The following is a 105,322-nucleotide window of genomic DNA, read 5'->3' as shown; positions in this document are numbered from 1 at the left end:
GGGTAGTACCCATTTTAATACCGACAGCGCCCTGCTTTAGAAGTTACGCTTTTTTACGAAACTCATTTGCATTTTTATTTAAATAATGAGCGCCTCCCGCTCATTCACGCGGTGCGCATCTTGTAGGCGGTATTGGACAGATATACTTGTAAAAAAGAAAGTTATTCGATTGGTGCACCGGTTCGCGAATTATTTAGCCCGGGGATTTAACTGAAACACCCTGTATATAAAAAAATATGGAGTTAAAATCTAAAGAAAAGTTTTCAAGAAGCAAGATCGCTCTGCGCAGTCATCAAGTGTGTATCGCGAGATAGACATTTGCAGAGCAACAAATACTGATATACCGGTGGCGACTTGAGAAACTGTGGAGTAGCTTTCGTCTGGTACGCAACACTATAAGGGTGAGGACATCTAGATTCAACATTCCAGCAATACAGATATTATACAGCCATAAACTAACCATGTGGATTCAGATAGTACTGTACTGATGTCTGTGTTTCTTAATTAAATATCCGCTTAACTCAGCTGATACCGTCTCAAGAAAAAAAAATAATGATGTGATACAGCACGTTGCGGAAGTAAAGGTATAAAAAACCATAAAGGTATAAAGAAACAGAAAGTATATAGCAGCCTCATATATACCGTGAAAGGCATAGCCTCGTGATCTATATTCTTGGTACCGGATATAAACGCGTAGTGATGAGGTATAAATATGGTACGTTAGCCCTCCTTTATACCTCTTTCATACCCTTGAGAAGGGTTGGAGGTATAAATAGGAAATTTGTACCATTCTATACCCTCCAAAGGTATATATATCTGAAGCAGAAGGTATAAAAGAGGTATAAGAGCACATTATTATACCGTATTTATACCTTTTTTTTTTTCTAACAGTGAACAGTACACATATTACCACGTCGTCGTCTTCCTCGTCTTCAAAACTATGCCCAACTCCGATTCGAAGGAGCTAATCCTGCATTTATATGATCCATGTGTTTGCCTTGGTATATGTCCTCCATGCTTGGTATTAGACCTTGTATCGCCAACTGTAGGATGGGACAAGCGTTAGCTTGGTATGTCACCTGTTCGATAGTTACAATAATAACTGCAAGCAAACGAGCAGCTTCAGTGTGGCCACGACTACATACCAGTGCCAGCTATCCAAGTTTACCGGTGTGTTCAAACCTTAGCAATGAAACTGTTCGCCCCTCCCATCCCTTATGACGATGACGCTTTAGTTTTGAGAACTCAACTTGTAACTGATGTAGCTTATAAATGAACTGGTATATATATATATATATATACGCTACAAAATTTAGGTTCGAACGACCAGGATGTTGAATATAGATAGGGGAGAAAAGACACCAGAGACTGAAGTAGGGAGTAGGGGAAAGTTATTTATTAAGTTGGCATTTAAACTAAGGGTCTGGGGAAGTCTACGTTTCGGCGAGCTTCCGCCGAAACGTAGACTTCCCCAGACCCTTAGTTTAAATGCCAACTTAATAAATAACTTTCCCCTACTCCCTACTTCAGTCTCTGGTGTCTTTTCTCCCCTATCTATATATATATATATATATAGACAGAAAGCAGTAGATGGCCACAGTTTTTGCGCGCTTTTGTCCGGCTTCAACTCTTCGAGGGTGAGATTTTGAGATTTTTGTGGGCCATTATCCGGGACGCCCTCGACGATGACCTGCTGGATTTCGCCAGTAGTTCGGTAAATCATAGCTGGGCTCTGAAACGCACACATTCCTTGAAGAAGACTTCGTTCATGTTCGCGATCACCATGGTATAGAACGTACAGTCTGGGTCCAGACGTAGAGGGCTTCAGGTATATAATGTGAACTAACACGATTTCTGCTGCAGACGACAGCTGCACGACGTGGCAACACATTTTTCGCTGATTCGCCGTGACTGTTGTCGGTGGAAAACTTCCCCTGACCCTTCCGGACAACACCCCATGCCTTTTCTCGCAAACTGCATTTCGCACGGCGCCCTTTATGCATGTCGACTATTCCTGAGCAATAGTCGTGACCTCTTGCTCCAAGAAGTCAACACGGATGACACCCCGCATGCCCCAGAAGACAGGGCTTCCCATGGGCTTCCCAGTAGACGGCTGCAACTTGCTGTTATTTGGCGGTGGTGTAGCCGTTTGTCCACATTCATGTGCTGCGTCTTTTTGTCGCTGGGGTTAAATGATGCATCCAGCTCACGATTGACTGCAAAATGCGTCCCATCCGTCCCCGGAATGAGACTGGCACGGCGGCTGTTCAGAGACTGCCATGCGCACTCCCTTCAGGTCGCATGTTTGGCGTCGGGGGAAACCCGTCTCGCTCAGACTTTACGGAACGCCATGTGCTTGTGTCTCCACACTGCCGACGCTGATACTACGCGCTGCATGGGCTGCAGTGGCCGGAACTCTTGCCCACCGGAGTGACGTCGCCATGTGGCTCATTCGTCACCATAATCCTTCCTTCGCCTAAGTGTACGCACCATTCGTACAGTCTTCCCTCTTGACATCGTTTGTTCCCCATACTGTGGCTGTAATCTTTGCGAAATCTCAGCTGGTTTGACGTTCTCCTTCACAAGGAACTTGATTACGCGGCGCTGTTCAACGCTACGGACACAGTGTTCGCCTCCATGATAGCTGGCGTTATTGCACGTGCCGCTGACGCGAGAAGGATTGCACTTCGTCCGCCGAAAGTTTTATTCAATAGGCGATTTTAAAAAGACGCCCGCGCCGCCAAGCGCGCGGCGCAAAGCAGCATGGGAATTTTGAGGGACACTGCTCTGTCGTCTGCGTCGGTTATGGTTTACCCCGCCTGACGCTGCTGCTACGCACACCGGGAATCTACCTCCGCTTCTGGTCGTTTCGTAATGCTTCGTGGCGCTGTAAGTACCCATGATACCTTGCGTGCCACAGGTCCCAATGAAGGCATCTGAGGGATGACTGGCATGGCTGTTTCGTGGGACTGCCTGCCTGGTACTAGTTGATCCTGCCCTTCGTTTTTAGGGCGAGGGCAGTACTATTTTTGAAGTGTGATGTGGGCAAGTTTTCGCTTATCCCATCCTACAGTTCGCAATACAGGGTGCTTGTTACATTTACGCCTTGATTTTTCTCGAGCAAAAGCCTCAGTCAGCCTTAAAGTGACAGTCCGGTCGAAAACATACGTCTGGGAAACACCGCCTTATGATTTCTAATACTCCTCACAACAACTGTGCAAAATATTTCAGAAGAAATCGTATCGCACGATTTATAATCGACATTTTTCTATGCCGCAGTTGGTCCCGAGTAAAGGCCGCAGCGAGCTCTCGCGTGACGTGCATAAGAGCAATGCCGCACGTGACTTGCGCATGCCTGTTTGAGCGATAGTTGATTGTTGCGTGCTAGCATTTTTCCATTATGATGTTTTTGAGTAGCAATCACGCGTTATGTAGACTAAAATGCAGAGTAGCGTCAATGTAAACACAGGTATCACAAGAGATAAACTGGTAAACACAGGTATCACGACGTAGCCTTCTGTTCAGTACACTCATAGACAAAAACACCTCTCTGTATTCCCAGAAACGGCGCAGTCCTCCGCTCCACTTTGTCCATTGGGGACGTCATACTCACGTGACGGCTGACGTACATAGAGGATCCTTGGGGCAAGGAGTATGCGAGGGAGAAAAACGAAACCGGATGTCTTCAGAGGAGTCTTTTTTATTCGATATCTCGAAAACCACGCCGTTTTGTGAGCTGAAACTTTCCACCCAGCATGTAAGCTTCCGTGACAATTGAAAAAAATCAACTTCCGGTTTTCCCGGACTGTCCCTTTAAGCGACCCTTGTAGACTGGATGGCAAAAAAGAAAGAAAAAAAACAAGGCATTGACGCATGGACACGTTCTGCAGTGGTTTATTCTAACGTATTTAGTATAACAGCGATAAATAGTTAGTCAACGATGGACAGCTATCAAGAAGACTATACCGCACAGAACACTAATGAGTAATGTAAGCGATAACAATGTTTCCAACATTCGATAAGACTGTGTTGTTGTTGTTGTTGTTGTTTTCTTTTTATTGCGTGCTAGCGCCCCGAAGCAGCTGTGCTTATGAGCGGCGTACAGATGTGGACAGACGGAGAGAGGACAGCAGGAAGGAGTGGGGGACAGGGGGATTAGTATGCGTCCTGGGCCGACGACTGTGTTGTGAGAGAATGCTAGAGACTAAGCTTGAAGACGACCGCTGCAATGGAATGCTCACAAACGAAGCATAAATAGGAAGGCTGCGCGAATTTGCGAACTTGCAGACGCTCGCAAGACTTGGTTGCAGGCGGTCGATGGGGCAACTTCGCCAATAATCCTGGCGGTTACCGTGGTACAAGGAGCGCTTCCCAATGAAGACTTCCGAGGGATGCTCGCACGTTTTCTGTGGTGGGTAGTCCTCTTGGACTACGCAAATCCCAGAGCAAGAGGGTTAGCACGCCTCTCCCTCTCCTGCGCCACCATCATCTCTCCCCTCCCTCTCTCACCCTCCCCGTTCTCCCTCCCCTGCGTGCACCGAGCGGCCACTTCAGAGCAGGATGACCGCACCTTCCCCTTACACCCCCCCCCCCCCCCCCTCAGGCTCGCCTTTTCGGTTTCGACGCTTTTGCATATCGAAATTCGGGGATGGATATTTTAACGCAGGTGCGTGTTTCACGATTTTTTTAACGTGAAATGGATAGCAAATAGGATTGTCTCACAATTTGCCATCTCGAAATCCCTAATTAAATACCTAATTAAAAAGTTAATTAACGAATTGAAGGTAAATTGCCCTCTTGTACACTCTAAGAAAAAAAGGGTGCGAAAATGTGTTAACTTCTATAGTTACCACCTAGGTCAACTTATCGTCTGATAAAGGGTGCCCCCCCCAAAAGGGTGATAAAAACAATTATCATCTCTCCAAATTGCTGCAAAAACCAGTACGCCCCCTTCGCTCACAGAATCAGAAGCGATAACCCTATCATTCGTTGGTAGCAGGTAGACCTTTGCAACCTTTTAAGCACAACATATGCGGCAACTATTACCCCCTAAAAGGTGTAACTGCTCCACCCTTTTTTCTAAGATTGTGGTTACATACTGTCGTCCAGATTATGTCCGCCAGGACGTAGAACTCTGAAAAACTAGAACACACTCTGTATATTTATACAGGGTGCCCCAGAAAACGTGTCATTGAATTATAATAAAAAAACTACGCCACCTAAAATCATGCGGTTAACGGCATTTGTTCTTATTAGGTATTTACCTCCACCTGATGTAAATGTCATGTACCGTAAGTTCAATTATGTAAATATTTGCAAGCTGAACTCGGGAAATTTGCCAAGTAAAGGTCACTTTTTTACCCCACCAATATGAAGAGCGTGCCGATTTCACTCAAATTCATGATAATTGACAGTGATATTCACGAGCTATCCCATCGGAAAAAATAGCCGAACATCATATGCCTTTCGGAGCGCCTGACCATAACGCGCGATGACGTTTTGAGCGCAATCGTTCTCAGTCCGACGAAAGGAGGTTCGAAAGCCAGCCCACAGAGTGATAGTAGAAAAAGTAACGGTTCCTAAAATTGGGATAGGGAAAGCATTACCCAGCGAAAGTCGAATGCGATAAGCCATGCCTGTGTTATCTCCTTCTGCGATGCCAGAGTGGGCTGGCTTTCCAACCTCCTTTCGTCGAACGGACAAAGATTGCGCTGAAAAATTCATCGTGCGCTATCCTGTGTGAGCTCCGTACAGCATGATGTACGGCTATTTTTCCCGATGGGATAGCTCCTGAATATCCCTGTCAATTATCATTAATTTGAGTAAACTAGACACGCTCTTCACACTGGCGGGGTAGAAAAGATACCTTTACTTGGCAAATTACCGACTTAAGCTCGCAAAAATCTACATAATTAAACTTACGTTTCACACTTCGACATTCACATCAGGAGGTGGCAAAAACCCAGTAAGAACAGCAAGAAATTTAACTGGCTCTAGACCCGTTGCTTTGGGTCAGGTCAGCGCGCCAAATTATGCAACAAGCGGTAGTTTAGCAGACGACGCGGCACTTTCAAATACACGGTCTCGGGTTGTTCGCACTTTTCAAGAAGCACCGCTTTTTCTGTGGATTTCCTACAGGTTTTGTCGGTTTCCTTGGCACCATACCGTTTGAAACACCACGCAAAGCCCACTGATGAAACGACCTACTGTTGGGATCCGTGGCCGCTTGGGCCCGAAATGGCGCTGTGCAAACTTCACTGCAACAGCCCTCCACGATCTCCAACACAATTGTGTGTAGAATACCATTTCATCTTCCATTTGGTGTTCGAAGTACCGATGAATGATCGATGTTACTTCAGCTGGTGAAATGAACGCAATAGCTGCGAAAAGGAAATACGGCATACCTCTCCGTGTAAATCGTAGTTCCAATCTCTCACAACGCACATTATGCCTCAACCATTTCGCGAACTGAAAACAGCCTATATATATATATATTTTTTTTTTTGTTCAGTTCCGGTTCGGTTCAATGCGAGAAAGAAAAAAGTTTGCTTCGGGTCAGTTCCGGTTCAAAATCGGGCTGTTTGGTGGTACATTTTAAAAGCGATAAAACCCCAGTGCAGGGGACACGAAAAGACGACGCGCGACATCTCGTCCTTTCGTGCCCCCTGCACTGGGGGTTTTATCGCTTCTAAAATCAGCGTAAACAAAAACGGATTTTTAGCGGTTTCCGGTTTGGGCTCAGCTTCGGGTCGGATCCCTGCTTCTGAGGAACTTTATCATATTTAATTCCTGAGAAATTGAATTTTCTCAGTTAAATTCCGAAATCTGCCAAGTCAACCTCACATTATTATTTCTTTATTCTTTTTCTTTTTTTTCAGAAACAGAAAGCACATGCCGGATTTGCTCCATTCTATTGCAAAATGCATTCACTACTACAACCTGCCTGAGAAAACAGCCTGATAACAGCCTGAAGATATTGCGAAAAGCGTCGTTTCAGGGCGTGCAAATTGCGCTCAGATCTTGGAAAGAAGCGATGCGAGGAGGCCATGTTCCTGTCCTTTCACTTTTCCAAGCTTCAGCCGATAACAGCAGCACTGTTACAACCCAAAGTTAGCTGACATAAGAGCGAGAATGAAACAGGAAGGGGCGAGTGACCGTTTTCTTTCGCCGCATCTTGCATTTACTTGGCGGAGAACTGAGCTCTCATTGGCGAATTGATTTCATTTGATTTGACTGGAAAATTTCATAGATGAATTGGGAAAATTCAATTTCTCGCGAAATAAATTCGACAAAAGCGCTCAGGAGTAATGTCAAAATCTTCCGCGAGATATATATAGCGTTGTCCCCATAATGTTCGGAGAAGTAAATTTTTGATACGATTTTTTTATCACATTACTTGAAACACCTTGTATGTTATTTGTTGCACCATACGCGCATTGCACTGCTGGCCACGGTATTGTGAAAAAAAAAAAAAAAAATCCCATGTGCCGTAGTTGGCGAGATACAGACCCTAAGACACGAGTTCCCGTTCAGACTTTGATGTCAGAACCGCATGAACCTCTGCCATTCCTACTGGGTGCTGGTAAGCACGTGACCTTTCCGGTGCCTCTTGACTGGTGAATACGTTCCCCGTGACGGTCACTGGGGGGGGGGGGGGGTCAGTTTCGATGTTCGCAGTGTCGATTCTCTCTCTCCACGCAGCTGTTGCATCGTTTGCCGTAAAACTTGGCACAGATTCACACTGATGCATATGACAGTTTTGTTTTTGTATTTCCTACTGTCCGTCGTGACCTGGGTGCAAGCGTCACAACCCCTTTAACTTGTAATATTTTTACCGACAACGCTGGGGGACTCTTTTTGTTGCGTATAGCGTTGGTGGGAACATCATAGAAATATAAACCTTATGATCGCCAATACCTCTTGTGAATTGGATTTGCAACGTTATTCTCGTGTCTTTTACAGTAAGGCCTTGTTATACCCCTGTCACACGGGCATTTCGATCCTTCTCGAATCCGATCTGTATCGAACTTCCCAAGCACGCCCGAGTTTTGACGCTGCTACACGGCCACTTTCAATGCACATTGATTGATGCGCATAGGCAAACGAATAAACGGAACTCATTAATTTCGTGTTTCCTATATAACAGCGATATTAGTGGTAATTTATCGTATACCGATGTAAGCATCATTTGTAGCTTCGCGCGCATGTCCGTCTTAAGTTATGACAGTTCACCGGGGTCGAGGATGCAAATGGCGGCCGTCGAGCCGTCTTGAAATTCTCAATCCTATTATGGGAACTGTCTTGAGTCAATCAGGATCAAAGTTCGATCCTGCTTGGAAGCGGCCGTGTAGCACCATCCGATCTGCATTGGGTTCAAGCAGGTTCGGTCGAGCAGGATCGAAAATGCCCATGTGACAGGGGTATTAGTCGCAAGCTGGGTTTGCCGAGCGGCCCCTCGCCTGCACGCCAATAATGGCGTGCATTTCCGCGAGGACGGTGTGAAACTTCAAATAAAGCGTCATTCGAAAAAAAAAAAAAAATAATAATAAAGAAGAAAAAGATTTTATTGTGACGATGTTTTCCTGTACATGTATTGTACTTTTCACATTTCCGAATATAGCCTTCTCGCAGGACCATGCTAAGAGTTCTATTTCATCCACCGGTCACGGAAGCTAATCTAAACGCTAACCGACTTAATCTATGCGTAAAATCCATACGAATGACGTAACGTACCTGAGTAGCGTGTATTCTGAAAAGTGAAAACGTCTGTAACAACATTTTCGTGAGGGATTTTGTTTCCTGCGGATACAACGACCGCGGATGTGCCGACATGCTCAGTATCCGCGTGGGCGCGGATGCGGACGAGGGTCTTACATGCGCGGGCACCGTTCGGATATGCCAATGTTATCCGCGCACACTCCTGGCGATGGTTGACAAATGGACGAATATTTGGAATGTAAGATTCATGTCAAGACAGCTTTTGAGGGGATGCGAGGGGTTCTGCTTTTATGTTATGTGACCTGGATCAGCACCTAGAGGGCTCTCACGGAAGCCTCGCAAAAAGCTCTGATGCGCTCAGCACATAAGATTCCATGGAGCTTGGCAGAAAGAGTGCAAGCTTAGGTAAGCGAAGGAACCCTTGATGTCTCTTCGTCGAGCCTCCTATGACTGAGTGGATGATGCCAAACTAACAACAGCTACTAACACAAAATGAGAGACACGTAGACAACACTCAGTGATCGAAAGATACATGTTACTATAACACTAAATGATTGTAAGTTCCACTAGATTGCAACGTCTGCTTATTTATCACACAGCACTTGGTACACAAACGTAGTACCAATCTTAACAGCATTCAAGAAAGTTTGAAAAACCCTGTATAGGAGCTTCCAGCATTAGTCTTATTGAGGAGGAAAGTTCTGGGTTGCACAATAGAAAAAAAAAAGAAAAGTAGTAAGGAAGCCTTTCGTTGTCTCTGTAGACCAGTGTAGACCTCTCTGTAGACCTGTGTAGACCTCTGTAGACCTGTGTTGCCAGTTGCGAAAGGCGAGACACTCGCTACAGCACGTTGGCTACCAGCGTGAAATCTATACCATGCTCATCATATCAAGAAAGCAAGGACATGCCTGAGAAGTCACGTGATTAAGTATACCAATATCATTCCAGCTGCCCACGAAACGGAGCACTGCAATGAATACCAGGAGTTCCGACAAAGTGGAGGTCTTGAAGGACGAGCACGCGGTCTATATGTCCAACGTGAATTCGTTAGGGCAGCATCGGCATTGGCTCTTGCTCAAAAAGCTGTCTTCGAGTAGGCTGTCGTTGTTAGATAACGTATCTTTAACCAATCCAGATGGGCTCGGTGCTTCCGTCAACCTGTGGCCGCTTTGGCACGCTCTGAGGAACCATTCCAACCTGAAGCGCCTCGACTTCGGTCGCAGAGGTGAAGGCCAGCCTCTGTAACGTCATTTCGTTTTCCTCCTCTTCCCCTAGAGGTGGACGGAGAGCGTGCCTACTTTCTCAACTGGTCCACCATTCATGGCCTCCACGCTGACCATAGAGATGTCGGTGCACATTGGTTTCTTGATGCTACTGCTGGCGCTGTTGCCCCCGCTTGGAATCGCGGGACTTTTTGATTGCAGGCAGCAACCTAAGACGCTTTCGAGAAGACGCTTGGAAAGTTTTCGGAATGGAGCCTCAAAGGCGACGTAGAAGACCGCAGCGATCCCATAGCTGAACGCCATGTTACCCAAAAATAAATATATCTGAAACATAAAGGGGCAAGTAAGGACACGTGCCATATGGACGATTTCAGAATGCTCCCACACGCCGACATACCATAGTCACGTGACTTCCGTATATCCTTTCACGTATGGTCCACATCTGGAAGAAGAGCACTATTGGATGGGCCAAGTAAACTCCGAATGTGAGCCGGCTGAGTGGTACCAGGGCTTTCCAGGACAGAAGTCTGTTCAGGAATCCTGCGTCGGCAGAAAACGGCGCAATGCCTGCTCTCAAGACCGTATAAGAGTGCGGCGGAAAAGTAATTGGTTTATACATTACCGCCTCTGCGTGTTGCGCATGCGTAGACGATCCACGAAAGGCCCAACGCCCATGCCGATCTGTGTATCGATGAGTAGATGAGCACCTCCAGGTCAGTGGCTTCGGCGCTGCGGTTCCAACGCCAGGTACCGAACAGCGAGCTGCCCATCATGAGGAGCGACGCCACCCAGAACGCCACCTGTACCACCTTTTAATCGCATAACAAACAAGGCACTATGTACACCCATCACTTAAGCGACCTGAATTAATACAGAGTTTTAGCAAACCGCTACGCAATGAACGAACGAAGCGCGAACGCAAAGGCCTCTACAGTGATCGTGTCCCACGTACGCGAAGTACTTTTAGCAGACAGCTCTCAAATTTTGCGGGCGGTATAAACTACAACTTTCCCGTCATCCAATAGCGAATTCAGCTGGACGTTTTCGTGCAAAAAAAGTTGCACCAGCTCGAGCATACACGTTCTGCTCTTCCGTTCAGTGCGATACGGAACATGTTCCGCTGGTCGTTAGCGTGCGCTCGCGAGCACCGAATGCGTGCAGGTTAAGCCACACCGAGAATATCGGCGGTGTGGACCGGAACACGAGCTCTCGAGTGCCGCTTTCCGCTCCTTCTCATCCTCCTTTCCATTATTTACACCTGCTCAACATGGCCGCCATGGAACCGGCAATGGAGGTAAGAAGAAGAGGAGGCGCCCCAACTGCTCTTCGACAGAAGAGAGAAGCGTGGGGCAAGTGACGTAAGGATAGGAGAGGAGCTGTAGCTTCTTTGGAGCCACGCGAGTGTCACGTTACCTAAATAGCCCAATGAGATCGCTTTGCACACGCCACTTTGGGGGCCACCTCGGCACGCTAGCACCACACCTTTACAAGTATTCCGAAACTATGCGTTGGCGGCTCCCATAGAGATGTACACTCTAAATCTTTTCCCACCTTTAAAGGTGTAACAACATGCATGGCGCACGCCTTTTTAGGTGTAATTTTGATAACATCATAATGGAGCACGGTTTCGCACACATTTTCTTTACTCGAGTGTTGTCTGTCCTCCAAAAATTCAGTCTTGCAACATCCGAACATTGTTGAACAGTATTGTAGACACTTGCGCGTGCTCGATTATCGATAGCGATGCATATATGCATTAGCTCGTACCTACGATATCCAAGACATAATGAAAGCAAGATTTGCACTGACACTTGATCTTTAGTAATGCTTTCCAAATTTTGTAAAATATCATCCTGGAGATGCAACGTTACGCAACCAGGTTGAATGTTCATAGCGCACACCTTTAAAGGTGTGAAAAAGTTTACAGTGATATGTAACCGAAACCGGGAAGGCGAGAGGTGATGTTACTGGAGTGGCCCTCATTCTCGACTTCACTTCTCAGAGCAATAGGGCTCCTCCTCTCTTTCCTCCCTCCATGGATCCGGCAGATGCTGGATGCTCTGGATGAATTAAGCTCGTCCAGTTCCGACAGCTTAAGCAGTATAATTACACCGCGCTTTATGCTCAGGTGTTCGACGGATTTTTTTTTTTCTTTCTTCTTTTGTATACGGGCGAAGCGTCCGAAGGTAATTGGTCCGAAGGTGGAGAATTATACGTCGTGGACACTGTTTCGCGCTACTCGGACGGAGATGGACTAGGACACGGATGGTATGAATGTGTAAGGGTTCTGAATGTGGATTCTGGCACTGTCATGTATTTTATGTCTAATGTGGTTGTCCTGCGACCGCGACTCCATCTTATAAATCAGTTGCTTGAGTTTTTTGTCAACGCTGGCACTATCTAGCATGGTCTTCTGAGCGTATCGGTGTAAGCAGCACTGGCGCGGTTTTCGTTCACGGGCCCTACACCGGCGCACTAGACTGGCCTGCACTCAAACGACCAGCTGAATTCGCTATAAGAAAGTGGCAGGAAAGTGGAGATATTTCTCCTCACGCAATGAAAGACTACGTTACGTTGACATAGCACAGAGGTAACGGGACTCATTCAGTGCCTCTTTCGCGGTTGATGAGCAAAACAACCCGCAGTTCAGGTTTTCCCTCTCCTTCTCATGAAGGGTGAGAGTGCGACGAGGGCACTGCTTGGTATCCGCAAACGATTTGTTCAATCGTTGCGGGAGATCGCTGGAGGAGGCCAATCTGAGGCCTCTTCGGATTGCCGCCCATCTTGAGAAAGAGAGGGAAAACCTAAACCGCGGACTCTTTCGCTCATCAGTCACGAAAGGCGCAACAGGTGACTCCCGTTACTTTTGTGTGGATGTCAAGGTAACGGCATCTCTCATTGCGCAAGGAATGTTTGCACTCGAGTGCGCTTCTAAAGAGAGGATGTCGTCCATCGTACTGAAATGTAACCTTCCTGTCTTGAAAAGCAGTCGACATGCTGTTGCGGACGGCGTGGTGTATGGACGGCGTTACTGAGGCATCACAGCCGCAAACTCACCGTTCTTAACCTGGCATGTGGATATCTGAACAGCAAGAAAGCAGTGCAGACACCTATCGTGAAAGGGCCAGCGTGGGTGTAAGGCCTCATCACCACTTCCTGCACGATGGTCATGATCCGACTGCAATGAAATAGTGTTCGTGTCTTAAGCAAGTATCAGGGCCTAGTTAGTGCCGACTGAACAAGGTCTGTTCAACACCTCAAACACCGTGGACTTAGTATGGTAGACGTCTTACCTCCTGTCTGCACTAAGCGGTAGCATAGTGGGAGGATACCCCGACAAGGTGGTCTGGACTCCGACGATGACCCCTGATATGACCACAGAAGCGAATGCCGCCATACCGCCGAACGCGGGTTTCCTGAAAGCGGGTACACAAAGTGCAGTTCTGCAAATAGTTCCTCATTGCTGAATTACACCATCATGCAAAAGAACGACCGTTCGAGAAAGAACTTCTTTTTTTTTTTTTTCATCTTGAAAAGGTTCTTCTAACGCAGCGCTCCAGGGGATCCTTTGAATTTTTTGTTTATTTATTTTTTATTTTTGTTCTCGAAGATAAGAAAAGTTCAGAGAAAGGTTCCTGCACTATGAAGATCTCTCAAAGAACGGTTATCTTTATGTGTGCATGGCAAGGATGAGAAACGTTTCCAACGTTTCCGTCGGCAGAAAAATATAAAACGGAGAGTTTCCCCTACCTTATCAGCAGCAGTACAATCAGAAACAACGCCAGGTGGAGCTGCCAGTCGGCGCTTACATGCCACAGACTAGGAAGACACTGCGAATGAATTGCAGGAAGTTACTCTGGGTGCTTGGCCAGCCTCACTGCGTGACCCCGATAACCATATATATGCATATTCAGAACAACGTCTTCGCACGAGACGAATCGATAACGTAACGTTGACAGTTCAGTCCCTTTGCCCCATGTCTTCTATTCCTTCTTGATTCCCTGTCTCATTCTATTCGCGTCGCCATGCAGCTCATAGCCACTGTTGCTTCGCAGCGCTAATAATGTGGCTCCGTGTTTGCAGTTTCATCGTCGTTACGGTCGTTATGAGCTAACGAGTAGCGGGAAATTCAAAAGGATGGGCACGTGACATATTGTGCGTGGCGTATACCACGCCCTTCACGTATAGCGCGAAGAGCGCCGTGCACGTGTTTTGTCACGTGCCCTTCTCGACGAGTGCCCCGCCCCTCGTTAGTTCGTAAGGCGTGCAAGCGATTAAGCCCCCAGGTGGCGAAAGAAACGATGTTTCGCATTACATTGGACTCTGAATGTATTTAAACGCGTTGATGCAAAATGCATCTTTCCACTGACTGATGATTGATTCCTTCATTAATTATTGAAAGGTCGCTGAATACTCGCTCAGGACCTCATTCTTTATGGTGTATTGTAGAGTTCCGAAACCCTCGTGACTCACGTGGTGCTGTTTATCGTAGAACTATCTCGGTACACATTTTGGCACACCTTGTCAATATTTACATAATGTATTATGTATGTGCGCGCGTATGTATGCATGTATTACAACATGTACATCATGTACATTCTGCATTCGTCGGTTCGATTTGCCGTTCCAAACTGGTTTTCATATATGCCTGTCGTTTTCGTCAATTCACAATGAAGCGGATTGATCCTCCGTGGGTGTTGGAGTCTATAGCGTTGCCAATTTCCGTTAGCCTTTCGAAGACTCGGACATCTCGCATTCTGACCCAGATAAGCTGCATGATATAGAACAGCAGAGAACATGCATGGCGAAATTAAAGCCCGGCGTAACGTGAACCCTAAACGTCGTGCCTGGCGAATTCGCGAGTTATAAATACCGCGAAATTACACGGTACTGCGCTGGTCCCAGACTCAACTTGTGTTTGTCCCAAAATTCAGTTGCACCACGGTATCCAAAACAAACAGTCCTGCACTCTTATAAATGAACTTCACCGCATAGCACGCTCCTAGCCAACCATAATCTCGAATGATATCGTTATCTGCCCTGATTTGTTGAAAACGGTAGGCGTACGCTTTTTTGTGACAATTATGAACAGCATAAGTGTCACAAAAAAGGCGTACGCTTCCCGTTTTAAACAAATCGGGGCAGATAACAATACAATTCCAGATTATGGTTGGCTAGGAGCGTGCTATGCGGTGAAGTTCATTTTTAAGAGTGATGAGCTATTCACCAACCTTTGTGAGAAAATAGAACGACAACCGCGCGAATACGCACCATGCCATCTTGGTAGACGAAGTTGTTGATGTTGAACGCAACCGCCCACCAATTCTTGCGACAACTTTCCACTTCGCCCGTGATCTTCTCCATCCATATGGGGCCGGAGCCAAGTAGGGGAAGTAAGAGGACAAAGGCCACCGCCAGCAAGCAGCCAGGGGTCAACCTGTATGTGACGACAAGAACGACACGAAACGTCGCTGTAGCGAACAAAATGCAATGTGTCAATCATTCGGTCGGTCAATCCGTCACTTCGGAAATCTCACACAAACAATGCGTTTTAGCTTAGCAACATGAGGTCGTATTATAACTGAGACATAAAACTCCCGTTTCGGCAAATCCACTCTCTGAGAAAAAAGGGTGTGAAAAGGTGGTAACTTCTATAGTTACCACCCAGGTCAACATGGTGTCTGATAAAGGGTATAAAAGGGTGGTAAAAGAAATTATCATATATCCAAATTTCTACAAAAAGGCGTACGCCCCCCTCGCTCACCGAATCAGAAGTGGGAACCCTATCATTCGTGGGAGAGAGTGAGGTAGCAGGTAGAACTTTGCAACCTTTTAGGCACAACATACGCGACAACTATTACCTCCTAAAAGGTGTAACTGCTCCACCCTTTTTTTTCTAAGAGTGCAGTCCACCAACGCTCTGCCCTCAAAGCTCTTTTGACCTTTTTGGATACCACAGGACTTCGATATTCATTGTGAGGGGGCTAGCATTATTTCATTCCCCTCATCACCACCAGCAATGAGGTAGCGTATCGCCCCTGGCGGTGAAACTCCCCTTTCATCACCTCAAAATAAAGGTGTCGTTGTTTTTTTAACACCCATCGGAGAGCACGTCCGAAGGACATATAAAATCAGCACCCTGTGAGTGGTTGGGAGATCGAGCGTCGCACTGGCTGTATCACGAGTGAGGACACGGATGCGCACCCACAGGGACGTACGCCCCACCACCGTGCTTGTCGAACGCAATGCATTCTGGGCAGAACTTGGTGACACGCCATTGCGACGTCAACACGCGACCATGATCAGCGGCCACACCGTTTGTAAACAATGCGATTGCTGTTTCTTGACGCCATTTTCCAAGCTCCTTCGACCACGGTAATTTGATGTGACCGATGTCTTTGCCATGAAGCACGTAGATTTGCGAATGAAGACATGTACCTCGGACCATAGTCCTAAAAAATCTGTTAAAGACACAGGCGCTAGGACTTGCTCATCCGACGCGGTGCATTGATACTTCGGGGGAATAAGCGTTCATGTCGCGTGAGAAGCATCGTATGAATCAGCAAAATGCGTTCATCCCTTAGTACTGTGCTAAAGGGAATAATGTCGGCAAGTGCTAAATTAGGGTATGAACGAAGTAATATAGACCTGAGAATGATGTATATAGCCTATGATGTGTGACCACTGACCAGAAAAGTAGTGCATGAGTGGTCACGAAAAACGACGGAAGAGGATCGTCCCTGTGTGCACAACCGACGCCAGCGCCGCGGCGCGTTGGCTTTCGAGACTGGGTCCCGGCGCGCATGAACCGCCTCACGACATTGGGACAGCATGCTCCATTGTGCAATTGCCTGCCCTGCAACCCAGGTCCCCCAAGGTCGCCATTTTCCCATGTATTTGTTCCTATACCGATGCGTGCAATGCCGGAGGCCGCCCTTAGATACCCCATTGTTACCAGACGTTGGCTTGCGTTTGATTGTAGCGCGCTAAAGATCCATTTGAAGCACAATCCAAGCCAGGCCAAGTCACCGAAGGAGAAATAGACGACTGCGCCTGCGGCGCCCGGTACGACAGGTACGCTATGTGATGCACGCAGCCGTGCACTAGATCCTTCCGATCGCTCAACACGTTTAGAAACGGGACCAAAAAGTGAAACACGACACAGAAAGTTGTTATACGCGTTTTATTTGGACATATAAAGACTAGATTCATTCGCAGAAACAACAAAAACATTTTGCCGCTAAACTTAGCGCGCTGAAGCGATCCGGAACGGCAACAGTGGGGTATCTAGTGGCGGCCTTCTTCGTTGCACGCTTTTCCGAGGTGAGTTTGGGGGACCTGCTGCAACCGCTCTCGCTCGTCTCCGCAGTCCGCACTTGCGCTCGCCACTAGCGCAGTGATTTATCTAGAACCCCCAAATGTTATGCGACCCCCTCCCTAACGTTTTTACCTCTCTACCACCTTATACTTGTGATTTCAGCTTCAGACACTACACGTCGGTCGGTAATGATACGTTAAGCTGTTATGGACCCCCCCCCCCCCCAAAAAAAAAGAAAAAATAGCAAGAGCAGCTTTTGTGTCAAAATCGTATAGTCGTTGAGTGCAGGGTCTGTGAAAGGCTAAGCGTGAGAAACTCTGCTCCCATAAGCCGCGTTAGGTTCAGTCTCACAGTCGTGGAATGCGTGCGCGTAATGGGGTGTGGAGAAGCGTGCTCTACGCATCATGCGACTTCACCGTCCCATTTTTTTCTGAAGTTCATTGCCACTTTCAGTTCCTTGTCTGGGTCTGTCAAAGCATTATGCTCCAGATAGCTAAAGTATATCGTTGCATCTTATATTGTACACTGTAAACTTTTTCACACCTTTAAAGCTGTGCGCTATGCACATTCAATCTGGTTGCGTAACATTGCATCTCCAGGATGACATTTAAGAAAATTCGGAAAGCATTACTAAAGATCAAGTGTCAGTGCAAATCTTGCTTTCATTATGTCTTGGATATCGTAGGTACGAGCTAATGCATATATGCATCGCTATCGATAATCGAGCACGCGCGAGTGTCTACAATACTGTTGAACAATGTTGAGATGTTGCAAGACTGAATTTTTGGAGGACAGACAACACTCGAGTAAAGAAAATTTGTGCGAAACCGTGCTCCATTATGACGTTACCAAAATTACACCTAAAAAGGCGTGCGCCATGCACGCTATTACACATTTAAAGGTGTGAAAAGATTTAGAGTGTATACTCTTAAAACAAAACTTCAGCACATAGTACGGTGAAGGCCAACTATTGCACATAAGGACACCACTATCGCTCCTGATTTGTGGAAAGGGCGGGGCGTACGACTTATTGTGTGACAATTAACCCAACTGGGGCAGAACAATGTCATTCGAGATTGTGGCTGGCTATGATTGGGGTTGCCTACACTCTTGGCTATGTGGTGAAGTTCTGATTGTCTTCACCACCACCACCACCTTTGTTTTAAGTGTGGGGTTATGCTGTATAACGTGAGCAAAGAGAGACATACCTGAGGTATCTATACAAGAATCTTCCAACGATCTGTTTGAAAAAATTATTCTTGTCCATGCTTCTTAGAACGCTGAGAGCGAGCAGAAGTCCACTGTAGGCAGAAAGAGAGAGAGAGAAACAGAAGACGCCGAAAGTCAGACGGCGGGGTCGGTATTTCTCGAGAGCATAATCATATAATAATAATCGCTCTATTGATATTCTTCTTCTTCTATAGGCGTCTAATGAGACACGTTAAGGGAAGATGCCCTGCAATTCGTTCCCCTTTCCCCATCACGTGGGTCACATGTCATCAGATTTAGGTCAACGCCACTTAGACCAAAAGAAGGTCTGCTGTTAACCTCCATCGTTACGCGTGACTGGCGGGACCACTAATGACCTCGTCGCGCCGGTCGGCATTTCGGCTTTGCTCAGTTTCGGTGGTGTTGCTCTGGCACGCTTGTCTGCATGTCTGGCAACGCACACTCAACACACAGACAACAAGCGGTTATTCAGGTTCACCGTCTTACGTCGTGATGTTCAATTTTTAGAATGTAGAATTGGGGATGGCCGCCATAGTCGTAACTCGACCTACGCTTCGACGAGGACATAAATATATGAACAACAGAATTAACATGCCATGGAATGGAATGCCCCTTGTGAACTTATTTCCCATCATGCACCACGTTTCCCTGCCTATAGCACTCTTAGAAATGAACTTCACCGCATAGCACGCTCCTAGCCGACCGTCATCTCGAATGATATCGTTATCTGTCCTGATTTGCTGAAAACGGGAGGTGTACGCCATTTTTGTGACAATTATGAACAGCATAAGTGTCACAAAAAAGGCGTACGCCTACCGTTTTGAACAAATCAGGGCACATAGCGATACCATTCGAGTTTATTGTTGGCTAGGAGCGTGCTATGCGGTGAAGTTCATTTTTAAGAGTGTAGGATGACCTACCTGAGAAAGAAAAACGTGTCAGCCGCCAGGAAGCCATTCGCGACCACTTGAAAAGGAATGGATTCCACCGAAGAGATCAGAAACCTTAAACCACCTGGAAGCAGGGTAAAACGGGCGCTTCAGGTTTATGCTATATGCGCGCTGAGGATAAGACAAGGGTTACTAAATGCCACTCACGGACTGCTTGGAACTCCAGGCTAAAATACGTCTGCGTCAGCACTATCCAGGAGATGGTGAGCACGCGAAGACCGTGCAGGCAACGTAACGAACTCTGCACGTCGCTTCCGGAAAGTAGCTCTTGCACGTTCCCAACAAGGCCGAACGTTGAGAGCGTTTTGACGCCCACATCTGCAATATCCAACGCACAGTCGGGGTAATGTATTCCCGTGTAAGTCCGTGGTACACGTGCCCTATACTGTCACTTACTTTGTCGCAAGTTGTCCGCTACAGCGGGTCTCTTGAGCGTCCTCAGGACCACGTCCAGCAAGGTGCCCAGCAAAAGAAAGGTGCCCAGGAGGCCGAAGAGGCATCTGGGGAACAGAATGAATGCAACTGCACTCTTAAAAATGAGTTTCACCACATAGCACGCTCCTAGCCAACCATCATCCCGAATGACAGCGTTCTCACCCCTGATTTGTTGAAAACGGGAGGCGGAGCCTATTTTGTGACACTTATGCAGTTCATAATTGTCACAAAAATGGCGTACGCCTCCCGTTTCCAGCAAATCAGCGGAGAGAACGATGTCATTCGAGATCATGGTTGGCTAGGAGCGTGCTATGCGGTGAAGTTCTGTTTTAAGAGTGTGGTTTAGAGTGGCGCTTTGCAACAACAGTGATCTACAACGAAAAAAAAGAAAAAATGTTCCTACACTACGTACACACTTAAAAATGAACTTCACCACATAGCACGCTCCTAGCCAACCATCACCCCGAATGACAACGTTCTCGCAGTAGATTTGTTGAAAACGGGAGGAGGAGCCTATTTTGTGCCATTATGCACGGCACAAAATAGGCTCCTCCTCCCGTTTTCAACAAATCAGGGGCGAGAACGTTGTCATTCGGGATGGTGGTTGGCTAGGAGCGTGCTATGTGGTGAAGTTCATTTTTAAGAGTGTACGGCGATAGCTGAGACTTAACTGCTGCGTGAAAGCTTCACGAGTACACGTTAGTAAGCTTGGAGCAATTTCAGAAAATGTTTCGGCGCTTAGTTTGGAGTGATTCGGAGTGATCACTTTGAAATTGGGAACTGGGATTCACACAGTCGAAAGTTTTCGAAGTATTTAGAAGTCTAAGTATTTTTCAGTTGTGCAGGGCGTGTTGCACAGGACGTGGTTCTTGTTTGTAGCGTCTACGGGTTAAAGCCGACTCCGCCGCGATTCCATCAGTTCTCAACGTACACTCTTAAAAATGAACTTCACCACATAGCACGCTCTTAGCAAACCATCATCTCGAATGATATCGTTATCTGCCCTGATTTGTTGAAAACGGGAGGCATACGCCTTTTCTGTGACACTTATGCTGTTCATAATTGTCACAGAAAAGGCGTACGCCTCCCGTTTTCAACAAATCAGGACAGATAACGATATCATTCGAGATAATGGTTGGCTAGGAGCGTGCTATGCGGTGAAGTTCATTTTTAAGAGTGTAGCTACATAAGCGTCACAGAAAGGCGTACGCCCCCCCCCCCCCCCGTTTTCATCAAATCAAGGGAAAGAACGTTGTCATTCGAGGTGATGGTTGGCTAGGAGCGTGCTATGCGGTGAAGCCCTGTTTTTAGAGTGTAGTCAAATGGGAAATGCCAACTAAAGAAAAACTCGATCGGACGAAGCGAGCTAGCACGTGCTGTGCGGTACCCTCCGTCCTTGAAGTTGCATGATTCTTCGTTACAGCCTTAGGCTGCCCCCTTCTTTTGAGGAGGAAAGTACAAAAAAGAAAAGAAAAAGGTTAATCGACATGGAAGTAGCATGGCTCCAGGGCCATATACCGTGCTGCGAAAACAGGGGCACGATTTCGCTGGAGAGCTCATCCTCCGGCACGTTTTTGGTATAACGCGAAGAATTGAGTCCGTTCTTACTGTTTTGTGGGTCGTGTTGCAGATCCAATGGAAAAGAAATTCCAAATGGTAATTGTATTTTTTTTTTGTCTTATATCGTATCACGGGTATGTGGGACACCGCCTTCTTCTGCCTCCGATTTCACTTTTCGTTAGTCGCAAACGCAGGTTAGGTCTCCGAAAATTATGTGACCGACATGGCGAATTTATCAGTTTACTGGAGAGGCCCGTTTTTAAGCCGCAACGTTCCTCTCATTATATAGCTTTAAAAAAAAAATTGTTGAACTGCATATCTACACTGCTAACACAACGGGTGCATTTATAAAACATAACTTCACCGCATATCACGCTCCTAGCCAACCATAATATCGAATGATATCGTTATCTCTCCTGATTTGTTGAAAACAGGGGGAGCACACCTTTTTTGTGACACTTATGCGGTTCATAATTGTCACAAAAAGGGCGTACGCCTCCCGTTTTCAACAAATCCGAGCAGATAACGGTGTCGTTCGAGATGATGGTTGGCTAGCAGCGTGCTATGCGATGAAGTTCATTTCTAAGAGTGTACCGTTGTACAGAATGATACACTCTTAAAAATGACCTTCACCTCATAGCATGCTCCTAGCCAACTCTCGAATGATATCGTTATCTGACCTGATTTGTTGAAAACGGGAGGCGTACGCCTTTTTTGTGACAATTATGAACAGCATAAGTGTCACAAAAAGGCGTACGCCTCCCGTTTTCAACAAATCAGGGCAGATAACGATATCATTCGAGATGACGGTTGGGTAGGAGCGTGCCATGCGGTGAAGTTCATTTTTAAGAGTGTACCTTTATCGGTCTTGACTTGCGGAGTGATATGCGGTGTAGTTCCGCTTCCGTTTCAGCAAATTTATTGAGGGTAATTGGATTTAATTGGTAATTGAAATTTGAAGATCTACACATAAGGTGTGTCTGCCAATTTGTGTGGCGACATGCCGCACATGCCGCGGGGTGGGAAACGGGTCATTTCGACCACTTGTGGTTCTTTTGACTTGCGCCGAAAATCTCGGACACGAGGCAGTGGCGATGGAACCGGCTGCCGTAGTTGGCCATGCTTAGGTGGGCAACGTTACGACTATCGCAAGGGGGTGGGGTGGGGCATCCTGCTGGCGTAATGTCGAAGACAGTCGCGGCTACTGCTGTTTTCAACAAAATAGGACACAGAATGATATCATATCGGAACGGTGATGATGGTGATGATGATGATGGTGATGACTGGTGCTTTTATGGCGCCAAAACTGTGGTGTGTACCCGGTAGTTCGGAATGGTAGTTGGCTAGGAACGTCCCATACAGTGGTGATGTTCTAATAGAACCGCGTAAATGGTCCGTAAATGGTCCATGTGTTGGACGTTTAAACGCGGTGTACGCAAATTACATGTCTAGCTTTGACGCGTTAGTCTTCCAAGAGGGATGAAACAAAGACACGGACGCATCAGGTCGACACAGGAGTGTTGAAATGCCACGGTTTCCTACCCCGTCATTTAGGCAATTGTCTCGTCAAGACAATCAAGCTCGGGCCTGACGGGCAAAGACGGCCTTGAAGTGGGAAGCGATTTCCACGAATAGATTCTTTTGGCGGCAACGCTTCGCCGAGGCACTTCTTGTCGCGCGTAAACCGGCCGGGTTTCCAGTGGTTATGGCTTCACGCAGTTGATGACGCGCAAATTGCGCCTACAGCACGTGGCGCGATATGTATCACAGATAAAGCAAAAACGATCAAATCACGCTAGTGGAAGGCATCTTTTCCTTGAAGATATACCAGGATAAGAAGCAAGGCGTATATGAAATGAGGAGGCAATGTTAGTCGGTGGATCCGTAGATCGGCCTCGGTATACGGTCTGGAATGTCTTGGTGGACCCGTTGTTGTCCGACTGCTGATCTTAGGTTGCTGGTTCGAACCCAGCCGAGGACGCCAGCATCTTGGTGGCAGTATACACGTTGCTGAGACACGCCGACGTCCGCGAGGGACGTTAAACCAAGGAGGTTATATACCAGAACTTATGGAGGTGCGATACCCCACACGAGCCGCTGCCAGCGGCTGAAGCCGGCGGCCATATTGGAAGAGGCAAAAAACTGATACCGCCAGTATAGTCTAAAAACAGAGCTTCACCGCATAGCTCGCTCTGCGCCAACCATTGCCGCGAATGATAGGGCTGTCGTCGCTTCTGATTCGAGGACAGAGAGGGGCGTACGCCTTTTTGTGTCAATTTGATATACGATAATTGACACAAAAAGGTGTACGCCCTTCTCTCAATTCGAATCAGAAGAGATAATCTTATCGTTCGTGGCCATGGTTGGCGCAGAGCGTGCTGTGCAGTGAAGTTATGTTTTTAGAGCGACATGGTTACGGGCAAAGTTTACCTCTTTTTTGCAGCTGCGTCTTGCGGGGAAACCGATAAAAAAGAATCTGTTCGTCTGTTCGCATATCTTTACGAGCACTAAATCTGAGATTTGGTATACGTGATGGTTGTACCTGCCAGGCGGCTATGAGAGTTTCAACCAGCGATTCCCAGCTGTATTTCACGGTCCGTTTAAATGGGGCAGATGGCCCAAACGCCTTTTTTAAGTACGTAATTATTTTGCATGTTGGCATAAAGGCGCAGATTCTAGAGCTACTGTATCCCGCAGGTTTTTATTGTTTCGCTTTTTTTCTTTTTTTTTCTTTTTTTCTGCCCCGTCTAAGATGGCGACGCGTAGGTGTCACCGCTGTCGCCTCTTCCACTCCGGAAGTTTTATTTATATAACCTCCTTGCGTTGTGTATTCACACGATATCCTGACGGAAGATTCTAGTGGAATAAAAAACAAAACCACTGCTCACAGAGACGAAGTTCCGTCCCGTGTTACGTGAGTATTCACACGGTGCGGAACATCGGGAGTGCTGTACTGCAGACGGCACGTAAGCAGACGACACTGTCAGCGTCTTTCCTGTCGTCTGCTACGGAATATCTTGTGGCCGTGTTGTTGGGTATTTCCCACGGTTATAGCAGTGTACGTGAACACTGGACGTTGAACGCTCGCGCTCGGAAAGCTATGATGTTTTTCGCGTCTTCCGTTCCTGCAGCGAATGTCGCTCGTGCGAATACACGGGGTGTGCCGACTACTGTGGCCTCGCTCGCGACCAAAGCTGTCTCGCGATGTGAAGTCACGAATTCTGATTCTTATCAGCTGCTACGGGAACAAAAAACAATGTTAAGCAACCGGATGATGAATTAGAAGGAACTAGTAACGGTTAGAAAATTAATTAAAAGGAAAATTATTTGAACGAGCCTTTCGTCTAGCAGTCTACACTTCATCATGTTCTGGATGGGCTGACACGGAGGAAAGAACATACATGCGTTTCTAATTTCTAACCTTTAGGTGTTTGTGCTGGAAGTTCACCTGCTAGCCCTCTGCGTTCGTATTAACGCTTAGTGTCAGATAATGAGCATGGAGTGAAACCGGTACGGAACCGAAAACCGCTTGGAACCCCCTTTTTTTTTTTTTCAAGAACCGTAACCGGAACGTAACCCCAATTCACCATCGGCAATTTACCATATCCTGAACTGAAAAATGTGATTTCGGTTACCGGTTCATACGAATCGGTTCAAGCGTCAACGCGAACAACTTTCGATGCGTTATTCTTATGGCTTTACAACTCTGATTAGCGGTGTCCTAAGTGGTTCCGTTAAAGTAGATCTCCTTGTGATGCGTTTTCCATTCAGAAGTTATGTTTAGACAACATACTATCCAATGCGCTCGTGTTGTACTCATAATCGGTTGACATAGGCATCGTATGACATGTATTGATCGTTTAGGATACCAAGAGTTGCAGGTTGTTTGTCTCCACAAAGATGAAACCTGTCTGAACACACTCCAGAGGACATAATGATGGTCCGTTGTAACCTGCCGTACACGGAGAACGATGCTTCCCTCTGGCGTCCTGTTCTGACGGCTCTTACCGGAAACCGGAACGGAAAACCGAAAAAATACCTGTTCAGCTGATTGCTTACCGGTAACCGCAAATATTAAAACAGCGAATCTCGTAACCGAAAACGCTTTCAGAGTTCCGACATTGAACCGTAACCGTAACCGAACCGATATTCGTTTGCGTTTCAGTCCCAGGTTCTCGATGCTTCGTCATCGTTTACCCGAAGTTCTAATGAGCCCTTGAAAGGCTAACTTGCTCTGAGATCTAAGCATTCTCAAGTACACGCATGCGATTGTTCAAGCTGAACACATAATATTTGTCGTGGAAGCTTTATGTTGCGTCAGACGTCGCTCTCATGGTATAATTATAGTGAGCTACCCTCGTATTGAATAAAGTGGTAACTTGGGCTTGCTGGTAGCAGTTTGTCCTGTAGAATCGTTCTGCTCAGTGATTAATCCAGACGCCCCCTACACCCCTTAGCACCCCCCACATGTTTGGTGACAACCACCTAACGTTTTATCTGTGCACCCCCTGCAAAGGAGGTCTTTGCTTTCTCGGCTTTATACACATGCCGGTAATGATACCCTAACCTGTTATGACGTAACTCTAATAAGGTCCCTCTCCTCCCAATTCTTAGCACCCCCCCCCCCCTGTACTTCGGATTTGGGATAACCCACTGGTTCTCCTAAAACACATTCGTCGTGTGTGTTTTTATTGCGGAGGGAGCGTACTGAGAGGTTTTTCCGTCTTTTCGCATATCCTCGTATGAATGCGACAGGAATATATTAGTACACCTGGTCGACCTTAGTATCCCGGTCAGTAACTGTTACGGTTCGAGAATTACGCCTTCGATATATGTGTTATTTCCGGGCATTGCCAACTACATCTAACACATATTGGAGGGGTATAATTCTCGAACCTGTTAGATCTAGTTCGCTATGCCCGGAAATACCCGGTGATTTTCCCGTCAAATGTATATTATGGACAGATAAGACCACGCGCACTTTTATAGCTCCTCGCTCGAAGATATTTCTAATACGGATTGTAAAGTCTGGCCTTGCACACTTATAGCGGAGCAAAGTCGATCAGAAGTCCCCAGTAGCACGCGAGCCGATGCTGACATTGAACATGTTCCACGTGCGAGGTCGCCGCACGTGAGAAATGTTTTATATACGCATACAATTTGCTACAGACTCAGAGAGACTTCTGGAGGAGAATTGGCTGAAGTCCAAGGAGGCCCCCGGGGTACTACGAGAAAGGGTGATGAATTATAAGGGGGCCGGTTGGTACAGGCGTAAGGGTAGGACGGGAAACAAGAAGACAAAAACAGTGACAGTCATGGTGATGAATTAGCCTGAGAAACCCACTATTTTATCACGGATCAAAAAACAAAGCCGCAAACCGTGCCACTATATTACATATATTAGAGTTGACAAAAAAATATTCAGGATTATAACGTCTAGGTAATAATCGGGCACTCAAATCATGACAGAATGACGCATCGGAAATCAGCTTTTCATCTTTCTATCTTTCTTCCCCCCTTCAATAACCTGTTCACGGTGCCTATATGTCTGCGATGTAGTATTCTTGTTTGTACGTAGTCCTTGATATTGGGCTTTGAATCACAGGTGCCCGCCTATCGATCACAAGATTGTGGGTTCCACGCCTATTCTGCACGCGCCAGATGCGCTAGACTCGCATTTCGTACCTGAAGGAATGAGGCAATGACAGAGCTTTCCACCGTAATTAAAAATTATATTTCTTTTAACACAGCTTCTCTGGTTACTTTGATTTTACCGCGTGTTCGAATTCGTTCAAGTTCATGCAAAGATAGACCATATTACTTCAGCTTGATGCCCCGACAATGCTTAAAGTGGAACTAAAATGCAAAAACGACTTGCTCTCAAATGAAAGTCCGTGTTTCAATTAGTACAGGGTGTGTGCAGAAAAACATGACCCGCATTTTAGGCACATAACTTGTTATCTACCTAACTACCGAACTTCCGGTGGCGCCCGATGGCGCATTTATGCGTGCGAAATCTGCAGAAAAATTGTGGAAGCCATACTCAGCTTAAAAAATAAACGGAGCAACGAAAACGTCGGCCCCCGTGCATCAGAATAGGGCAACATGGTGGACGTAGGAGAGTTGTGTTCAAGTACCGCTGGGGGAGCTATCGGTGCATAAATCGAAACGATGTCCCACATGGATGCTCATCGGCAGAACCCCTAGCGGTGCCTGCACATAACTCTCCTCAGACCGAAATCCACTACCACGCACTGTGATGACCGCCCTATTCTAATCTATGGAAACCCATGTTTTCGCGCTCTGTTTATTTTTTTACGCTGAGTATGGCTTCCAGGATTTTTTTGTAGCTTTTGCAAGCATAAATACGCCATCGTACGCCACCGGAAGTTCCTCGGGTAAGTAGACAACGAGTTACATGTAAAAATGCGGGTCACCTTTTTCTGCACACACATTGTACAAAACAAACAAAATTAGTTCACACAACGCTACCGTTTTGATGAAAAACGCAATGAAAACGGAGCAGCCTTTTGCGGCAACGAATGGGATCGCCAGGAGGCAAAGATTGGCGACATCCAATGAGACAGCAGAAGAAGAAGCGCATACCTATCGAACGCGTGTAGATTTGGAACGGGTCCGACCGTATAGTGTTCCGTATATGCGCGCCATGATGCACACTGCTGCATTTTTCGATACCGATTCACTGAATCGTAGCCCCCACAACAGTTCTCGCAAATGTTCCACTGACAACATTTATTCTTCACGTCCTTGGGACAGTGACGCCAGTCCGCTTTGCAACGCGCACGATGTTTTTAACCGGGAATGCTCCATGGCGTGGCAGGCGACTGAAAACACCGATGCACGAGCTGAAGCTCCGTTCACTGCTTAGCGCCGAAGCAAGAAAGAGCCCGGTATAATTATTATTGTGGCTTCGAAACGGAATCAAAGTTTTGAATTGTGATAACAAGTACGAAATTAACGTAGCGTGTAACGTAATTTGAAATGAACTTGTTTTTGCATTTTTGGTGCCCCTTTAAAGGAATGCGTCCCCTTTAGAATGCCCCTTTCAGTGATGGAACTGCTGCGCCACACAGCACCAAAAAGTAGATCTTGCTACATGCTGCTACTAACGCGTGTTTTTCTGGCTTATTGCACCATGTTTGATCCAAAAAGGACTGCCGGATGTGCAGTGAAAGTAAGAAAAAAACTGCAAGTTCTACAGTTGCTCTTTCCATTGCGGAGAGACGCTTCTCCGAAGAATCCTTACATGGCAAGAGCCAAGACCAGAACCCATACATTGAGATAATTCCCACAACACTGGGCACGTGCCAAATGAAAACACGGCGTTATGCATACCAGTCAGCCTGTCTGGTTCGTCTTTCTGCTGGTACTGGCTGCCATGGAATTATACTGGTCTTCACGTCAGACGCCCAGTTATTCGTTATTCTAAAATAACTAAAGCAACTTTTGGCTAGAATAGACATTTGTTTGAAAAAAATCGTATTGATTCGAAAGTCGACACAGGCGTTCACCGTGCGTACAATCCCGACTGCGTTGTGTTTGGTGCATTGTAACACAGTTCCACCTTGCAATACGATACACACTGCCTGGTTCCTAATAACGAGCGAGTATCATGCGTACGATTGCGTGCGATTTCACGCGCACGATTTCACGCGCGCACGTGATCCTGTTCGTTGTCATCGTACACGAAATGGGACGGCGCTCGAACGTGTTCCTCACGCTCCAACTGTCTTCCACGCCGAGACTGGGAGGTGATACGGGTTCGAATCCCGGCACAAGCTGTGCAGTCTAAAGTCAAATGTCGGCACAGCTCCCCCTGAAGTCGGCCCAGAACGCATACTAACCACCCTGTCCATCATTCCTTCCTGCTGTCCACTCTCCATCTGTCTACGTCTGTACAACACTCATAGCCACAGTTCCTTCGCGGCGCGAACACGGAATTAAAAACAATGCTCCAGCTCTTTCAAGCCTTCTAGCCCTCCGAAGCTATAAGACATGATACTTCTACTTGTATCTTCTAAAATTTCATGTAAAATTTAGTGCTTTTCGTCGTTTTTGTAAATAAATGATGAGTTGTGTGTTTGGAACGCTCTCTATTTAGTTCCACACGAGGCTAGTGCTTTACGCAATCCTATACGAACAACAAGTTTGTGGCATAGAACACCGCAGACACCGTATGCAAGGAAATTTGGACTCTGCACACTCTGCTCCACGGACTGTAAAATGTGCTACAAAACCGGATTTTTCCTGCTTCAAGAGCTGCCCCCTACAGGCAGCTTCTTGTCAGTTCCACTGCCCTTTAGAATGAACCCCGGATTAGTGCACTGCACCGGCTCGGGCTTACCGTGTAAAACCTTCTTTTTGCGGGCCTGGTTCGGGTTTGACCTTTATGGGCTTGAGCCGGGACCGGGCCCGGGCCCGGGCGGGGCTAGAGCCTGTATTACCCACTGTTAGTTAGCTACGGTCAACTTTTACAACCCGCTACACTGGGCAGGGCCGGGTAGCCTATAAATTTCTCTGGCTCGGGCCAGACCTGGGCCCTAGCAATTCTTCGGGCTTGCGCCGGGCCCGCGCCAGGTATGGCCCCGTCGGATCGGGTCCGTGCGGGCAAATCAAAGGAAGGCCGAGGTCGGACCGCGCCTGTGCCTAAGAATACGGCCTGTGCAGTGCTCTATCCCAGATGGCACCACTACCGTCGTCGGGAAAAGAAACGCAACATGGCGTCAACCAGCGCCTGCTCGTCTGCAAGATCGGCACACGTGCAGGAAACTGGCAGGGAGAATTATTGCGAACGTCGCGGCGAAGGACGAGCTTCGTATATTGCGAACAGAAAAGGAAGAAAGAGAGAGAGAGAGAAACGGCATATCGCTATAAGTGAAACGTTCCAGAGGTAAAGCTGGTTCAACTTCTCACTCGTTCCTCCTTCCGGTAACACGGTCAACCCGCGTGCTCAGCGTCAAAATGACCCTCTTCACTGACAAACTCAGTTCGTTGTGGGCGCATATGGGCAGCTGTGCAACCTGGAGATAACACCGCATCACGTGGACCACGTCCAAACTTTCTTTGCTTTTCTTTTCTTTGGTCGGTAGACCACGCCATGTTTCCTGGTTGACGTCTTACATGAAACATCGGTGTCTTCGTCCGTGATAGATGTTAAATCGGGCGCGTGCAATCTGAGAAGCAGTCTAGGTAGGCAGTGGACACAAACGAGTTTCAGCTGGAAACGAGCCTATAACCTGTATTATAAGTCCGGACCGAGAGTAACGGAACAAAACGTCCGTCAATCCAAGCCACAGGCATCATCAGGCCACTATCCTCATTCTTATTTCCTCTTTACTCTCACGTGCGTGTGAGCGTGTGGGTTCGAACCCGTTTAGGGACGCCGGCAGTTCCGCGACGTGATACAAGTTGGTAAGACACGTCGAACCCCCGCGAGGGACGTCAGACACGGTGTGTTATATAAGCTTAGGCTTCGGCGCACGTTAAATCCTCTGTCAGGCTGAGTTATTCCACAGGCCAACCACAACATCGGTCATGGTCACAGTTGTTTTTCGGCGTAAAGCCACGATTTAGCGGGCTATGTGTGTGAACTAAAATATACGGGGTGAAGGTACAGGAAGAACACGCGCGAAATCGGAAAGTGCACCGTGTGACACAAGGCTCGCGCATGCGCCTACATGCGCATGCCACGATTTCAGTGCTCTCGAACGCACAGAAGAACCACTACATCAATAGGCGATTTCAGATATTGCCCTTGTGCTCCGCACGGGGGCCCTCCGTCGCCCAAGTCACGCGCATCGCGCAATGCGTTGTGGGAAATGGTTTGCATTCGTGCTCGTCTGCCTGTTGCTTGAAGGTGCGGGAGGTGAAGGAGAGAGAAAACCGAAACCGTTTGCGCTCTTGTTCTTCTCTCTGACTCACGAAAACTAAATCCCAAGGTGCAGCGGGGCTTTCGCAACACGGCGCTCTCTGGTGGGCCATCCATGCAATTTCTGAAATCGTCTATTATCTGCCGAGAAGCGATCTTCAGGTCAGAGCTCATCAGAAGGATGCTTGGGGACAGATAACGGATGGTAGTTCTTCTGTGCGCTTGAAAGCTTTACAATCGAAGCGCGCGCGTATTTGCGCTCGCCTCGTGCCACGAGCAGGTACGCCTTCAGATTTCGCGCGTCCTTTCTTACCAGGAAAACTCCACGCAAGACGTGCGCTGTAGGAAACGCGACCGCGGTGTTGCGATGGGGTGTTCCTCCAACACGCTCTATACAAATTTCCAATTCACATCTCGATCCTAAGACGAATACCCGAAACGTTAGATAATTAATCGGCTACCACGAAAAAATACAGGCTACCAGAACAAGGACTCGATACAATATTCTGTATAGTTTTCATTCGCTTATGACGCACCGTGTTTTTTTCCTTGACTCCGGTGCACGTTATCCTGGACACGTGTTTTTGAATGCGCGGCCGATAAAAAGGTCGTCGGGGCAGTATCGCTTGCGGGGCTATTACCGGGAATATTTTTCCTAAGGTCTCGGACACCCTGCATGTGATTTAGTCAGTGGGGTCTTCTTGTCCGAGCTCTTAACGGCTTTTCACACAGGTAGTTCTATAGCACTGCAATGAGTTCGCAACACTCTCACTGCAGTGGTTACTGCTGTGCCGTTGTTGCCACCCTTTTTACTGACACTCCTAGCAGTGTGCGTATATAGAATTTCTTGTGCAGATTGAAGAACGATACATGATGATAATGATAATAATAATAATAATAATTATGATTATGATCATTATCATCATGTATGGTTCTTCAATCTGCAAATACAAGAAATCTTATATACAAGAAAATTTCTTGTATTTGCAGATAATAATAAGAATAATAATTATTATTATTTATTTTTGATAAGATGCTCATAAACGACAACCCGAAGGTCTGCGAAATGGTGCACCAAACATTAATAAATTGAAAAATACAAAGAAGGTACACATGAAATAGGGTAGACAAAATAGCAATTGTTAAGGTCAGTCGTGGATATATGATGTAAGGCTGTCTTTGAACACAGTTATGGAGCTTTACGCAGAATGCTACTTACATAGCCACGAGTTGTTCTTCGGACAGCGATACAATATCCTTGGTTTCGCACCCGGCAACACGTATTCCCAGTTTGAGATTCGCAGCAGCTGTGTGAAAATGAAAGTTGAGGGAAAGTGCACTGAAAAGGAAGCTGCAACACTGATGGGCTGGGCCTACACTGCTATTGAGTAGGCTTGCAAATTGATCGGATTAACTGAACAAACACTATCACGCTTGTGTTCTTTCAAACTGCCAATAAAAAGTAGCAATTCTTTACTGAAAAGCGACAGTTCAACAGCGTGAGAAAGTAACGGTGCTGCTAAATAAATGTAATAAATCGAGTGCACTCCATTAGTGAATGGTACGCTATCGGCAGGCTATCGGCGCTGCAGCAGGGAAGTCACAGAGGCGGTCAGCCCTGTTACACCTCTGTCGTCGTCAGTGACCATTGAAACTAATAACCGTTGAACATGCGCGTAGCGCCACCTATTCTGTAACGTGTCAAGTTCTCGGACAGCGTTAGATCCAATCCTCCCTGACAGGTTGAGACGTTACGCGCTTGATGGCGCTACGCGCATTGTTCACTCAGAGCCGTTTATAGGGAGAGTTTGGCCATTAGCAGGAGCCTAACTTGAAGGGCGTCATGCGACGTCACGGCTAAGCCACCTCCCTCGCCGTGCTCTATTGTTGTCCCGTTGTCACCCGGTCGCCGACGCCATATTTATGCTGATCGTTGTTTACGATGCAAGGAGGGAAGACACGTGCGTACATTGTCCTTCGAAAGCCTTTCGTCCTTGAACTCTTTCAGTTTGGCAACAAAGCCCCCCCCCCCCCCCCCTTATCACAGGCGGCTGTGGGTCATAAGCCTGCTATTCCTGTAGATTGCATTCATTGCGACTACAGAGCTGACGGACAGCATCAATATGGCACGCACCAGATGGCTGATAAGCGGATTCTGCTTGGATTCAGGCTTTTTGGGCGGCGCAACGACGACTCTGACGTCAAAATAGGCTCCACCCACGAGGCGGCAAAAGATCACAGAATAGCCAAACTCTCCCTATAAATGGCTCTGTGTTCACTGCGCATTGCTTTCAATGATCATTGAAGACGACACGAGCGCAATAGGGGTTCAATTACAGTGGCCCATCCGTCTTGGCATCTTACTCATGTTCAGCCTAAGAACGGCACACAGTGTAGTCTGTCATCCCTAACAGCGTTACTGCGTCGGAGAAATTATACAGTTCCGCCAAGAGCCTCCGCCCTTTGCTCATTGCTTGTCACAACGTAGAGCGATGTGGCTAACTATTGCAGCCAATAACAACAAGCGTAGGGCGGGGCTAAAATATGCCGTTCTTAGGTTGTGAACACGTCTACGGAAGTTAACTGTAATGTGAACGGTAAAAACGGGGCTCAAATTCGGTCGTTTAGTAGCCTTGTTCAGTTGTTGGCAGCCTTACCTATCGTAAGACGATGGGCGATAGTACACGTCATCTTGCCGTAAACGAATGGCGTGACCGAGGAGAGAAAACGCGGCACCAATGAACCCCTGACGTGCTATAGGGCTCTTTGTTAGACACGTGTGAGAGGGTAAATATGGTTCGATGGCTATGGAAAGAAAACTTTGCTGCAAGCCCTCCTCGTTATGGGCCTTACCAGGATTGAGCATCTTGAAGACATCGTCGTTGCTGCAGGTTGAAGGTACGCAAATGCCCACACGGACTCCAATGGGAACATGGAGTCTCGTGTACGTTAGTAGCACGTCCTTGTAAACCTGCGAAGAGCATCAAGTTCAGTGGGGGCACGATCAAGGCATATAGAAAGGTGTGTTCCGTCTAACGGGTCCAAAATGGTATTTGTAAAGCGCTCCGAGAGTGAAGTCAATGCGAGGCGTCTTTTACTGCCGTACTCTCGCACCCTATCCCTTAAGCCTAGTGCAGCTTTGATTCTCGAAGAAGCGTACTTTATAGAGCAGCTACTTCCCTCGCGAGAGCGGCTCGGTTGGGCTGTTTGTCGCACCTACAATCTGTTTCTGATTCGTACCGGCTGTATTGCATGCACGCCGCGACTTAGTCTCGAACCCAGCGACCAACGCTATGAGGCGCTAGCGTCTGCGCTGTCCGTGCTGTTCGCGCGTTACGGTTAAGTCTGACGGTGTGGGTTGAAGTAAGTGACACGTACATGACTCGAGGAAGTACGTAAACTGACCCCCCTGTCCCCCACTCCTTCCTGCTGTCCTCTCTCCATCTGTCCACGTCTGTACGCCACTCATAGCCATAGTTGCTTCGCGGCGCTAACACAGAATTAAAAAAAACACGTAAATTGAGGGAGCTGCCCTTATTTGACTTGCAATTTATCACGTTCAGGATGCACTGACTGCACATTATTTCATTCCCCGCATTACCCTAAAGAATGGGGTAGAGCATCGCCCCTGGCGGTGAAACTCTCCATTCATCATCTCACAATAAAGTTGTTGTTGTTGTTGTTGCTGACTGCACGTGGTCACTATTTTTTATGATTGTTCGACGTACAAGGATGGAAGAACACTCCTTATTACATGGGAACCTTACCGAGTCGTCTTTAAGGATGAGAGGTAGCTTGGCTATGGCATGCTTGTTGAGCTGCGGGATGTTCGGGTGTTCGATCTGGATATTGCAGTGCTGACCACGGAAGTCTTCAGTTCCGTTTTCGAAGAGAGACACCACCTGGAGGCACTGGTCGTAGTCGCCGTAGTCGGACATGGTTACGTCCAGGATTCCGGAGGGCGGACGGCCAATGGAATCCAGCACTGCGTTCATGAGAGAGAGAGAGAGAAAAAAAAATAACGTTTCAGCAAGCGAAGCACAAGCTTTTCGTCAATGATTGAAAGCATAACGCACGTTCAAATTGAAGCAGGCCTCCTGTATCTAGGTGGCTTTGGACATTCGAGAGAGGAAAAAGGTGTGGGGCAAGTGACGTGCGAAGAGAGAGTGAGTATTAGCTTGCTTGAGGCCCTGTAAGGGTCACGTTACCAGAGAACGCCAATGAGGAGGCTCAGCGCGACGCACTTTTGGGGCCACCTCGACTAGCGCCACGTAGATACAGAAGGCCTGCTGAATGCCTCCTATCACTACTTCGCACGTAGACATATAAAGTACGCCAATCGTAGAAGCCAGCCACGGTGTCAACCAGTCGCCCAACCAATTGTTTTGAAACTCAGGCTCGCTATGGTTTTCAGCGGCTGCCCATACGACACTACCGACCACGGTCAAGTCGAGTTGCTCCGAATCGATCGCGCCGGCCGAAAACGCGAGAAGGTTGGTGGTGTTCGAGCCAATCACAGCGAGGAGCTATAAGTGACGTCTTTTCGGAAGTCGAGATGTAATCTCGATGACGACGAAATTTCGAGTGTTCTGTTCTGCACATTCTGTGAAATAATTATGATGATGATGGTTGCTATTTTCATGGCGCAGCAGCGACAAAGGCTATAATGCGCCCAAACATTGTTATAACTGTCACTAGTTAAAAATGGAATGATAAGGTAAAGAACATTGCATGATACAAATTAACTCAAGCATTGTGTTTTCAAAAGGTGGAAAGGTAAATAATTATGAATACATTATGAATATGTGAACCGTTTGGTAAAGAACGAGGCTTGAAGACATTTCTTTCGCAAGAAAGTACGGATAATTGTCCATACAGACGTTTATTTTGACAGAATGTGGTCCTATTGTCTAATAAGCAGACGCAAAATTGGTCGGTGGTTGGAGCTGCCGAGTTGGTATACGTGTGAATGCGAGGACGGCAGCGTTTCCAGGTTGGTCATTAGACTGTGGTTGGAAGGGGAGGAGTTGGTGGAGAAAGAAGAAGAAAGGTGGAGTGGTGGAGTTGGGGGCATCCTAGTGGCAATTTAACAACGAGAAGTCACTGTTTCCGCGAATGAATAGGCAGATGGTTTTTTTTTTCCCAAAAACTACCCGGATCTGCGGGACAAAAGCTTACATGAGGTATGAACGCGTAACGTGAACGCTGTTCGCACTAGCACTGGCACACTATAAATCACTGCCACGTCGAGACTGGGAGGTACCCGGGTTCGAATCCCGGTGCCGGCTGTGCTGTCTGGGGTTTTTCCTGGGTTTTCCTCAGATGCTTTCAGACATATGTCGGCCCAGGACGCACATTCCCCCAGGGCGTGAGTCGTGACGTCACATACGTGAGGCCGACAACGGCAAGCCCTATCACCACCACCACCACCACCACTGCCGGAATTCAGTGCAGACAGAGATAAACGTTGCATAAGAGAGAGCTACCGTGTTTTCCCTAGAATTCGTTACGACAATTTCTCTCTGGGGCGATTCATTAATCCATTTCACCGCCAGCAATGGTGTAGAGTATCGCCTCTGGCAATGAAACTCCCCAATCGTAATTATCGAAATGAAGTTGTTGTTGCAGGGGAAGAGGGTAACGTTTGGAGAAACCCGGTGACGAAGTGGCTCGTCACTCACAAGGCAGCAATGAGAGGGTTATTCGTAGGCCGGCATGCGTCCGTATATGTATACATGATTAGGGGCGAGATGGAAACTGGGGTGCTGCGCAGACAGCTAACATACTTCCGTAGCGTATTTTCATCCGCGTTCAACCTAACAATGGCACGAAATGAAGTACGTCTATGTGCCTGACCGAGTAACTCGACCGGATAAATTAAGCTGTGGCACCACCAGGTGGCGCCTATCAGGCTGCTATAACTTCGGTGTCGGCGCACTGCTTGTCGTGACGTAGAGTGATGGCGGCCCGCAATGGACATTTTTCACACTCGCGTCGTATCCTAGCGGCTGTCCAGCGAAACACGCTCGGCGCGCGCCATCTATTGAATATGTAGGAAACCATCTCCGGCGCCGTCAGGGTCACGAGCATGCGCAGAAGCGTTATGAAAAAGGTCCATTGCAGCCAATAGGAACAAGAGTAGGGCGGGGCTTAGACGTGCCGTTCTTAGATCGAAAAGGATCCCAGTTGCGGCGCGCGTGGGCGACGCTGCTCTCGCGATTGTCAAAATGGCGTCTTATCAAGATAAAGCGCAAACTGTGTAATGGCATCCTGCGTCATTTTCCGTCGTGCAAGTGAAGCGACAGTTTCATCGCACTTACACTTCGCAACAAGTTAACTCCTACAGGTCAACTCCGCCCACAAATCCACGAACGTCCGTGATTGGCTTAGGCGGGGCGCACGACTCTTCCGAGACGCAACGTAGTGCGCTCGCATGCTTCAAGGTACAGATCATGCTGCGAAAGCGCTCGTCCTGGTCGACGTACATAGAGCAAACAAAGCAAAGCCATAAGACATTGTGGTTCACAAGAAATGTGAATCAGCTTATCCTCCTCTGCCCGGCGTCTGCCTCCCTCTCTATATGCCCGACTCTCAATGTGCGAACTACATTGCCCGTTGGCGCAGCTATACTTCTGTGACTGTAGCTCTTATGCTCCCTGTGAGTTTAAATTCGGTATTCTGCAAAGTGACATCACCATAAAAAGGTTCATACGTGATCGTCCCATATTCTATTACTCGAACAAAGACCAGTGCTCCACAGAACAGAACCAGGCGGGCCAGTCATTAGCATTCCTCAGCTGGTGACCCTCGCCATTTACTCCTCTGCACATTCAGTGATTCCTTATCAGTTAACCCATCAGAAGCTTCCGCTACACGGACTACCTTGGACCTCAGCCAGAGAACAGCAGAGTGTGACCCTCAACTGTGTTTATCACAAACCATCTGCTCCCAGCAAATACACCACAGAAGCACAGGTTGGAGCGGTTGCTGGCGCTTTTTTGGAATAATGAATTGGCCTCGTAACACACTTGCACTTCGCAGACTTCTTTGCACTAATTGTGGCATCGCTGTTACGCATTCCAGCTGCTAAGTGGCAGAGGAAGTATTGTTTTAGAAGAAACGATCGCGTGATAACGTTATCACGTAATTGTGTCGCAACCGCGGGGTTTCTAATTGTGCGTCTTCCTCCTTTGGAGAAAAAGGGTGAGAAAGCTATGCCTGGGATTCCCACCGTGACGCTTGAGTGTACGTCGTATTAACGTGCTTTCTTCGGTGTGCGTTTGCGTAACTGCTGGCGTTGTTTACCGAGAGTAGGGTGCTGTTTTTCGTTTGGAATGATATATTGTGGAAGAAATGGGCCTTGCAAGGGACTCGCCGAGCTTCAGCTTCTTGTTTCCAGTGCATTGAAGTAGAAACCTTGGGTCGAAAACCGTCGATATTCTGAACGCAGTCTGTTCTTCAACTGGGCCCAGTACACAGTATTTTTTTTCAATTCAATTCAATTCATCTTTATTTCAATGCAAGTCAGTTACATAGGGAGTATATCGTTTACACATGTCGGGTGTAACTGCATGTGGCACACAGCTTTGCGGTCTATATTTCACACAGTACACAAGTGTGTTTTCCCCTTCTTAGTTGATGTATTGTGCAAAAACCTCAACTTCTATGGGCATATTCTACAGAAAACACGAATCCGGGTGTGGGGTGCTTTCTCTTTAAAACGCTGGTTGAGATGGATGTTTAGCGTACAATTTTTTTTTCAGCTCTGTTATCACGCCCTCAGATTGGGCTTGTTGCGGAATAGAAAATATGTTCATTTACGAAAACACCCGTTTTGCAGTCTGAAAGGCGTAAACAAAAAGTTACTCTGTAAAAGAATATAGTCTCTGTTTGAAATATCACCGCTTCAACACTACCTTCACTCGATAGCTGCATTTTTCCAACTTTCCGTTGTTGCTAGTGAAATATTCCTTCACGCGCGCCTGAACGTCTAGCCACTGTCCGTGGTCTAGCTCTGATGATGCTTGAGTGTCACTAACACACAAAATGTCTTGACGAGTATTTCAAATATTTCATTGTAAGTTCATAATGCACTTGGAAATGCACTGTGTCATAGACAGATTTCCAATATGTGGCAGTAAAATTGAAGAAAATTCAAGCTCGCTTCTCTGTTATCCTCTTTGTACAGACAAACAGCCTACCTCATGGGTCATGTGCAGCCCTATCTTATCAGTTATGCTTTGGTGCATAGTCATTGCCTGTTAGGTCATGTCTCATGGAAGAAGATATGAGGTAATATATGCGTAAACTTTCCTTCCGCACATTTGGCATCATCCGACTGCGTCATGCGTAGAATCCCTTCTTTGTTGTTTTGTCGCCCTTGAATGTACTGTCGTGTGCGTCAATATGATTGCAAACGCTGAATGAGCTGCTGTGTGTCTGCCCATGATTTCAGGGGCATCGGCTACCAGCACGTGGAGATGCGGTAATATGCCCATAACCCAGAGATCCGTGAATCGGAACCGCGCTCTGCTAAGCTGAAACGACAAACATACGCCGCAGACCAAGTGTGGTATGCTAACATCTCTACAAACCCATTATGAACAAGAACAATCGTTCTTCTTCTCTCTCGTCCAGGATAACGTTGGTATCACGTGTTTACGAGAGAGAGGGCATGCTCGCGGTTTATTTGTAGGGGACGCGTGGGCAGTATCCCACGCTGCACAACGTACTGAACGCGCAAGTGCATAGGGGTGGTCGGGTTGATCAAGATTGTTTGTCTTCATGGGCAGCTCTGCGAGATGAACCCCCACACTGGTAAGACACGCCTGCCAGCCACCCCCTACGTACTTGAACTTTCAGTACATTGTGCTGTTTGGGATAGGTGTAACGGCTGGAGAGGAATGAGTGAGGAGGAACGATCTCCAACGGTAAAGGTAACAGGAAACTGTGGAGCAGAGCAAAAGCCTGACAAAAAATCATTCTGCGTTGAAACAGATCTGAAATTCTGAACTTGCTTACTGAACAGACTGACGGGTGAAATGCTCTTCCTTACTGTGGAAGCTCCGTTGCGGTTGTGATCGCCTCAGTTAATTAACCAGGAGTATAATTATTATTTGCGTCAACAATTCAACGTTTGATGTAGAATTATGAACCTATAGCTCCGATCGTAGCAGCTCAAGCTAGCGACACCACCTGGGGAGGACACACAAACACAGAGTTCATTGATTTATTGAAAGTATAATATACACTTGCGGTCTTCACGATCATTGAAGCCAGTGCCATTGAACTAAGCGCCATCCATCGTGTGCATGTCAACCTCTCACAGAGCATTGGACCCGCATTCTGAGTGGTTCCCATGTTACAAGCTGGGTGGCGCTAAGTAAATGTCTAAGCTTACTTCGCTAATGTTTCCGCCCGAAAAGTGCTTAGATATAAACTAAACGAGTTTTAAAGATGATCGCTGCCTCCGCGGCTGCAGGAGTGTGCCTCAATACTAGCTCCCTCTGCATAGGCTGAAGACAACCGCGTCGTCTGCCACGAACTTCCGCCATTTTGACTCCCGCGCATAGCTCACGATGCGCTCACAAAAGTGTAGCTCTACGCTTAGCGACACACGATACAATTTAGAGTTGAGTAAATACGTAGCAGAGGAGGTTTGAAAAAGTTGCTGGAATCGGTACATCGCATTCCTGCATGGTAAGCGTGGGGGTCAACATGGCGGCTTTGCGGCATTCGCTTCTACAAAGGTGACTCCACCTTACACAGAGGGAGCTCGAATTCGTTGCACCTTATAGGTTGCAGAAGCTCCAGCGGCGTGACGTTATATCAAACAAGGTGTTATTTTTCGAATACAATCCAAGAATCATGTTTTTTTATTGTTTTCGAATGAGGGTTCGAAACGTCATCTGTACGAGATGAAATTCTTCTATGAAAAACCAGCCTCGGCGGCATTTGGTTGCGTCAGCGCCATTCCAAAAAAAAAAAAGAAAAGAAAAGAGAAGGAAAAAGCTTGAGTTTGGGCACAAGAGAGATGTACGACGCAGAAGTCTATCTGTATCGTCCATCCCTTTTTTACATACAAACTCAGATTTTTTTGCAGTATGGAGTTCGTTCACCAGCTCGCGTGCGTTTATGCTATTTTACCAGTTGGTAGAGTACTCGCCTACTGATCCCAAGGTTGGTGGCAGGGTACAAGCGGCTTTAACACGCCACCTTCCGCGGGGGACGTCAAAGGTGGTGTCCGCGAGGAATCAGGAATCGTAAAGTTTATGTGATATTCACGTGGAGACGCCTTCCAAGAAGAAAACAACAAAAAACTTTCGCAAAATTCATTCGCCTTTCATTCCCCCCCCCCCCCCCCCATAAAACACCAAAAACATCGAATTCGAAACCAACTTCCAAATTCCGTTTGAAACGCCCCTTCCCTGCTTCCCCTCTTCCGGTGACGTAATTGGCATTGCTGGGGAGATTCCCAATCGCTCAGCTGACGGCGTCGCCAGAGTGGTTTTAATATTATTCGGCAGCGGATTGCGAGTCAGAACACCGCTTTTTGTGATGGACGGTCTGGTTCATAACCGACTCCAGTGACGTAGGTCCGCACACTGTTGCCTGAATTCATCAGCCCGGAGCGCGCAGCTGGCTGTAAAATCTGGTTAAATTCATTTTCTACTGTTTCCTGCTGTTCCGAAACGAAATATTCCGGTTACATGTATTCCAGGCACCCACTATTCCGATCGCACTTTCTGTTCAACTGTTCTTTTTTCTTTCTTTTTTTTTTGTCGGGACACCATCTTTAAATACGGCGTGCCGTTCACCGCACGCCCATGACCCCTCCATTAACTCATTCCACAGACCGACCACTGTGTCGTGGCCACGACTTACTAGATTATAACGACCATGTCATAGGCACCCCTTCCCAGTGCCGCATTTGGAAGCTAGCGGTGGCGCTACTCATCGGCCCGGTTATTGCTTCCTCAGCTTCTACAATATTTTGTACTTCAGCTTACCTTGGTATTTTTGTACGAGCGGTGGATGTCCCACGGAAAATGTTTCATGCTAAAGTTGATTATCATAATCATTCTACTCGTTTTCGTAGGAGCTGTTGCTGTCGTCTGCTACGCTGGTCGTACGTCCGCTTCTGCGCGTTCAAAATTCAAATTTTCATTGTCCAATCATGATGTAGATCTCGCGGGCCGATGAGTAGCGCCCCTAGCGGATCGTGCGGACGGGCTCCTCGTAGGGGTTGCCGATTATGAGATGGTCGTTATAACTTAGTAGGTCGTGGTCGTGGCCCATGATCCATATAGTTGTCTCGCCGACGTAGAGCCACGAATTATTCTATGACAACCTCGCATCCCGCATTTTGAACGGCACTTTGCGAGAGCTCACCTAAATAAAGGGGAACGCTTCGCTTTGCCCGCTTTAACTTATCGCGCGCGACTTTATCTTCAATCGCCATCGCTTCTATCCTGAGCCGAAAACGGTCACCCGCAGATATCCGTTGCAGCTTACGCGCGTATATACAACGCTACGAAGCCCGCGTGGAACGCTAGGCGGAAGCTTTCGTACTTCCTTCCTTCCGTGTGTCTACGGGGAAGCTCGTTTCCTGGCCAAAGTGGGCAAACGAAAGCATGCAGGTGATCACGGGGGACGAGGGACTGACCGACTGGATGCAGTGCAGACGGCCCGGCGAAATAATATTCCCGCCGGAGAATGCCGCCGCGTGAAACCTGTTTAGTACTATATAAGGATGCGTGACTTGCAAAGTTATGCATAACAGACGAGGTGATGGCGCCGGTTATATATTAGGTAGCCTGTGCGTGTAGTAGATAACGATAAGCATGGCGCTCTTGGCTCTTCGGCTCAGGCTTGAAATCTTCCATGATATAGTACGTTACGATGCAAATTGGTTGGATTCAGGCTCGAAACGGTCTCCATTGCTGCAATAGATGCGAGATGGGTCAGTCGTCTGCAGATTTTATTTATTTGTTTGACAGGCCACGCTTTTCCCTTTCGGTGAAGGTTTCGTTCGTGTGAGCTCGTAAGTGTCAGCGGAAGTCGAACGGCTGAGGGAATATTGATAGTTGATGAGCTCCGTAACAGCACCATATCATATCGAACAGGTGTGTCTAATATTGAGCAGAGCGGACAGTACTTCACAGCTGGAGGAACGACGAGACGTCGGCACACACAAACACACAAAAAAAAGAAAGAGAGAGAAAGTAAACTGAGGAGTTTAATTGCAGCTTCTAGTGCCCTAGATTGCAAGTACTCCCCTCTTTGGTCCCTGGTCCTGAAACTTACTTCTCAATACTGCGTAAACTTCGCATAAACTGTCGTGCATCTCGTCCCGAATGTCTGTGATTGTTTGTTTGTTTGTTAATTTATTGTTGACCTGCAAAAGGAGACCAAACCCCCGTCTAGGCAGAGTCACAATAAACTGCACACAATAAAACATCAGATAATGCACCTGCATCAGACAATGCATCATGATATCAGATGATAATGCACCTATTCCCGCAAAAGGGCTCAAATTAATCTGTTCTTTTCTCGCTCCTTTTGTCTCTCTTACAGCGAATGGTAACAATTCGCGTACTGTGCCGCCTGCTTTCGCGAAAACTGTACTCACACGTAAATTATTTCATCTGCTACATATACATTTTCCTCCTGCGGATTGCCACACGCACAATTTACGGGTAATTTACGAGGTAGCCTTGACAATGGCAATAATAATGGTGTCTTAAAAACAAACAAACAAACAAGAAGTGCGAAAGTTAAAAAAGAAAAACAATAACGAACCGCTTTCACGTAAGTGCGTTCGTGTATATAACTATAAAAGAAAAGCCGGACAAAAATTGCATTGGACGACTGCTTCATGCATTTGCGGTAATTGCCGAAACGCGTCCACGCATCCTTGACGCGCACGCGAAGCACGTAATATTCAGGGAGGAAAGTCATTGCGCAACCATACCTCGTTCTGGTCGTGACCCCACGAATACCGCGCAGCCGTGCGTTCTATAAAAGAATATGAGTAAAATCTAATTATTTTTAGACGTAAGGAAAGATCACCGTGTGGAGATATCACGAAGGCCAACACGTCATGAAAGTCACGTGAAGGTATGAAAAACGTAAGGCGAATTAAAAAAAAAAGAATTGCTGCATCTTTCGGCATTGTGCCAGTCATGTTTATGTGTATATACACTCTAAATCTTTTCACACCTTTAAAGATGTAATAGCGTGCATGGCGCGCGCCTTTTTAGGTGTAATTTTGGTAACATCATAATGGAGCACGGTTTCGCACAAATTTTCTTTACTCGAGTGTTGTCTGTCCTCCAAAAATTCAGTCTTGCAACATCTCAACATTGTTCAACAGTATTGTGGACACTTGCGCGTGCTCGATTATCGATAGCGATGCATATATGCATTAGCTCGTACCTACGATATCCAAGACATAATGAAAGCAAGATTTGCACTGACACTTGATCTTTAGTAATGCTTTCCGAATTTTGTTAAATGTCATCCTGGAGATGCAATGTTACGCAACCAGATTGAATGTGCATAGCGCACACCTTTAAAGGTGTGAAAAAGTTTACAGTGTATAGGGATGCCTTATCACATGACAGCGTCGCGCGCTGACTGGTCCTCACGTGGTTCGTGGCCGTATAAAGCTATTGGTCCCATAGCTGCGGCGCGTGAATATTGTACAGGTCCCGATAGACTGACCTCGTGCAAAGCGCAGAGACAAATACTTGGAGCTTATATAGTACTTGACTTGGATGAGCAGCAAAGCACATGCAATTCAAGGCGCTTCTCGGAATCCTGTGTGAGGGTGTAGAAGACGGTACAACGAAGGAATAGAGGTGACAATGTTTAATGGACGGGCCAGGAGAGGAATGTGTGAAGCACGAGGTGGCGACGTTCGTCCTGATCAGGAAAGGTTTAACAGACCGCGCCCCCCGCGAAAAAGCGATATCGGACTCTGGGGTATTCCATCATCGTGATGATCATGCGACAATGAGATCCGATAGGTGATTACGTTCCATTGCTGTCCACTTGTGCGATAATATGAAATGATTGATGCAAGGGTGGTCCTTTGCGCACCAGGTGACGTTCTATTGACGTACAAGGTCGTATCCTTCGGAAGAGGATTGCGGAGTTCTGTCAATTACAGTAGGAAGGGAGTTGCCTCAGGACAGAAGCCGCCGATATTTCGAACGGCTTCTGTCCTGAGGCAACTCCCTTCCTACATCTCCACCGGTTCGCTGGATTTCTACCCATTTATGTCAATTACAGTGTTCTCTTGCTTAGTGTCCTCAGGACACTTGCATTGACAGGAGGCGGGTTGAAGATGTGTTTATTAGAGGGCGTTAGGTTATTCACGGAGCTAGCGGTTACCGAATTGACGAAGACGGCCTATGCAAACGCTCTGGTTTCTGCGTGTCTAAGGCCTCCCATACTTAATTATTTGTCCTGGCATGCGGGTCTTTCAGTCATGACTCGAGTGCGTGCATTTCAGACGTAAGACCGGAGGCCGCACCTGCGTGCTTAGTTTCGCGGGTATTTTATGACAGGTACGGTGATTTGTATTCCGTGCGGCCCTCGGTTTTTCTTGTGCAATGTTACCATGTTACTGTGGTGATTCCACAGTTTGAGGGTACCGCAGCCACAGTCTGGCGGTCACGTGGTGGCGGCAGGTGACAGCTCACGTGACCCTATACGCAGGGACGAATCTACACGGCGGTCGACGTTGGTGGGCCCTGCAAAGATGTCGCTGTAAAAGCAACGCGTAACGTATCATGAAACACGTGCTTCCGTTTCCGGAAATTAGCTAGATGCGCATTTTTTTTTAAAGTTATGTATCTGCGCCGCGAAGCAACTGTGGCTCTGGGCGGTGTATAGATATAGACAGATGGGGAGAGGACATCAGGAAGGGGTGGGGGTGGACAGGGTGGATTAGTATTCATCCTGGGCCGACTTCAACGGGAACTAGCCCGACGTTTGTCTGGGAAGTCTGCCGCAAAAACCAGGGAAAACCTGAGACAGCACAGCCGGTGGTAGGACTCGAACCCATTACCTGCCAGTCTTCAACGCGACCTTGACTACCACTAACGAGCGGGAGACCTGCTCGGCCGTGTGCGGCTGGATAAGATAAGATAAGACCCTAACGAACTTTTTCCGTTTCGACCCAAGCAGCACAATGTACTGAAAGTCGAGTGCAATAGGGGTGGACGGTATGTGTCTTATCAATGTTCTTTAGTTTCACGAGTCTGTTCAAGGCCTTCCACCTACCCGTCCACCCCTATTGCACTCGACTTTCAGTACATTGTGCTGCTTGGGGAATTTCGTTCGCGAAGCTCGGGACGTGAACAGGTGCAAGCACTCAACAAAGCTCTCCATGTGGAACAAGACACACTGGAAGCTGCACCGCACCGTATTCCGAAGGTTACGGTGGCTTTGAATCGCGCGACGGAACATGACGAAGACTTTTACAGTAAGCTTTTTCTTATGCGTAACATGCTTCGTTGTACTTTCCTGTCTCCCTTTCTGTCGTAGGTACGATCTATTGTTTTGAAGTCATATTAGTGTTGCGAATTAGGCAAGATCTCTGCAAAGTGAGCCGTGGCACGCTATTCGAGCATCGTCCGAACTTATGTGCCGTCGAAAAGCGAATCGAAACTTTCTCTGATCTCGCACGGAGCTTGGGTAAAATATTTACCTTGCTGTGATGCACGCAAGTACACGTTTTGGATCGCACAGTACACAGTATTTTTACATCTTTCCGGTGTAAACGTCTTTCACACCATGCAGAAGAGGTTGTTAAAAAAAATCTTTATGGGGCATTCTACAAGAAGGGCTATTTCAAAGGGCGGCATCTTACAGACAACAACGTACCAGGGGTGTGCGTTCCATTTAAGACACTGTTTCAGGGTGGTTTTTCGCGAGCACATTTTTCGACAGTGCCACTACACCTTTCGGTTGAGCTCGCGGAATAAAAAAAAGAATGATGTTTATTTACAAAAACACAATTTTTACACGCCGAAAGGTACAAGAAAATATCCCGCGTACGTACGCCCGCTCTAAAAACAGAATACGCTTCGACAGTTTGCCTCGACACAGGGGAAAGGGTAAAGTTTGGAGAAACCACGTGACAAAGTGTCTGTCCACTCACGAGGCAGCAATAAGGAGGTACATGTAGGCCGACATGGATCCACAGAAGAAGCCACGTGCTCCTCAACCTTGAAATGTTACCCCCCTTACTTGGGTGAGGAACCAATGAGGTCACTCAAAGGGGGTGGGAGGGAGGGAGGGAAACTTGGGAACTGCGCAGGCATCTCACCTACTTGCATGCCCCTATTTTACGGAAGAAAAAGAAAACGCTCGAGGCCGAGTAGGGATTCAGAATGATGTCCCTCTGTCTCCTGAATGTCTAAGACGAGGGGGCGTACGCGGTATATGTGTAAAGTATTACATTCCGCGTTTGCAACAACCGTGCAAAGACAGGATGATATCGATCTGAATGGTAGTTGACCTTGAGTGTGTTTGCGGTGTAAGACTGTTTTTCGAGCGTAGACAAGCACGCATGTAGACCAGGACTTCCAGGAACTTCAAACCATTATTCTCACGAAGAGCACGCGGAACGCGAAACCTGAATGTGCAAATTACTCAAGAGAGCACAGCTATGCGAATGGCGCGACGCCTAGTGATAAAGGAGAATGAAGGTTCAAGATGTTGCTAAGAACGTTTGTTATGTCACTCCATGGGCACCGTGCGCTAGAGTTTTCTTTCGATAGCAGCGCCCTCTCGAGGGGAAACGCGGCGTAAACGCGTGGTTACCAGCCAGCAGCGTCAGGCAGTGTTGTATACCAGTTTCGCCGTTCGAAAGCATCGGTTCATTCGAAGCTGCCTGCATGGAGAGACATATAGGAGAAGAGTACAGACTGCCACGACAGGCATGTTAGTGTAAAAGAGAGGCAACGTGCCGTAAAGTTTTCGTCCTCCCGTACGTCCGTACGTGGTATGAGCAGGAACGTCGTCAACAACGGATAGCGCCCAAGCAGCCCAACATCTTGGCCAACAGGAACAATCCGGGGTAGTAGGTAGATAGGTTGTTGTCCTGTCTATGTCCTTGTCTTCTTGCTGCTATTCGCCATCATCAACATCTTTGCACAATATTGGTCCAACACTGGCAGTACCGGCCGGACATTGGTTCAAGACTGGACCGTTATTGGGCCTCTATTGTCAATATTGGACCAATACTGGGCCAATGTTGGTTAAATATTGGCAATAGAGGCCCAATAACGGTCCAATCGTGAATCAATATTCGTCCGGTATTGCCAGTGTTGGACCAACATTGGGCCAAGATGCCAAAATGTTGTGCTGCTTGGGCGCCCGTACGGCGGCCAAGTGTTTAGGAAAGCCCTTTCGCGGCACTCCATCGAACTCCCTGCTTAGTGCGTGTCTCTATAGCTTAGCACTCATTTCATGCAGCCAGTATGTTTGTCGGTGACCAGTTGAGCATCAGGATGCGGACTTGCAGCACAGTAGCTTGCGTGAAACAATTATCAAGCACACCCTGCTTGGGGCAAAATGATTGAATATGATGGAGCTTAGCTAAGATCAAAGTCTACGAATGTGTCAGACACCAGTATATATCTCCTTTACTCGGGTTTTGCGGCGTGCCGGCGAAGACCGGCTTTGGGCTCCCTTCAATATACAGCTCGCCCGCGCATACAGGGGAATATGGGACTTTGTCCTCCGCGAGTTGCGTTTCGCAACCCGTCATAATTTTATGTAGGTATATTCTGTCCCTATGACCATATTATACGTTGTCAAATCTTGCTAACTCGGTTTCCAACAGGGAAGGGTAACGGTAATGGTAACGGAAACAGAAACGGTATATTACCGAAATTGGAGATGATAACGGAAACGGAAACGCATACCACGGTCCTCCATTACCGGAAACAGAAAAGGAAACGAAAATTATCGTGTGTATAGTTGAGTACAGTATTCGTACGAATTCTTCGGCGCAAGCTTTCCAGGTACTGGAGGTCTCCGATTTGTAGTCAATAATCGGTAATCCCTTCCGGATAAAAAGGCACTTCAAGCACTGAGTCAAACTGAGTCAAACTGTGCAGTCATGTTCGATGTTCCATCTCCGAAAACCTTTCCTCGGAGACATTTTACGTGTTTGGCATTGCGGCGGAGGTGCCCTTTCTACAAACAACTTCCACAGGACTGGTCTCACGGGAGAACAGGGCCAAAGCCGACATATAAAATTCGGCAAACCATCGCCACACGTGCGCACCAATGCGGCGTCAGTATATCACGCCGTCACGCACAAAATCGCCACGAGTGCCGCTGTCGATCAAGCAACCGCGGCGCCCTCCAACACGTGCACGATCTTCGGTTATGGAACTGCAGAACACGGCAGAGTTTCGGAGAAGATCTGTGCCATGAAGATGAATTGGGCTATAGTTGAAATCGGTTATTGCCACGATGAATCGCATCAGAAGACGAGGACTGAAGAATAGCAAGCATACTCGGGTTGCATAGCATACAAACATACCCGGCATTCTTACAGAAACATTTTGACGCCTCGCTCGAGCGCGAAAAACAAACAAACAAAAAGAAAAACGAGTTTTTTTTTTTTTTTTTTGCGGGCGGGCTACGCGTGGCACGTGTATTCCGTGCGAGATATTATGTAACCACCGGATGACTAATTACCCAGAATTAAGTAATCAACTTTACTTAACGCTTTTCGCGCGCATGTTAGGTTGCGGAGGCGCTTATCGTTTTTATTTATTTATTTATTTATTTACAATACCCCAAAGGCTCTTGCGAGCATTGCCTTGGGGGAGTGGGGTGTTAAAGATATTAGGCATAACAATAAATGTACTTGACAAATAACGGTGCGAAAAGAAAGGAATCAATTGATTATTAGTAAATGGTTAAATAGATGATATCTTCCTATGAAACGTGGTGTGATCAGTGAGCTCCCCAATATTTAAGGGAAGATCATTCGAGTTAATAGTAGTCTTACAAAAGAATGATTTAGCAAAGAATTTTTAGAGACTATGAGACATGCGCCGGCAGAATTTGCCTTGGGATTCAGTCTAAACACGGGGGTGTTCCTAAAATATGTGCCGTGTCACGTAAGGAGGGCCGTATAATTTACAGTCGCAAAACACGTTCATCTATGGGATTTTTATGTTGCTGGGAGTACAGGTCGGCAGGCGCTAAAACGGCATATAGACAAAGTCACGTGACCTCAAAATGACGTTTCTTGTGACTGTGGGACAAGATAGTGATTTTGCCGTGGGCAACCGCTTCAGGGTAGTCAGAGAAATGGCGGGTGTGATCAACCCTGTGAGCAGAAACCAAGCGCCAAAGCGAAAACCATGGAACGCCGGAAGAACGTCCTTTTTTTGTGTGTGTGTGACGTAGATTTACGTTTTTACATCGGCTGACACTTAAAAAAAGAGGGAGACTCCGCACCGTACCGTATGATATTTCAGCGAATAAAATTTCTCATCCCCAAGTGGCACAGATAATGAGTAAAGGAATATTTTCCTTTGAGTGATTAGGCGGTCCTCTACGGAAAAGCAGTCCAGCAACACTGCGCTTCACCTCCTCACCGGTATTCCTCGTGTACGGCTTTCTGTAGGTTTTGCTTTTACCGCTGGCGAATACTTCAGAACGAAATCGAGGAAGCAGATGACTGGTCATCCATGTGGCACGAAGAAGTTACAAAGCACGTGCCCGAAAAAACAGCCGGTCGCCCAAACGAGGCTACCGGTGACGTCACGCATGGTACAGGAGGTAGGAGAGGGAACCTTCAGAAGTTTCGGTTTCGTTTTGAGCTTTCAGGCTCTTTTGGCGGTGGTGGTGGTGGTGATGGTGAAAGGGCTTGCCGTTGTCGGCCTCACGTATATCGGCAACGTCACGACTGACGCCCTGGGGAAATGTGCGTCCTGGGCCGACTTCTAGGGGAACTGTGCCGACAATCCAGGCTCTTTTGGCAACTATCGAGTCCCCGACCGCCAAATCAACTTTATTTCTCATTTCGGAAGAATGTACCGAACGTATTTCCACAGTCATTATAATAATTTCGGATTGTCCCGGAGTCCCCCTTTAAATCTCGCGTGCCCTTTTTGGCGCTATGGCTGGGCGTAGGGTTAAATAAATTATATCGATGCAATGAATGTAGTTTCAATTTGACAATTAATGAAGTACCAGCGGCATGAGCGAGCCGGGTATAAAGCATGCGCTCTTGGTGGTAGCCAAGGTCGTGCTGAATGGTGGGTTCGAACCCTACCACAGACTGTGCTGTCTGTGGTTTTCCCTGGGTTTTCCGGCAGTGTTTCCAGAGGAATATCGGATCAGTCCCCCTGAAGTCGGCCCAGGAGGTATATACTGCCCACCCTGTCCCCCACTGCTTCCTGCTGTCCTCTCTCCATCCACTGTCCACAGTTGCTTCGGGGTGCTAACATGGAACTTTAAAAAATACTAAAGTATTAAATGACTAATTAACTGTGAATGAAATGTGAATGAAAATAAAGTGTGCAAAATGTTAGGTATGACCGCTAGGCATAGGCGCATGTTTCCGTTTCGAATTAAGCTATTACTATACCATTCGCTGTTTGTGTCTCATCTAAACTATTGTCATTTAGTCTGGGGACGACAACTAAAAATAATCTAAACATGCTTCTACTCGTGCAAAATAAGATAATTCGTACCGTGGTCAACTGGTGGTGTGACTACCCTGAAAGCATATTTTAAAAAGTATAATTTTGTAAGTGTGTTAAATCTATAGAACCATCGCTTTATATGTATGTATACAAAAATGCCCATATTTTCTTATTTCTTTACATTCCAGGCAAACGGTTTCCTTTGTAACGTTGGGGAAAAACAAGAATGGAAGCTTCCGCGTTTGCGTACAAATTACGGTTAACAATCACTCTGGTACAGTCTAGCTTTTATCTTAAATAGATTCTTTGAACATAGCATTGAAGTTGAACAATCTCATTTTCTCGGGTTGCAGTCACTTCTGGAATTGTGACAATATGATATGTTTCATATATGTAGTGTGTATGATAACTGTGCATTATTTCTTATTCTTACTGTCTGTGCTAGTTCGAAGTGTAAACTTTGGGGACGGGAACGTGTCAAGCTGTCCCATAGCTTGTTTTCCCGATCTCCACTTCGCAAAGATGAAATAAATTGAATTAATCCAATTTCAAATTAACAGGGTGTCTACCAACCTGGAAAACAGGGAATTGTCAGGGAATTTTGATGTAACTGGAAATGTCAGGTGGATTGTCAGGGAATTTGTCCAAAAAGCAGCTCAAGTCATGGAAAAATCGCAGACAAGTGCCGTGATGATGCATGGCGAATCGCGGGTGCAACGTTACCGCGAGTAGCAGTTTGCCAGTATGACAGAGCTTCTGAGGCAGAAAACTAGGATGGACTCACTAATACTTAATAAATTGTCTGTTTTATGAGGGATCTGTATCAAAATGTAGCACGAGGCACCAAGTTCCCTTTTGTTTTTGTCAGGGAATTTGCTTGAAATAGTCAGGGAAAACCTGGAAAAGTCAGGGAATTTGAAGGCTGCAGTTTGGTAGACACCCTGAATTAAGTTAAAGGCCACCAAAGCATATTTTACGCCCACAACCCCGTGATCCTCTCCCACAGAAAGTACCTTGCCCCCTCGAAATTTTTTGGGAAAGGCGGGCCTCAAAGTGCTCTAAGTGCGTTCTGCGGCCAGTAATTTGCCATGGACGCACTTGAAACGCTCTTACCCCTCAATCGTGAGCTTTTCGTTGACGCTGAGCCTTTACTTCGATAAACTTTGCCAATCATCTCAAAAACTCGCCGCTGTCCGCCTGATCGTCTCTCGCGTAGCGCCGTTAAATCCCGTGGGTGTCTCCCTCGACCCTTCGCTTCACAGTCGCTGCTTTCACACAATATAATAAAGACGAAATGGCATATACCCTCTTTCAATGCGCGAAGGTAATGACCACAATTGCACTTCCTTGTAACGTCGGTTCCAATGGTGACCATCACGAGGAGTATAAATGGATCGTACAAGGAAGCGCGTCATTGAAGTCGTGATTTCGAAAGCAAGACTTTGAAGGAAGTTTAATTCGAAATCAACATGCGGAGGGTCACTATAGGAAAGTTTTGAGACGCGTGAAATGGGTGAAAAGTGGATTTATTTTGAATGCTGGCGCAGTGATTTATTGCGGGTAGTGATTTATATGGAATGTTCGCCCTTGCTCACACACATACCCAATTACCCAATGGTCTCCTGTCCTTCTCAACGCTGTTCATATCAATTTTGTACGCCTTTGTGACTTCTCTATCGAGAGGTGCCTGAATGGATAGAAGAGTTGGGAAAACCCCGGATTTCTTTCTTTTCTTCTCTTTTTTAATAATGCGAGAGCATTTCTTTAACGCACTTTTGAGGCCTCGATGTAGCAGCGTCGCGTCACGCTGGTTGGAGACGGAGAGGGACCCCCTCACTCTCCCGCGATGCGCACTCTCCCCCGCGTTCGTTTCTTTATCGAGAAGAAACGTTTCGGCGCCAACGTACCGGCACCTATCGGTCTCGGTAGCTCAGTCGGTACATTGGTAACGTGTTCGCTTGCTGAGCTCAAGAGAGCGGGTTCAATCCCGGCCGAGGAGGGATTTCTGGCGCATGTCAAAATAACCCCAGGTGGTCGAACATGTCGCCATGTGGTGCAACATGTCGCCACGCATACGAACCTTACGTGCAATCCCAAGCAGCACAATGTACTGAAAGTCGAGTGCAGCGGGGGTGGGCGGTATGCGTCTTATCCATCTTCTTTAGTTTTACACGTCTATTCAAGGCCTTCCACCTATACCCATCCACACCCATTGCACTGGACTTTCAGTACATTCCCAAGCAGCACAATGTACTGAAAGTCGAGTGCAATAGGGGTGGACGGGTAGCTGGAAGGCCTTGAACAGATTCGTGAAACTAAAGGACATTGAGAAGATACATACCGTCCACCCCTATTGCATTCGACTTTCAGTGCATTGTGCTGCTTGGGTTGTGCTACTTGGGTATGCACACTACCATTATTAGGCAGTTTTAGCAAACCGTTGGCAACGTTATCGTGCCTCTCGTGACCAATTGCAGTCGCGCGTGACTTTCAGAACCTTATCCACCGATTGGTTCCGGTTGACGCGGTTCCACGCAAGCCACGTTATCAACGGTTTGCTACAAATCTCTATGGCTCAGTGGGGAGATTAGAGCGTATCGCGGAAGGTCTTTACGATAACGGTTCCGCAAACATGATAAGCCAACCACCTGATCCATTTAAAGCGCATGACACCACGTTGCCGATCTTCGATTTGACAGCTCCCTTTGTCGTGTAGTTTTCGTAGAGCGCTGCAAATGTGCTGAAACTCCCTAACGTATGCTTCTTTTCGATCCCGTGTTAGCGCCGCGAAGCAACTGCGGCTAGGAGCGGCGTACAGACGTGCACAGGAGGAGAGAGGACAACAGAAAGAAGTGGGGGACGGGGGGGGCGACTTCAGGGGGAACTGTGCGAACATTCGTCTGGAAAATCGTCACGAAAAGCAAGGGAACAGCACAGCCGGTTGTAGGATTTGAACCCACCACCTCCTAGGGCCTTATTCCTAAACTTCCCCATGTACAGCCGTCAGGAGGCCTACGGGCATTCCCTCAATGAAGCGTGTGTTTACAAAGCAGCAGCTGGCGGCAACCGCTTCCCAACAGGCGGAAACCGGCAGGAACTGCTTCCTAACCAGTTCTGAGGCCAATCAACTGACGGCGGCTGCGCTACGTCACTTCGTCCACCCCGCGTTCCGCGGTTCATCGTCGGCGCACTTTGCTTCGTTGAGGTGAATTTTAAAAGCGTTTATTGATGTCTCCAGGGTTCTGTGTCTGTCAAGAATGGGGCAACGTGCACAGTACACAGCTGAGGAACGTGAGTGTTGCTCGAACTCGTGGACAAATACGAGGATAAGGGACTGATAGAAAATAAGAAATCTGACAGCGCGTCTCTCTGTGCAAAAGCGAATGCATGGACGCTCCTCACGAATGAGTTCAACGCTCAGGGTACCAAGCAAGAACGACCTAACAGCTTTTGGAAAATATAAAAGCCAAAGCGAAGAAGTGCACACCAAAGAGTACAGTGACCTTAACAAGAAGTGAATGCGTTTACAGGCGACACCAGGGGCGGATCCAGAATTTTTCTGAGAAGGGGGTCCAGCTTTGACCAGCATGGTAGGTACAGGATTTCGGTCAATTAAACACTACGTGTAGACAGAAATTGAGGTGGTGGTCAGGACATCCAGACCCCCCCTCTAGATCCGCCCCCGGGCGAAACCCCTGCACGAGGCCTGTGGCAACCTATGGTCAGGCTTGCCGTTGCGCCGTACGCAAATCATGTATACAGTCACAGCGCACGGACCGGCCTTCGTCAGCTGCAAGTGCAATGCTATTCGCATGACGCACGCGTTTGTCAGTGCGCCAAAAAGTACAGTGACTTTTTAATGAAAAGAAGCGTTGTTGTAATTAGAACAGCAAATAAGTGGAGTGACGATGAATCTGAAAATTTGTCGCTTAATTTGTGGGCCCTAGGTCCCAGTGGTCAGTATGTGATATGAGATGATGAGGTGATGTGTGAACACATGTGCTAGGTATATGGCGTAATGTTTCGTATACCGCATTAAAATCGTAACGCTAACCAACAGCCAAAGTTCGAGGCCCTCGTGACCAGGTAATGTCTTTGCACAATACATAAAAGCCACACCCGAAAGACGGCTGTTGATGAATAGTCAATGAATGCCAATGGCAAGACTCGAACCCACACCTCTCTGTTTGCCGTACGGGTGTGCTACCAATTATACAGTACGCGGGCAATCAGAGAGGTGTCGGTCCGACTGTTGCCGCCGGCACTCGCAGACTTTTCGTGAAGAGCCATCTTTCAGATCATTGCTTGTGGGGACGGCGAGGCTTGAATGTTATGACCGTCGTAATTGTTCGTTCAACCTCTGCAATTGACGTCACAATATGAATTGGGTTCAACCGAATAGCGTGCAAAGGAGTATGGCGGGGCACGGCGCACAAGGGGGGCGAAACCTTCTATTCACACGGGTATTCCCCAGAATATACTTGAGTCGAAGAGGCGAAAAACGTCATAGCTTTCTGCTGCACCGTGAGCGCGAGCTGTCGATGTCATGTTCTTCTTCGTGTTCCGATTACCTCAGGGAATATCCTGCCGCTCGGTTAGAAGTTGTTCCGTATGCATGTCGAGCTTTCTTCTGTCGTCTGCCTTCTGTAAACATGGCGAAAGGCAGGAGATTTGAAACCGCCAACCAGGCCCTCCAAACGGCGCGTATACAGACCTATACTGGATCTATGCCGGATTTATCCGGATCTATACCGGAAAATGCGTCACGGACCGGAAGTGGTACCGCATAGTGGCAACACCACCTAGATAGAGAAAGCCTGCGCATTGCCTCCTTTCCCTCCTTCGCTAAGTGGACATATATAGAGTCAGAATTCGTCTGCTACTGCGATTCACCGTTCTGCGAATTTAAGACCCCGCAAATGATAGCAGTCCACCTGGAATCTGCAGACCTAAACATTTAGACAAAAACTTAAAGAAGCTTTTCAGAAAATCGGTTTTGAGAAAGGTTGAGACCGTTTTGCACTTTGTTCCCAAGTTTTCCCATTTAATATGCGGGGACGTTCAATCACATCTCGCAGACGACAGTGGTTCTCCTACATGGCCACGACCGCTGAAAGCCTGTTCGTGATTGGCTACGGCTGTTGAAAACATGGTCCAGCTGATTGGCTGACTCTTTTACGTCAAGTCGACGATCGCGCAGGCTTTCTGTATCTAGGGGGTGGTGATAGTGGTAGCATGGAGACTAGGGGCGCGCACGGCCCACCCGGGAATGTGCTCCGGAAGTTGCTTTGGATGTGGTGAGTGACCCCGGGAAAGAGGGAACGTTCGCGAAGCGCCATGCGCCGAGTGGCTCCGCGCACATTGCAGACGACACTACCGGCGCTGTCGTCTGCTGGCGCGCATGCGGAGCGCCCAGCTTCCGGATAGCCTCACAAACACCGTTAAGCCGAGACACCAAGGGTATGTTCCCCTGAGAGCCCGAGAAAGGGCGCTCACTGCGAATGCTCAGCATGAGACGCGGTGGAACTTCTGGCCCAGTGAGCACTGTTTTTTTTTTCTTTTGGTTCACTAGGAGATTTCGTGGGGAGTTGCTTGTGCGAATACAGGTCAACACACATACGAGAGACAAGCGCTATCTCCCAACTACAGTTTATTCTGTAACTTAACGTAACGTGTTAATAACTGCAATGTACACTTATCACCTAACTGATAAACTAGAAACAAATATTTCGACCTAATCACGTTCCCGCGGCTATCGATGTAACCCAGGAACGTTAACTCATACTGAGTCAGTTGGATTGACCGTTTGCAGTATTCTTGATACAGGCGGTCTGGACGATTTCACGTCCCCTTCTGTCCGCATGCCGTCGCAAAACGCCCGTGTCTTCAAACCTCGCTTTACAACCACACTGTGATATATATGCGCGCTTAAAGGTACGCGCTTGTCGTTAATGATAGTGTTAGTATGCATGCCCTGGCAGCCTATCATTGAGGCATCTAGTCGTCTGGCGCAGAGGAGACCAGTGTCCGCTTGCTTGAAAGCGTGCTTCACCGTGCTAACACGATATTAGGCAAGTGACCTAGCACTGATGTCAAAATGAACTACGCCTCAGTAAACGTAGATGTGTAGAAATCCAGCGAACCGGTGGAGATGTAGGAAGGGAGTTGCCTCAGGACAGTCCTACGCCTCAGTAATGTTGCTCAGCCGGTCTCGCACAACCTCGCTTCCGTTACGTGACAGATCACAGTCCATGATCACATGCTCCATGTCTGCCAGCACAACACAGTCGGAGCGTACCATCGTGCCCTCCCGGCCAAGGTGTGCTAAAAAGCGCGATGAGGGCTATACTCCGAGACGAAGTCCGCTGTCACAGATACAAAGGATAACTGGGGGTCCACTACACACGCATGATGGTCCTTGCGGGAATAGCGGGTGTGAGGTGATGGTGATGTACTGTGTGCTGAGAAGTAAGTTCGCCTTTGTCTTTAAATGGACGGTCGCACCCGGAATCTAATCTGTGAAACCGATACCACTATGCCGATGCGACAATTTTGTTGGATATCTTTTTCGCCCGATGCAGACGCTCTGGCGGCATGACGTCACTCCCTAACCGGAGGAGTGAGGAGGCTAGGTGGCGCTCAGAGGAGGAAAGGCGCCGTCCAGACACCCCGTAACTCTATGAGACGCCCGCAACGGCCGCGGTATTCCTTTGCTCAAGGTCACGCCCGTATTGGTTTTTAGGGAGTGACGTTATCTCGTTTTTCCGGAGAGGGAATTCCGGGATACTCTCAACATCCGGCGTCTGCTCTTCTCATGTATTCCATCGAAGGACAGTCAATCTACGCAACTATTTCGCGTGGGATTTTTTGTCCACGAAGAGTAAGACGACACTGTAGTTTCGAAATCGACTGGAACGGATGCGACCGTCCCTTTAAAGGTAATAATTGGCAGAGCATGTACCGTAATAGCTAGCTTTACTGGATCGTTCTCATTGAAACGGTTCGAGAACGGTATTCGTGAGGAGAACGGCCTATTGGCGGCGCTGCGGTGCGTTCCAAGAGTGTGGATGACTCGCTGGATCTGCATAGCGTTCGAAGCGATTGCGGAAAAATAGTTCGTTGTTGCTGCGTTCCGCATGATGGAAAGCCGTTCTGATGCTGCAATACGGAAGGACGGACACAAGAAAGGATCAAGTTGCCTTAAAACATTACATATAGAAAGATGGCAGACGTGGAAAAAGCCAAAGGTAGCGTCGGGAAATTCCTCAGTGCGATACACGTTGCACACCCGGAATTAGCTTTCACGACCTCCCGTAGGACAGGAAACAGTGGAAAGTTCGGCGTGTCAGACTCAGGATTGGGAAACAGCTCACAAAATATGCGATGATGTGTAACAAACACTTCACCAACGAACATTTCAGGAAAGGAAAGGAAGGAAACACAGATACGGTACGTAGACATTCTGAGATCATCTAACGTTACTCAGTTGTTACTATTAGGTTTATGACCTCGTATGGCCTCCTTTATGTTCGTGCTCTCTAGGTAGCCGGTTGATGTCATCTCTCGTACAGTTACTCAGTGGAATCAGTCTGCACTGTTTGGGATAAGGATAATTAAATTGACCTGTGGGATAGGTGCACAGCAGCTTCAACACGCATTTTACCAGCACCAGTCAAGCGGAGACTAACTAAATGAGGGGCAATGAGAAGCCCCGACGTTTGGATAACCTACGCAGAACACAATCGATAACATGAACTGCCAGCGGAAGCTGCTCTGCTTTAAGAACACAGCGCCTACTGTACGCAACCTGCTCTATTACAGTGAGCAATGAAAAGGACACTGAAAGTAAACAGTAAAGTGAACAGCACGCGCTGAGATTCTTAGACTGCATGAAACGGTCAACGAATTCCTGAGATGACTACTCGATGAATTTTGCAAATCATTTACAGAGCTAGGCGCGTTCTTTTGCTTAATCGCGTTCAGATTTCATGTACGGAATCAATGCACTATAAAGGCTTCAAGGAATCCGAGAGGAATGGCCACGGTCACCGTCATCCACGCGCGGCAAAGTAGCATACTAACGCTACTATGTCACAATTTTGTATACCGTCAAAAGGACTTGTTATTCCTGCTCACGACAAAATTGCAGTTCCCATGTCCACTGATAGTATCTTCCCTCTCACAGAGTGTTCATCTTCTGTTGCCATGTTGGTACTAAAGACCACACGGCAGAGGGAACGCATCGAACGGAGAGCATGCAATGCGAATAGACCTCTCCCTGTTTGTAAAGAAATGACGTCATAGTGTTCGACAGCGCCACCAATTTGGTAGAGTCGAACTACGCTCCAAGCTAGGGGCGAACAAGTTCGCGCTCGAAAGTCACGGTCTTGGGGGGGATTACGATGGTAATTGAAAGGGACGCGACCTTCGGTCCTACTTTTCTTTCAATAGGAGGCAGCGAACAAGTGCCCATTTGTGGAACTCTCCGATTTGTTTCGGTTTCAGTCTGTCCACCAACGTCATGATGACGTTTCTCGGGTAGAGGTCTATTTGGTATAGTGTTGAACTACGCTCGAAGCTTGGGGGGAACAAGGTCGCGCTCGAAAGTCACGGTCTTGAGGGGATTACGATGGTAACTGAAAGGAACACGACCTTCGGTCCTACTTTTCTTTCAATAGGAGGCAGCGAACAAGTGCCCATTCGTGGAACCTAGCCCTTCCCTTCCGATTTGTTTTGGTTTCAGTCTGTTTACCACTGTCATGATGACGTTACTCGGGTAGAGGTCTATTGCCCGCGCCGATCCACACTGTCGACGGTTTCCGGTAGGCGCCGCGTGGTGGCGGTATAATCGGTCCTCCTCGCGAACAGCGCAGGGCCAGTGAGAAGAGGGAGTGACTAAGAAGTCAGAATGGAATCCTCTGGTTGAGCAGCGGCGAAACGGTTCGCGAATCGTTTGAGTGAAAACGATTCACCTAATATCCCCTTTGTCTGAACACCACGCCTTTTTTGTGACACTTATGAACAGCATAAGTGTCACAAAAAAGGCGTACGCCTCCCGTTTTAAACAAATCAGGGCAGATAACGATATCATTCGAGATGATGGTTGGCTAGGAGCGTGTTATGCGGTGAAGTTCATTTTTAAGAGTGTAGACTAGGAGCGTGCTATGCGATGGAGTTCATTTCTAAAAAGTGTACTGCCACAACGCCGGTGAATCGCCGGCACCAGCTCGCGTGGCTCAGTGTCACGTCAAGTCCATTTCAGAAAGTTCCAGTTACAAGCAACGAAAAGTGAAAAAAAAAAAATTCGAAAGGAAAGAATTCCGCTAGGCCTAACAACAGAGCAGCAACGGTATACACGTCTTACCACCTCGTCGTCTTCCTCGTGTTCAAAACTATGCCCAACTCCGATTCGAAGGAGGTAATCCAGCATTTATGTCCGTATTGTATTGCCAACTGTAGGATGGGACAAGCGTAAGCTTGCCCACATCACGGATTATGTCCTCGATCAGTTCGATAGTTACAATAATAACTGCGAGCAAACGCATAGTTTCGGCGTGGCCACGGCTACATACCTCTGCCTGCTATCCAAGTTTACCGGTGTGTTCAAAGCTTAGCAATGAAACTGTTCCCCCTCTCTTATGACCATGACGCTTAATGTTGAATTCCAATGGCAGAGTCGGAGCAAGTGTCGCTGGGTAACCTTTCTTGGTGGATGGCGGCCAGAGACGGAGGAAGAAGAAGAAGAAGATGCTCATGTTCCATTATAACGCCATGTTTTGCAACATCAAGGTCCTCCTAATCTCCTAACGTTGCCCTGGTAATGTCTGATTCTCGCTTCCTTCATGAAACAAAATCGCCAACGTACGACGCGAAATACTAGTCAGCGCGAAGACGCGTTGCAAAGCAGCCATGTTGGCGAAATAGAGACAGGAAATGGGAAGCACGAGCGACAAGTGACACGTCACGTAGAGTTCCGGTTGAATCTGCCTATTTTGGCAGAGCAGTCTGGGTTGCTCCCTGGAGCGACCTTGGCTCAAATGCCGCTCCGAAGCTCCCATTGGAAGACTCCAGAACTGTTCTCAATCTGCCATTCGAACAGACTTGCTCTCGGCGGAGCAACAAAACTTGCTCCGGAGGCGCTCCGAACCTGCCATTGGAATTCAACATAAGTTTTGAGAACTTTTGAGATCCAGCTCCCGTGGCTCAGTGGTTAGCGTGCTGGCCATGTCACGTCGAGACTGGAAGGTACCCGGGTTCGAATCCCGGTGCCGGCTGTGCTGTCTGGGGTTTTTCCTTGGTTTTCCTCAGACGCTTTCCGACATATGTCGGCATATCTCCCTTAGAAGTCGGCCCAGGACGCACATTCCCCCAAGGCGTCAGTCGTGACGTTGCCCACGCCTGTGAGGCCGACAAGGGCAAACCCTTTCACCACAACCTCAGTCGCCGACGTTGTCATACCATCCCGCATGCGTCTGCTTATTTGTGTATAGACTGTCAAGTGTTGCTAGAAATTTTCGCGTTCCCTTAAAAAATCGCGAAAATGAAGGGCGCACGAAGGCCTCTACTGTAGTTGAATTAGCAATTAGGTGCACTAGATTGGAACACGACTGGAACAGGAGAAGAGCATGTTTTGTGTTCTGTTCGATGCTGCTCTAATTGCTAGATAAGTGCTCCGATGTAACGTGCACTATCTTTACTCCCGCGCGATCCAGCCGGTCAGTGCCAATGTTAGACTGCATATTCTGGAAGTGCAAAGATATCGCAATTCTGACTAGCGATATCTGAAAGAGAATATCCATTAATACCGATTGAAACATGGATACCTAATTGATAGTTAGCAATGCGTATCAATATCCACAAGATAGACATCGATACTTTGTCGAGATTGATCGATATCCGCAATAAAGCATCGATGCGTTACAGATATTCGAAGGAAGATCGGTAGTTCTAAAACATCGATTGATGAAAATATCGATAATATCGATACAGATATCAATATCGGTAATACGGTAATATCGGTAATACAATCGGTCCCTACAGTGCAGTCCCGTTACGGGTGGGCTTGTGCTGTTTCAATGAAGGTATGGTAGGAAAGAATAATATGCAGTGGCTTAAAACACTGCATGTTTCGACCTGATTAAATCACCATAACATCCTGACATATCCCTTAAAGTTAGGTAACTGTAATTAATAATGTAAAGAAGTGTGCAAAGTTCAAGAACTGTATAGAGCATTGTGAGTCAGGTCTTCCCGGCTGACAGACTAAGGGGAACGACCTTGTACACGTTAGTTCACCTTGCTCGCAGTGTTGTACGGTACTGTAACACATAATCCCCCGACCCTTTATATACACGGCCAATGATAAGGACGGTGCCCAGTATAGAAGTACAGTCTCTGTTCGAAATACCGGCTGCCCCAGAACTTAGGAGTGCATATACGAGGGGTGTTCAAGTCAAACCGGGACTTTTCATTTTTTGCAAAAGTAAAGTGAACTTACAGGCGAGAAATTAGTTTTATTTTTCGACGTAATGTCCAGCTGCACTAATGCACTTGTCCCAGCATTTCACGAGGGCTTGGGTGCCAGGAGCGTAGAAATCCTTACCGGCGCGTAGCAGCCATGATCGGACCGCATTCCTGACCTCGTCGTCGCAGCTGAAGTGGCGGCCCCCAACGAACGCCTTCAGTGGTACGAAGAGATGGAAATCGCTGGGGGCGAGGTCTGGACTGTAAGGAGGATGTGGCAGCATCTCCCAGTCAAGTTCCTGTAAGGTGCGTGTCGTGAGATGCGATGTAAGCGAGCGTGCATTGTCCTGTAGGAGGAGGACTCCTTTGGTGATGGGGCCCGGCCGCTTTTGCTTCAGCGCCTTATGCACATCCCTGAGAACCTGGCAGTAATATGCACTATTGATGGTGGTACCGCACTGGAGAGAAAATCAACATGAACAACGCCAGCATTGTCCCAGAAAACCGTGGCCATGACCTTACCCGCAGACGGGGTGCTTCGGAACTTCTCGGGAGCTGGCGAGCCCGGATGTTCATTTATGTCCGGATGTTCGTTTAGACTCCGGAGTGAAATGGTGCACCCACGTTTCATCGCACGTGATGATCCGGTCAAGGAACGGCTGTCCTTCAGTGTCGAAACGGTACCTTTGCTCTTGGGAGATTTCCTGTCTTCTCTGCTGGTCAAACACGGAGAGCTGCCTCGGGGCCCAACTTGCACTAACTTTCCGAAACTGGAGGTGCTCATGAATGATAGTGTTCAACGTTCCCACAGAAAGGTCCGTATTTCGAGTCAGTTCGAGACATGTTTTCCGTCGGTCCTTGAGGATCAGGCGCTCCACAAGTTGGATGTTCTCAGGAACTCTGAGACTGAGCTCTGAGCTGCCCCGGCCGGGATCGTCCTGCACTGATGTATGGCCGCCTCGGAACCGTTTGCACCACTGAAACGCTTTACTGCGGCTAAGTGTATCGTGGCCATACTGAGCCTGAAGTCTTCTGTGAATTTCAGATGACTTTGCGCCTTCATTCACGAGAAACTTCATGACAAATCGCTGTTCGATGTGCGCGCGCTCACCTCGTTGTCGGCCATTTGGCCAGCACGTGTATTCTGTTTTGCACAAACTTTGGACCACCACGTAGTGAACGCGGAGGCCTGTCCCGTGTGACAATGACGAAAAAGAAGTAGCGCAAGCCATTTGTACACTCAGGAGACAGAAAGTCACGGTTTGACTTGAACGCCCCTCGTAGATACATATTTCGAACGTCAAGGCATATTCTTCTTCTTCTTCTAACTGCTGTGGCGCACGGCCAAAGGCAATAGGCCACGGGTCAATGTGTCGGTGCAGTGGAGGATGAGAGGTCGAGGTCGACCGTTATTGTGAAGGGGTTCATTATCTGCCTGCCTACCGACCCACCCCTTACGTAGATTCTGCACCAAAGCAGTGCAAACCGCACGGCACCCAAAACAGCTCCAGAGATCTATTGTTACAGCAGGCTCGAAGGCTTGCACCTTCGCATGGCGTCGGAGCGCGTTCGCCGGGCATGTATGTGCCGACCAGCCGTGCTTCGTCTTTGTCACTTGCTTTAACGGTACGAAGACGTTGGCATTTAAATCTGCACACTGTGGTGCGGCGCCGATTGCAAAGAGCCTCCAGCTGCATTATTTATATCTGTTGCGCAAGTCTTCTCTGCGCAAAAAAGTAAAAGGCGAGCGAGCTGGTGTAATGAAGGAAAATCGCTCAAGGAAATGTCTTCTTTGTTGTGCGCTCCAGAACCAAGGCGGCTTTATTTTACCGTGTGCTCCCTATAATAAAACGCTCAAATTTCGTCAAGTACGTTTCGTCAAGTCATTTGACGCATTGCGTTCACAGCAAAATGAAAAACATCGCATATATTGAGGGTTTTTTACCTCGTGCTTCGAAGATTTTTCGGGATTTTCGCCTTTTTTGTGACACTTATGCTGTTCATAATTGTCACAGAAAAGGCGTACGCCTCCCGTTTTCAACAAATCAGGGCAGATAACGATATCATTCGAGATTATGGTTGGCTCGGAGCGTGCTATGCGGTGAAGTTCATTTTTAAGAGTGTGGGGCAAATCATTGGTTGTCAGAAACTACAAAAACTTTTGAAAACCACGACGATGTTGCGCAGGGCTCTGACGGGCCAGTTTGAATGACTTTTTGCTGATGGTATAATGAACTGGAGCGCAAAGGATTTGCCTCTTCGTGTCGCAGAGCTCACATTCTCTCTCTTATGACGGGCTCACCTATCTCCCGCCACAGTTGGAACATATACGCTTGTATCAAAGTACACTGCACTATTTCTTGCATGGAACGGCAGCATTTGCCCCAGATCCACCGTCCGTAATACACGGACGTTTTGTTGACTTTTGGAGCTGCTTTGCTGGTGTGAGAAAGACCCCTCTTTGCAGCGAAGGAACGCGATTCATACCTACTTCCTGCTTCCTAGTTCTCATTTCGGTCACTAAGAAAAACGGACGTGGAACTTTACCCATTCATCTGTGTCAGTTGCCGGTCCTCAAGACAGCCAACTATATGTTCTTTTCTGACGCGTTTGACGCTGTTTCTTTCATTGTTATTTTCATTAAAAATGAAGCTACGAAGTTAACAACGTAAACAACGAGAAATTGTTTGACTACCAAGTTAGTGACGTATGTGTGGGACATCTGGATATTTTTTTTCTTAAAGTAAGAATCGCATTGAATTGTGAGACAATGCAAAAAGCGATATTGAACACGTCGCCCGACGCATTCTTTAACTCTCGCACTGAACCAACCCTTCCCCCTTCCAAGTTGCAACACACAAACCAGAATGCTACCAAGTTATATCGTAATACTGGCAGTATAGTATTTATGCCAGTATACTGTGAACGACCACGCTGTTACAGACGTGAAAGTGTGTACGAGCTATGTAAGTAGTCCGACTTGCAGGGACATTATAAACGTTGCTGGCCCACCTGGATAGCCGCCTTTGCAGCACCGAAAAAGTTCTTGGGGTGCTGGCCTGTGGGTCACCAAGTGCCGGCCATAGACGCATTGATGCAATTTTTGAAATCATGTGACCTTCTCGACACCTTTTGAAGTCTCCGTGTTTCTCGGCTACTATCATAAGGACAAAGTACATAGTGCAGTGCATCGAGGGCCATAGGTGTATTTAGTCTACGGTCATTTGAACTATTATCTCATTTACTGGAGGCTCATATGCGTCAGTCGGGCCCTGCTTGTTCTTTGTCATGCCTCTTTGGGTTGCATTTGTGTTCTGTTTTTCTACTCTCTTTCCTATTCACTTAATCTGGAATAACCTGACCCTTTTATTGTGGACACACAATAGTGTGTAATACAGTGTAAGAAACCGTAATTTTACTGTACAGGTGAGTGCTAACTCTATTCCCGGCATATGTACCGTAACCCATATGCTGCATAAAATCCGTTTGGTGTGCACGTTGCACAGTTACGGACTGGGCTTTGGCAATTTAATATCCCTTTAATGTAAGTGGCTCTCTTTTCGCTTATGGGAGCTGCGCAGTGTGCCAGTCCAACCTTTTTTCTTCCCCTTCTTTTTTTTTTTGCGATAGGTACTTTACGGCATATATGCCGGCAGCAGAGTTAGCAGTTACTTGTGCGTAAAATTAGTTTTTTTTTCTTTCTTTTTATAACTGTGAGCGTGTTCCCAATAAAGTTCAGTTGACAATTGATAGTAGCGCCCTTGTCCTGTGTTCATCTCGTACATTCCACCATTCTTTCCTCGCTTTTCGTGGTGAACGTTAGTCAACTACAGCCCAACTCTCAGTATTGTTGATACATATTTTTTCAATCAAACAATCAATCAATCAATAGTAACAGTATACGTAATGATAGTAATACGTTATACCACGCCAGAAACGTGCCGCGGGGTTACGAAAGCCCTAGCTGTTATAAGCGTGCTTCACAGACATTAAGGCGAAATAAAACCTTGCCGAAGGCATTTATGTTTGTTTGCTTGTATGCTCTTCTAGGTCTTGGCAAGCGTTGCCAACGTGGTTTCCATAGACACACAAACAAATAAGCAACAACGTGTAAGTACAGATTCGTCTATGTAGTGGAGGTATGATCTTATGAGGTTTTATTTGCAATTGCCACATATATTTCTTGGAGGGGGATACGTTTATTAAGAAAAAAAAAAGAAAGGGAAGGTTTCTTATAGGCTGTATCATACTGGCCATCTGTAACGCAGTGGCTCGTTAGAGCGTCGGCTACTCCTTTTCACAGTTCACGTTTTTTTTTTTTTTTTTTTTTTGCGTGTGTGTGTCAACTTTTCTTGCGCAAAGTCCTCAAGGTCTGCGTGAAGATGGTGTACATAATATGCAAGATGTAGCGATAATCCACGATTACGCAAATCTATACATGTGCGGCCACTTCACATCTCCCGAGGCAGGCAGAGAAGCAAATTATTTAGCAGAAACAGCGGCTATTCTACCTGACAGAATGGCGTAAATGCATGCTAGCTGGTGGATAAATTTCATGATATATCATGGAATCTATTCTACCTGCTTTAACAATTACCAGCTATTAACAGGCATACAAACACACACAAAAAAAAAGAAGAAGAAGAAGAGGAAGAACAGAAATTATTCTGACCACACGAAAATACGATACCGATCTCGAGGCGAAACCCATGCCCCCGAGCCGAGCAAATTCCGCCGTATTTGCTCGCACCATATATTTAGTGCAATTCAACTTCCATATTAAGTATGGCCTTCGTGTAACATGTGACGTAACGCTACAACCTTGAGCATAGCAAGATACCCTTGACGCCGCTTTTTGAATGTACCCATATGCCGGCTTCCGAAAAAGCGACCGCTATACCGCTAAGTAAGCGGTACTCTGAAAAGGTATGTCACTGGTACAATGTCAGTCTGTTGAAGTGTACGCCTACAAGGCCCATATACATAGATCGATACTATATCTAGAGGCGTGCGCGAGTGCGCTTGTGTCCATATTTCAAGTAGCGCGGATTTTACGTGCGCGGATACTGTGCGGAAGCGGATATTGTCGATCTTATCCGCGCCCACCTCGACCTCATAGATGGGAAGTAATGCATTACAATGTAACGTATTGCCGGTTATGCATTACTTCTCGCTAACGAGTAACGCTAATGCGCTGCATTTTGTGGAAGAGTAATGGGTAAGGAATAATAACATGCACTCTCAGAAAAAAGCGTAGAATAGTTACACCTTTTGGGGAGTAACTGGCTTGCTATGTATGTTGTGCCCAAAAGGTTGTGAATTTACCCCCCTGGTTATGGGTGGAAAGTTACACCGCATGCCAGGGTGTAACATTACACACGCAGCAGGCAACTATGCCACCTATCGAATAATAATAATTCGGGGCTTTACGTCGCCAGACAACTTCGATCATGAGCGACGTCACAGTTGTCGGGTCCGCGGATTATTTTTGCCTGCCTGAGGGTTCTTTTAACGCGCGCCGAAATCTCAAAGTTCCCACTGTCCTCGGGCGCGGGTTTGAACACGCGGTCTTCGGATCAGCAGGCGGACACGGAACCGGCAGAGCCACTGCGTTTTCTTTTTTCACCTTTTATTAACAAGTACACAAAAGTACAGGTACGTCACACGCTTGCAACGCCGAGGGCCATTACAAAACGTCTAAAGAGAAAACTGAATACCTTTTGAATTTGGACATAACAACTTTACAGGCACGTAATGGCATCAGACAATGTTTCTAACCAATCTTTGTCGTGTGACGAAGTCAACCTCTCCATAGTACTCTCAACATCAACATCAACATCTAACCAATCTGGCCGCTCTAAACGTCGCATATATTGGTCGTTGAGATATTTCCATCTTAAAGTATTTCATAATGGCATTAGTAATGCATGAAAACGTAAGACTAATGTAATGCATTACTTCACAAAACACCAGCGAGTGTAATGCATTACAAAATAAACGTCATTTCTCGGATATAGCTGGTCCAGCGATGCGCGATAGTCAATCTGAAACCATGAGATTAAAGGAACCGTGATACCCCTCCCGAAGCTGTGCAGTATAAATGTGAGACGTTTTCACGTGTCCATGTGAACTCGCATTCCAAGTTTCACAGTAAGGGGGTACCGAAAGTACCGGCACGTCCGTGAGGTATCACTGTCATGGGGGAAGGCAGCGGGTGAGGTCATGTGTTCACTGGAACCAATAAGAATGGTCGAGGGTCTTGCTCTCTCCTTCGACGTCAGGGCTCGACCAACACATAGACAGAGAAAGCCTGCGCATTGCCTCCTCTCTCTCTTTCAGTTAAGAGTCAGAATTCGTCTGCTACTGCGATTCACTGTTCTGAGAATTCAAGAACCCGCAAGTGATTGCGACTCACCCGAAACCTGCAGACCTAAATATTTAGACAAAAAGTGCGAGACGCTTTCCAGAAAATCACTTTTGAGAAAGATTGAGAGCGTTATGAGCTTTATTTTCAATTTTACCCATTAAGTACGCGGGGACGTTCAATCACAACTCGCAGACGACGGTGGTTCTTCTCAATGGCCACGACAGCTGAAAGGACGTCCGTGATTGGCTATGGCCGTGCAAAACACGATCTTGATTGGCTGACTCTTGTTTGTTACGTCATGTCGACGAGCGCGCAGGCTTTCTATATCTAGCTAGTGTTGGCTCGACGCAGTGATGCGTTCAGCGGTCACAGACTACGACCAATCAGAAGTACAATAATTACTGCTTCCCTCAATAACTCTGGCTGGCTGTGCAGTGTAGTTCACTCCCCTAAAACTCTCTTTTCTGCGTTGACGTAAAGAAAACCCGAATCTCAAAAAGAAAAGGAAACGTCATATGCTCACACGGTGACACAAAGCGGTTATCAATTTGTCACATATAGCACCGTAGCCTTCATTCGCGTCTCCTGAAACTAATATAGCGGGTGCAATATCTATCCTTACATCACGCGCTTCCTGTTGGCACACGTCAAACCAATCAATGCCTCACCTAAACGCAGACAACTCACCAGTGTAAACACGGAGCAGAGGAAAGTAATAGCTGAGAGGAGTAAACTGGGCTCTTAAACATTGCATCTCCTTCTTAACCGGCGGTAGTTTTTGAAGAGGCACGGGTAAATAGATTGCATAATGGCGAATCAAGGACAGCGGCAACTACACGGAAGCTGTGAACAGCCTTCTTTTTTTTTTCCTCCGCAAGGAAATCAAAGAGGCAAGGAAAAACGTACGCCTGTTTACATAACATTAACGTTGGTTGCCGAGTGTGCATGTAGTCGTGCCGTTTAGTACAGGAGCGTGGGAGCTCTGTATATATTTATACCCACGATATATTTTTTTTTTCTATTTGTCAGACCCGTACCCAAGAGGTGGAAACGCCATTTCGTCATTGGGTGTCTGGTTGTGATTTCGATCCCATAAGAATCTGCATACCCTTTTTGATTGTTCTAACAGATAGCGGTGCAGTGCTTCTCCAGGGCTATGTATAGGATCTATATAGTCTGACTCACCTCCAGCGTAAATCTATACTCCGAATCCCAGGTATATATGGTTGTATAAATTCCAGGGTTGCGGAATGGGGGTCTCCCATTCCGTTCCAGATTTGCGATAATTCCATTCCTTTCAATTCTTCGGGATGAAAAGGTATGTTACCTGTTCCCACTCCTGGAATAGCTCTGCGACCCAATATTCCCTCAATAAAAGAAAAGGACTGGTAACCATATACTGGCAAGTCGCCAGCAGTGCTAGAGGAGTGCGGTGCAAAGAATGCGAGGGCAGAAACCTAGCACGTTGAAACCAAAACTGCCACCGGGGCTCCCAGACCATTCCATTCCCATTCCTAGGACAGTTTCCACCATTCCATTCCAATTCCATTCCCGGCTGGAATGATTCCGGAATCATTCCAACTCCGGAGTGGCAGCTCCGCAACGCTGGTTGTAACGCTGTCCGCTTCCTGCTCATTCTTCGCTTCTTCTCTTTTCACCGAACATATTACACGATTGATAACAGTCATGAAATGGAATAACCACCGGTTACTGTTCTAAGTGAGGCGCTTCTGTAACAGAATCGAAATCGATGCGAGTTTCAGGCCGTGAAGACGTGACCACCTGATGCAGTATAACGCGGACAAACCTGTTCCTATCCCGTCTGCTTGCATTTCGGCCGAATGACAGAGTTACAGAACAAATAACCCTGCCTATATGAGAGGGGTATTATCAGCGGCGATATCAGAGAACGCAGGAGGAAGACGAGCAAAATGTTTCCTCCTTTTATGGAGGTCGTATCTGCGTATGCGGTCTTAAACGGTCCACCCGACGACGTCTTCTCTTGTTTTCTGAGACTTCGGGCAATGCGGGCGCTTAGCGATATAAACGAAGTTAGCTGGAAGTCGTTGTTTGGGAAGGCTCGGAGATTTCGATTGCGTCGGTTTACGTCACGCACTGCATGGTTAAATGTATGCGTGATCCGTGCTGTCCGCGATGCGCATTATATGTTGGGTTTCGCTCTTTCTGTTTTTATTTTACGGCAGATTCGACGTATGTGTCTCGGTGTTTTTCATGAAATCGGCGTTTTTCGGTGATTCCTCTGGCGTGTACATAGTTTACCCTGCAGCTATCGGCGAAAATATATCTCAACGTAGTTTCAAAGCTGCGCGTCTCAGCGCAGCCTTAAAACCAAACACCAGTACAAAATTAGCCCCTGTGAGACTTCACAAAAGTACACTTTATTACTCCGCAGCGAAGTGCTGCTACCTAAATCGTGAAAGCAGAACTCATCTTTTTCGCTAAATGTAGCCATGAAGCGATGAACGAACCAGACTTTCATTAACCATTCATTTGTATTCGCTGTTTTTCGGTTAAAACCGAATGATGAAAAAATTACCGGAGTACGTTTTTCGGTTAAAACCGAAAATGTGTTACCTGATTATATGTGTGTGTTTCTGTTGATTTTGGTACATAAAAGCGCCTCCACGGACTAAATGTGATGTCCTCAGACTCCTACCGAACTTTTTGTGCTTGCAGTCTATGTGTTTCACCACGTATTCTCTCAAAATATTGCCTCTCCACCTAACGCCGAAGTATAATTAGATTAATTTCTAGTTAGTTTCGATAGGTATGATGTTGCGGGGTGCCGAATGTACAAGCGCATCTGGCAACTTTGCTCCTCCAATGTCGATTTCCATCTTCTCACCACATGGTATGCATATGAAGCGGAGGGTGGAGACGCACGCTGTCGCTAGGAGACGGACGCCAGAGCTCGATCCCGATGACGTCACCCGCTCTTGAGGGAATCCGAAACTAACAAGTTTTCCGAATTCTTTCGAACAATTCGCGGAATCTTCACCAACGGCGTTTTTTATGTTGACGAGACCAGCACGAGTATAGCTTGAAGTGCACTTCAGCACACGTGCATGCATGTGTAGCTCCTCGTTTGTGGAACCATTTGGGCGTTCAATTTGCTGATAAATCTTGTAGTGGTAGAGGGGAAAAAGCAGAAAGAAATAGACCTCTCCCTGTTTGTAAACAAATGACGTCATAGTGTTCGACAGGGCCACCAATAGGCGATTTCAGATATTGCCCTTGTGCTCCGCACGGGGGCCCTCCGTCGCCCAAGTCACGTGCATCGCGCAATGCGTCGTGGGAAATGGTTTACATTCGTGCTCGCTGCCTGTTGCTCGAGGTTGCGGGAGGTGAAGGAGAAAGAAAACCGAAACCGTTTGCGCTCTTTCTCTTCTCTCTGACTCATGAAAATTAAATCCCAAGATGCAGCGGGACTTTCGCAACACGGCGCTCTCTGGTGGGCCACCCATGCAATTTCTGAAATCGTCTATTTGGTAGAGTTAGGCTATGCGCTAAGCTAGAGGCGAACAAAGTCGCCCCTGAAGGCCACGGTCTCGACTGTCGAGGGGATTACAATGGTCCCTGAAAGGGACGCGACCTTCGGTCCTACTTTCCTTTCAATAGGAGGCAGCGAACAAGTGCCCATTCGTGGAACCCAGCCCTCCCCTTCCGATTTGTTTCGGTTTCAGTCTGTCTACCAACGTCATGATGACGTTAGTCTGGTAGAGGTTTATTAGGAAATAAATGATAGGTTGTAACGGTGCGGTTCTATACGGTTCTGTCCGGAGCACTACAAAGCTTAATTACTTCAATATTGAAAAAAAAATAAAAATAAAAGAGTGCGTCTGGAAAGGGGATGGAGGTGGAAATCCAACCACAAAGGTCTCATGAGCCCCATGTCTGCGCAACGACAATTTGTCTCTGCGCATTAGACAGGGTGAAGTTTGGAGAAACTACGTGATCCATGCGTGTGTCCACTCAGAAGGTAGCAGTAAGGCGGGTACTCGTGGATCTGCACGGTACTCTATGTGGGAGGGGAACCAATATGAGGTCGGCCGACAGGCACTGTGAACGAGAGGGAAACTTAGGAGCTGCGTGGACAGATGATCTACTTCCGTAGCGTATTACAACAGAAGCTGAACCAGGGGGTTATCGCACGCTCAAACTCAGGACGAAGTCCTGCAGTCGTGGTGAACCCGTAGCATCCCTGACCCGGAAATCAGGCGGTTCCAGGGGGCTTAATCGCTTCATCGTCGTTACCGTCGTTACAAGCTGACGAGTGGCGGGAAATTCAAAAAGGCGGGCGGGAAATTTAAAAAGGTGGGCACGTGATAAACACGTGCACGGCGCTCTTCGAGCGATACGTGAAGGCCTTGGTACACGTCACGCGCAATGTGTCACGTGCCCACCTTTTTTAATTTCCCGCCACTCGTTAGCTTGTAACGACCGTAACGACGATGAAGCGATTAAGCCACCAGGTTCGAATCCTCCTTCACCTTTTTTCCTGGGTTATCTGATTTCACCTCATATCGTCGCCTCGCTCAACAAGGGGGCGTCCTTATAGATTTCTAAGCACTCTACGGTAAATGCTATGACAAAGGAAGGTGTCAAATCAAAGGTCAGAAGACGTGATGTGAGTCACTTCAAAGGAATGAAGTGACTGGCTTATCGATTTATCGTAGTCGTTATCGTGAACGTCTTGCGATCTGCAGACGACTCCCATACCGAACCATATCTATCAAACATACGTGCATTGTTCACACTCTCTAGACTCCGCGATTATCAGTTAATACGAGAATGCTGCTTCCTTACTTCTTCTCTTTTAAATTCCGTGATAGCGCCGCGAAGCAACTGTGGCTATGAGCAGCGCACAGGCGTAGACAGATGGAGAGAGGGCAGATTTTACGTGGAACTGGGCCGACGTCTGTTTGATTCGAACCCACCACCTTTCTGTCTTCAGCACGACCTCGGGAGCGGACGCTTTTACCGGCTCGGCCACGCCGCTGGTCTTCCCGGTTTCTGAGAACGAACTCTGCAGTCACACCCGTTGTGAAAGTCGTGAAGTTCTTGGAAAACACGGAGTTATCGTGAGACATAATAGCGCTTCTACATCTCCTCGCGAAACTACCCCTTCTTATTTCCTCACCGCTGAGTGATATCATCAATGCGTCCTTCGGCTGTGTGTGTGTGTGTTTTTTTTTTTTTTCGGGGAAACTTTATGCCAACAAGACTCGCCCCGCAGTTTTCAGGAAAGGCAAGCGTGCATGGTGTTCGACTGTGACGGGCGCATTTATTCCTGTTACGTATGAACTAATGAGGATCGGCTCAAGCAGCTTTTATCTCTAAGCTAGAAAATATTGGAACCTACATAGAGGAGAGAGAAAAGCTAGGGAAGGAAAACAAATTCTGAGTACCTGCGGAACCTTTGGTACTCGCAGCGGAATATTGCAAGAGTTCTCGCAGCGAGAGCTGTGTCGGCAGCATTGTGGGCAAACCTATGATTATTTTTCTGTGTTTGAGAATTCTTAACATATAATGCGTTTTTATTCTAGATTTCGAAATTATCTCGTACAAAATGCATCGCGGCTCGAACCTTGTGCAGATGTTTAGGAACCTTTACGATCTTTTCTGAGCGAGCTCGTACTGCAAGTACACGAGACAAGAAATTCACTAAGAACCTTCCTCGGCGGAGCCATCCTGGCGTAAGGGCCTGGCGTCGATTGCTTTCCACTCCCGCCACCTGCATCACCACACCTCACGTGATACCCAACGTCGCAGCGCGCTTCTTCCGTGACTCACTGCACTGCGATATCTGGGACACACGGCGCACGCACGCTATCCGCTTAACTCCGCATATACAGCTGTCGCTGTAAAATATTCGGACGTCGGCCGCGCCGGTGGAGACAGCTGGCCCACCCTCTTAATAGGGCTCTAAACCGCAAAATTTTATTCTCGCAGAAAAAAGATGCCGTTCCTTTAACAGAAACACAGAAGGAACGGGTTCCGTCGGTTGCGTCGTTCGTGACTTTCGAGCGAAAGCGACCGCAATCTAGGCTTTCTGTGTTCTTTACAATAAGCAGGACAATGCGCGGGGAGGACTCGGATTGGTCTGCCGAAAGGACCTCCCGCGATGGTTGGATAAATCGTTTGAGGAGACCAATGGGAGCCCGTTCCGCATTGTCGTCCTTCTTGAAGGAGAGGGAAAGTGCAAAATGGGGTGTATTTCACTCGTCTCACGCAACGGACGAATCCATAGTTCCAACTGTTGGTGGTGTCAAGGTAAGAGCATGACAAATTTTTGCACTGTATACCCCTTTAAAAGAGAACTCCACTGTTGATATGTGGGAACCCTTGGCGCCGTTTTTTCTTTTTTAGAACTATCGTAAGCGCAGAAACGTAAAAAAGAGGCGTCCTCATCTGAGTTTATCAGTAGCCACCCACCACACGCAATGTTTTCGCTGTAGGTCTGTAGAACGCCGTGAAAAATCAGCCGACCGGAAAATCGAGCGGAGCGGCGCGACCTTGAAGGACGGGCCCGATCTCCTGGAGTGATTTAATCAGGTCCGTGTGACATAGCATCAGCATAGCGAGCAGTCGCGATGTCGTATTTCGCACTGAAAATTCGTGTGCTGCGGGCACGGCGCGGCGCTACTTGAGGCGTACTCTCCACGTCACGGGGTGACGTCAGCATCGCTCATTCACTTACGAGCTCTCTGAAGGAGGGGGAAGGGTAACCAGAGGGTGCGGGAATCAAAGACCTCTCTTGCGCGCGTTACATGTATGCCGCCATCATCGTTCTTATACGCAAGGGCGCATGTTTCTTACCTATTATGTCTCAGTCAAAAACGGAAAATATTAGGCGGAGTGCCTTTCACTGCTCCTTAAAATTACAATTACACATAACATATTACAACTTTACACGTTGCAACAGCATTACAAAGTACAACCGATCATAATAGTATTATATTTTGCCACAATATTTTTGCAACCTAATGCTACCTAATGGTGACGAAATGATCAAGACAACTATATTTCGCGTTAACCGCGACGTAGTATCTGTGCCACAAGTTTAGCGTTACGACTCAATCGTGCAATTATCCGGTGTGCCAATTTTTTAAGCTCTGATGTCTTCCTTGAAGATATGTCATGGCACAACTGCCCTGTAAGACACAAACGAGTAATATTTTTTTACAGTTCTGTGAACTAATTGTATTGCTAGAACCGTTAGTCTCTTTCCGGACTAAATGCACGAAAGCTGACGTGGAGCTTTGCAGTGTTATAGGGTGTAAAACTATCAGGGTCAGAGGGCTGTAATGGGGAATAATTGAATACAATTTATTCCCTTTATGTTTCTTAGGAAGTTTTGGAGTTTAAAGGGTTGAGGGTATAATTGTCATGCACAAAGTTCATAATCCCTACCTTCTGTCTGTCCTTCATTGTTTTTATTTATTTATCTTTAATTGGCAGTCGCATTCACGGTCACCTTTTATTCTCTACCAATATTCACGCTATGACTTTGGTCGGCCGGTACTGTTACAACATTTTACAAATTGTCATTCAGTAATTTTTCATGTCGGATTCCTCCATTTAAACTGTCCAGAATCATCAATCAACTGAACTAAATTAAATAGAATCAACAACTGACATCCTCCACGTGCGATACAACATCGAACTCCAAAGCTATGTGTGCCGCATATGGGGAGCTGTGTGAAATTTTCCTACAGTAAGTAATTTTCATACCGGCGTCATTCCTTCTCAACTCGCTGAAAACACGAAGTCGCTCTACCTTACCCATATCCTTATCCATATTCGATACGGGTTTGAGGAAATTCCGCCTAGATTTCATTGCAGTGGCGTCGTGCTCCACTTTTTTGTCGTAACTTTTGCCGTTGTTAGAAAGTGCAGTGTCGTCTGTATCTGTGCCCATTAATTGCATTAACATTGTTATCCTGTGCAGTAACTGTGATCAACCTGTGTCTACGTGTGTTCTAATTACTAGGGATTCGACAGGGCGGGGTCTGGGGGGTATTATAACGGAACAAGGGAAAAGTTAGCCATGCACGAGTAGGTTGCTATTCTTTTAAAGGTACCTTAAAGCAGCAGATGTGCAATCTCAGAAGATGTGCGTATTCGATAGCCTGACCCTTGCAATAATAATTTGCAATAATAGTTTTTAGAAAATTAAAATTAAAAATTGCGGGCAACATTGTGTCATGCATTGCTCGTCGCAAGCACGGTTGCAAAAATACATCGCATGCAGACGACACTGGGTCTAAAACGAAAGAAGTTGGCACGTGTCCGCTACGTAGCTATTAGGCAGAGCAGGCCAGTCGGGAAGATGGATCAATGTTGCTTGACGAGTTGGGGATTATTTGCCACCATCCGCCGCCCCCAGCCGCTTTCCCTTAGGGTGCCTGAATGCGGAGAGAACTAGTATTGAGGTACCCTATACTTCACCTCAGTGCCGTGTATTAAAAGGGAGTCTGGCCATTAATGGGACCTGCATATACCTGAGGCTCCACCCTCTTTTTGAGGTATCTAGCCAATCACAGGTCGGAATACAGTTCCCCATTATGACGGATCATTCAGTACTTATACCTCACCCTTATTTACTGGGTGCCACCATTTTGAAGAAACTCGATTGATTCGGATTGAAACGGATATCACTGGTGACAGATCTCAACGACGTATTTTCCGCCCACTTTTGTCAACGCCGTCTGCATGGAGAGAGGCATGTTGGGAAGACTCAGAACTGCAGAAATGCTTACTGGCAGAACCTATTGGTCAGGAGAGCCGCTTCTTCGTAACTGACGGCTGCCGCGGTATGAACTTTTAATAACGCAACGTAAGTAGATGGAATAAGAAAATGCGCAAAGATGGATGTGTAAACCACATTCAATGATATAATTGAAAATGTTATGCATCAGTGGCGTCTTTCGTGCTATTTTCTAGAGATCGCGGTCTTCACTAAGCCTAACGGAAGCCACGAACCATGTCATCTTCGCGTAAATAATGATGGCGAAGCGAAGTTGAAGCCGATTTTGTATCTAGTTACAAGAGGATGTATACTCACAGAATAAAATTAGAGTACTTTATCTTAAAGACAAAATTTGTCACGAAATCTCCGATCCGCCCTTCTAAGCACCATCCTCCGTTTTAGAGAAATTTTGGTGTCATGGCGGCCCCCGTGAAAAACGTAAACCAATGAAATGCGCTGAAGTTTGATTGACAGGTCGCGCCTCTTTTCTAGACTCCTCCTAATGGCTAGATTCCTTTCTAACACACGGCGCGGCTTTACTTCAGAGCCGTGTATAAAAAAGGGAGTCTGGTCATTAGGAGGAGCCGGAAAAGAAGCTCCACCTGTCAATCAAACTTGAGCGTATTTCATTGGTTGCTGTTTTCTATGGGGGCCTGCATGACACCAAAATTTCCCCAACATGGAGTTGTTGCTTTGAATGGCAAGAGGAGATTGCGTGGCAAAAAAAAGAAAGGGTTCAATTTTACAAACTACTTTAATTTCATCTTGTGAGCATATATCCTGATGTACCTATCGGCAAAATCAGCTTCAAATTTCGCTCCGTCATCATTAGCTACGGGGAAATAATACGTTTAGGCGCCAACGCTAGGCCTAGTGAGGACCGCGATCCCAGGAAAATAGCAGGAAAGACGGCGCTGATGCGTAAAATCTTGCAGGTTTTTGTTGCATTTTATTTATAAATACATCTCCGTCCATTTCTGATTTCATCTGCTCACGTCACGTGATTTAAAAGTTCATACCGGCAGCCGTCTGCATACGGGGAAGCGGTTTTGTGCAGTTCTGCGTCTTCCCGACATGCCTCTCTCCATGCAGAACGCCGTTGACAAAAGTGGCAGCGAAGTACATGGTTTTGGTGTGTCGCTAGGGTTATTCGTTTTCCGAACCAATCCAGTTTCCTCAACATGGTGGCGCCCAGTAAATTAGGCTGACTTTAGATAGCCTGTAGTATACTATACCGGACTGTATTTCGACCGGTGATTGGCTACATACCTCAAAAAGTGGGTGGAGCTCTAGGTATATAGACAGGTCCCGCTAATGGCGAGACCCCCTTTTATATATATATATATATATATATATACGTCTGTGTTTTACCTCACTTTTCCTCGCAAATTAAAAATGTTATGCGTTCTCTGTCACATTTATAACTTGGTCCGCTGGGTTTACAAGCAACAAGCTGTTAAATTGCGCCATCAACATTATCTGCCTGTCTGTGCCCGTAAAGAGACCTGTCTGATGCACAATTATCATCACAATTTACAATCATACTTTACACCGTTCCCTCACTGTTCGCTATTGGTGGAATCATCAGAGCTTGTCCAGAAGACGGGTTTGCCTCCCGAACTTCCGTTAACAAGATTACGTGTAGCCCCATTTTCCTGGAATAGAAAACTAGAATCTTCCGGAAAGTTCTATGTGCAATGCACTATATGGGTATACATTCGTTTAAAAACTGACAAGGGCCCGCGCTGTATTTGTCACGTGACAAACAGTTATTTCGTGGCAGAAAATTGAGCACCATATTTCGAAATGCCTATCCTTTAACCCTGATGTTGTAAGACATTTTAGTGTTTGGTTTTCAATGACACTCGATGATCTTTTTCAGTGTCTCCTTCTTCTCTTCATCATGTTTTTCACTTCATCTTCGTATCACTCATTTCAATGTCTCCCATGTAACCGAGTAGGGCACTGTATACAGCAGTGGTGTTCTAATTAGAATTTGACATTCGCTTTAAAAAAAAAAGTTGCGTAGCTAGTGCTTTTATTGTTGCACTGGAGGATATCAATGCTATACTGATGTCCTCTCCACAAAGAGGAAACCCACAACAACAACAACGACAAGTTCCTTTTTAAGATGATGAATGGGGAAACCCAAGATCAAAATGATATTTGCGAGGAATAGATAATCTATACGAGCATTCCGTGTATTCTGACGTTTCGGCGTGTTTCCTTGTCGTTTGGCAGGTCCTCGGCGCTGCTTCCTAAACGAATTGGTATCGCAAGTGACATAGTATGTATAACGACTGCATAAAGTTGTTAGAAAACGGTAAGGTTGTTTGAAATAGTATAGCAGTAGTAGAAAAAAAGCCACAGAGCGGCAGGAACCCAGTCATGAACCTCTTGGTCCCCAGTCAAGTGCGCTAACCATACGCTACACTAGCACTCTTTCTTTCGGATATTTCTTACATTATAGTTTATGGTGGTAAGTACAAGGGTATGACAATGGCAGATCTCACCAAAGGGGCGCATACTAACCCCCCTGTACCACCCCCCTTCCTGCTCTCCTGTCTCCATCTGTCCACGTCTATATACTTCGCTCGAAATAAAATTAAATAAAATAAACTTAACGACTACCATCATCCACGACATCCATCATGATAACAGTGTTCCTGTATTATCCAACGACTTTCTCGACATAGACGCGACCATGGCACTGAAACTGACACGAATCCTCCCTTTCCTTTTAGATTTTTTTTATTATTTCGTGGTAGCGCCGCGAAGCAACTGTGGCTATGAGCGGAAACAGACGTTGACAGAGGGAGAGAGGACAACAGGAAGGAGTGGGGAACAGGGGTTAGTATGAGCCCTGGGCCGGCTTCAGGGGGAACTGTATACAGATATTCGTCTGGAAGGTATGCTGGAGAACCCAAGGAAAACCTCAGAGAGCATACTTTCCTGATGCATTATGTCAGGTATTGACAGCATTATCCCAAGCAGAAACATATTGGCCCAATATTGGCAATGCCGGCCCAATCTTTGGCCAAGATTGGATTGGATTGGATGCTTATATAAGCGTTACTACGAAATCCATTACATTTGAGAAACACGTACGTGTCACGATACTGTACGAGCTGGAAACATGTGAAGCCGACGATGTATACGAGGCTGCTCCAGATAAAGTACGAAACAACAGCAACTTTATTTGACGACAACGAGTCGTGTAACACATAGTATATAAAATAAATAAAAAAGGGCCTTTGGGAGTTCAGCTATATACGTTGAAGAATGCGTTTTAAGCACAATTCGTCCTCTTCTATGTGGAAAATTTGTGAAAATTATGTATAGAAAACGTCGCCCTCTCAACACTTTCAGAGGTCTAGACCGCATGTTGTAGGCTTGTTTTTTTTTAATTATTATTATTATTAAACCTTCATATCCCCCCTTTCGTGTGTATGATGAAATTCCCGTGGTGTCGTAATAACCTAAACTTTCTCATGAAATGTTTACACTGCTGCTTTTTAACAATTTCGAACAATTTTCGGATCAGGCTACATGCAGATGCAGCCTGACGCGACTTTGTCGGGTCTCACATCTCCATATTTTTATTTCTCGACCGATCGATCAATCAATCAACAATATCGAAGCATAAGATGCACTTTTGCTGCACGATGTTATTAAAGGTGCCCTCCCGAGTAGCTTGCAGATTCCCAACGATTCCCCCGACAACTCAACAAAATGGCAGAGTAAGGTGCACACTTGTACCCTATTGTAGTGGTACTTCGTGTGCTTATTGTAGGGATGCCTGTAGGGGTAAGGGGTAATTAAAGGCGTACATGTAGGTGCGCAGGGTACTTGTACCGAAGACACTTCTACTATCGACCGTGCATATGGTCGAGCGGCTTTTAAGTTTCCATAATTCAACCGAACCAAACATGGAATATGAAAAAAATATGCACTGTAAACTTTTTCACACCTTTAAAGGTGTGCGCTACGAACATTCAACCTGGTTGCGTAACATTGCATCTCCAAGATGATATTTTACACAATTTGGAAAGCATTACTAAAGATCAAGTGTCAGTGCAAATCTTGCTTTCATTGTGTCTTGGATATCGTAGGTACGAGCTAATGCATATATGCATCGCTATCGATAATCGAGCACGTGCAAGTGTCTACAATACTGTTGAACAATGTTGAGATGTTGCAAGACTGAATTTTTGGAGGACAGACAACACTCGAGTAAAGAAAATTTGTACGAAACCGTGCTCCATTGTTATGTTACCAAAATTACACCTAAAAAGGCGTGCGCCATGCACGTTGTTACACCTTTAAAGGTGTGAAAAGATTTAGAGTGTGGAAACAGTTTTGACACGACATTTAACACTCCATACATAATTGACGACAGTTCCAGCTGCCGTGCCAGCGAGATTCTTTTTTACGGGCCAGAGGGAACACCGCGCTTTATCTTGGGTAATCCCTGTAATGCCATGTGCGTAGCACCTTTCTCTGCAGGTGCGTCGTAGATTAGCGATTACGAGGTAATACATTCTTGCATTTCCAAAAAAGAAAACTCGCCTGGTTCTCCCAAAGCTATTTTTACGGGTCTCTAATTACATGACCAGCTGTAGACGAACATTACGACATCCAGGGGTAACTGCGAAGATCGATAGCACCAGTTCTTAGTCAGTTCAGTGGTCAAGACATCATTATGTAGTGCTGTTGTACGTGCCTTCAGGCATCAAGGTATTTTACCGACTATATACATAGTGCTTGCAGACTCTAAACTTTTATGGAATCCAAGTGTATATGCTTAAGTGAATAAGTCACGAAGAGCCTAATGTTCAGATTCACAGCGACTACACTGTTAAAACAGAACTTCACCACATAGCACGCTCCTAGCCAACCATCATTCCGAATGATATCATTCTGTGCAATGATTTGTTGAAAATGGGAGGAGGCGCCTATCTGGGACAGATTATCTTGTCCCAGATAGGCGCCTCCCCCCTGTTTTGAACAAATCATGACACAGAATGATATCATTCGGTATGATGGTTGGTTAGGAGCGTGCTATGTGGTGAAGTTCTGTTTTAACAGTGTAGTTTCAACAAAGACAGATTGAGATAAAATTATGAAAAATGTACACTCTTAAAAATGAACTTCACCGCGTAGCATGCTCCTAGCCAACCATAATCTCGAATGATATCGTTATCTAACCTGATTTGTTGAAAACGGGAGGCGTGCGCCTTTTCTGTGACAATTATGAACAGCATAAGTGTCACAGAAAAGGCGTACGCCTCCCGTTTTCAACAAATCAGGGCAGATAACGATATCATTCGAGATTATGGTTGGCTAGGAGCATGCTATGCGGTGATGTTCATTTTTAAGAGTGTAGTCATCCCACATGCCACAAAATGTAACCGAAACGTAACTACACACTCTAAAAACAAGACCTCACCTCATAGCACGTTGTGCGCCAACCATTGCCTACGAATTATAAGTTCAAATTGCTTCTGATTCGAATAGAAGGGGTAGCATACACTCTATTGTGTCAGTTGTCATATATTCAAACTGACACAAAAAGGCGTACGCTCCCTCTCTTTTCGAATCAGGGGCGACCTATCACCTATAACTCTATCATTCGTGGCAAATGTTGGCACAGCGTGCTCTGTGGTGAAGCTCTGTTTTTAAGGTGCAGTGCGCGATTTTCTCTGATCGAATTATTTCCCCAAATCCAGGATGTATAAACCGTGGGTGAATATAATATCTCCGTCGGGTAGTAATTCGGGGGTTATTTACGTGTACTTGGGGTGTGATTAAACGAAAAGGAAACGTCCCGGTCGCCACTAGGTAGCAACCACGTGCACACGCAAAATAATACAAATTAAGCTTCTAAAAAAACAACAACAAAAAGCCTCAAATTTGTAATTATATATACATATTGAGTTATACGAGCATGTTTTGTGGCACTACAAGGGAAGACAGTGCACGTTTGCTGCACGAACAAACGTTTCTTTACAGGCTAGGTACACACGTCTACAAGTTCAGATGTCTGAACACTGCAGTATACTCGGAAAAGTATTGCCAGGAGCAAAACACTCACGATAAACCCATGATGGAAACTGTAGAAACCGCGTACACTCTTAGAAATGAACTTCACCGCATAGCACGCTCCTAGCCAACCATCATCTCGAATGATATCGTTACCTGCCCTGATTGGTTGAAAAAAAGGAGGCGTACGCCTTTTTGTGACAATTATGAACAGCATAAGTGTCACAGAAAAGGCGTACGCCTCCCGTTTTCAACAAATCCGGGCAGATAACGATATCATTCGAGATGATGGTTGGCTAGGAGCGTGCTATGCAGTGAAGTTCATTTTTAAGAGTGTAGAAACCGTAGAAACGCGTAGAAACCGCGTAGAAATGCATCAGCCAACAACAACATCAGATTTCTTATTAGATGCGCTTATCTTGTTAGATAAGAAAATGGTCAGATCTCTTATAGATGGGACAATGTTGTCAAGAAACGCGTAGAAACCGCGTAGAAACCGTAGAAACAACGTAGAAATACGTAGAAACCGCGAAAGCGCGTACCACTCGAAAAAGTCCCGCCTAAAATCGGCGACTAAAAAAGGTTGTGGCCTGAGGGGCACATGCGCGAAATAAGTGATTCGGTTAAACAATTTACCGATGCAAACATCACAGCCACTCAGGGACTTTCGCAGCACCTTCCACACCCCTGTCACGCCCTAAGAATATCTTACTGCATCCCCGAAAACACCCGTCCAAAAGTCAAAAAAAAAAAAAAAAACTCAGCAGATACGGGTGTCACACCCCCTTAGGAAATTTCAACACCCCTGGGAGGTGAAAATCCCGCGCATACATATTCCCGACCGAAGTCGCAAGAACGCACCGAAAAAAAAGAAAAAAAGGGCACATCTCTTCCACTCCGTATATAAGTACAGCGGTTTAAACCGATCACATGGACGAAACTCCACGATGATATCAATCACTTTCGCTCCTCAACGACTCTGTCCTTCAACGTGCGATATCGAATCAAAAAAAGAGCGGAAAAAGAAAAAAAAGCCTCCAAGGCTGCCACGTGTGTTACTCACATTGAAATGCCCACTTGTCGAGTTTCCGCAGGCCGAACACAATCTTGAGCAAGGCTTGCGCACATCGTATGTTGATGCCCACATCTCCTATTTCCAAAAGGTAGGGCAGCGCCTGCCGGAGCAGATTGTCCACCTGTCCTCGCAGGCCCTCGTCATACATCTGCCACAACTCCACGACGTTCTCCTCCAACTGGTCCTGGGATTCCCGGGAGGAGTTGTCGGTGTGGCGCTGGCCGAAGGTGCGGTTGCCCACCGCAGATGTATCCTCCAGCACAGGGCGGATGTCGATGGCACAGCTCGGACACCATGTGCCCAGCACGAGCACCGTTAGGTACCACCACAGAGGTGTCATCTTTGAGAGGCGTCACTTGCTGCTCAGTATACGGTCAACACTCCGCCACGCAGCATACTGGAACGGGAAAGTCTGCACGAATTGTGTACAAACAAAATGCGTCTTCGAAACGGGGACATCGAGAAGTACGCGCCGTACTTGAGAGATGGCGCGGCCGGACTTCCTCGTCTGGGGTGCCTGCCTTGATCGTCGTATTTTCAATACAGTTACCTTTTTTGTTTTTTTGTTTCTCTCTCTTTACTGAGTTTAGTTTCAGGTCGCGCAATTTCGGTTTACTCTTTTGTGTGCGGGAGATGCACGGCCTAGACATCGTTGTGATATGGGAGTTTTCTTGCAGGGCGCTAATAACGTATTACTGACTAGATGTATTTGCTCCTTACAAACCTCGGCTTAGGCATGCCTAATGCGTTCTGCATGTTTGTTTTTTTTCTTCAAATTTTTGCAATTATTATTATTAATGCTCGTACATGTACAACTGCGCGGAATATGAAACCGCACTTCAAAATCTGAATAAATTGCACTTCGAAATTGAATTTTTGAGTACTAAATTCCATTCACGGTACATGGTGGTACTTTTTTTATGAATATTATTCGCGAATATGTAATTTTCCTTTGTTTTTTTTTTTTTTTTTTTTTTGCAAAAAGGCAATTGATTCAGTACCTTCGATGTTTAAAGCTACATTGTGTTACCCCTGTACATAGTTACCGCTGCAGGTTAATTGAAGTAAAAGACTTTGTTCGGGAGCAACTCGATATTTAGGACTCTCCCAATTACTGTATTATTCTTGTATTTCGAATACTGTTCTGAGCAGGCTCCTTTCGAAATATCGGCAGCATACCACCTAACACTTTTGCATCAATCCACCCTTTGCCGTTCCGTCGGAGTTTCGACTTTTCGACGCCGGTAGGTTGCTTAGGTTAGGTCAGGTCAGGTTAGATTTGCGAAAAGTTGTGATGGAGAAGTAAAGCCGACTCGATGCCTCCGTGCATATTCGCGTATTTTTCTGGTTCTAAAGCGACGATACCGATTTAAAAATAACGCAACTGTTGGCTAGGGGCCATACGCAGAGGAAATCAACAACGCAAAACGCAACAAAAATCTTGCAGAGTCTACACAGTCACAGCACGGCTTCAAAATAAATTTCGACAACATCCTGTTTCTTAGCTCTCGTGCATGTACGTTGTTTATCAGATATAAGCCTCGCGGTAAACAGGTAAATTGCCGCAGAAATGCAAAAACTCGCCTCCCGTCCTTAAGGTCATTTTTGGAATCGATGTCGAGGCACATTAATTAACATGCTCGTAATATGGACCGATGACGTCAATGAATTACCGCTTAGCATAGCATAGAATTTCCCGCCTTATTACCTCACCCTACACGCTGGAAAGTTTCCTACCTCATTAATTTGCATTCCTGGTCGCGAGGTTTCTTCCTGTTGCTATTTACCGTACGTATAAGGCTAAAAAGGGCTACCAAGAAACTGGTCTCCACGGAATTCTTTACTGCAGGCTATAATTGCTTGCGCTGTTTACATGAACGGTCGCAATGCCCAGGTACGAAGAACCGTACAGTGGAGCATGTTGAAGAGTAAGATATACTACGGAGGATTAAAATGACGTGCACCGTTAAACGTAACGTAGCCGACGTAATCTAGCAGTTTGTTGCTTGTAAACCCAACTCAACTAGTTATAAATGTGAGGGACAACGCTGAACATTTTTAATTTGCCCGCAAAATTGAGGTAAAACGAGCTGGAGCGACGTCTGGTGGCAAATAATCCCCAATTAGTCAAGCAACACTGATCTATGTTTCCGACCGACTTGCTGCTCTTGATGGTTACTTAGCCGACGCGTAGCCAGCTTCTTTCGGTTTAGACCCAGTGTTGTCAGCATGCAATGTAGTTTTGCCCCTGTACTTGACGAGCAGTGAACCGTTGGTGACCACTTCGACACATTGTTGCCCATAATTTTCAGTTTTAATTTTCTAGAAAACTATGACCGTAATTGGGTCGGAAATTGTGAGTTAAATGTACTGATGACTCAGGCTTATATCGAATAGATCAATCTTCTGCGATTGCACCTCTACAGCTTTCCCATGTGATACGGTCATAGCCAGCTGTCGTTCCGAATGATAAGATATGGCACAGACGCAGGCAGGCCTCAACGTCACAACTTTCGTGCCCATTGCTGTTGTACTTTCTTATAAAATCAGAGTTGGAAATTGCAAGCAACCCTGTGCCTATGTAGACGCCAACTTCGCAATGCCGCCCAATTACGGCGGCAAAGCTACATTGCATTTGCGCAACACCAAACGAAAAAAAAAAATGCTGGACACGTAAGAGGCAGCGTTGCCAGCTAAAATGAGCCACGTAAAATGTGGAGGCTGAGCGAACAACTCGAATAAACACGGCACTTAGGCCTCACCAACGCCCAAGGAATTATCTGAAAGGCGGCTGAAACGAGGGCTGTCTCATCAAAAGGCGTCGCCCCGACTGATTTTATCGCAATCTTAGCCACAAATTCCAAGTTACCAGAGCAGCATATTACGCGTGTGGTATGTTGCGAGCTATTTATAAACAACAACCTCTTGTTTATTCCAGAAACACGTAAGCTGCATGCTTGTTTAGAATCCTGTCACCGGCTGTGCTGTCTGAGGTTTATCCTGGTCTTTTTTTTTTCGAAGACTTTCCAGACGAATGTCGGCGCACTTCCCCCTGAAGTCGGCCCAGGATGTATACTAACCCCCCTGTCCCCCACTCCTTCACTCTTAAAACAGAACTTCACCACATAGCACGCTCCTAGCCACCCATCCTAGCCACCCATCATCTCGACTGACATCGTTCTCACCCCTGATTTGCTGGAAGCGGGAGGCGTACGCCATTTTTGTGACAATTATGAACTGCATAGGTGTCACTAAATAGGCTCCGCCTCCCGTTTTCAACAAATCAGGGGTGAGAACGTTGTCATTCGAGATGATGGTTGGCTAGGAGCGTGCTATGTGGTGAAACTCATTTCTAAGAGTGTTCCTGCTGTACTCCCTCCATCTGTCCAAGTCTGTACGCCGCTCGTAGCTACAGTTGCTTCGCGGCGCTAACACGGAATTAGAAAAAAAGAATAAGCTGCTTGCTTGTTGATTTCCGCACCTTTAAATATATACACTCTTAGAAATGAACTTCACCACATAGCACGCTGATAGCCAACTATCATCCCGAATGACAACGTTCTCGCCGCTGATTTGTTGAAAACGGGAGGAGGAGCCTATTTTGTGGCCATTATGCACGGCACAAAATAGGCTCCTCCTCCCGTTTTCAACAAATCAGGGGCGAGAACGTTGTCATTCGTGATGATGGTTGGCTAGGAGCGTGCTATGTGGTGAAGTTCATTTTTAAGAGTTACGATAATGGCGTCTCCTTGGGCTTGCGGGGTTTCGGAGCAATAGCGGAATGGTCGAAACTTTAAAAGCAAAGTTGCCCCCCCCCCTCCCCTGGCATCGTTGAAAGAAATATGTCCTGCACAAAGGCGTATGTCTCCAAACAACTCTCCTGATCTCTCGCTCGAAATGGACATATTTCCAGAGTTATTCGTCTTTTGACGTTACAGTCCGCAGCGGATTCGCAGCTGTACGGGGAAATCTCCTCATCAGCTCCCGAGAACATCCCGTGATGTGTCAGCGTCCTCTCCCACCACCGCCCTCTCAATGGACATTTTTTGCGCCACTGCCTTATACGCATGCGCTGCGATGCCGACGGGCTTGCGTTGTCGCCCGACAAGGTTATCTCCGTATTCAATACATGGTGCTGAATGGAACCGGCGGCTATATAGGGTGATTCAATACTGGCTCCTCCTGCGATCCGCGATTTATTCGCAAAGTTATTCAGGCATCCTATCGACGGCTATGGGGATCGGTGGGGACACCATCGGCTCCACTTCAATACCGGATTTTCATCCTCTATGCTACCCACGTGGGTTTGCTTTGGTGTAAGCCGAGGGTGGTTCGCTGGAGAGTTGCTAAATGAGGAGCAGAGTACCGACACTGAGCCACGCCGACGAGCCAGCCCGCCATCTTGGTCAGGCGCGGCTGCGTCGCCTAGCAACGGGACGCCAACTCCCCCTTCTCCGGTGGAGAACAACGCGCAGTCGAGCCAGCTCGTAACCCGGGAAACCGGTTTTGCAAGGAGGTGACTCAACATGGACGGCGAGTTCTTGGAAGGAGAAACCACGTGACACGATCGGCCCAATCGCGGACACCGAGCGTCGTCTCCGGCAAGGAAAAGGAATACGCTCTGCAAGTAACCGAGCGTTCTGCGCATATCTCCTCTCCCGGTTACTCCACTCGGGAAGCCCCATTGGCTACGGCGGCGCCCTCCCTCTTCCCTCTCACTGCCTCCTCTCATGCGCAGAGACACACTTGCACAGCGTATAGTGACTCTAGTTCGCTGGAGAGCCGCGAGGATACGACGGGAGTGTATAAAAGCGGTAAAAGGTCGCCAACGCCCACCCACGTTTCCTCACTTTGACTTCGTTTGTTTGTAAGGAAAAAAAAAGAGAAGAAATTGAACTCGTCTCGCCACTTGTTCTGCTATTCCTAACATAAATTCTCTCTCCCCCCCCCCCACTCCCCAAAAATACTTCATTGTGCTCTACTCGCAGCTATTCACTATGCACGTGTTCACTAGAAGTCCACTATTCACAATTATATCCCAAGATCATGCACAGAGAATCCTAAAAGGTTGTGTCCATCCCCACAGCTCTGAACAAATTTCACAAGTGCCGCCAAGGCAGCATCCCCCGTGTTCGGTGTCCAAAGTCCCAACGCCTTCACTATATTGAAGACATCTGCTGTTTAGTCCAGCAAGTGTAGCTCTTTAAGACGCATGCCTAGTGCAGTGCATTATAATATGCTCACTATCCTCCACCGTTGCACAAACCGAACAATTCGATGAGTACTTGTAAATAGTACGAACAGTATCAACATTAAACGCAATGTATCAGCTATCATGGTTGTTACATGCAGGAGCAAATCCAGATCTATCACTTTTTTTTTTGGGGGGGGGGGAGGAGGGGCGGTTTCTTTCTGGAAGCGCGTAGCGAGAGAAGGGAGAGGAAGAAACCCAATGGGGGTGGTCATCCCCCCTCCTTATTGGTTCCGTCGCTAATTATCCATTCAAATTGATATTCTGAGCGCTGCTACGTTATTACAAACACAACTGATTGCCTATACGTATCGCTAGTATTCACAAATTAATTTCCTACTTCCGACATCGCGCATAGACACGATGTCAGCACGGCGTAGTAATACAAACGCCTACATTCCGTCTTACGTTTCCCTTCACAACACACCTTTTGTTTAGTAAAAGTTGTGCCGACGATGCAAACGGGCGCACATGGCGCCATCCGGTGTGCACTGTGTCAACCTCTGGAGGAGCACTGGATCGACTCGTGTTGCAGCGGGAGAACGTCAAAAGTGCTCGGAATGTTCGAAGGGCATTGCCTTCAGTAGGTCCTTCAAATACCCGTGTGGCAGCGATATTAGAGGATTTAGGATAATTGACTTTTACAAAATACGAGATGCTTTGCTTCTTTGAAGATGGGTGGGGAGCACGGATGGGGAGGCGGGTAATGAGGCTTCTGCAGTGACGTCACGTTTGATCACGTGTCTGGGGAAAACACAGTCACAGTATGACGCATCCCCATGGTTTCCCGAGTCACGTGACTCAAAGGCACTCAAAGGGTGCACGTGACGTAAGGTGCACAAGCCTTATTAGAGCAGGTGGTATTTGACTCAGAAAACATTCCCTTTTTATACCTATTATTGCTATAGCTATATCTATCTATCTATCTATCTATCTATCTATCTATCTATCTATCTATCTGTCTCTCTATCTATCTATCTATCTATCTATCTATCTATCTATCTATCTATCTATCATCTATCTATCTATCTATCTATCTATCTATCTATCTATCTATCTATCTATCTATCTATCTATCTATCTATCTATCTATCTATCTATCTATCTATCTCTCTCTCTCTCTCTCTCTCTCTCTCTCTCTCTCTCTCTCTCTCTATCTATCTATCTATCTATTTCTATTCATATCTATTCGCGTGCTGTAGAATTCTATAATTAAGTCAGCCTTTGTTTGACCAACGAAATTTGTCACGTTGCTGGAAGCGCAACCTTTTTCCGAACGGAGCTTATGAAGGATGTGAGAGTAGAAAGTTTGGAAGAAATCGACTCGGGTTCCTTGAGTGGCCGCCAGGGGTGTACCTCGAAATAAAGTGATCGAAATCCCCGTTCCAAAATAAACTACTCTAAATAAGCGTTATCTGACTATAAAATGCACAGTCGCGCGCGGGAAACTGCCAACAGCGCACTTAGGCTAACGTGGACATAACAATGCTAACACAAAACTTGAACTAACCTAATAATAAATAAACTAACGAACGTGCTGTTCCATCGTGACCGCCCTGACAAGCCTAACGGCCGCTAAAATGTGGCTTTTCTTTGCTAAAACTACTTGGACAGACATCGAAAATTCGGGAATTTGAGTGGTTAAATAGTGATGTCGTGTTTTTAAGCACGGCATCTCGCATTCTCGTTGATTTTCCGTGTTTCGGGGACGTGAATTTCGCAATCGGGGATTTCGCATCGGGGAATATTGAGGTCCTCCCGCCGCCACTTTCCCCAGCATAGGAGATATGCTGGAGCCACACGGACCGATCCAATGCTCCTTTAGAGGTTGACACCGTGCACGCCGGATGACGCCTCGCGCGTCCGTCTATGTCGTCTGCGAAAGTTTTAGTAGACAAAAGTGCGCCCAGAGCGAGGGAGAACGGAATGCGAGAATATATTTTGGAATTGTAATGGCGCTTGAAATTAAAAGCTCTAAAACCAGACGAAGAAACGAGGACACACACAAATACCTCATACGCACGCAAATGAATTATTCATTACTATACTGCAGTTTCAGCACTTTTCATGGCACTTCTTGCATGTCTGTTGTGTGCGTTTGTTTAGCGCTATAGCTTTCGAGTACCATCGACGGCTTTGATGGCGTTTCACGATCCTCTATCGAGCCGAAGAGCATCCGAGGCAATGGTATTCCAAAGCAGTCGTGTACAGCATTCGATCACTACCCAGATCGATCGTCATTCATTTCAGGGACCCTTGAAACGTGGCACAGCGGTATTAGGGTAAGGTGGGGCAAGATGCGACATTTCTTGCTCGAAGCCGCATGTCTCAGAGACGCGTTGCTCCATGCGCTTGAAACTTTACTCATAGGTGGCTCTGCATGTCCGCTTTATTGCACGTCAGAATTGTCCGGATTGCTGTTTGCGTTGAAGAGAAAGAAAAATCGGTTACTTCTGCGTGGAATGTAAAGACCCGCAAAAGAGGCGCGATTTTCTGTAGTCGTTTTTCTTGTCAGTTGCGCAGCAACGTGCCGCAGGCTTATTCTGTCAATGTAAGTCCACATCCTATTTCTTTATTCATTCGTCTAGGTATATGCAAAATATGGGCACTCTTGCTATCCGGTGTTTAACTGAAGAATTAATGCAGCTGATGAAATGCACGGGCCAAGACGCGACACCTTAATGTAATAAAAATTTAATGCAATTAAAATTTAATGTAATTGAGAAAACTGATAAGTCAACTATCAGGTGGCTTTATTCTTCTTCCTCAGAGATTCCTTTTCTTGCATGTTGCCTAGGATTTTCCTGCAAATTTTCCTGTTTCCTACGATATTTCCAGTAAAGCAGAAGCGCACTCAAAAGCGAGCGACCAGCGACACGTCAGACCGGCGATACCTTGTTTGCGAAGGACGGTGGAGGGAAATAGCACCGGGTTCTGTGTGGGTTATATTGCACATCATGTGGGCGGTGAGCTCAAGGGGTCTCTGTAGGTGCTTGGATGCAAAAAACTAATTCGCGTAATTCATTACCACGGCGTGTCTCATCTTGCCCCACGCGATGTCTCGTCTTGCTCCGAGGGTTGGGGCAAGATGAGACAATCTGCATTTTTGAATTTCTTGTTCCGTGTCTATATTCGAACCGGCTACGTCCGTTCTGATTTACAGATCAGAAGCTCTAGACCTCTGAGAATGTGCCTATGGCTATTTTTTTTAAACACGAAAAATAAAAATTCCATATTCAATTGCAAATTTCTGTCTGATCTTGCCCCACCTTCCCCTACACATGCGACGTGTCGTCAGCACATCGTTTGAAGTGTGCAGAAAGGTATCTTATCTCTCTATCTCTATTCTATCTCTCTATCTATTATCTATCTCTATCCTTAGGTATGTCTTATTATAGGAAGACGGAGAAGGGTCATGTGCAAGGCATAGGGCATGGCTGGCTGTTGCAGGAGGTCTATTATGGGATACAGACTGCTGAATCTACAACCCTGGGATCACGAACGCGCTCCCACGAAGGACGCCTAGGGAAGTGGTCCATCCCCTAAGTATCATAATGAACAACAGCTTTATTTTACGATGCTGATTGGGTCTTCAGTATCACGAAGAGTATCACCATGGAAGAAACACGAATATTTCAGTATGCCCTGAGCTACCTAACTCGCATGATTTTGAGGGGAAAACATGCGTGTGTCCAGTTATAATCTGAAGCGCAGAAGACACCTCGGTATCTCTTCAGGACTCACCTGCACCACGTTGTGATGCTATGCAAACGGCGGTCACGGCTGCAACAAGTTTCATGCACTGAAGTGCTCTACTCTCTGTACTTCATCCGCTTCGACAGTTTGTCCAGCAATTCAGCAGACACAGAGCACAGTTGTCAAACACTACGCATAGCAATTGACTGTAGGGCTTATAGCAATTATTGATACAAAGGGCCATATGCAGGGTTGCAGGGCCAAAATCCTGAAAAGTCGCCAACGCGCCGTGATAATGTAGCCAAAAGTAGCCAATTTTTCTTATGTGTATCCAGCTCTGTACCTAGTGGTGCGCAAGCATCGCATATTGAAAGAAGGACTCTTTAACGAGTACTCCAGCACACAAACAAAATAGCCTGAAGGACATCTCACCAATTGAGAAGGGCCTATCGTCACGGAAGCAGGAATTAACGCACTGTCCGTACTTCGCCATTGGCATAGCTGGGCGTCCTCACTCATGAGGACCCTCATGAAGACGCCTCACCCTCACCTCACGATGATGAGGTGAGGGTGAGTGAGGCCATACCACGCTGAGCGTTCCTCACGAAGACAGTCGTGAGGTATTGTCCCTCATGAGGCCCACCGTGAGGGCCCTCATGAGGCTAGTCGTCGTGGGGCCATCAATACGTGAGGGTACAACGTATTCCGTGAGGAGCTTCACGTATGAGGCCGTGAGGCCCTTTGTGAGGAACCTCACGGATGAGGCTGTGAGGCCTTTTGTGAGGGATCTCACGGTTGAGGCCATGAGGCCTTTCGTGAGGGACCTCACAAATGAGGCCATGAGGCCTTTCGTGTGGGGCCTCACGGATGAGGTGATTGGTTCGGGCTCCTCTATGCTGATGCCAACACTAACGTTAAACCCCACTGTGACAGTAACAACTTTTACCAAATTTATCCAAGCACAGCACGGAACCCTGTAAACAGTTTAATGCCGCGTAGCATCATTAGTACCAACTACCGACACAGTAGTTCAACGTCGACGTGTCATGTGAACATGACAGAAAGTCCTTTTGAAGCTCATTTGCCTCCTAGTCACATGAAGACATGTCAGGCCATGAGGGTATTCACGAGGCGACGGCTCGTGAGGATGGGGGGTCGTAACGCCATAAGGGACCTCTTGAGAAGAAGGTACGTGAGGCCATGAAGGCCCTCATGAGGTGAGGGCACGTGAGGATGAGGACTCGTGAGGCCATGTGGGTCCTCCCTAGGCGAAAGTACGTGAGGCGTCGTGAGGACATGAGGGCCCTCATGAGGTGAAGATAGGTGACGTTGTGAATAGCCTCTTGAGGTGAAGGCATGTGAAGATAAGGATGGTGAGGCCTCTCGGGGTCCCGATGCCCTGAGGTGAGGTTTGTGAGGTCAAAATTCAAAATGGAATGTGAAGGTGGGGGCGACTGAGGTTTAGTTACTGGTGAGGAAAATTTGGTGAGGGTGAGTGAGGCCAATGAAGTATTGCTTCGTGAGGTGAGGATGAGTGAGTCCGCAGGAAGATGCCCACCTATAAGGCCATTGGTGCACGATGAAAGCTACCGCGATTTAGATGCTCAGGAGTCTCAAATGTAGTGCGAAAAAGTATCCACAAAAGTAGCCAGAGAATAGCCAAGTCGCCGTTGCCCAAATTTTGGCGCCACGACATTCAGAAAGTAGCCAATTTGGCGCTATGTGGCCCTGGTCATATGTCGACAATGGTCATATGTTTCTCGCCCGGTCATGTGTCTGCTCATCGAAACTCCTGTATATAAATATATACACAAAACAAAGATGATCGGACCTTCGAGGCCGTCCCTCACGCGATCCCGGGAAAATTTTCTTTTATTCCGTCATCAGCATACCGACAATGAACTACGCATGTCATGCACCTCGCTGTCACTGTATTCCACAGTCAAAGACTATAAAATGCTGCGCGCTTCGTAAAATCACCCATTGAGGCGGTACTCTTAAAGAAAAACTTCGCACAACATGCTGAACACCACTGGGCAGAATGATACCGTCGTCACTAGCAGAAAACGTGTGGAAAATTAACATAACTGCATAAGTGTGAGAAGAGGGCTTATGCCTCCTGTTTTCAATAAGCCAAGCGAGAGAACGATGTCATTCGGGGTGATGGTTGGCTAGTGTATATACGGTAAAGCTATATAATGACACGTCTTTAAACATCAGCAACTTCACTTGCTACACAAAGATCCCAGACTCTACTTTACGTATAGTTTATTCTGCATTGCCATTCACTACAATACCTGATGTGGTTCACTTTTATCGTCGCACGCGGTACGCACTCGTTTTGTTGCACCACTTGTTGGCCTACCTAAGAGCTGGTAACTTTAGCGAACACTGCTAACGAGCACCGTTGTTCGGGTTGACTTGTGGCGCGCGCACTGGTCATGGTCCTGAGTTCTTCCGCGCACTACGCGTTGGCCAGCGTCAGAAGTCAGAGATGGTACCGTGAAACGTACATTCCATTGAGCAGTCCAGGATTCACCAAACAAGAGTGCGGAGCTCCCGGTGCAGGAAGAACGCTGAAGTAGGAACCTGGCAGCAAAGACGCGTCTCCGACGGGTTCGTCCCCACGCGGGTGCCGCAGGTGCTCCAGACGAAGGCTGGTTTGTCGTTTCCACTTGGTCCTGCGCAATCAATACCTCTGTCATGTATAGAAGTTAAGAACAGCTAAGAATGTAAGTCGTTCGAGAATGTATAGTCCCCGGATATGCTGACGCCTCAGATTGAGAGTGTTGCGAACCGCCGTATGGTAGCGATGGCCGGATTCCCCACACCCTGGACCGGAGTAGAGACAAGCAGACCACAAGGCAGCAGGTTCAACGGAGAAAGTGTATTTACATTAATGGGGGGGGGGGTATAGAAGGGATCTGAATCAGTGTGTCAGCGGGTCCGCTTAAGTAGCCGCGGAGTCTGGGAAACAAGGTCGTAGCATTGTGTCTCTTCTCGGGAAGTGGCCTGCAGTCCTTCTTTGTGAGGTGAAAAGAAGGGCAGCTCGAGTGGTGGCGATCATGGCTTCCCGATGCACTGCGAGGTGACCAAGACGATGAATCGTAACAAGAGAAAGTGTGCGGACTGCTGCCGTGAAATATTATGTATAGGTTGAATGTTGAGGAGCACTTATTCTATGGGTGCTTGGTGACGTGGGACAAAACCTGGACTTTGTGATTGGCCGGTGGGATGGAGGATACGAGAAGCGAGGATGAAACGCACAAAATGGTAAAGATGGGATGATGGTTGTTCGTCCAATGGCTGCTGATCGAATGATCCTGCGGGTAGTGTGCGCTCCGCTGGAGAAGACGCAACAGGCGAAGAGGTCCCTGGGCTGCTCCAATGCGTTCCAGCCGGGTCATTTAATTGTAATGCCGACCGTAGTGTAGTCTCTTGTCCAGGGTACAGTATAACACGATCACGATCTAGAGGATAGGAATGCGGAGAAGAAGACACTTCTTCTTCTCTTAACTGGGTGTTTGCTGGAGCATTGCCTCCTCTATACTGAGGCTATGGCTGAGGAGGCTATGGCTGGAACTATGTCGTGATTTCATATGTCGCCTGCAGCTCCATTTCTTGTAGGTGGTGTAGATGGTGATATCCACAGAAAAGACTTTAGCATGTGTCACTCTTGAGTAAATGACACGTGACAAATACATCTTTCATCGTTAATTTCTTGGGCAAATTGAGGCTTTGTATGTATTTGTCCCTTCTAAGCGTGTTAGCTTAGCTCAATTGGTAGAGCCCTGGACCGGCAATCCAGAAGATGTAGGTTCGACTCCTACAGCTGGCTAACCTTTTCAGTGACTTTCATCTTTCATCGTTAATTTCTTGGGCAAATTGAGGCTTTGTATGTATTTGTCCCTTCTATGTTGTTCCAGCCTCAGAACATCAGTTCTCTCATGTCCCAGGCAAATTCTGTGGACGGCTGTTTGGATAGACCTATGTTGATTTCTAGGGATGATAGCATTTAGTTCTGGATCGATGAGGGATAGGTTAGTCGGACAGTCTGAGGTTCCTTTTCGACTGGTGTTCCGATCGTTGTGGTGTCCATTGTCGGATATATGTTTTGGTGTTGGCTTGTGTGGAAGACGAGCTTAAGTTCATGCTACAGTTCCGTTGGTGTGAGCAAGTGATTCATCGAAGCTGCCGATCTCAAGCACCATTGGTGCATCGTTGGCCGCCGATTTCTCTTCTTCCTTCCGTACAGAAGAGTTACTAGAACCACCACGGATTTGCTCCCCGATCCTGAGCGCAACTGACAAAATGGCGTAGATACAGGCTAGCTGGTGGATGAACTCCACAATGTAAACACTCGAGTCTGGGCACACAGAGGGACGACACGACGTGGACCTGAGAGCAAACTCGGAAGCTAGGTATGGGGGGAACATCACGGTTCTACAGCACCTGCTGCACTGCAGCATATAGGTCTACGCTGTTCTAACAATTCATTCAACATTGTTGGCCCTACTCACATTACATAAACGTTATAATAAGTCATTGTCCCCCTGCATCCAACATCGCTTTGTGGCTTTAGTCGTGGCGGTGCCCACATTTGCAAGCAACTGCGAGCCAATATCGAGATTACAACCTCCCCCTCACGGAGTGACACAAGTCTCACGGCTTATCTTACGAGAGTTCTTAGAAGGACAGCAAGGATTCTATAAAAACAGAGCTGCACCACACTGCTCCGCTCGGATCCATAATCCAAAATGTCGTCCTCATCTCTCCTGATTTCTTTAAAATCGGATGCACCAGCCTTTTTTTTTTTTTTTTTTCACACATAACACAACATGCAAAGTGTCCGGAAGGGGCGGATCCGTCCCATTTTCAGCAAATCAGGAAACAGGACGACATCGTTCTGAACTGTGGTTGGCTCCGGGGGGGCCTCGTGTGGTGAAGCTCTCTCTTAACAGTGTAGAGCAAAATTCATTCTGCAGCTCCACCACAACTTCGATACGTACCTTCTGTTCTGGTACCACGTCTTCACTTGTGTTTCTGTAAGTTTCAGGGCTTCCGCAACATTTCCGCGGTCAGCGACACTCAGGTACTTTTGGCAGCGGAACTTTCGCTCGAGGAACGCCAACTGGGCTTGGGTAAACGCCGTTCTGCGGCGCCGAGGCTTCTTGCTCTTGTCGTTGCTGGTGGCATTGGACGCTTGCTTCCTTCCATTATCACTTTTCGACCTAGTCTTGCTGCTCTCGTCCGTAATGACTGACTGCTCCTTCTGCTTCGCTTTCGTTCCTGTAACGGGCGTATGAGTGAAGATTACACGAATGCCGTAGCACAGTTTATCTATTAATAGCTTAAAGGCGCACTAAAGTGCAGAATAAATTTTGTCCTCGCGCAACGAAAGCACCGTTACCTTGACATCAGTACAAATGGAAGGGGACTCATCGGTTGCGTCGCTCATTACTTGTGAGCAAGAGAACCGACAAGAAGAGCGGCAATGTGAAGAGGCTTCGGATTGGTCTCTTCAAGTGATAACCCGCGATGATTGGACGAATCGTTTGAGGAGACCAATGACAGCCCGCTCTGCATTGTCGGCCCTCTTGAGGAGGAGAGGGAAAGCGCAAATTGCTGTTTCTTTCGCCCACAAATCACGAACTACATAACCAATGAACCCCGTTCCTTTTATATTGCTGTCAAGCTACCGGCATCTTCAATTCCGCGGGGACAGTGTTTTTCTTTTTTCCCACCTTAGTGCCCGTTTAAAAGAAAATGACATTTAGCATGTCTCTAAACCTTGTTTCATTCATCAGTCATTCTATCAGAAGCCACTATTTTCGCTGTGCGATTAATAGTCACTGCACAATCGAATTTTAAAAAGAAGCCAGAAGAAAGCAGCCAGCGAACGAGACACGAAGACAAAAGCACATAGGAGGCACGAGCCTGCTAGCAACGTGCGAAGTTTAATGCGACGCTCGCATCCGGAAACCCATCTATGAACCACTAGCGTGTTCTAGTACATCGAAAGAACCTTAAGAAAACGATACGATAAAGGAAGCTTTCAGATCCAAGCAGAGCAATGTGATCACGTCAGCGGCTTGAAAGAAACAGGGCTTCCGATGCACTAAAATCCGCTATTAGGTAGTCCGTACTATGTACTGTGCTCGAAATTGTCCCTGCGAGAAGGTTATCTTGCAAGAGATACAAAGGCACCCGGGCCCAAATTTGTCACCCGTAATCCTATGAAGAGATACCATTTCCCTGGGCGACAAATTCACTGAAGGCTAGCTTGCGTATCCTCTCCTCCTTTATCTATTATACCCCTGTCACGCTGCAGGCTTCAGTGATCATTGATACTAATAGCGGTTGAACCAGAACCAGAGAACCGGAGCCAATAAACGGCTCTGCATTGAACACGCGCGTAGTGCCACCAAGCGTGTATCATGTCAACCTGTCATGGAGCATTGGTTCCAATGCTCTTTGAAAAGTTCACACTTTACGCGCAGGTGTCGCTAAGTCAGTGTTCAGTGGCTTCAGTGATAATTGAAACTAACAGCCACTCAACAAGGGCGTGTAACACCTCCTACCGTTACCAAGGCACCTAGCGTGTAACATGTCAACCTGCCATGGAGCATTGGAGCCAATGCTCTTTGAGAAGTTTACACTATACGCGCTGGGTTCCGCTACGCCCGTGTTCAGTGCCTTCAATGATAATTGAAACCGACAGCCACCGAACACGGGTGTAACATGTCAACCTGTCATGGAGCATTGGATGCAATGCTCTTTGAGAAGTTCACACTTTACGCGCTGGATGCCGCTACGCCCGTGTTCATTGGCTTCAATCATAATTGAAACCGACAGCCACTGAACACGAGTGTAGCGGCACCTAGCGTGTAACATGTCAACAAAGCCAAGCAAAGCCAAACCCCAGCGAAAGTGACCAGGAAGCAGCACACGGGAAATCACCTAGCGGCATCCAAATCCTTTGTGTGTTTGTGTTTTTTTTTCTTTCATTTTATTTTCTCTTTTCGTTTCTTTTACTTTTCGCTTGTAACACCTCAAGGTACCTGCCCTGTGTCGAAAGGGATTAGGCGAACCTGAACCTGAACCTCTCATGGAGCATTGGATCGAATGCTCTTTGAGAAGTTCACACTTTACGCGCTAGGTGCCGCTGCGCCCGTGTTCAGTGGCTATTGGCTTCAATTATGCCGAAGATTATAAAATAAACCGGCAATATTTAAAGAGGGCAACTCGACAATTTCTCGTATCACCCCAATTATTATCACCGAATTACTAATTACTGTCATCAGTAATGTGTAACGAAGTAACAGAGTTATCACGTCTGTTTGTAGCACGTACTTCAAACACCACATATAACTGTGTTAGGGACCTCTAGGAAAATGTAATGCCAAAGCTACTTGATGAAATAATGACATTAGTAATGCATTACCAAGTACCAATGAGTAATGTGACGCATTACATAACAAAACTATAATGAGTAATGTAATGAATTACTGAAATGACTGATGGTAATGCATTACAAAATAGAAGCAATTTCACTAGCTCTGCAACGGTAAATTGCACTGAGTGAAGCAGTTCGACTTAGGTCCGGTTTCACCAACGCTGGTTAACTTTGAACCGAGATCAAGCGTTGCTAAAACTTGAAGTTAACGCTCAATTCTTCTTTTACAAATGTTAGTTGGTGACGTGGTGAATGTTTCAGTGCCAATAACTCCCTTTAGTGAAGCACAGTTAAGCGTTAAATTCAAGTTAAGGGACCGTTGATCTCGGGTCAAGTGTTAATCCGTGTTGGTGAAACCGGGCCTTAGTGAAACTAATTCGTTGGAAATTAAAAAGACTTTTCTAGACTTTCCCGTTGTTATTAACAATAATTCACGGAACCTTATAATGTCGAAAGAATGACGATCGAAAAAAAAAATTTTTACGGCGATTTTTTACGGGTTACGATGTCATTTCCGCTGTCCTCGATTTTTCGCTCAGTGTGGATTACCTTGAGTTACCCGTATAAATAACAAAACTCACCCATTCGCAGGGTCATCGTAGCATTCACAACGTGACCTCTCCTCTCAAAGAAGGAAAGCGAGTCGTGATTGGTGCAAATAATATGACGTCAGAAAGGGCGGACGAAAACGTTTCAACACTACATCGTCATCTTTAATCACGTATACCGCACACTCTTAAAAACGAACTTCACCTCGCTTTTGTCAAACCATCATCTCGAATGACATCGTTTTTTGCCCTGATTTGTTGAAAACGGGAGGCGCACGCCTTTTTATGACACTTATGCTGTTCATAATTGTCACAAAAAAGGCGTACGCCTCCCGTTTTCAACAAATCAGGGCAGATAGCGATATAATTCCAAATGATGGTTGGCTAGCAGCTTGCTATGCTGTGAAGTTCATTTGTAAGAGCGTACGCCCTTTTGTGACACAAAGCGACGTTCTAAAAATCCTGAAACACGCACGTGCGTTTAGGTATTCATCCCGGAATTTTGATATGCAAATGAGCCGAAGCCGAAACCAGGCGAGAAGGAACGCGGGGAGCACAGCGCTCATTTCGCATCAGAGAGCCACGTGTTTTGGAGCGATGGATCTGATTGGACTAGGTGCCGCTCAGCTGGCCAGATAAACCGCTTCCCGGCCCAGATAAGCCGCCGTCGGCAAGGGTGATGCGCTCCTCAGGCACGCTTTTTCGGTTCCGGTCATATGCATATCAAAATTCGGGGATGAATATCTTAACGAACGTGCGTGTTTCAGAAAGGGAGTTGCCTCAGGACAGAAGCCGCCGATATTTCGAACATAAACTGTTCTTCTTCTGTGCCCAGAAGAAGAACAGTCTCTGTTCGAAATACCGGCGGCTTCTGTCCTGGGGCAACTCCCTTCCGACATCTCTACCGTTTCTCTGGATTTCTACCCATCTACGTGCGTGTTTCAGGATTTTTAAAGCGTAGAATGGCTTTCAACGAAGATAGTCTCTCATTCTGCTATCTTGCTTTTGCCCGAAATCTCATAATTAAAGAGTTAATCAATGAATTTTAGTTAATTAGTCACCTTGTGGTGTGTGCATAAGTGTCACGGCAAGGCGTACACCTGCACCGGTTTTAACCAATTGGGAGCGAACGGTGTGGTGGCGAAAGGTGGTGGTTGGCCAAGAGCGTGGCCATCCAAAAAAAAATTTCAGATTAAGACGTCTGGTGAAAGTGTGTGTATCAATTTACTGAATAGCACAAAGGGTTTTGATCTGTGCAATTTGTTTAAAAAAAACTCACATAAACACAGCTCCCCGCGCGTTCACCCTTAACTCGCCACTCCGGGTGTAACGAGGAGGAGAAGCATGATGACACGTCCCCGATGACGTTACCGATGACGTCAGCGCCCTGTCCGTTTGCCGCCGTAAAACAGCTTTGCCAGTTCCCTGGGAGAATTGGGGATAGAAGGAGTGGCAGAATCATGACCGAGCCTGGAGCAATGCTTTTTCAGAGCCCCAAACAGCCGAGTAGCAGACGACAGCTGGTGGGGGGGGGGGGGGAGTGAAAGGGCTTGCCGTTGTCGGCCTCACAGAGGTGGGCAACGTCACGACTGACGCCCTGGGGGAATGTGCGTCCTGGGCTGACTTCTAAGGGAACTGTGCCGACATATGTCTGAAAGCGTCTGAGGAAAACCCAGGAAATACCCCAGACGGCACAGCCGGCACCGGATTCGAACCCGGGTACCTCCCAGTGTCGACGTGACATGGCCGGCACGCAGACGACAGCTGACTAGCAGACAACATTTCTCTGAACCAATCAGCGAGCGGTGACTCTCTAGCGTCAGCGCGAGGTCACCGGGAGATCACAGGCTGGTACTGCTCTCCGCCACCGTTGCGCACGGTGGCTTTTTGAGGCGTACTACTTTAAATTCTATTTCTACGATAATTATGACTCTGTGGGGTGAATTACTTCTCATGGTGCATCTTTATGCTGGCCTGCTTAACAGTTTCATAGAAAGCAAACAGGGTGTTAAAAATGACTTCTGCGCTACTTTAAGGATGCGGAAGAGATCAAGTTGGCCAAACCAAAAACAGATCAAGTGAGACTTTTTCCCGGCCTTCCTGTCTACAGAAAAAAGAAAGAAAAAGAGTATATAGGGGAGTACTTATGTTAGAACTAACATAAGAAGTGAGTACAAGGTACTGCCAAAAAGTATTTAAGTTAAAGTAGCACAGAAGTCATTTTTAACACCAGTTTTCTTCCTATAAAACTGTTAAGTAGGCCAGTAAGATGCACCATGCGAAGTAATTTACACCACGGAGTCATAATTATTGCAGAAATTGAATTTAAAATACGCCGCAAAAAGCGACCGTGCGCAACGGTGATGAAGAGCAGTACCAGCCTGTGATCTGCCTGGAACCTCGCGCTGACGCTATAAGGAGAACGCTCGCTGATTGGCCTAGGGAAATGTTGTCTGCTACTCCGCTGTCGTCTGCTACTCGGCTGTTCGGGGTTCTGATGATACCTTTCTCCTTGCTCGGTAATGCTTCGGCCGCTCCTTCTACCCCCAATTCTCCGGGAGAACTGGCAAAACAGGTTTACGGCGGCAAAGGGACAAGGCGCTGACCCCCACTGGCCGGCAAACCAGAACGAGTCTCC

At 46.9% G+C, this 105,322-nt stretch overlaps 2 protein-coding genes and 1 non-coding gene across 3 annotated transcripts in view; 1 reads left to right on the top strand and 2 right to left on the bottom strand.

Moving 5' to 3' along the window:
* Window positions 1-8,546: 8,546 nt before the first annotated feature.
* Window positions 8,547-86,174, bottom strand: LOC135368200 (nose resistant to fluoxetine protein 6-like). The gene is made up of 15 exons (XM_064601334.1): window positions 85,722-86,174; window positions 35,091-35,308; window positions 34,177-34,294; window positions 32,543-32,630; window positions 19,836-19,939; window positions 19,587-19,757; window positions 19,410-19,503; window positions 18,468-18,560; window positions 15,213-15,378; window positions 13,692-13,771; window positions 13,235-13,357; window positions 12,999-13,119; window positions 10,564-10,750; window positions 10,339-10,481; window positions 8,547-10,265 (listed from the first exon to the last, which is right to left on the bottom strand). The coding sequence occupies exons 1-15, from the start codon at window positions 86,071-86,073 to the stop codon at window positions 9,990-9,992; spliced, it is 2,334 nt and encodes a 777-aa protein (XP_064457404.1). The 5' UTR covers window positions 86,074-86,174; the 3' UTR covers window positions 8,547-9,989.
* A 9,613-nt stretch (window positions 86,175-95,787) lies between these two features.
* The window catches only part of LOC135369416 (barH-like 1 homeobox protein), a 16,455-nt gene continuing 6,920 nt past the window's right edge, over window positions 95,788-105,322 (bottom strand). Inside the window, exons 2-4 of the mRNA XM_064603008.1 lie at window positions 99,690-99,969; window positions 97,194-97,361; window positions 95,788-96,079 (exon numbers count right to left, since the gene is read on the bottom strand). Coding sequence (XP_064459078.1) covers window positions 95,788-96,079; window positions 97,194-97,361; window positions 99,690-99,969 — 740 coding nt within the window. The remainder of the gene's footprint in view (window positions 96,080-97,193; window positions 97,362-99,689; window positions 99,970-105,322) is intronic.
* Window positions 98,446-98,518, top strand: Trnaa-ggc (transfer RNA alanine (anticodon GGC)). The gene has a single exon. It is a non-coding gene; the product is annotated as a tRNA-Ala (tRNA).

The sequence above is a fragment of the Ornithodoros turicata genome, chromosome 9 (genome assembly GCF_037126465.1).
Source record: "Ornithodoros turicata isolate Travis chromosome 9, ASM3712646v1, whole genome shotgun sequence".
In the NCBI taxonomy this organism is placed as follows: domain Eukaryota; kingdom Metazoa; phylum Arthropoda; class Arachnida; order Ixodida; family Argasidae; genus Ornithodoros; species Ornithodoros turicata.
The sequence above is the reverse complement of the archived record's forward strand: the minus strand, read 5'-3'. Positions and strand labels throughout refer to the sequence as shown.

What these genes read in the sequence shown, in the direction of transcription:
- LOC135368200 (XM_064601334.1), bottom strand. Translation starts at nt 86,073, where the DNA reads ATGACACCTCTGTGGTGGTACCTAACGGTGCTCGTGCTGGGCACATGG. An exon ending in TCGTCTACCAAGATGGCATG is followed by an intron (nt 13,772 to 15,212) that starts GTGCGTATTCGC and finishes ATTCATTCGCAG; the next exon opens with TGTCTTCCTAGTCTGTGGCA. An exon ending in CCGCTTAGTGCAGACAGGAG is followed by an intron (nt 13,120 to 13,234) that starts GTAAGACGTCTA and finishes ATTTCATTGCAG; the next exon opens with TCGGATCATGACCATCGTGC.